This window comes from Somniosus microcephalus, chromosome 4 (genome assembly GCF_052327205.1).
Source record: "Somniosus microcephalus isolate GS21.2 chromosome 4, FLI_Smic_1.0, whole genome shotgun sequence".
Lineage (NCBI taxonomy): Eukaryota > Metazoa > Chordata > Chondrichthyes > Squaliformes > Somniosidae > Somniosus > Somniosus microcephalus.
In genome coordinates, this window is record NC_140990.1 from 246,426,662 (window position 1) to 246,570,840 (window position 144,179).

A 144,179-nucleotide genomic window follows, 5' to 3' on the forward strand; every position below is an offset into this window, starting at 1 on the left:
GCAGATTAAATTTAAATTCTTGCAAAATATATTTTTTGTATGAATCTTAATGAAAGTCATACCTTTCATGGCTATGGATCTGTAATTCAATGTTTTTGCTCTTGGAATATGATTGTAATGTATTGATTCTAGTATGCCACCACTGAAGTTGTATTATTGGTGTGCTGTTGGGTTGAGACTCATACACTACTGAAAAACTGTTAAAATAATAGGAGACTTACTTTGCCATATTATTGGCAATTTGCTTGTCCCTATTCACCCCTCCCCGCATACATATAGAAACATAGAAGATAGGAGCAGGAGTAGGCCATTCGGCCCCTCGAACCTGCTCCGCCATTCAATGCAATCATGGCTGATCATCCAAATTCGGTACCCGGTCCCTGCTTTCTCCCCATACCCCTTGATCCCTTTAGCGATGAGAAATATATATCCAACTCCTTCTTGAATATATTTAATGAATTGGCCTCTACTGCCTTCTGTGGTAGAGAATTCCACAGGTTCACCACTCTCTGGGTGAAGAAATTCCTCCTCATTTCTGTCCTAAATGGCCTACCCTTTATCCTTAGACTGTGACCCCTGGTTCTGGACTCGCCCGCCATTGGGAACATTCTTCCTGCCTCGACCAGTTACATCCTCAAAAAACTGTGCTGTAATTAGTAATGGTATTAAAGTGTGGAGCTGGATTTGTATGTGACGTTGGTGCTATACACAGTGGCACTGATGCTATTTAATTGTGTCACGAAAGGCAGTAAGATTTTCTGCAAAGTTCTCTATCAGGGCTGCTACTTTATTTGGATGTTGTTATTTGTATATTTTGATGCAAAGCTGGTTGCTTCTGTTATGCAGGCAGTCAATCTTCTGCTAAACAGATCGTAAGTAAATAAAACATTTTCACAAAATGTAAATTTTTGTATCATCCTTGCCATTGCCTTTTATTGACTGGTTCTATGGGGGGAATTTTAACCGTTAAAAATTGGAATCCCGACCAGAACCCGCCTCCAACCCGCCCACTTCCAGTTTTAATGGAGGCGGGCAGCCATTCTGCTCCCAGGGGGATGGTCGTCCATTTAAATATTATAATGAGGCTGACATGCCTCAGATTTAACTATCATTTTAAATTTAATTGTAGCTGGTCGGGTTTTGCAGGCCTCGTGAAACCCGCCAGCTAAAATAAACTGAGGTCTGCTGGATCAAGGGGGTAAGTACCTTTAACTTACATCCTGGACCCAGCATCCCTGCCTAACTCACCCCCCGCGATCATAGAACCCCCCCACAAGGCCTCCGATCCCCCCCCACCCCAGCCTCTGATCACCTTCCTAGCCTCCCTCCGCCCCCCCGATCATTCTCCAGAGCCCCCAATGTTCTCTCCCTCACTCCGATCATTCTCCAGACCCCCCGATATTCTCTCCCTCCTTTCGATCATTCTCCAGACCCCCCGATGTTCTCTCCCTCACTCCGATCATTCTCCAGGCCCCCCGATGTTCTCTCCCTCGCTCCAATCATTCTCCAGGCCCCCCGATATTCTTTCCCTCCCTCTGATCATTCTCCAGACCCCTCGATGTTCTCTCCCTCACTCCGATCATTCTCCAGAGCCCCCGATGTTCTCTCCCCTCCCTCCGATCATTCTCCAGACCCCCCGATGTTCTCTCCCTCACTTTGATCATTCTCCAGACCCCCCGATGTTCTCTCCCTCACTCCGATCATTCTCCAGAGCCCCCGATGTTCTCTCCCTCACTCCGATCATTCTCCAGACCCCCCGATATTCTCTCCCCTCCCTCTGATCATTCTCCAGGCCCCCACGATGTTCTCTCCCTCACTCCGATCATTCTCCAGGCCCCCCGATATTCTCTCCCCTCCCTCCGTTCATTCTCCAGGCTCCCTGATGTTCTCTCCCTCCCTCCAATCATTCTCCAGACCCCCCGATATTCTCTCCCTCGCTCTGATCGTTCCCCAGACCTCCTGATGTTCTTTCCTCACTCCGATCGTTCTCCAGACCACCCCCCCCGATGTTCTCTCCCTTACTCCGATCATTCTCCAGACCCCCTGATGTTCTCTCCCTCACTCTGATCGTTCTCCAGGCCCCCTGATGTTCTCTCCCTCACTCCGATCATTCTCCAGGCCCCCCGATCTTCGCTCCCTCACTCCGATCATTCTCCAGACCCCCCGATGTTCCCTCCCTCATTCCGATCATTCTCCAGGCCCCCCGATGTTCTCTCCCTCACTCCGATCATTCTCCAGGCCCCCCGATGTTCTCTCCCTCACTCCGATCATTCTCCAGGCCCCCCGATGTTCTCTCCCTCACTCCAATCATTCTCCAGGCCCCCCGATGTGCTCTCCCTCACTCCGATCATTCTCCAGGCCCCCCGATATTCTCTCCCTCACTCCGATCATTCTCCAGGCCCCCCAATATTCTCTCCCTCACTCCAATCATTTTCCAGGCCCCCCGATGTTCTCTCCCCAACCCCCCAATCATCTCCAGGCCCCCCCCCCCCGATGTTCTCTCCCTCCCTCCACCTCCCCCGATACCTTGATGCCGACTGTTCTCTCCCTCCCCACCCCCAATCCACCTCGGGCCCCCACTCGATCCCTCCCTCCCTCCCTCCTCTCTGCGGTCTAGTGCCACAGGCCTACCCACCCACAACCAGCCAGCCTCTCCATCTGGCTGGCTGTGAGCGGGAAACAGAGGTTTCAAATGCAAATCAGGCCCTGCCGTTAAATTTGGCAGGGCCTGAGGGAAACCCGTTCTCCTGGGTTTCCCTACCGCTTCTGACTCCCCTGTACCCAACCCGGCTCCCGATTAAAATCCCGGCCTTTGTGTTACCCAATCATGATTACTGTTGTTCAGTAGTTCTCAGGTCAGGTCACTAATAGATATATAATTTTGTCATGTATGCATATTTGTTCTCCAGCTGTATATTGATAATCAGTGTGTGCAAGTATGTACATACCTCACTTGCGCTTATATTATTTTAGTGTAGTACTGCATGACTCTGGGGAGCATTAAAATGTCTTCCATACTTATACTCCCCAGTAAAGTAAATACTGTAAGATGTTGTAAAAATAAATGCCTGCATTATATTCTAATTCTCAAAAGTAAATCCGATGGTATAAATAGAATATGCTGTGATTACAGTAGAAAGGGTAGCACAGTGCCCAGAGCAGTGGAGCTCCAGCACACTTCTCCCTGGAGTGGCAAAACATGGTTTTGATGCTCCATTTCCAAGCTTCCTGTCGTAGTCATGCCATCACAGGGAGGCACTGTTTGGAGGCCAGTTGTTCCCACAAGGAGGGAGGGAGGGCAAATCAAAGAGAGAGAATCACATCAGGCTGCTCACATTTTTCTCCTGGTAGCTGGTTTCAGGACAGTAGGGGCCTGTGAGCTGGTTACTCACATGTCTTTTCATACAGGATGGTGTTTGGCATAAGTAGATGCATAAATGGGACGCAAAATATTTTTTTTAAAAGGTCACACAGTCAGTAATAAATTAAATTACACAGCAGTGGGGCACCTAGATCTTTCCATTTATCAGTCTTAGCCATCATCTTCAGTCATGGAATAAACTGAGGACTCCATTGTTATCTATTATGTGTCAATTGTAGAAAGATAATAGAAATGTCAAATTAATTATTTACTTTAGGAGCTATAGAGAAAATTGGAAAATCTTCCAAGGTCTTGCTGCATACATTAGCTGTTCTTATTAAATTTAATACATCAGAGGCCCTTTGTGGATTTTATGAAACAAAAATTCTGCAACATTATGCCATAGACAGTGTAACCTTGAAAGATCACCATATTCATATGACATCAAAGTAAATGGCATTGCAGTCACCAACAACATAACAGCACCAACCTCATGATAGCGTTATCATTAGAAGGATGGCACAGCGCAGACTGGCACGGGCACAAGTCAGAATTATAGTAATCACAGTAATTATTCTTCTTAATTTTTTATGATTATGACTAAACATGTTGTCTTAATTTAGAAAGAACATGCATTTATATAGTGCCTTTCACAACCTCAAGATAGCTAATTAAATATTTTTGAAGTGCCATCCCTGTTGTAATTTAGGGAAATGTAGCAGTCAATTTGGATACAGCAAGGTCCCACAAACAACAATGAGATAACCAGTTTTAGTGATGTTGGTTGAGGAATAAATATTGGCCAGGACCAGGAGAACTCCCCTGCTCTTCTTCAAATAATGCCATGAGATATTTTACGTCTACCTGAGAGGGCAGATGGAACCACAGTTTAACATCTCACCTGAAAGATGGCATCTCTGACAGTGCAGCCCTTCCTCAGTACCGCACTGAAGTGTCAGCCTAGGTTATGTGCTCAAGCATCTGGAGTGGAGCTTGAATCCACAACTTGCTGACTCAGAGACAAGAGTTCTACCACCGAGCCAAGGCTGAGATTTTAAAACAGAAAATGCTGGAAATGTAGCTGGTGTATCTGTAAATGTGGCATTTGTGTATTTCCAGCATTTTTTAAATTTCTGATTTACAGTATTTTCTTTTTATATCCTTTATTTGATTGGTGTACTATTTTGGGGCAATTATCTGCAATTCTTGAGAGGTTATCATTAATGTCTCTAATTCCCCTTGCTGATTGATTTTCCACATCACACAACACAGTAGAAGATGCCACACTCTGATTAGCTATTCTTCCCTTGATATTATTCTTCCTTATTCATGCCATACTAAATAAAGTTAACACTAATAATTACGTTAGGATGTATGCAAAATGTGTCATCACTGATCAGGACAGAACAATAGACTTAGTATTGCCATTTGTACTGATTCTCAGTGAAGATTTATTGAAAACTAGCTTGGTGAAAGTTGCTTATGCCTGGAATAACTCCCCTGACAGAGTCCTTATACAGTAATGCACAGATACACAAGAGATATTGGTGGTGCAGCACAGCCCAAGTTGTCTGTACAGTTTGGGCCCCAGATGTTTGCTTAGTGGGCCAAAAAAATAATATTTCTCCTGTGTTTTCATGAAAGTTGAAACTGAATTTCCTTGTCCTCAATGCTCAGAAATCATTAATAGAAGTCTCTGTTGAATTAAGAGATAATATCATATGATTGGATATTTCACCCATTGGTGGTTTCAGGTGCACGGGGCCAACAATTGGTGCAAGACTACATTTCACCTGCCCCACACTCCACTCACACATTGGCCAGTTTCCCAAGGTGGACCTTTAATGCAGGTGGACACTGCTCTCACATGGAAAAAAAACAATGGAATGTTATGATGCTAAAGCCTGATTCACGCAGTGTGCTTATCCCACTCACATAATAAGAGCAGTCACATTATTTCAGGCAGTACTTTCTTAAAGGGGAGCCATTCAAATTTTGATTACTGCAACCAAAATGGGTTTAGCTTTCAATCCCTGACCTTTTAGGAGACCAGAGAAGATGATGAACAAAAGGATACTAGGGATATTTGCCTGTATATGAGGCAATGTACTCGCACCCATTGTTATCCATCATGCTATATTTACAGACCCAGGCACAGCTATCTAGAACTGTCAGAAGAGAATTACAGTGACAGACAGAGCTGTGCCATCAGCCTCAATCTGATTTGCAGAGAACCTTAACCACAAGGACTGCATTGCCAGTGGCAGTTTACATCACAACCGCGGTCAACTTCTGTGCCTTTGGGTCCTTGCAGGCTACCACAAGGGATGTCTGTGACATCAACCAGCAGTGCACAGATGTATCAAGCAGGACACTGACACTTTGTTCACCAAGACAAAAACTTTTACCACTTTTTCTCAGGGAAAAGTAACAGCAGAGTGATTTTCACACTCACAATATTCCTCAAAGTCCAGGGCCTTATTTCTGTCACCCATGTGGCCATCTGGGTCTGAAACACAATGCCATGGCCTTCATGAAATAAATGCTTTCCAGCCCATTGGTATCCAAGTGGTCAGTGGTGATCAGCACAGGTTCATACAGGTGGATACATGGAGAGACTGGAGAAGCTGGGGTTGTTCTCGTTAGAGCAGAGAAAGCTAAGAGGAGATTTGATGGAGATGTTTAAAATCATGAAGGGTTTAGATAAAGTAAATAAAGAGAAACTGTTTCTAATGGCTGAAGGGTCGATAACCCGAGGACCCAAACTTAAGGTGATTGGCAAAAGAACCAGAGGTGACATGAGGAAAAACCTTTTTACGTAACGAGTGGTTAGGATTTGGAATGCACTGCCTGATAGGGTGGTGGAAAAAGATTCAATAGTAGCTTTCAAAAGGGAATTGGAAAAATATTTGAAGGAGAAAAACTTACAGGGATATGGGGAATGAACAGGGGAATGGGACTATCTGGATTGCTCTTCAAAAGAGCTGGCACCAACTCGATGGGCCGAATTGCCTCCTTCTGTGCCGTACTATTCCATGATTCTAGGTCAATGCCGGCTTCTCGGGCAGTAGTCACACCTCTTTGTTTTAAGGCAATTCTCTGTCATTTGAAGGAGATGCCAGACCTGAAAGATGGCCCCTAGTTGACAAAAGCCCTGGCTGATAGTGCCTGGCCAGAAAGTGAATACAGATAGAACAACATCCATGGATCTATCAGGGTGGTCAAAGAACAGACTGTTGGCATATTGAAACAGTGGGGGCTAAATTGGATACTCCCCAAAAACAGGCACGGGGATTGCGATGCGCGATTAACCCACGCCTGCTGATTGAAATGCAGGCAGCACACCAACTTCGTGCTGTCTGCTCAATAGAATGATTTCAGTGTCCAGCCAGTGCTAACCATGCTGTTCATTTGCTGGATGCATCAGCAAGGGGCCAACATTGTAACTTGCTAGCACCAGGTAAAGCTAGCCTGCACTGCTTAAAGCTAGCCTGCACCCCTTAAAGGAGAGGTGCATTGTGGCTGGAGCAGGTGCTGGGCGTCATGCAGGAAGTGAAACTGACATGGGAAACAGTGAGGAAAGGCACAACATTGGAGAGATCGGGCTCCAAGGTTTTCGGACGCTGCACTGGAGGCCTTGGTGGAGGAGGTGGAAAGTAGAAGAGATGTCCTGTATTCACAGGGGGCCAGGAGGCCCTCCAGACACACGCTCAAAAGGCAATGGGAGCAGATAGCTGTGGAGGTCAATGCCGAGAGTCTAGCCCTGAGGATCTAGATGCAGTGCCACAAGAAGTTCAATGACCTCAACTGAGTGGTCAAGGCCAGTGAATACATCTTCAAATGCCATATCCTATCAACTGCATCACCAGCCTTATACACTCAATTCACCATGCCCCCATCACTCACCTACCAACAATCTCTATCAATCAGAACTCACACCTAACATTCATAGCTTCACCTCACCCTCACACAAATAGCACTGCTGCAAGTCCCACATCCACATCTCACAGCTTGCACACACTGCCAGCTATTCAATCATGACAGCCACATCACCCAAACATATTGCACGACACTCACTGGCACACTTCCCTTTCTCTTGCAGGACAAGGTGATGCACAACCGGAAGCAGCAGGGACTACCCATAGGGGGACATGCGTGCCTGCATGTTCTAACCCCCATGGAGGAGATGGTGCTGGACACTATTGGAACGGCAATTGCTGAGCCCATGGCCAGTGGTGGGGCTGAATCAATTGATGATGACGGTATCTTCATACCTAATCCTCCTTCTCACATCCCACTTCCTCCTCATCCCACAATCTCTTCTGACTTACAAGCTGCAGAATGGTGTAAACATGCACCTCTTACTTTTCCTGCCTCCCCTCACCACAACCTTATCCTTTTAGCTTTCTCCTTTCAGATACCCAAGAAGTGCAACCTGGTCAGGCAGTGGAGGAACAGCAAGAAGAGAGTGATGATGAAGACGCACAATCATTCGATTTCACATTCACAGCCATCAGCTCAGATACTGACACTGCGCATAATTTAGAGGATAGCATAGCGGCGGGATCTGTCCTCCAACAGATTATTAGGATTGTTGAAGAACCACCCCAGGGGAGTGGCAGTGGCTCCATGGAGCCCAATACTGCTGTCCTCTCTCAGAAGACAGCATTCATCCACCCACCCTTGCCACTCTGCCAGTGCCCTTGCTATTGTCTGGCAGCCAGCCAGCCCAGGCTGCTGTCGCCCATACCGAGATGGTGTAGTCAGCAGCCCGGCCTTCTAGGCCCAGAGTTGCTCGAGGTCATCCTCCAAGGCCATCTGCAGTCTCCTCCACTGAAAGTCAGCAGCCTTCTGCCAGCAGTGCTGCAGCCACTGGGGTAGCACTGCATAGGAGCACTAGGACAGGCAAAGGAAGAAATGGAAGACAGGCACGATGGGAATGCACAAGGGTGATTAGTTGATTTTTGTATGCAATATGGCATGATTTCATTTGTAACTTTGATTTGGAATGTTTATTTTGCATTGTGGCCAAGCAGATGCTGTGATGTCAGTGGCAGAGGGAAAGTAAGGTGTGGGATTGTTGGTGAATGGGGAATTGGGGTTGTGATTACTAGTATTGCACTCGAAAGGGGCTGTCTAGGTTGCCTCCGCTCTTCTTCTTCTGCCTCCTCTTCCTCTTCTTCCTCTTCTTCCTTCTCCTCCTCATGCTCCTGCTCCTCAGCTGCTCACCGTATAGCTGGTGGCAAGGGTTGTCCCATCGTGATGGCGAGGTTGTGCAGCAACGCAGCAGACCATCATGAATCTTGACATCCTGTTGAGTACTGCAGGGCTTCTCCAGAGTGGCCTAGGCAGCAGAAACATTGGCCCCGATTTTCCCGATCGTGCGGGAAATTTTCGGGTTCCCCGGATGTCGGGTTCCGACCCGAAAAAAAATGGGTCAGCCAGCTGCACGCAATTTTCCCTCAAGTAGCCAATTAAGTTCCAACGTGTGGGCACCCTTGCTAATTGTCCATTTCCAGTCAGAAAGCCCCACAGTATGATGTCATCATTCGTGGTGCTTTTAAAGTGTCCAGCAAGCTTCTCAACCTCTGCAGGCTTCTCAACCAGTCTTGCAGAATGGCAGAGGAGCCTGCACCAGCTGCTGCCAGCGGCAGAGGCCGAGCTGCCGCCAAATTCAATGAGACATCACTGCAGACATTGGTGGATGGGGTAAGGGCACACAGGGAGATCCTTTACCCTCGCTCAGGGAGGAAGAGGCCTCCCAAAGAGTCCAGGGCTGCCTGGATGGAGGTGGCTGCAGAGGTCAGCTCTCTGGGAGTCGTCCGTCGGACCTGGATGCAGTGCAGGAAGCGCTTCCATGACCTTCACCGCACAGGGAAAGTAAGTACGAAGTTTCCATCACCCTCAACCTGATCCTCATTGCCTTTCCCCAACAGCACTCAGCTTCAGCAATCTCTTCCTCCACATCCCACTTCACAGTCACATCCATGCACCTTTACCCATTCCCTATCTCTCTATGCTCACATTCACATAACTATTCCACCATGCAGCCCTCACACTGCCTCTCACTCTGATGCTTGGAACACAACTGACAACACACAGGGAGGGCCCTTGGTCTTGCAGCCTCACAACATCTTTGTCTCCTTCTAAGTATCTATGCTATGCAATCTCTACACTCACTCCTGCATTCTCACTCAAACTCCATTTGTCTCCCACATTGCAGGAAAAGAGAGCTCACAATAGACGAGAGTGTGCGAGGACTGGAGGAGGACCACCCTCAATCGCCCACCTGAGCCCCTGGGAGGAAACTGCGATCGAGATTGCTGGGGCTGACGTGCCTGTGGATGCTGGGGCAGGAGAGACAGGAGCAAGCCCGCAAGCTGGTGACAGAATAGTTCCCCATCTCTCTCATTGACATAGCATGAGTTGCTGATATGATTCTGAAGCCACATCATTTGGACTTATGAGCATCTGCCAAATCCAATGTGCAAGTAGCCTTGGCATCACATCTCTAACTCTTTCCTTTACTCCCCCACAGGACCATCCGGAGCCCCCGTCGCCACTGCCGAGGAGAAAGAGGCTTTGCAGCCAGACTCCGCAGAGGAAGCTCCAGCCTCTGAGGGCGCAGCGTCAGCAGAAGTAAGCACACCCAGCACCAGCGCAGACACTCACACCTCGGTGGGACCTTCGGGACATAGAGTAGTGTTGTCACCTGGTGTATCACAGCTCACAAGTGAGCATCAGCAGAGTGTGGAGACAGCGACAGCAGTGGAGAGTCCTCGTCGGAGGGCGCAGGCCTCTGCCAGCTCAGCTCAGCTGCATGTCGACCCTATGCCTCTGGGTCCATCCGCAAGAGAGGAGGTGATGGATCTCCATGCACAGATGCTGGAGTCTCTGGCAGGTTTTGTCTCCAGGGTCACTGCGAGTGTGGAGTGAATGGAGGAGTCCATGGCGAGCATGAGCAGAGCCTTATTGGAGTCATTGGCGCATGAAAGCATCACCACGGAAAGATTGGCTACCTCCATGGTAAGGCTGGCTACTGCCGAGGAGAGGAGGGCTGCAGCCGAGGAGAGGAGGTCTGTGGCCGAGGAGAGGAGGGCTGCGGCCGAGGAGAGGAGGGCTGCGGCCGAGGAAAGGAGGGCTGCGGCCGAGGAGAGGAGGGCCGCGGCCGAGGAGAGGAGGGCTGCAGCCGAGGAGAGGAGGGCTGCGGCCATGGAGGAGCTTAGTCGCCAGGGTATCGAAAACATGGTGAGTGCTCTGAATAGAATGGCATCTCTTGAGGAGCGATGTGCATCTATTGAGCACCGAAACCAGACCTTCATGGAAGTCCCTCTGAGCAGGACTTCCAGTGCAGAGACGGGTCCCCATGGCCCCCCTGATGTGCAGTAAGGTGCTCTCCAGCCACTTGCAGGCGCTGAGGGGGAGCTGACCCATGAGAGGGAGGTTGATGGCACACCTCAAGAAAGTGGGGGCTCCTCTCCACGCGCTCACACTTCCATGCCACTTCAGAGCTCTCGGTCAGAGCCCCACCGGAGTCCACACCCCAGTGAGATAGGAATCTCAAGCCCTGCACAGCCGCAGGAGCAGCAGACTGCTGGCGAGCCCTCACAGGCTCGCCACCCCAGAGGACGCCCGCCAAAGGTGTCGAGACAGGCGCAGCAGGAAAGTGAGCAAGGGGCCTCCACATCTGCTGAAGCCACAGGGGTACCACTACGTAGGAGCACACTTAAGAGAAAAATAAAGCACCACTAATCACAAGGGTAGTCACTTGGGTGAAAAGTCTTGTAAATAGTTTTAATGCCATCATTTTCCTGTACATAAAAAATCTGGTGGCAACTGCTGCAGTTATGGCGTTTGTCATTTGGCGAATGGGGATATCACATAGAGGCCTTAAGATAACTTGCAGATGTCAGCAAGCTGGTCAAATAGGTAGGAATGTGCAGGCATGGGCCACTGTCCATAGTCAGTTAAGAAGCAGTGAGGCTGCAGTGTTTGATGTACCAGGCTACGCAAATCTGCCCAGGATGGGTGTGTTCCTTGCATTCCGCCCAGCAATGTTCTCGTGCACTGGTGCCGTTGGTTGGCGGGCCTCTGCATGATGCTCGTTTCCGTCCTCCTCCTCCTCCTGCTCCCCCTCAACATCATCCTCAGCATCATCCTCATCCGAGGCAGCTCTGTGAGGAGCCTCTTGGTCCTGCGGAATCGGCAAGCCACGACGCAGTGCCATGTTGTGAAGCACACAGCATACCACGACGATTTTGGAGACCCTGGCTGATGAGTACTGTAGGGCTCCACCTGATCTATCGAGGCATCTGAAGCGCATCTTCAGCAATCCGATGGTTTGCTCGATAATGCATCTGGTGGTAATGTGGCTGGAGTTGTAGCACTCCTCAGCTTCGCTGGCTGGTCTCCTCAACGGCGTCATTAGCCAAGAGTGCAGGGGATATCCCTTGTCTCCAAGTAGCCATCCTTGAAGTTCGTTTGGCGGACTGAATAGCGGAGGCACAGTAGACTGGCACTGCCAGGGTACCTGGCACAAACATGCAAAATCACCTTCTTGTGGTCACACACCAGCTGAACGTTAAGGGAGTGGAAGCCCTTGCGGTTGACAAAAACTCCTGGTTTGCGGTGGGGTGCCCTAAGGGCCACATGTGCGCAGTCAATGACGCCCTGCACCCTTGGAAAGTCTGCCAGCTGAGCTAATCCAAGCGCTCGCGCCCTCACACTTGCACGATCCCTGGTGAAATGGATGTGATTGTGCGCGAGGGTAAAGAGGGCATCGGTTACCTATTTGATGCAAGTGTGTGCGGCCGCCTGGGAGATGCCGCTGATGTCTGCTGCTGATCCCTGGAAGGAGCCTGAGGCATAAAAGTTGAGTGCGGTGGTGACTTTGATGGCCACTGATAAGGAGTGTCGACCTGGTGCTCTGGGCTCCAGGTCTTGCTGCAGCATTGCGCAGATGTCAGTCACAACCTCTCACGAAAGTTGGAGCCGCCTCTGGCACTGCTGCTCAGTCATGTTGAAGTAGCTGACCCTGTGTCTGTAGACCCTGTTTGGTGGGTATCTCCTGCGCCGACGGCCTTTCATGCGCTGGCCCCTTCTGGCCTGTGCTGCCTCAGGTGGCTGAGCCGCAACCTGCCGCTCCTGCTGGTGCTGCTGTTGTTGCTGGTGCTGCTGTTGCTGGAGTTGCTCCAGCCTCCTCTGCTGTTGGCGATCCTCTAATGCCAGGAAGGGAAGGAACAAAAGGCCTCCCATGCTTCTGGCAGATGCCTCCGTTGAGGAGGCGCTGAGTTAGGGTGGTGAGAGGGGCTTCCCAGGAGCTCACACTGGAGAAGTGTGTGAGGCTCCAACCTTCCACAGCTGTGCCTAAGCCTTCAATAAGTTGCCCCAAGCCTTCAGCAACAAGGTTCTGCAGCCTGCAAATGCTGTCTGATTAAATCTCTTCAGCCCTGATTGACCTGCAGCTGAAAGCAAGCAAGCCAACTTTGTTCACGCCAGGTTTCATCAGCGGTGTTCCCACCAGGCGTGTTTTACGTGGGGAAAGGCTGAAAATTGCAAGGGACCCTGAAAATAGGATTAAACATGCCAATAATTGATCATTAGGCTCCCGCCGACCATTTCCGCCTGCTGCGGGCGGGATTGATTCGGGTCGCGCTGAAACACGGGGGCGAAAGTTGGGCGGGGAATCGGGCGGGGGGGGTCGTGACCCCCTATTTCTGCGATTTTCAGCCACCGCCCGCCTGAAAACCCGCCCGACGGCTGGGGGAAAATCGGGGCCATTGTTTCAGTGCGCCAATGGTCTGCTCTATCACATTTTGTGTGGCAGCATTGCTTTCATTGTATGAATGCTGTACATGTGTGCGTGGGTTGTGCACCGAAGTCATGAGCCATGCTGTCAGCGGATAGCCCTTGTCGCCAAGTAGCAACCCTTTGTTGTGCCATGGTGGCAGAAATGCAGCTGGCACAGTGGACTGCTGCAGAATGAAGGCATCATGACTGCTGCCAGGAAACCGGACATTGATCTGCATGATTCGCTGCCTATGGTCGCACATCAGCAGGACGTTGAGGGAGTGGTATCCCTTTTGGTTCTGGTATATGGTAGATTTGACATGCGGCGCACACAAATCAACGTGCGTTCAGTCAATGGCACCCTGCAGCATGGGGAAGCCTGCAATTCTAGCAAAGCTACGTGCTCGCATTACCTGCTGCTCTCTGGCAAGAGAGAATGACATGTAGTTAGCTCTCTTTGAATAGAGAGCTTCAGTGACCTCCCTTACGCAACAATGGATGGCAAACTGCGAAATGTTGCAAATATCTCCAGCTCCAGCCTGGAAGGAGCCCAACGCATAAAAGTCCATGGCCACGGTGACCTTCACAGCCACTGGCTATGCGGGCCTTGCCCTGCCCTGAGGTTGTAGTTGTGTCTGCAGCAGGTGGTAGATTTCAGTGAGGCCATCCTTCCTGAAGTGCAGATGTCTCACACATTGTTCCTCGCTGAGGTTCAGGTAGGAGAATTGCTCCCTGAACAACCTGGGCAGATATGGCCTCCTGCTGAGAGCCCTTCTCCCCCTCCTCCTCCCTCTTCCAGCAGCTTGTCCTGCTCTGTGTGGCCTCTGTTCATTCTCCAAGTCATGCTGTATTCCAAGTGGAATTCCTTCTGGTGCTCCCATGTCTGGGAGCAAGTGGTTTGTACAGAAAAAAGTCAGCAAAAAGTCCTTCAGCACCTGCCACACCACTCCCTGTAGACTTTTGCAACTTGAAACAATTATAAAAAGCATCAAACATTTGTACAATTGTAGCAACAGCCAAAAGTAATCAGCCAGCAACTAACCTGTAAGTAGTTGATAATCTCTTTAAATAGCGCTGGTGGGGGGTCCTTCCTGCTGCTGAACGCGTGTTCAGCTGTGCGAGGTTAAGAGAGGGCATTAGCTGGAGCTTTGAGCTCCAAAATGGCAGCACTGGCGTCAAATCATTGTTGCACTCTAATTGATGTCATGATCTGCCTGCTCTGTATACTTCTACCGGATGTTCACTGTGTGTGCGCTAACACCCTCACCAATATGGCGTCTGGTGCGATTCACCCACAAGTGAGCACGCATGCCGCGAACGACATTTTGGAGCTCAAAGGGCACTCGTAACGCCCAAAAAATGGGTGCTAATGATGCCAATTTTGCACCCATTGTTTCAAATTAATGGATGAATCAGGAGAAATCAACATTGTCCTCCGCAATACTTAAACTGCCATGGAACTACCAAACTACCAACTACCAAAAGTGATCAGTGCCTGTGTACTCAGTGATGTTTTACTCATGGTATTTCCTTTTGGTGAGAGTGTCCTGAGTGTGTCTTAAAGTACTTATTCTCTGCTTCTTCCAGTTGTCCTCCAAGTGGAAGGAGTGAGGTGCCTGGCTGGTGTACATTTGTGGGAGCCTCATGGATTGAGGTACTCACCTTAAATCTTTATATACCAGTACTGGTTCTGTCACGCCTAATGAGGCAAGGGCCACCTAGCCTTTCTGGCACATATGCTGTCATTTGAGTTAGTGGGGAGGGGGAGGGGTGACAGACAGGCTGGTGGTGGCATTGGCCTGAGTGGCAGCAGCCTCATCCGTGTCCAGTCGAACCTTGCCCTCCATGCCAAGCACTCTCTCAGCATTCCCAATGATCTGAGTGGGGGCAGTAATGAGACCAGTGAAGCCCTATGTAATGGCTATCTGCATTTGAACTGCCAGCATGTTCAAACCAAAAAAGACAACCTATTGTAGTTTGGAGCCCAAAACCTGTGCATCAGTAGCCTGTGCATTGATGAACAATGTTATGACTGCTAATACTGGAGGCTCCACAGCAGATGCCCGTGGAAATATGATGCATTTCTTGATGGACTGCAGTGTGTACAGATGTATCTAGGCAACTCCACATCTAGACATTGCCACCTCTTGCAGGGTGCTTTGGATGGCCTTAAATAAATCCAAAAGAAGATCTACTTTTATAAGCTGGCCCCATGAAGCCAGAATCCCCAGGTTATTATGAGATATTAAGATATGTTACAATGTTGGTGGCACGATGCACTTTGAAATATTACATAAATGGCAATATAATGTGTACCATGGTGTGCTTAAGTGTTTGCCTGGGTGACATTGAGAGTGAATGATTGAGTGAATGATTGAGTGAATGAGTGAGTGAGTGAATGATTGAGTGACTGATTGAGTGAATGAGTGAGTAAATGTGTGAGTAAATGAGTGAGTAGGCAGAGCAGAAACAACATGAGAAAGATAATACTAACCCTCTGCTTGGGGCAGGCCTCCATCTTCACCCTGCCACACCTCCTATATGTTCCAAATGCCTCAGATTTCCAATGTGCCCTCCTCAAAAACAGTCAAAGGGGTCGATTTTAACTCAGGTGCGGGGAATTGTCGGGTTCCCCGAATTTGGTGTTTCCCACGCGAATCTAAGTGGGTCTGTGAGATTGATGCAATTTTAACTCAATTGGCCAATTGATTTCCAACGTGTGGGAACCCTTGGCAATTGAGTATTTCCAGTCAGAAAGTCGCAGAATATGACGTCATTATTGCTGCTGCATTTAGGGTCTGCAACAAGCCGTGCTTCTTCTGCAGGCTGCCAACCTTTTGCCTAGAGGGACATGGAGGCAGAATGACCAGCGAGATACCTAGGTCTGCTCCCAGCTTTGATGATGTGGCCCTGCAAGCTTTAGTTGAGGGAGCAAGAGCTCATAAAGAGGTGCTCTTCCCTTCTTCAGGGAGGAAGATGCCTCCACAGCAGACAAAGGCTGCATGGCTGCAAGTGGCAGAGGAGGTCAACTCCTTATCGGCTACCCGCAGAACCTGGATACAGTGCAGGAAGAGATTTCATGACCTTCAGCACACTGGAAAAGTGAGTATGAATTTCCCATCACCCTCAATCTGATCTCCATTGCCTCTCCTCACCAGCACTCAGCTTTAGCAATCTCTTCCTCCACATCCCACTTGACACTGACATCCATGCACCCTTACCCATTCCCTCTCTCTCTATGCTCACATTCACCTAACTATTCGACTATGCAGCCCTCGCACTCCCTATCACTCTGATGCTATGAAAACAACTGACAACACACAGGGAGGGCCCTTGGTCTTGCCACCTCACTCCATCTTTGTCTCCTTCTAAGCATCTATGCTATGGATTCTCTACACTCACTCCTTCATTCTCACTCAAACTCCACTTGTCTCCCTCATTGCAGGAAAAGAGAGCTCACAATAAAAGAGAACGAGCGAGGACAGGAGGAGGGTCACCATCAGTAGCCCACCTCACCCCCTGGGAGGAGGCAGTCCTAGAGGTCGTAGGACTGGAGGATGAGGCGCAAGTGGGGGATGGACAGACGGGTGCATCACAGCAAGCTGGTGACAGAATAGTTTTCCATCTCTCTCATTGACATTGCATGAGTCACTGATAATGATTCTGAAGCTATAACAGATGGACCTATGATTATCTGCAATATGCAATGTGCATGTAACCTTGACCTCACATCTCTAACTCTTTCCTTTACTCCCCCACAGGACCATTGAGAGCCCCTGTCCCCACTGTCCAGGAGGAAGAGCCTGAGCTTCCAGACTCCTTAGAGGAATCTGCAACCTCTGAGGGCGCAGCGTTAGCAGAATTCAGCGCACCCAGCACCAGCGCAGACACTCACACCTCGGAGGGAACTTCAGGACATAGAGTACTGTTGTCGCCTGGTGTATCACAGCTCACAAGTGAGCATCAGCAGATTGTGGAGACAGGGTACTAGTCGGAGGGCGCAGGACTCTGCCAGCTCGGCTCAGCTGCATGTCAACCCTCTGCCTCTGGGTCCATCCATAAGATCAGCGGGGCTGGAACTCCAGGAACAGATGCAGGAGTCTCTGTCAGGTTTTGTCTCCAGGGTCGATGTGAGTGTGGAGCGAATGGAGGAGTCCATAGCGAACATGAGCAGAGCCTTTGTGGAGGATGGCAACCTCCATGGAGGAGATAAGTCACCAGGGCATGGAAAACATGGTGAGTGCTCATAATAGAATGACATCTCTTGAGGAGCGATGGGCATCTATTCAACAGGGAAACCAGACCTTCATGGAAGTCCTTCCGAGTAGGACTGCCAGTGCAGATAGGGGTCCCCATGGCCCCCTGATGTGCAGCAAGGTGCTCTCAAGCCACTTCCAAGCGCTGGCCCCTTCTGGCCTGTGCAGCTTCAGGTGGGTGAGCAGCAGCCTGGTGCTCCTGTTGCTGCTGCTGATGTTCCTGGTTCTGCTGGTGCCGCGGCTGGTGTTCGAGCTCATCTAATGCCCAGAAGGGAAGGATATAATTAGCTCCCATGCTTCTGGTATATGTCCCCGTTGAGGAAGCGCTGAGTGAAGGTGGCGAGCAGGGTTTCCCAGGCGGTCACACTGGAGAAGTGTGTGAGGCTCCAACCTTCCACAGGTGTGGCTAAGCCTGGTAAAAGTTGCCCCAGGCCTGAAACAACAAAGTCCTGCTACCTGCAAATGATGACTGATCAAATCTCCTCTTTAATGGTTGACCTGCAGCTGATAGTCAGCAAACCAATAGTGCTCATGCCAGGTTTCACAGGCGTGATCCCCACCAGGCGTGTTTTACGTGGGGAAAGGGTTAAACAGGCAAGGGCCTGTTAAAATGGGATTATAAAGGCCAATCAGTGCTGTTTAAGGGTCCTAAAGACCAGTCCCGCCTGTTGCAGGCGGGACTGATTCAGGACGATCAGAAACGCCTGGGTTAAAATGGCTAGGTGTCGGGAACCAGGCCGGGGGGGGTGGGGGGTGGTCCCGACCCCCAGGTTTTGCGATTTTAACCCCCCACACGCCTCAAAGCCCGCCTGACGGCTGAGTTAAAATCGACCTCAAAGTGTTTATAGTTCTCAGCCCTCTAATTATAGTCTGCCTCTTTCTGTTATGTGTAATCTTGTTCTGCAAATGGAGAAGTACATTTGAATATTGAAAATGTCAGGAGTAGATACTAGGATACCCACATGCATATCTTACAGCCCATCACATATATGTTTTGTCTAAAGTGTGTTTTGTATGTTTTTTCTGCATTATGTCCTTTTAAGGTGTCAGAATGCCAACTGTTTCACTATTAGGCTGCAATCAAACCTACTGCAGTAAGTGCATGCACAGTAAGCATCCAAAATGCTGCAAAGCAGTCTGAGTGCTCTGCATGGGGCAAGAGTCAATGGCCCAGAAATTCGTGGCCACCGCGAATGTTGCCGGTGTCACTGGGGCCTCAGGTTAACAGCCGCTGAAAATAGTCGCGGTGGTAAGAGAGAAAAATTCATGCTGGGGACTATAGATTTTTAGCCCAGCGCTAAGTTACTGTGTAACGCCCACCTGGTGGTGTTACTGCTGGCATCAGAGGTGAAGTTATTGTCCAGAAGCGGTGTCCAATCTTCCAACAGCCTCTGGGAGTGAGGCAATAGGGTTCGCTAGGCATTGTGGGACATTAAAAGGGCAATACCTTCTGAACTCGTAAAAATAAAAATGAAGTAGAAAAATGCTGTTTTCAGCCCTTACTGCCTTTCGAAAAAAAAATTTACGTTAAAAAGAAGTCCCAAATAGGAGTCTTCAGCTCTTAAAGCTGAATTCCCTTCCGCACCTCAAAAAATGGAAAAAGTGCTTCAGCACTAACACAAATGGCTCAGCAAACCAGGGAAGGGGCACCCAGGACTCTAGCTTTGTGCAGAGGTCAATACTGTAAGAGAGGTCCTCTACCCACAGGGGCCAGGACGCTCTCCAGAATGAACAATGTGGGATCACATCACTGAGGCCATCACCGCCAGCAGTGTCGCCCCCCACCATCTGGCTCCAGTGCCCAAAGAAGCTTCATGACCTCAGACCACTGGTCAAGGTCAGTAAATGCATCTTCAAAAGCCGTCTCCTACCAATTGAATCACTATCCTCACACACTGCTCAATGTATGACTCCCCCCCTACTCACCTACCAGCAATCTGTACCAAGCACGAGGCACACCTTCCATTCCTAGCCTCACCTCACCCCCTTGGAAGAGATGGTGCAGGCCATTCTTGCCAGCGGTGGGGCAAAAAGGATACAAGATGCTGGTGTCCTCATACTCGCATGTATCCCTTACTTTCCCACCAGAAGAAGAAGAAGAAGAAGAAGAAGAAGAAGATGATCCTCTAGGTCGACCAGCAAGGCCATTTGCAGTGTTCTCCACTGAAAGTCAGCAGCCTTCCACCAGCCATGCTGCAGCCACTGTTGTGTCAGATTCTGGTGGGTCGCCTTAACACGACCATTTTTTTCCCTGAATTTTATACTAATGTTTCTGAATTGAAGTATTGCTCCGCCTCCTTCCAGGCAGTGTTGACTGCTCTCTGATGGGCACAGTGTCTAGGAGTGCCAATCATGGCAACCCTCTTTTTCCCCCACTTCTTGAAGCAACATTTTTAATTGGGCACCCATAAATCAAGGGAATTTGTCTCCATTATATTTGTAGACCTCTACATAACATTTTGACAGCTTAAAAAAAGGCCCTGCTGGGCCCTTTAACTAGGTGCAGGATTGTGCATCAAGAGCTTGCTGTGTATCTGTAATGAAGCAAGAAACAAGAAGCTGGAAGCAGCAGCAGCTGCACTCAACTCAGATGGTGCTAAGCCCACTGCCCAGTGTTCCCATCACCGGAACGCAGCCAATGGCAAATCCATTCTGCATTGTGCATCCTCAGCCTAAATTGTGCAGGGAAAGAGATTACCTAGATTGTTTAAAGTTAACATAAAACATGAATAGAAAGGGATACTTTTCCATGAATACTCAAATTGTATGACACTTGTATAAGAACCATGCATTGAATGGCATTCACCAAGTCCACATGACACACTCATCCTGAGACAATTGTGTCTGCCAGGATTCTTTAAACCGTGGATAGTGGTTCTTGGGAGAGCTTCCTTACCCAATGCAGCACTGGCTACTCGCATCTCTGCCCAGTCCTCAGAGCCCAGCTAAAACAAGGAAGATGATCAAGTAGTCTTTTGGTGTGTTGAAATATTTGCAAAGCTTCAACCACTCTTGGAGGGGATGGAATTCAGTACACCCCTGAAAGAGTTGGTAAAATAATTGGGGTCGGCCGCATGCTTCACAATATTCTTAATGGAGTCATTACACTTGAGTTGGACAAGAAGCAGAAGCAGTAGCAATACCAGGAAGATGAACAGGCAGAGGAAGCAAACTATGAGCAAACAGCTCAGTAGCTCCTACTCCTGAGGAGACTGGTATGTTAGGCCCTGATTGATGGCTCTCTCAGTGCAGACCAGCGCAGGGCCCTGCTACATAGCTAGTGTAACTTATGTAATGATCTAGCATTGACCTTTTTACTCCTTGCTAACATTTTCATCCTTGAAAGGGACAATTTTATGTACAGACATTCACACTGCACATATACAGGAAACTTTCGATTAACCGGCCCCTAAATAACCGGAAATGTCGATTAACCGGCAAAATTCAGGAGTAGGTTCAGGTAACTTTTATTACTTTTTTTACTCCATTTGTTGCTGTGCAAGGGTGTAGCTGCAGCTGTTGCTAAGCTACAGAGATGCTTGCAACTTGTGCCGATTGTTCTGAAGCTGGGTTTGTTGCTTTATACGGAGCTCTCAGCTCCGTATCTTTTACTATAGCGTTCGGTTAGCTGGAATTTTTGATGAACTAGCACCACGTCGGTCCCGTCTGTGCCGGATACCAGAAAGTTTCCTGTATGTATGTTAAGCAAAACAGAAACTGCAAAGATCCAATGCTTCCAATGGAATGGGTAGATGTGGAAGCTGACTGCGGGATGTTTTTTGTTTGCTCTTAGGATTCTGCTGTCAAATTTGATATGGTCACTGTATTATGTGGTCCTGCTGAAGCAGGGCTCTATAATTGTGAAGTGTTGCACATAGGAAGGAAAATGGGTGGCACACGTACTGCATGAATGATGCTGAAATAGCTAAAGATCAAGTTTAATTAGACCGAGAAGTCTTAGTAAACTCAGTGCTCAAAATATTCAACCAATGCTGAGCAGCAACCGACAGAGCCAATAGAAGGTTGAAATATACAGCCAGAACTATAGAGTGCAAGCCAAAGGGAAGTTATGGTCGTCTTTACAATGCTTTGATCAGACCACAGTTGGGAACTTTTTCCAGTTCTGATCGCCGAGACACAAGGGAAATATTGAACCGCTGAAGACCGTGCAGAAAAGCGTACGAGGCAATCCCTGGTATCAAAGCTTTGAGTTGTGAGGAAAGAGTAGAGAAACTTGGGCCCTCCACCCTTGAAAGAAAGCAACTGAGAAGTGATCTTATAGAGCTATATAAGATAGTAAATGGTATGGAAAAGGTAAATCCAGAAAATGAAACCGAATTGTGAGAGTAAGACAAATGGTCACAGGTTGAAACCAGTAAAATGCAAATTTAGGACTGATATGAGGAAGTTCTTCACACAAAGAGCAATCAACACTTGGAATGGACTCCCGGATAGAATAGGCAGCAAAAACCCTGGAATCATTTAAGGAGCAATTGGATGCAGTAATGGGGGAACCATAGGGTCTTTTTGGATGAATGAACTAAGGTGGAAATGGCAACAACAATAGCAACACCAACTTGCATTTATATAGCGCCTTTAATGTAGAAAAAACACCCAGGGCACTTCACAGAGGTGTAATCAGGAAAAAATTGATGTTGAGCCAAAGAAAGAAATATTAGGTGGCGTAACCAAAAGCTTGGTCAACGATATGGGTTTTAAGGCAGATCTTAAATGAGGAGACTGAGGTGGAGATAAGGGAGGGTTTAGGGAGGGAAGGCACCACCACCAAAGGTGGGATGAGAGGAGTTGGGATGCTCAAGAGATGAAGTCAAAGGAATGGAGAGTTCAAGGAACTTTGTAGGGCTGGAATAGATTACAGAGATAGGGTGGGGCAAAGCCATGAAGGGACTCAAACACAAGTATTAGGCCAAGAAATTTGATGCTTTAACGCCGGCCGTGAAGGCCGGTTTTGTAGAAAAAAATGGCAGCCACCTCGCTTCTGCCCACTTCTGGCGCGGGACATGGCAGCCACCATATTGGGCAGGTCGGCAGCGCTGCCGTTGCCTGCACTCACCGCAAGCACGTTAATTACCAGGAGCATGACGTCAATCGGCGTGCAATGCTGAATTGATGCATGCTCATCCTTTTTTGGAGCTTGCTTCTCCTCTTACTGCCCTCTCCAAAACACGCCCCTGCGTGTAGCCATTGATAGCGCGTAGAGCCAGGAGAAAGCGATGGTGAGCTATAACCCATACAGTAAACAGCTGCTGAGATAACTGGTAACTATGGCGAGCTCAGACTATGTAATTGGAGTGAAAACTGCTTCCATGAGATGCATCAAATCTCCCCCCTGGTCAGTCAAACATTACAGGAGGCAAATACTTTTAAAATAAACTATACTGTACTACAATAAAAACAGAAAATGCTGGAAATACTCAGCAGGTCAGGCAGCATCTGTGGAGAGAGAAACCGAGTTAATGTTTCAGGTCGATGAGGTCATCAACCTGAAAAGTTGGCCGAAATTTTCATACCAGCAACCTTCTCCACAGGAGAGTGAGGCCAGCACAGGGGTGCATCGCGCCGGAGGCAAAACCCCCAACACAGGGTATTGTCTAAATTGTCAGAGTGCTTGTCTCCAATTAAATATTGGGAAAACCGAAGCCATTGTTTTTGGTCCCCGCCATAAACTCCGTTCTCTAGCCACAAACTCCGTCTCTCTCCCTAACATCTGTCTGAGGCTGAATCACACTGTTCGCAACCTTGGTGTCATATTTGACCCTGAAATGAGCTTCCGACCACATATCCGCAGCATAACTAAGACCGCCTACTTCCACCTCCGCAACATCACCCGTCTCCACCCTTGCCTCTGCTCATCCGCTGTTGAAACCCTCATCCATGCCTTTGTTACCTCTAGACTTGACTATTCCAACGCACTCCTGGCTGGCCTCCCACATTCTACCCTACGTAAACTTGAGGTCATCCAAAACTTGGCTGCCCGTGTCCTAACTCACACCAAGTCCCGTTCGCCCATCACCCCTGTGCTCGCTGACCTACATTGGCTCCCAGTTAAGCAGCGCCTCGATTTCAAAATTCTCATCCTTGTTTTCAAATCCCTCCATGGCCTCGCCCCCTTCATATCTCTGTAATCTCCTTCAGCCCCACAACCCCCCGAGATATCTGCGCTCCTCTAATTCTGCCCTCTTGAGCATCCCTGATTATAATCGCTCAACCTTTGGTGGCCGTGCCTTCTGTTGCCTAGGCCCTAAGCTCTGGAATTCCCTGCCTAAACCTGTCCGCCTACCTCTTTGACCAAGCTTTTGGTCACCTGCCCTCATTTATCCTTATGTGGATCGGTGTCAAATTTTTTTGTCTTAAAATACTCCTGTGCAGCGCCTTGGGACGTTTACTATGCTAAAGGTGCTATATAAATACAAGTTGTTGTTGCTGTCAAACTCACCACTGCCCTCAACTTCTTTGCCTCAGGCTCCTTCCAGGGATCGGCAGCTGACATTTGCAGGATCTCGCAGTCGGCCGCCCACAGATGCATCAGTCAGGTGACCGATGCCATGTTTAACAAGTCACCCGCTGATGTAAACTTTGCCACTGATGAAGCCAGTGTTACTGAGCTTTGTGGTTCTGGCTGACTTCCCACAGGTGCAGGGCATCATCGGCTGCACACATGTGGCCATCAGAGCATGCCCACATCACCCAGGAGTGTTTGTGAACCGCAAGGGCTTCCACTCCCTCAATGTGCAGCTCGTCTGCAACCATAGGAAGATCATCATGCATGAGTGTGCCAGATTCCCTGGCATCTGATATGACTCTTCATGCTGCGCCAGTCCACCCTCCCTCAGCTCTTCACGCCTCCAAACAGACTTACCGACTGGCTGCTTGGAGACAAGGGCTATCCACTGAAGACGTGGTTTATGACACCATTGAGGAGGCCAAGCAATGAGGCTGAGGAGCGCTATAATGACAGCCACATGTCCACCAGATGTGTCATAGAGCAAGCAATTGGCATGCTGAAGATGCGCTTCAGATGCCTCGACAGACCTGGAGGAGCCCTTCAGTATGCACCAGCCGGGGTCTCCAGAATCATCATTGAATGCTGCGTGCTGCACATCATAATGCAGCAGCGAGGATTGGAGCTGCAGGAGGAGCAAGGCATAGAGCGCACAGCCTCTTCAAAGGAGGCGGAGGAGGAAACTGAGGTGGAGCTGGCACCAGCAGCGACGCACATTGCTGCTCGGGAGGCCCGGGATGGCCTCAAAATGGCCAGATTTACTTAACTTGCACCAGTGCACCCATATGGCTCCCAGATGCTGTACCACCTCCCACCCCCCCCCCCACTGCCCCACAACAAAATTATGAAGTCCTACAATGACCAATCCATTCCTGTCAACCAAACCCCCATTGCTCGAGGTTAAGTAATGTCTCACCATTCACTCCAAGTGATATTTGCCCCTTCCCAGGTAGCAGGCAAACATGAACAAGACGGGAAAGTAGTGCAAAGAAATAAATTTATGTCCATCATAAATATAACTGAAACTTAACACAAACATTCTGGCAAACACCCATCTGCATACCCTTGTGCATCTAGGATTGTGTCTTTTTTCTTTTCCGAGTGCATCTATGAGGTGTAACCCCTGTTGCTTCAGCAGAGATAGAGGCAGGCTGTTCACTTCCCTGCTGTGACTGCTTAGACACTTTTGGTGGACGTCCTCTGGATTTTAGGGCCCATGATGTCCCCGCCAAGGACTGCTCCTCCTGCACCTGTGCAGGGGCAGACTTGGCCATCGGAATCCAAGGCAGCATGTGGGGGTCTGACTGAGTGCGAGGCAAGGGGGGAGAAGTGGGGGCACTTTGAGCAGAGCTCCCCACTTCCATGTCCCCACTCACCATTATCCCTCTCATGGGCCACCCGCACTTCCCTGCTAGCAAGGAGCTGGAGAGCACCTAGCTGCATGTCAGTGGGGTGATGAACACCCAAGTCTATGTTGTTATCCCTTCTCGAGATGAGGTCAATGAAAGTCTGCAGTCTGTTGTACACAGCAAGCATGTTCTCATTTGACAGGCGCATTAGCTGCTCCAGGTGGCCATCCTTTCCATGGAACAGCACATCGTCGCCATCACCTGCGAGATGGTGCTGCTCATGTTGGAGATGGACTCCTCCATTCTCTGCACAGTCACACACATCGCGGCTGGAAAAGCTGCCAGAACCTCGTGCATTTTTTGCTGCTCCTCCAAGATCACCCTCTTTGTCGACGGCCCCTGAGGTTCAGCATCTGCATTCAGCTGAGCAGAGCTGGGAGTGTCCTGCACCCTCCAGCGAGGACTCTCCACTGCTATCTCTGTTTCCACCATCTGCTCTTGCTCACTTGTGATCTGTGAGACACCAGGTGACAACACGGTGCTGGTGCTGGGTGCGCATGGGTCTGGTGACGGTGCACCCTCAGAGAACTCTGAGGAGTCATCTCCCTCCTCCGGCTGGACAGTGGGGGGACACTTGATGGACCTGTGGGAGAGTAAAGACATGAATTAGAAATCTTATGATAAGAATGTGTAACGTTAGCTTTATGTGCATGATGACATTTCACTGGCTGCTGACATCAAGTCACCATGAGTGGCTGTTGTATGCCTTGTGGCTGTATGAGTCAGTCACCAGAATGCTGGGATAACCCCCTTCTCCGTCTCCCACCGCCAGCAGCTCTGCAACTCCAGTGATTTGCAATGCCTCCTCCTCTGCTGGCGTCAGGTTGGCATAAATTGGAGGGCCACCTCTCGTTCGTTGCCTCTCCCTGTTGTTTTGGGCTCTCTTCTCCTGCAAGGAGGGAAAGAAGAGAACTTTGAGTGAGAGTGATGGAATGAGTGTAAGGACTGGATGGGCTACATCTGTAGAGGGTGACTATGAGGGAGTGGTGTGACATTGCCAAATGACCTCCTTCTGTGGTGTTACTTCCTATGATTGCATTAGGATGAGGGTGAGTGTCAGTGGTGGTTAGTCGGATGGGGATGTGAATAGGTGCATAGAGAGTGAGGGATGGGTGCACCTTGCAAGGTAGGTCGGTATGAGGATTGACGTGTAGGAGGAGGCTTGTGAAGGCAGAGTGATGGGGTTGAATGTGGCATTGCACTCACCTTTTCTGACCTCATGAGATCATTAAATCTTTTGCGACACTGGATCCAGGACCGCCTTACTACATCCCTGCTGCTGACCTCCGCGGTCTCCAACCATGCCCTCTTGGTCTCACTGGAAGATCTCTTGTGCCCATCCCTAGGGAACAGGATGTTCCTGCATGCTCGAACTTCCTGGAGCAGGACTGCCAGAGAGGAGTCATTGAATCTGGGCACTGCCTTCTGCCACTGGGGCTGCATGCTTCCCTCAAGCCTCAGATGGAAAATCTTTATTTTCTGAACAATCACACCTCTGACAAAGAGCTCTGATCCTCCTCCAACAACCTTCAAGTGTGATGTGTGGATGGGCCCTTTACATATCTGAGCTCGAGGCGAGTCATCGATGACATCATCAGAACCGCGCCATTTAATTGGCCGGGAAACCCACAGGCCAAACTCAATTGATCCAATTCAGTTAAAGACAAGGTGGACAGTGCATGAAGCCGACCCGCTACGCAGTCGCCCCGTACACAACTCGTCTCATGGGTAAAAATTCCGGCCATTAACTCTGTTTCTCTCTCTACAGATGCTGCCTGACCTGCTGAGCGTTTCCAGCATTCACTGTTTTTATTTCAGATTTACAGTATCTGCAGTATTTTGCTTTTGAATACTGTACTACAGTTGTAAGAATCTCAGGAGAAAATCAAAGCTGCATTTCCTTAAATCTTATACATTGGGTTTTCTACTTTAGAAACTGATAAAATAAGATGCAAAGTTTGGAAGTCTGTTTTTAAAAGGCATAACATGATATTTTCACCAAGTGTTCTTCAAAAGTCTGCTGTTGTTAAAAACTTAATTGAACTCTCTTCTGCACGATTTACACCAGTAAACTGGTGACCAAGAGGTTCATGTTCCCCTTTTAAAAAAAATTATTTCAATTGATTTCTCATGCAACGATTTAGGGACATCTATGCCACAGTCTTTATGTGGTGTCTCCAGTCCCTCCAGATCTCCCCCTCCAGCACCATGGTGGAGCACCAACCTCCACACAGCAACCATCTGGGTGAAAGATCTGTGGAGCTATGGCAGCCAGCGAAGGTGGGAGTACTAGACAGTCTGGTACCCATTTGTGGGCCCCACAAAAGACTCAGACAAATGTCCAAGAAAGTAAGGGGGGAGCCGTGGATAAACAAATGCCTCCTAATTTGCCACAGCGGACAATGCTCCAACCCTACAAGGGCCATCAGCGGACTCAATACCTCCTGACCCAGCAAAACCCAGGCGCTGTTGCCAAATGATCTGAAACAGCACATTGCCTGAACGCCGCAACGATCCTTTAGGCATGACCTTCAGCCTCCTGCTGAGGTTAGCACCAGATAGAGCACGTCGCACAAGAGATTCTGCACTCCGCTCATGTAAATCAGCAGTCAGCACCAAAATACCGGTGCTGCCTGCGCTCTTTTAGCAAGTGGCCATTTACCTCGGCCCACAGTGGCACCGGCTGTTTTCCGGCTTAATCAAATTTCTAGGCCTCAGAGTTTTAAATTTGAGACATTGGGGAACTGTAGGTCAGCAAAGATAAGATGATAGTGTGGCGACACGCCACCACTGGACATAATCCGCTCACGGCGGCACGGACAGTTTAAGCAGACGCCCCCAGCCGGGGGCCCTTTCCTCCAGCAACTTGTTTCCCGCAGGGACAGGCTGCCGGGAGCACTTCCTGTCTGGGGAGTATTTAAGTGGATGCGCGGGCTTTTCCAGTTCCTCTTTGCCATGAGGTAGAATAAAAGCAGTTGTGTTTTACTAGCTCTGGTCTCGACTCCCACGTTTGCCGCGGTATCTCAACACTGGTGACCCCGACGCTCAGGACGAACCCTAAGCTAGCATGGCGGAAACAAACGCAGTCACGGTGAAACTAGCGGACTTTTGGGAGAACCTGGCCGAAGCCTGGTTTGTTCAAGCTGAGTCCAGATTCCGGCTGAAACACATTACAGTCGACGCCACAAAGTACGACTACCTCGTCTCCTCTCTCACCTACGCCACAGTCCCCAAGGTTTGGGCAGCATTGCAGGATCCACCACCGGAAGGCAAGTACGAACATCTGAAGGCAGCGCTCCTTAAAAAATTTCAAACGTCCTCTTACCAGCGCAACTGCCAACTCCTTGACCTCCCCGGCCTTGGTGACGCTTCACCCTCGGATCTGCTTTCCCACATGCTGTCCCTCTCGGACGACAAAAACACCGGCGCCCTCTTTCGCATGCTTTTCATTCGGCAGCTCCCCGCCAGCATCCGCCCGCTCATTGTGGAGTCTGGCTCCACGGACCTGAATGACATAGCCGAAAAGGCCGACCGGCTGCTCTCTGCACAGTCCACTCGCGACGTCGCGCCCGACCTCACGGCAACGACCACGCGGGTTTCCCGGCCCACTAGGCCCGACCGCCCTACCACTCCGGGTCACTGCTACTACCACACCCGTTTTGGCGCTACGGCCCAATGCTGCACGCCACCGTGTACTTTCAAACCCCCCCCGCACCGGCCCCCACGATGGCCGCGGGGCAAAAGGGGCCTCTACTGCACGTCACCGACGACAGAACCAACCGCCGATTTCTGTGCGACACAGGGGCCCAGCAGAGCATCACCCCCGCCTCCGCCCTCGAAATCCAACGCGGCACACGGGGTATCACGCTGGCCGCAGCCAATGGCTCTGACATCCGCACATATGGCACCCGCATGGTCACGCTCGACCTCGCGGGCCGCCGCTACCGCTGGGAGTTCCTCACAGCCAAGGTCCTCAGCCCACTCATCGGCGCCGACTTCCTACGCGCCCACGGCCTCCTTGTCGACATTCCGAGGCACCGCCTCGTCGACATCAACACCATGGCCCCCATCCCCGGCGCATTCACCCCGGCCCGTTCGGCCGGCCTGACGACCTACTGCCTCGCCAGAGCCACGGACGACTACTCGGCACCCCTAGCCGAGTTTCCCTCCCTCACTAACCCGACCTTTTCGGCCAAAGCTGCCAAACACGGTGTGGAGCACTATATCCCCACCACCAGCCCCCCAGTTTCTGCCCACGCCCGCAGACTCAACCCGGCCAAACTGGAAATCGCGCGGGCCGAGTTCACCACCATGGAACAACTCGGCATCATCCGCCGCTCCAGCAGCCCTTGGGCCTCACCCCTCCACATCGCCCCAAGCCCGGCGGAGGCTGGCGCCCTTGCGGGGACTACCGCCGCCTCAACGACGCCACCACCCCCGACCGATACCCGGTGCCACACATCCAGGACTTCTCGGCCCGACTGGCCGGACGAACTGTCTTTTCCAAGGTCGACCTGGTGCGCGGTTACCACCAAATCCCTGTACACCCCGCGGACATCCCCAAAACGGCCGTCATCACCCCATTCGGCCTGTTCGAGTTCCTGAGGATGCCCTTCGGCCTCAAGAATGCAGCCCAGCCTTTCCAGCGCCTTATGGACTCAGCCCTCCGGGACCTGAACTTCCTATTCGTCTATCTAGACGACATTCTCGTGGCCAGCTCCTCCAAACAGGAACACCTCGAACACCTTCGCATCTTGTTCGGGCGCCTAGCCCAACACGGGCTCATCCTCAGCCCGGCGAAGTGCCAATTCGGCCTAACCGAGATCGATTTTCTCGGTCACCACATCACCCCTGCTGGGGCCGTCCCCCTGCCCAACAAGGTGCAGGCCGTCCAGCAATTCCCCCGCCCCACAACCATCAAGGGCCTCCAGGAGTTCCTCGGGATGGTGAACTTCTACAACAGGTTCATCCCCAGAGCTGCAGCCCTCATGAAGCCCCTATACGACTCCCTCCGAGGTAAATCCGGCAAGATGGACGTAGCCTGGACCACTGACACGTCAGCCGCCTTCGACGCCACCAAAAATGCGCTCACCGACACCACCCTGCTCGCGCACCCGAGGGCCGATGCCCGGGTTGCGCTCACCACTGACGCCTCCGACCACGCGGTCGGAGCCGTGTTCGAGCAGTGGGTCAATGGCGCGTGGCAGCCACTTGCCTTCTACAGCCGCCAACTGCGCCCCCCGGAGGTCAAATACTCCACTTTCGACCGCGAGCTTCTCGCGCTCCACCTGTCGGTCCGGCATTTCAGGTTCCTCCTGGAAGGCCGCCCCTTCACCGCGTACGTAGACCACAAGCCACTCACATACGCAATGGCCAAGCACACCGAACCCTGGTCCGCTAGGCAGCAACGCCAGCTCGCGGCCGTGTCCGAGTTTACTACGGACATCCAGCACGTCTCCGGTAGAGACAACGTTGTCGCCGACTGCCTTTCCCGTCCCGCCATCTGCGCGAATCACCTCGCGGTCGACTACACGCAACTAGCAGCGGCCCAGCTCACGGACCCAGACCTCCTCTCGGCGGCTACCAGCCTGCCAGGGCTACGCCTAGCCAAGGTCGTGCACGGGCCCGAAGTCACGGCAGTCACTTGCGACGTCTCACTCGGCCAACCCAGGCCGGTCATCCCTGCAACCTGGCGCCGTCGCATCTTCGACGCGCTCCACGGGCTCTCCCACCCGGGTTCCCGCGCATCCGTCAAACTCCTCTCCCAGCGCTTCGTCTGGCGCGGCCTCAGCAAAGATGTTCGGACTTGGGCCACCTCCTGCCTCGCCTGCCAACGGGCTAAGGTACAGCTGCACACAAAAGCACCCCTGGGAGACTTCGAGGTACCCAGCCGCTGCTTCGACCACGTACACGTCGACATCGTCGGTCCTCTGCCGCCATCGCAAGGCCAAACTTATCTCCTCACGATGGTCGACCGCTACACACGCTGGCCTGAGGCAGTGCCGCTGACCTCCACCACCACAGCCAACATCGCCAGGGCGTTCGTTAACACCTGGGTTGCGAGGTTCGGCGTACCGGCCGACATAACCTCCGACAGAGGTGCCCAGTTCACCTCCGAACTCTGGACGGCCACAGCACGCAACCTCGGGGTGACGCTCCACCGAACCACGGCGTACCACCCGCAGGCCAACGGGCTTTGTGAACACTTCCACAGGTCACTCAAGGCCTCACTCCGCGCCGCCCTGCAGGACAGTACCTGGACTGACCGCCTACCGTGGGTGCTACTAGGCCTACGCACCGCGGTCAAGGAAGACCTCCAGTCCTCGGCAGCGGAGTTAGTCTACGGACAACCGCTGCGCGTCCCAGGCGAATTCCTTCCGGAGGCTACCACGCCTTGGTCGGCCGAACAGCAGCAGCTCAACTCTTTCTCTTCCGCTCAGCAGTTCGCCCCACTCCCGGTCAACCGACACGGCGAACTCGCACCTCACGTCCCGCCAAATTTACAGCAGGCGCGCTTCGTCTTCGTGCGACACGACGCGCACCGCGGGCTCCTGCGACCCCTGTACGACGGACCGTACGAGGTACTACAAACCGGGGACAAGGTCTTCAAGCTGCGACTCGGCGACAGGGTCGACACAGTCTCCATCGACCGGCTCAAACCAGCACACACAGAACCAGGGGAACAGGTTCCCGTGGCCCGGCCTCCAACTAGAGGCCGTCCCGCCAGCAAGCCAGCACAGCCGGCGGCGAACCACCCGGCCCCACCAACTAGACCGGCGACCACGCAGAGCCGCTGCGGCAGAACCATTAGACCACCGTCACGACTCGTCCACTCCTCCTAAGCGGATTCTGGGGGGAGCTCTGTGGCGACACGCCACCACTGAACATAATCCGCTCACGGCGGCACAGACAGCTTTTGCAGACGCCCCCAGCCGGGGGCCCTTTCCTCCAGCAACTTGTTTCCTGCAGGGACAGGCTGCCGGGAGCACTTCCTGCCTGGGGAGTATTTAAGTGGATGCGCGGGCTTTTCCAGTTCCTCTTTGCCATGAGGTAGAATAAAAGCAGTTGTGTTTTACTAGCTCTGGCCTCGACTCCCACGTTTGCCGCGGTATCTCAACAATAGATGAACTGTACTTGCTGCAGGATAGAATACAAGCAGTAAAGTTTAGGATGAGTTGAACTTTATGGAGAGTGGAGGATGGGAGGCCAGCCAGTTGGCAGTCACTATAATGGAGAAGATATGGGGTCAGAATTTCAGTTTGGGGGCAAATAGGTTCCGAACAATTTGTTTTAGCCTCAGGCAGGAGAATAGAATCAGTGACAAGGGTTTGTGGCCTTTGTCTTCCCAATGTTTAACTGGAGGAAATTGCAGCACATCCAGCCCTGAATGTCAGACAAGCAGTCAAGAGAGGTGATGGAAAGGTAGAACTAGGTCAGCAGCATACATGTGGAAGTTGCCAACTTGTCTGCAGATGATCTCACCAAGCGGCAGCATGTAGATAAGGAAGAAGAGGGACCCAGGATAGATCTTTGGGATCTTAGGAAACTGGAAGAGAAGTCATTGCTGGAAATGTCTGGCTATGATTGGATAGATAAGAGTGAAACCAAGTGAAGGGAGTCCAACTGTTAAGGAGGGTAAGGAAGGATAGAGCACCACGGTCAGTCATTGAGGATGTTATTTGTGATTTTGGATAGGGCTGTTTTGGTACAGTGGCAGGGGCCAAAACCTGATTGGAGAAATTCAAACATGGAGTTGTGGGAAAATTGGCATTGATTTGGGAGGTGACAACATGTTCAACAACCTTGGAGAAGAAAGGGAGGTTGGAGATGTAGTAGTAGTTTGCAAAGGCAGATGGTCAATGATGGTTTTTTTGAGGAGGGGTGATGACGGTAATTTTGAATGAAAAGGGCACTGTACCTGAGAAGGATATCTCGGTGATGGAGCTTGGGGGGAGGGAGCCAGTTAGACAATAAGGATTTTAAACAAGAGGTGAGTAGGGTGTAAAAAGATGAGGTGCTGAAAGCAGAAGGTACCAGAGGAGTAGGTGGAGAGACCAAGGTGTGATTTGGTGATAAAGGCCACACCTCCACTGCAGCGGTTTGGGCAAGGCAGGTGGTAAAAGTAACCTTCCTCATCTGTGAAATTCAACCAGTATTCTTCTTAGAAATGGTCAAAACTTCCCAAAATGTGAAATGTCAAAAAATAAAATTAGACAGGATCCTGATAAGTGATTAGTTTACCAAGGAATATGCTTGGATCAGGAATACCAATAAATTTTCCCTTGGAATTCTTCATTTGGATCAGCAATACTCAGATCCAGAATCTATTTATTCTTATTATGCTATCTGCTCATATTCACGAACATTTGGCCAACTAATTTTTCAGTAAAGCGATATGTCCAAATTTGACAGTGAGCAGGGTGGGCAGGTGGTTAAAATGCCAATTGGGTTGTTCCTGCAGTGTTCCCATCCCCAGGATTTTAACTCAAGGGTTTTGGGGACTGTGAAGGCCACCAGCCACAGACAAGCAGGGGCCTCATAAATATTGAAATGTTGGGGTCCGATGATGTAATTCGGACCCCAATGCAATTTTAAAGTGAATTTTAACTCCCGCGCAGCCTCTGAGCCGACAATAAAAGCTGGCAGCAAGCAGTATCGGGCCCAGGTTAGTAATAATTTTTAAGGTTTGGCAAGGTTCCTTGTAGCCCACGAGGAGCAGGAGTGCCCTGCCTGGCCCAAAGAAAGAAACCTTAGGCCTCCTCTTCCCTAGGCTGCCCCCCTCTTCTCCAGCTGTGATCTGGTTGACCCCCCTGCCCCACCACTCCCACCCTCCCACCCCCCACCTCCTCACTTACCTTGCCGGGGACTGCTTTTATGGATCCGTGGCAGCATCTGGCTCCCACCCCAACTCCCGATCCTGTCCGTCATCATTTCCACCAGCTTCGGATGGGAGACAATTCAGCACATTTTAAATGAGGCCCGGGAGTTAAAATGGCCCAGGCCTCACGCTGAACTCTCCACAAGGGTTCCCACTGACCCCTCACATTGCCCAACCCAAACACGCCCCGAGTTAAAATGTACAGAGCAGTTTTGAAAAATCTTGCCTCCTTAGAAAGGTCAAATATTGATTAGCTCATTATTTAATCATTAAAGGAGATTGAATTAATTTCCCAAATCATCTTAACTCTTTATCATAAATTATTACTTGGACTATAAAATCTCAAAACAAAGGGAAATGAAACGTGTTGCTGTGTAATGTGTTTGTTTTCATGTTTTGTAATATAGTTTTATAAGTGAACATTTGGGAATACTTTCGAGGAAAGAACGGGCTTGCAATTATTTAGCACCTTTTACAACTTCAGGGCCTCCTAAAGTGCTTCACAGCCGATGAAGTACCTTTGAAGTGTAGTCACTGTTATAATGTAGGGAAAGGTAAGAAATTAGGTGGTTGAAAGTTTGGGGGCAATTTTCCTGTGATTTGCACCCTGGGCATGTTTAATTCCTGGGTGGAAAATGCAGTGAAACAGGGTGGCGATCCGTGACTCGAGAGCCCCGATTTTAACTCGGAACGGGAAGCGGGTGGGTGGAAAACCATACTGACCTTGGCAGCGCGAGGCCTGGGAGATTTTCCGGCCTGAAACCGGCAAGAAGCAGCAGTTGCCCAGCGGGCGGGAGTGCAATGTAAGTGGCGGGTGATGAGATGTTCCACCTCACTATGACCGAACAGTTTATTGAAACAAATGCACAACAAATGTTCGTCTTGCCAGCCACGCCCACATCCCATGAAAATAAATATATATTAAAAAAATTGAAATATATCAATAAATAGAAGATCCATGTGAAACAATAATCTTCATGAAAGACAAAAAAGGATTTTATTAAAATAATAATTTTAATAGCTTTCAGCCACAAGGGTAAAACAACTGAAGTTATGGGTTTAAATCAGCTCGTAGTAGCTGTGTTCCTCTGATGTTAAACTGACAGCACTGGCCTCATAGCCTGAGAAGAGGGAGCAGTTATCTTGTCAGTGCGCTCTGGGAAATCTGCACTACCACTGGCCCACAGTTCTTGCTGGAAGGATGCCAAAGAGAATGCTGGGTGTCTAATTGTTCGCATTATCTCAGGGTAAATGGATCAAAGCCTGCAAACAGCATATTGGGAAAAAAATATTTTAAATCAAATGTACGTTTACTACAAATATGTGAATCATAATACAATTATTACAGAAATGAATGCAAATATTCATATCTGTGCTCAACCCTGAATATTTGAGTGCAGTCCATTAATGTTCATTATGGCTTTATCTTATTTTTAATCTATAGTGGAAGTCAGAGTTCTGGTTTAAGAAGAGTAGCCTCTGCACTTGAAGAGTGGGGTCTCAGCCAGACAGAACGGATGTAGTCTTTGGATCAAGGATTTAAATAAACCAGTGAGTGTTACCTTGATTTTCATTTCATTTAATTCAAGCCCACTACTTGTCAAATAGGAAACTTGGTGTCAGCTATTTAAGAGACACATATTCACTGGTGAAGATTTTTTTCTACATAACCCATTTAGAGACATAATGGGGATGACACAAGCTTTGATCTTCTATTTATAGCTATAAGACATCATTTGGAAAATTCAAACTAGAAAACAAGTAACTTAGATGTCTTGCCAAGAGGGATTTGTCGTTTTTATCTAGTCAGAGAAGCGCTTTTGATATTTGCATTTCTGAATTGCTTAGCTGCCCAAGCATGCTTTATATGTACTGGTTGAAATGTGTCACAGCAACATATGACTGCTGTTCTCTAGCTGGTGTTGGACTTCCTCCAACAAATATGGATTATGTTAAAGTCGGTATTGAATTGATGAGGATATGTTAATAACTCCCAGATGGGCATCTTTTTTTTGCCTGGCAGGAGGGAAATACAGGCAGTCTATGGCAGGAGCTAGTGTTTGGCAGGTCCATCATTTCGTCATTAAAGGGCAGATTATTACTCACAACAAAGCTTGCATGACAATTGCTTAGCTACCCAAGGTCCCACTGAAAGGACATTGTTGATTCCTCCTGGTGGGATGTCTAACTGTGACGACTGCTTGTTCTCTACGTTGACAATAAATTAGTAGTCAGAACAAGTAATGCACCTTTATAAGTAACAAGCGTGGCAGTATCTCTCATTCAGTGATCTTCTTATGAGTTTGGATGTGTTGCAGACATTTAAATATAACCAGCCAGTGTTATCTGCCTGAGCTAACACAGTAGGGGGCAGATTCTAATATGGTTTCCTTACAATATAAAATTAAATTAGTACTGTTCTATTTTTGAACTACACACTGGCCTCATTATAACCAGGAAAGCAACCAGGATTTTAGCAATCAGGGAGAGCAGAGACTCACTTCAAACAAATCATTGAATTGAATACAAGTATGCCTAGAAATTCAGGGGATTATCGCTGGCCGTTAAGGCTAATTTTGAAGGAAAAATGGCGGCTGCCTCGCTTACACCTGCTTCCGGTAAGTCCCGCAGAGTCCACCATTTTGGGTAGGTCGACAGCGCTACCGATGCCTGTGCTCGCTGCAGATATTTAGATTTGGCAGATCGTGACCTCAGTGAGTGTGCAACGCTCTCTTGATGCCCAATCTGCCCTTTTTGCCGTCGTTGCTCCACTTACCGGCCTGTTAATCATGACCAGCTGACCAAGCATTCAGTAGCAGGAAGGAGCCTCCAGCAGCGCTATTTAAAGGGATCATCAGCAACAACTTGCAGCTGACATGGTTTTTCAACTTGACTGGCTCTGTATAACTTCCTACAACTCTTGCAGCTTTCCAAACTTGTTTCAAGTTCCTGAGCTCACAGGGAGTGTTGGTGCAAGTGGAGAACGTCTTCATTCTCATTTAAAGGCTTCTGCTTATACCACTTGCTCACAGTCATGGGGGCTATATTTGCAGCCCCACACATGCTTGAGTATCTTCGGGAGAGGGAGCGGAGGCAGCGAAGAAGAGGAGAAGATGCACGCAGAGGGAGGAGGAGAGTCAGGAGGGCTCTCAACAGGAGGCCTTACCCAACTAGGGTCTTCAGAGAGCACTTCTCTTACCTCCACTTAAGCAAGGAGCAGTGTATTAGGAGGCTCCACTTCACCAAGGAGGTGGTCACAGAACTCTGCCACCTCCTGCAACCAGACCTGCAGCCTCAGAGCAGGGTGATCACGGCTCTCCCAGTGCCCCTCAAAGTCACCGTGGCCCTCAATTTCTTCACCAGCGGATCTTTCCAGTCTGCAGCAGGAGACATAGCTAACATCTCCCAGTTTGGCGTCCATCGCTGCACCTGGGAGGTCACTGAGGCTTTCTACTCCAGGAGAAGGGCCGACATTGTCTTCTCTCTGAACATGCGGCTTTGCCAGGATATTAGGCTTCCCCGTGGTGAAGGGCACCATCGACTGCACCCACATGGCTTTGCGGGCACTGCATACCAATCCTGAGATGTTCCATAACCGCAAAGGCTACCACTCACTTCATGTGCAATTGTTGTGTGTAAATGCCCAGCGCATTATTATGGTCAATGCCCGCTACCCTGGCAGCAGTCATGATGCCTTTATCCTGCGTCAGTCTGGTGTGCCAACAATCTTGTAGCCACCAGGTCAAATCTGAGGGTTGCTGCTAGGAGACAAGGGTTATCTGCTCTGCACCTGGCTGATGACTCCCCTCCGGAACCCCACCACTCCTGCCTAGCACTCATATAATGACAGCCATGCTATCACCAGGAACAACATCAAGCAGACCATCGTGGTGCTCTAGCAATGGTTCCGCTGCCTTGACCGTTCAGGAGAAGCCCTCTAGTACTCGCCGGAGCGGGTGTCCTATTTCGTGGTGGTCTACTGCATGCTTCACAACTTGGCCATCATGAGCGCGCAGCCCTTGCCAGCAGGAATTACGGGACCACCTCAGGAGGAGGAGGAGGGAGAGGAGGAGGAGGTGGAGGAGGAAACAAAACAAAATTAATAAATTTATCACAATCCAAACAACATTCCAATATAAACTAATCACCCTTGTGCAATCCCTTAGTGCCTGTCATCCCTTAGTGCCTGTCTTTATCTACTCTAGTGCTACGCAGTGCTCCCCCAATGGCTGCAGCATGGCTGGTGGAAGGCTGCTGAATCTCAGTGGGGGAGACTACAGATGGCCTTGCAGGATGACCTCGACCAGCTGTGGGCCTAGAAGGCCTGACTGTAGACTGCACCACCTCGGCATGGAAGACAGCAGTCTAGGCTGGTTGGATGGCAGGCAGTGGCAAGGGCAATGGCAGAGTGGCAGAGATGGGAGTAGGAATGCTGTCATCCTGAGAGAGGACAGCAGGTTCTTGCTCCACTGACCCACTGCCACTCCCCTGGGGCGGCACCTCAGCATTCCTAGCAATCTGTTAGAGGAAAGATTGCTGGACTGCTACGATACCCTGCAAGCCCCTTTCAACACTCGTAAACCCAGCGATGATGGCAGCAGACTGAGCTTGGGTGGCAGCAAGCTGAAACTGCATGAGAGCTGTCTGCACTTTCACTGCAGCACTGAGACGTTGGGTCACTTCCGCCTGTGCTGCAATGGAAGCCGCGACATCGCCCATCACACGCAGCAGCATGGCTGTGTCCACAAGGTCTCTCCTGGAGTTGTTCATCATTTCCATCCTGGAAATCATGGGCTCCAATCTCTGACAAAGCCCCGTCCAATGTTGGAGCCGGACTCCTCCTTCACACTGACAAGAGGCTTTCTGGCAGGCTTGCCATTTCACCTAGCATTTCCGTGTGCATGGCCATCACCCTTCTTCTGAAGGCCACCCCATCAAGGGCATCTGTGTCCTGTGCAGCAGAGCTGGTCCCCGAGCTACCCTTTCCCCTGACCTTGCCGAAGTCCACTCGTGCCCAGTGCCTCAACATGTGCAGATCCCGCCTCTATACTACCCTCTACATTCTGTGCAATGCAATTTTCTGAACTGGTGTCTGCGAGTGTCAGATGCAGTGACAGTGTATCTTTTTCTTCTCCTCCATCACTCTCCTCCACAACATGAGGGACAGGCTGGCTTGCTGGAAGTTCTTGGATGTCTGAAAGCAGAAAGCACAAGGGTCAGGTTGTGGTGAGGGGAGGGGGGTAAAGCAAGATATCCATACAAACACCAGCAGCAGCAAGTGAGAAGAGATTGTTGGATAAGGGGGAAGTGGGATGTGATTATCAGCAATGATGCCATGGCCTTGGTCACTGTCCATCCAATGATGTCGAGCACATCTTCCTCCCTGAGGGTCTGTATAGTGGCTTGGCCACCTCCCTTCTGCCGTTGCTATCTGCGGTTCTGTGCCACTTTGCCTGCAAGAGAACGGGAAGTGTGTTTGAGTGTTTGGGGGATGTGCCTGCCATGGTTGAATAGTTGTCAGTTTGTGCAAGGTGTGAGATGTGGGTGTGAGTGTTGCAGTAGTGGTAAGGTTGTGAGGGTGAAGTGACACTGTGATTGTGAGGTATGAGTGGTGATAGCTAGAGATTGTTGGTAGGTGAATGATGGAGGTGTGGTACATTGAGCAGTGTGTGATTCTTGTGGTGCAGATGGTGGGATATGGCATTTGCTGAAGCCTTCGCTCACCTTGACCTGCTGTGTGAGGTCATTAAACTTCTTTCGGCACTGGATCCACGTCCTTGGAACCACACTGGTGGCCGTGACAGAGTTAGCTATCTCCTCTCAGAACCTTCTGCAAGTAGCCTTGGATGGCTTCCTGCCACCCTACGGGAACAGTACAGTCCGCCTTCTTTAAACTGTCACAACCAAGGCCTCCAGTGCAGCATCCAAAAACCTTCATGCTCGCTCCCTTGGTTACTGAGCCATGTCTTCAGCCTGACTGACAATGAGGTGCTGCTGCAACAAAGCACCTCCCCTTTAAGTAGTGCAGCGACCCTAGGCCAAACATTACTGGCCATTAGACTGCACACGATATTGGCTCACCCCTTCAGTACTAAGCCAATCAGCAGCACGTTTAGTGCTGAGATCAGCGCTGCAATCATTATAATGAGCAGGTAGCACGAATCTTGCGTGCTGCCTGGACCATTTTCAGCAGGCGCTTGCAAATAGCACCGACCCTTGACACTGCCTGTTTTCGGGCCTAATCCAATTTATAGGCCTCTAATGTCTAGAATTCTGAGCTGATGGCATAAGCTTTGGCAGAATGGCATTAACCTAAATGCCTGCCTACTGGTTCTGATTATCATATGGTCCCTGAAGGTCATGTGTTTTGCATGTGATAACCAAATTTATTTAATGCCCTATTTTTCCTATTACAGTGTTCTTTATTGTGCTCCCTTCTATGTCTCATTTTTATTAAAACAGCCTTGAAATTTACCTTTTCCACCATTTTCCCCCTCATTATTTTGGCTCTTCGATTTTTCCTTCCTCATACTATCTGCAGGCTTTTAAATCCCACTCAGCATCACCTAATAACAACTGCATGACTTACCTCTTTTTTCCTTTTGTTCTTTTCATCCTGGGTGGTGTCCTGCACTGTGGGTTTTGCCCTTCACTTTGTTATCTCAATTTTAAAAAAGCATACAGACAAGATAGAACAAAACTAGGAGCTATGTCAAAAAGACCATTCCATAACAGAAAGCTTCATCATGAAAGTATGGTAATATTCTACTGAAAAATGTTCAGTTTCATATTGTCCTATTTCCATAGTTTTATTTGACTTCCAGTTACAGCATTAGGATGTGTCACAAATATTGCATTTAAATATAAATCTAAAAAGGGTCCAGGCAATGGGGAATAATGTACTTCTAATAAGGTCCTTCAAGCAGTCAATTGGAATTCCACAAAAGCGAGAGTTTAGGAGAATTTTTTTTACATAGAGGGTTGTTAGGGCATGGAATGATATACCAGAAACAGTGGTGGAAGCAGAAGCAGAATTAATAAGAGCTTTTAAAAGGGAAATGGATACATAATTGAAAAATAAATAAATAAAGGGTATGGGGAAATGGCAGGGAATGGGACTGATAGCTTGTCCTGAGAGCTCACACAGGCTCAATGGATTCAATGGCCTCTTTCTCTCCTGTAAGATTCTTTGGGCTGGAAATAGCTGGGATCTTGCTCTGCTACATAGGTGGTAGGAAGGTCAATGACACAGTCAAAATTCCAGGGATGAAGTAATTTTAATATTCGGCGTGGACAGCCCACGCTTTTAGATACACAGCAGAGCTCCCCACCCTAAAATAGCCATCGTACTGCTCTGATGGACGGAGCCAGAAGTCCTTGATGACCGAAAATTTTTAAGGAAAACAAGTCGAAAATCCTAGGTCGAAAGAACTCCCCTGATACGACATGATGTAGTTCCATTCCATGACAGCATGATGTCACGAGGGGGAGTTCTACAAAAGATACCTACTCCTAGGCTGACTCGAACCAGATGTTTAAAAGCATAACGAGAGGAGGCTGAGACTGAGACTGAGTAAGGTTATATCGCATAACATTTTTGGATTATATGATTGTACATTTAGAAAGTGGAGCCAAAAATCTGCTGCCCTACTGGTGCACTTCTGCCATAAGTCCAGCAGTTGTGCTACAGAGGGGTCGAGAATTAGGCCAGATTCTAAGTACGCCATGTCCTGACCTTCGCCTGCTGTTATCATGGGGCCTTTTTCAATGCAAAGCTTCCGCCAACCCCATATGACATAAGGGCTGGTCGTGGCCGGGGAGCGGACTCCCAGGAGTGAATCCGGGAGATTCCTTGTCCTCGGCACAGCAGAAGAGCTGCAGGCTCCAAGGGAGAGCAGGTTAACCTGCTGGAACTCATCACACACACTGGGGGGAATTTTAACCCCCAAAAACAGGTGGGTTGGGGTCGGGTGGGAGGTTACGGGTGGGAGGTTAAAGTGTTAAAAATGTGAATCCCGACCCCAACCCACCTCCAACCCGCCCACTTCTGGTTTTACTGGAGGCAGGACGGGCAGCCAGCCCACTCTCAGGAGGCGGGTTGGCACTTTAAATATTATAATGAGGCTGCGTGCCACATGGTGAACCACCATTTTAAATGTAACTGCGAGTTTCCTGGGCCACGGGGAATCTGGCAGCTAAAGGAAGGTGAGGACTGCTGGATCCAGGAGGTAAGTGCCTTACCTGCTGGATCCAACGTTCCTGTCTTGCCACCACCCCCCCACTATTAGACACCCACCCCCAACCCTTCTGACCCCCCAAGGCCTCCTATTCCCCCTACCTGGCCTCCGATCTGCACCCTGATGCCTCCAATTCCCCCGAGGCCTCCGATCTGCACCCTGAGGCCTCCAATTCCCCCGAGGCCTCCGATCTGCCCCCTGAGGCCTCCGATCTGCACCCTGAGGCCTCCAATCCCCACACCCCCCCCCCGGCCTCTGACCTGCACCCTGAGACCTCCAATCTCCCCGAGGCTCCCGATCTGCCCCCCCACCCCCCCGAGGCCTCCAATCCCCACACCCCCGGCCTCCGATCTGCACCCTGAGGCCTCCAATCCCCCCGAGGCCTCCAATCTCCCCGAGGCCTCCAATCCCCCCGAGGCCTCCAATCTGCCCCCCGAGGCCTCCAATACCCCCGAGGCCTCCAATCTGCACCCTGAGGCCTCCAATCTCCCAGAGGCCTCCGATCTGCCCCCCGAGCCCTCCAATCCCCACCCACCCCCCGGCCTCTCCGATCTGCACCCTGAAGCCTCCAATCCCCCCCCCACCGGCCTCCAACCTGCCCCCCGAGGCCTCCAATCCCCCGAGGCCTCCGATCTGTACCCTGAGGCCTCCAATCCCCCGAGGCCTCCGATCTGCCGCCCGAGGCCTCCAATCCCCACACCCCCCAGCCTCCGGTCTGCACCCTGAGGCCTCCAATCCCCCGAGGCCTCCGATCCCCCGAGGCCTCTGATCTGCCCCCCGCGGCCTCCGATCTGCCCCCTGAGGCCTCCGATCTGCCCCCCGAGCCCTCCGGTCTGCCCCCCGAGGCCTCCGGCCTTCCTCCTCCAACGACGATCTCAGCCTTCCATCACCTCCAAAGATCCCGGCCTTCCACCTCCTCTGACAATCCCAGCTTTCCACCGCTTCTGAAGATTCCAGCTTTCCACCTCCGATGATTCCAGCCTTCCTTCTCTCTGCTGCCCAGGCCTACCGGCCTGACAGCCAGCCAGCCTCTCAATCTGGCTGCTGTGGATGGGAAACAGATTTACAAAAATGTTAATCAGGCCTTGCCGTTAAACTCGGCAGGGCCTGAGGGAAACCCATTCTCCCAGGTTTCCCAACCACAGTGCAATACCTCCCCCACCACCCCCGCTCCTTACCTGCCTCCAAGATAAAATTCCGGCCATTGTCCTGCTGTCCAGCAAGAAGTCGGACCCCTTGGCATCCAGTCCTAGGTCATGGTTTGGACCCTCAAAGATTTTTTGGCCGAATAAAGGGGGCCAATGGGCAAACCCTGGGCATTTTTCCAGAGGAGCCCTAGCAAGGAGTAAGAATTCAACACTAATGTGTGTTTGTACAAAATACATATAAGAACATAAGAAATAGGAGCAGGAGTAGGCCAATCGGCCCCTCGAGCCTGCTCCACCATTCAATAAGATCATGGCTGATCTGAACCTAACCTCAAATCTTCTATCACTGTGCATCCACCCGAACCCATGTGATCTCCCGGGAGAGGCGAAAAACCAGATAAAGACCCAATGGCCAATTTGGGAGAAAAAAATCTGGGAAATTCCTCTCCGACCCATCTAGGCGATCGAAATTCTTCCAGGAGATCACTCTGTCCCTATATTTTCTACAGTACTTACCTTCTGTAAAGGCGATCTCCACCCCAGCCAGGAACAGGAATAAAACCATCTCCTGAAATCTAACACAGAATTAGAACACAGTAGGAGCAGAACCAGGCTACACGGCCCCTGGGCCCACTCCACTACCCACAGGGCTATGACCATTCCGAACCAAGACTCATGTCCAATTTCCTGCCCGCTCCCCGTAGCCCTTAATTCCCTTTACTTCTAGGAAACTATCTATTTCTGTTTTAAATTTATTTAATGATGTAGCTTCCACAGCTTTCTGGGGCAGCAAATTCCACAAACCTACCACCCTCTGAGTGAAGAAGTTTCTCCTCATCTCAGTTTTGAAAGAGCAGCCCCTTATTTTAAGATTATGCCCCCTAGTTCTAGTTTCACCCATCATTGGGAACATCCTCACCACATCCACCCGATCAAGCCCCTTCACAATCTTATATGTTTCAATAAGATCGCCTCTCTTTCTCCTGAACTCCAATGAGTAGAGTCCCAATCTACTCAACCTCTCCCCATATGACCATCCCCTCATCCCCGGGATTAACCGAGTGAACCTTCTTTGTACTGACTCGAGAGCAAGTATGTCTTTTCTTAAGTATGGACACCAAAACTGTATGCAGTATTCCAGGTGCGGTCTCACCAATACCTTGTACAACTGCAGCAATACCTCCCTGTTTTTATATTCCATCCCCCTAGCAATAAAAGCCAACATTCCATTGGCCTTCTTGATCACTTGCTGCACCTGCATACTAACTTTTTGAGTTTCGTGCACCAGGACCCCCAGATCCCTTTGTACTACAGTACTTTCCAGTTTCTTGCCATTAAGATAATAACTTGCTCTATGATTTTTCCTGCCAAAGTGCATAACCTCACACTTTCCAGTATTGTATTCCATCTGCCAAATCTCTGCCCACTTACTTAGCCTGCCTATGTCCCTTTGCAGGTTTTTTATGTCCTCCTCACTCACTACTTTCCGTCCCACCTTTGTATCATCTGCAAACTTTGATATGTTACACTCGGTCCCCTCCTCCAAATCGTTAATATAGATTGTAAAGAGTTGGGGACCCAGCACTGACCCCTGCGGAACACCACTAGTTACTGGTTGCCAATCTGAGAACGAACCATTTATCCCAACTCTCTGCTTTCTGTTAGAGAGCCAATCCTCCACCCACACCAGAATATGACCCCCAATCCCGTGATTTTTTATCTTGAGCAATAATCTTTTGTGTGGCACCTTGTCAAATGCCTTTTGGAAGTCTAAATACACTACGTCCACTGGTTCCCCTTTATCCACCCTGTATGTTACTTCCTCAAAAAACTCCAGCAAATTTGTCAAACATGACTTCCCCTTCATGAAACCATGCTGAGTTTGTCCTATTAAATTATGTTTATCCAAATGTCCCGTTACTGTCTCCTTAATAATGTTCTCTAACATTTTACCAACCACAGATGTTAGGCTAACAGGTCTATAGTTTCCAGCCTTCTGCCTACTACCCTTTTTAAATAAGGGTGTTACATTAGCAGTTTTCCAATCTGCCGGGACCTTTGCTGAGTCCAGTGAGTTTAGGAAAATTATTACCAATGCATCCACAATCCCTACCGCTACTTCCCTCAAGACCCTAGGATGCAAGCCATCAGGCCCAGGGGATTTATCCGCCTTGAGTCCCATTATTTTACCAAGTACCACTTCCTTAGTGATTTTAATCGTATTTAGTTCCTCCCCCCTAGAGCGCCCTGTTTGTCCAGTGTTGGGATATTCTTAGTGTCCTCTACTGTAAAGACTGATACAAAATAATTGTTCAGTGTTTTTGCCATCTCCATGTTTCCCACCATTAATTTCCCAGTCTCATCCTCTAAGGGACCAACATTTACTTTAGCCACCCTTTTTCTTTTTATATAACTATAGAAACTTTTACTGTCTGTTTTTATATTTTTTGCTAATTTACTTTCATAATCTACCTTCCCTTTCTTAATCAATCTTTTCGTTATTTTTTGCTGTCTTTTAAAGACTTCCCAATCTTCCATCCTCCCGCTAGATTTGGTTACCTTATATGCCCTTGTTTTTAGTCGGATACTATCCTTAATTACTTTACTTAGCCACGGATGGCTATCTTTTCCCTTACACCCTTTTTTTCTCAGTGGAATATATTTTTTTTGGAAGTTGTAAAATAACTCCTTAAATGTACACCACTGATCATGTACCGTCTTACCCTTTAATCTATTTTCCCAGTCCACTCTAATCAATTCCGCTCTCATACCTTCATAGTCTCCTTTATTCAAGCTCAGCACGCTTGTTTGAGATCCAACCTTCTCACCCTTTACTTGAATATGGAACTCAACCATGTTATGATCACTCATTCCAAGGGGATCCTTTACTAGGACATTTTTAATTAATCCTGTCTCATTACACAGGACCAAATCTAAGGTTGCTTGCCCCCTGGTCAGTTCAGTTACATACTGCTCAAGAAACCCATCCCTAATACACTCAATGAACTCATCCTCAAGGCTGCTCTGCCCAATTTGATTTGTCCAGTTAATATGATAATTAAAATCCCCCATAATTATAGCTGTTCCCTTATTACAAGCCTCAACTATTTCCTGATTAATACTCCGTCCAACAGAGTTGCAACTGTTCGGAGGCCTATAGACTACACCCACTAGTGTTTTTTTCCCCTTATTACTCCTTATCTCCACCCAAACTGTTTCACTATCCTGCTCCTTTGACCCAATATCATTTCTCTGTATTATAGTGATTCCTTCCTTTATTAACATAGCCACCCCACCTCCTCTCCCTTCCTGCCTGTCCTTCCTGATTGTTAAATAACCTGGTATGTTTAATTCCCAGTCATGGTCAGCCTGCAGCCATGTTTCTGTAATGGCCACAAGATCATACCCATATGTCGTTATTTGTGCCGTTAACTCATTCATTTTGTTACGAATGCTACGTGCATTCAGAAAAAGTACTTTCAAATATGTTTTGTAACACTTAGTTCCTGTTTTTTCCCTTTTTAGTACTTTACTTTTTGCTCCATACCTTCTGTCCCTTCCTGACACATTCTGTTTTTTAATTCCCCCACTGCTACCTAAGTCTATGACCTTCTCTGTTGTCATTTCTATTATTTGCTCTCTAGAAACCTCCCCCCCACTAATTAGTTTAAAGCCCTCTCTACAGCCCTAGTTATATGATTCGCCAGGACTCTAGTCCCAGCACTGGCCAAGTGGAGTCCGTCCCAATGGAACAGCTCCCTCCTGTCCCAGTATTGGTGCCAGTGTCCCAAGAAGCAAAACCCATTTCTCCCACACCAGTCTTTGAGCCACGCATTTAACTCTTTAATTTTATTTATCCTAGCCATATTCGCTCGTGGCTCAGGTAATAACCCAGAGATTATTACCCTTGAGGTTCTGTTTTTTAATTTGACCCCTAGCTGCTCATACTCCTTTAACAGAACCGTCTTCCTTGTCCTATCTACGTCGTTTGTACCAACATGGACCACGACAACTGGATCCTCCCCCTCCCACTCCAAGTTTCTTTGCAGCCCAGAATAGATGTCCTTAACCCTGGCACCAGGCAGGCAACACAGCCTTCGGGACTCCCGCTCTTGACTGCAGAGAACCCTATCTATCCCCCTAATGATACTATCCCCTACCACTACAACATTTCTTTTTACTCCCTCCACTTGAATGGCCCCCTGTACCACGGTGCTGTGGCCAGGTTGCTCATCCTCCCTGCAGTCCCTGCTCCCGCCCTCACAGGGAGTAAGAACCTCGATCCTGCTGGACAAGAACAAGGGCTGCGTCTCCTTCAACACTACATCCTGGATCCCTGTACCTTCCTCACTCATAGTCACACCGTCCTGTCCCTGACCACGGACTACATCTGCAGTAATTAACTTCATAGGTGTGACCATCTCCTGAAACATAGAGTCCAGGAACTTCTCCCCCTCCCTGATGTGTCGCAGTGTCTGAAGCTCGGTCTCAAGCTCCATAACATGGAACTTGAGTTCCTCTAGCAGCAAACACTTGTCGCAGATGTAATCACCGTGAGCCTCAATGGGGACCACCGGCTCCCACATCTCGCAACAGTAACACATCACCTGCTCCATTCTATATAATTAATTAAATGTCTTATTATTAGTTATGAAGACCCTGCCCGGATATAGATGATGATGTCACACCACTATTCAAAGGACTTACCAACTTAAAGGTATAAAAGAGAAGAGAAGGAAGAAAACCAACCAACCAGCTGATCACCAACCTCCTCCTTGAATACTGTCTGTGGGGCCTGTTTGGTTGACTCGTCTCGCTGCTCCACCTCTGCAGTGTTGTCCAAGCCTGGGAGTGGGGAACAAAACAGAGCAAAAAACACACCCTCACCTCCCACTTATCCAAACTCTCCCACTTAGCAAAACTCCAGCACCACTCAATGCACAAGGCACTCCGTGCACTGCACTAGCCCCTCCCCTTTTATACCCAGATTCTACTTCCGGTTTAAACTGCCCAAAAGTTTAAAAAACCCTTAAAAAATTAAACTTACTTCAAATAATTGACTTCTTAACACACTAAAATTCACAAAATACACTTAAATGATTTTTCTCCCACTTAGCAAAACTCCAGCACCACTCAATGCACAAGGCACTCCCATACAACTTGGCCTATGTGAAAGTCTAAAGCCTGGTACCATTCAGGGATGTTACAAAGCATAAGCTGGTTTAGATCCACAGTGTAAATGTAGCTGTGAACCCTCAGTATAAGTGCATGCAGTATCTCAGATTCAGTATTTGTAATGGTCTATCACTACTAAAGACAGGTAAAATAAACAGCATACGAAAGTGAAAAAGCATGAAGAAGAGGCTTTACTTCAGGGACTATTCTAAAATCATTTCTTCAGTGGTGTGGTGATAAAGCAATAGGGCACTCATCTGACATCACTGTGACAGGAGGTTTGAGTTTTGACAGAGGCTGACGCTTTAACAATGTGTGTGATGAGTTCCATCAGTCCTTATGTGGCTGCTGGTGGGATTGTGTAGTCCTCATGGGGAAAAACTGACAGGAGTCTGGTTCACCTATATCCATCTTCAAGCAGAGACAAACCTCTGAATGGCCAAATCACTGTGGAACATTGGTGCTGAGGTGAAATCCACAGTTCTGCTTCCATGCCTTTGCGGCTGTATTCACCGTGACAGAGGTGAACCGCTGGAAAATAATAGAAGCAGATGAAAAGGCAACATTGTTATCATATATGATATTCCACACAGTATAATACCAGTAACATAATGCTGAAATTCTGTCACTTGACGTACAGCTCCAGAATGCCTGAGTTCCTACGTCACATTGTCCCAGCCTCGTTACCTCTGGCTCAGTGTGGCAGCTGACAGCCATATATGAAAAGAAAATAATATTGTGTTAAAGCACACACACAAAAACTCCATGTAGTTTGGATTGTGTAATATAACAAGTATCTGAAAGTGAGTTAAAATTAGTAATTCAATCATCGAGTGCTGGAAAATTTTCACAAAGCATTTTGAACTTTGTTCTCATAGTTGGTGACATTATCTACATTGTCAGATTGAATTCTACCCTTATAACACATAGCTAGGTATCAAGTGTTCTATGTTTAATACAGTATTACTTTTAGTAACATAAAATCTTTCCACATTTGTTTGAAAAATGTCCTGTTTATAAGAAGGATTGTTTTTATGTGTCATTCAGAAGTGATAAAGGACCTTGATTCACTTTAGAGTAGGATGGGGAATTTATGCTTATTGTAATACAGTGTTGTAATACCATCTCATAATCAGAACCAGTTTGTCAACCAAATATATGACATTAGGTGGGCAGTGACATTTAGCAGATTTCTAAGAGATAAATGAAGCAAAGCAGAAACGGAAAGCACTGGATGAAATGAGAAGAGGTAGATGTAATGTTTAAAATGGGGAAGAGAAGGGCCTATGTATTGAAAAATGGGAGTAAATGGATCAAAGCATCGACTGAGAGGCCACATGGTATGGTATTCATTAAAGTATTAAAGATCATTGTATGGTTATTTAGATGTGGCTTGGTGTGAAATAGTTTAGGTGTTAAATTAAAGTGAGTTATGGGTAGTGTTTCAACATAAAAACAATTATCACTTTAAAAGGAACAAATTATGGAGAAATTAATGGGAATGGCTTAGCAGTTTGTAATACTATGATAGTACTTATAATGGAAAATTGCAAAAGAGAAATGATTGCCAGCAGATTCCATTGTATATACAATGCAATAGTCTGATAAAGGAGTAGAAAAACTGTCCTGTTGAAGCCTCCTACCAGTTACCTTAGCAATAATTGCAAGTGACTGATAATTTTATCCAATTTTTAATGTTGTCATTTGTTTGAAATACTATTCACAGCATATTCTAATTATTTGAAGATTTTTTCTTTTGAAAACATTTAAAGAAAATGTTGAAAGTGTAAACATTCTTACCCCACCACACGCAATGATAGTCTAATTAGTATTTACACTGCACCAACATGCCCTGAAACCAAGGCACAAAAAAATGCAGAGCACCATTAAACCCATCTTCTTTTTTACCTCTTTGCTTAATTAACCTTATCGATTCTTTTGCCAAATTAATGTATACAGTATGAGATAAACAGAATACATTATGAAGACCCATGGGATATAATTTATATCTCACTTGTGCCACTGTCCGTAACTCACAAACAACAAAATTGCTCGTGAATTATCAGGTCAGCCCACTTGTGAGATCTAAATCATATCCCATGGGTCATCGTAATGTATCCTTTACTTCTATCACAACGGCCTGCTGTAATTGCTGTGAACTCACTGGCTGCCATTTGCTGCTACAGTCTGTAAAATAACAAACAACAATGAGTAGGTTCAAGGCAGTTACACAAATCTCAGAGTTCGAATAACATAAACTACTTGAGCTCCACTCTCATGGTTTATGATGTCAGCTGGATCTCTTGATTGTGTAAGTGCTTCATGACACACTCCCAGCCTCCTATTATTGGATATATTGTCGCTCAAGGAGCAGTTTTGTTTCTGCTGTAAACTGCACAAGTGTTTTAATAGAATGACTACATCTGTCACGGCCAAATTCTCCTGGTTTAAACAAAACCAAACAAACCCAATAAGACAAGCCAGGTTATATTAGCCCTGTGTGGTTCTCTGTTAGTGACCTAATGATGTCATAAAGATTTTCTCTTTGAATTCCTACGGATTGTTATTCTCAGATGTCATAATAACTAGGATAAGAGTCTGTCACTGATAAACTTATTTTAAAACTTTTAAGAGTATTTTTAAAATCAGAAATTTCTGAATTTCGAAGATGATCTTTCATTTTTGTTAATCAGTTTACTAAATAACATCTATGTAGGTGAGATATTATGGCCGTTACTGATGTTATTTCCAGATGCAGATGCGCAACCCCAGCCAGAGTCATTGTAGCAGAGAATCCCAGTGAGCTTCACTAAAAATGACAAGAATCTATATGAAGGTGGCAGATTTCATGGTTGCTTGATTAACCAAAGGCAGATTAACAAATCACTATTCACATCTGAATGTGTAATATCCTTGGACAGTGTCTGTAGGAGGAGAAAACCACATCCTTTGAAAGAAATATTGAGCCAGGTCTTAGAATTCCTGCTGTACAAATTTAAAGATTATGGAGGCTTATGCCTAAGTATACATTTGGGAAAGTCTTTTTGTGTTCGGTATATACACCGTGTAAGGCATTCAGATCTTGGTTCCACATTTTTACCACATTTTTAAGAAAAAATTGCTCTTATAGGTTAATTTTAGAGAAGGTATTAGCATTCCCAGTACTGGAATATTTCACTGTCATTTTGATATATGGTCCACATGGGATTGAGAAATATCATGAGCATTAGCACTGCGCAGAGACGGATGATGGATAAATGAACAAAAATCAAAACACTGCAGATGCTGGAAATCTGAAATAAAAACAGAAAATGCTGGAAACACTCAGCAGGACAAGCAGCACCTGTGGAGAGGAAGGTAGGCTTAGCGTTCCAGCTCAGTGACCTGGGCCCCGATATTTACGGGGAGGCAGGGAGGGAGCAGGGGGCATGTTTGCGGCCTTGGAACCTGGAAATGCAGGACCTCATTAGCATTTTTTTGCTCCATTTCCCGCCCCCTTTTACCTGCCGGGTTTCCAGGCCAACATTAGTTAAAAATAAAAAGCTTGTAAAAATGGAGGCAGGCAGCCTCCTTAAATGCTGTTATCGGCCGACCCGCCTCCTGAGAGCGGATTGGTCGCCCACCCCCCGTCCCACCTCTGTTAAAACCAGAAGTGGGCGGGTTCAAGGCAAGTTGAAGGCGGGTTTGAAATCTTTTAAATTCTAACTTCTCACCTGAACCAAACCTACCCATTTTGGGGGGATTAAAATTAACTGAAATAGGAAACATGTACAGTAAATTATGATAAAAAATAATTAGGGCTAGAAAACATAAGTAACTCTTAAATGACAAGTACCAGTCCAGGTTAACAATACAAAAGAAATACAGCACTGGGGAAAAAAATGTAAAGTCTTCATTCACCCAAACATGATCCTTATAAAAATGACAGGGGTAACAGATTCCATCAGAAGTAGAAATCAAAGATACTCATTGTGACAGCGAGCAAAGGAAAAGCTGAAAGACAATCATAATATGGCGATATTCAGCCCCACTAACAGCATGAAGGGATTTTAACTCCCGTTAAAAACCAAGTGGGAGGACAGTTAAAATGAAGCGGGGACATACCCATTGGCCTCCCGCCTCATCCTGCCGAACACAATTTTAAATTGCAGGCGCCAGGACACCCGTCCAAGCAGGCAGGGTCCTTCATTCATTGTGCAGATCAGGTCCTGATGAAATCAATGGGCCATTTTAACATTGACCTGAGGAAACAATCGACTGCAGCTTTCCCAACAGGCTGAGGCTAGCAGGAGAAGGATCAGCAGGAGAAGAGGCCCCTCCATGGAAGTTTATTTATTTCCTTTGCGGGGCAAGGAGGAGTAGGATTGCTCCTCTGGGCCCCACCAGAGAACTGTAGGCATCCCCTACCCAGACTCCCCCCACGCCCACCTTCCCAAACCACTGACTGTCCCGGAACCCATTTCACCCCCATTCGTGCATTTACTTTGGGCCTATCCGAGACACCCGATTTTAGCAGCTGGGCAGCCAATTCCTGCCAAGTTCTTGGCCGTTTTGGTCAAGGGATCAGCCAACGGCATGCTGGGCCTCCTATGGCCATTCCCAGATGGCCCTGCTGCTCACTAGGCCCCTTGTCCATCAGGAGTTAAACTCCACCCCCGCCCCCATACTTCTGATCTTCCTTTATCTGCAGTTCAAAATCTATATTCCACGAGGTGTGAGCTGAAGCTATGTACTTCAGAATTTATTAATTTATCAATAGCACACATTTGACAATAAAATGTGATTTCATTTGAAAGATTGTTTTGATGAACATACCAACAAAAATCAATGAACATCAGTTCACTAATCAAGAAATGCTAAAAGTCAACCTGTCTAAAGAAAATAAGGCTTCTGGGGAGTGTGATAAGTGCCTCTTTATTCTCATAATGCATTTTCCATATAATGAGATTGTCTTGTTAATGTACTTTTGGCCTACAAGTATATTAGTAATTTCAGCAACAATCTATGTAGTTCTATATAACTCATAATGATAAATGTGAGCAGTGTGTTGCAGCAAAGTCTGAGGAATGCTGCAATAGTTCTGTAGTTTATTGTAAACAGATTGAGAAATACAGCAGGCCCTTTTACAAGCTACAGTGACAGATTTTGGTAACAACACTAATAAAAACAAATTCACTTCCTCTTTCTTTCAGAAGTATGTTACTGCATAACTTCTTTTATTTGAAATATGTATTTTTACTAAAGTCACACATGTCTGATTATCATCCTGTAGCCGTGTTTGCGGCTCCTGCCTCCATTTAATTTTAGTTGAAATTTAATATGAAGTGTGTTAATGTGCCAGGAGAGGCAAATTAGAAAAGCATGGAGCAACAAGAGCCATGTGCCAAAGATTCAGAACATACATCAACAGACAAAAAACACACAGAACTAGATGCTTCCATTGGCCACAAGATCACTAAATACTTACAGATGAGAAAGGCCATTCAGCCCATCTTAATCCATCCAGAATAATCCTGCTCTCATATTATTGCTGCATCTAGTTGTTTCTTAATAATTCCAGGGTTTTTGCTCCAGAGGTCAGAATTTCCATTCCATAGACTATTCCACAATATTCAGCTTTCACATTTATGCAAGTGGTAAAATGCAGAATCAGTGTGGCTTCTGTTTATAACTCACTAGCTGGAGTGCCCGGCGGTGCCGAGGGTTTTTTGAGGGCATGTTGTTATGAAAAGTAGAAATAATTTTTATATATATATAAATGAGTTTGTCTGTCTGTGTGGGAAGGAGAGAGAGAGAGAGGGAAAGAGAGAGAGAGAGAGTGGGAAGAGGGGGAGAGAGAGAGGGAAGGAGAGAGAGAGAGGGAAGGAGAGAGAGAGAGAGAGAGGGAAGGAGAGAGAGAGGGAAGGAGAGAGAGAGAGAGAGGGAAGGAGGGAGAGAGAGAGAGGGAAGGAGAGAGAGAGGGAAGGAGAGAGAGAGAGAGGGAAGGAGAGAGAGACCGAGAGAGAGGGGGAAGGAGATAGAGAAGAGAGGAAGACACCCTGGGGGAAGGGGCTGGACTCAGAGCCCGGCGGGTGAAGAAGGGCGGCCGCCATTTTGTGAGGTCGGCAGGAAGCTTGAATTGCGGCGACCGAAGGAAGGAAGAAGGCGAGCTCTCTCCCTCCCCTCTCCCACACCCCTTCACTCTTTCCCTCCTTCACCCTCTCTCTCTCCCTCCCCCTCTCTCTCCCTGCCGCTCTCTCTCTCCCCTCTCTCTCTCCCCCCCTCTCGTCCCTGCCCCTCTCTCTCCCTGCCCCTCTCTCTCTCCCTCCCTCCCCCTCTCTCTCCCTGCCCTCTCTCTCCCTGCCCCCTCTCTCTCCCTACCCCACCCTCTCTCCCTGCCGCTCTCTCTCTCCCCCTCTCCTCTCTCCCCCCTCTCTCTCCCTGCCCCTCTCTCTCCCTGCCCCTCTCTCTCTCTCCCTCCCTCCTCCGCTCTCTCTCTTTCCCCCTCCCTCCCCGCTCTCGCTCTCTCTCCCTCTCCCCCTCTCCTCTCCCTCCGACTCACCTCGGTACCAGAATGGAGTATATCCGACACCGGGAGGCCGGGTGCCCATCGCTCAGAAGCGAGCCCGGGTTCCTCATGTTTAACCAGGCGGGCCTTTGGACCCAGTTGGCCGGGTGGCAGTGGAAGGCCTTTCGCTCCGGACTCCCGTGTCCGATTTAGGTCGGGGACAGCTCGTTGGAAAGCCCCGGTTTTTCCCGGTCCCCGCACTAATGGCAAGAGGGAGAGGGGAAGGAAGAGAGAGAGAGGGAGAGGGGGGAAAGGACTTAGAGGCAGGCCGCGGTGACCGTGCGTGGCCTAGTGCTTCAGGCCCGGCCGGGCTCTTGGGCCGCGACTCACCTCAGCTGAGCTCCTGCTTCGGGAGAGAGAGAGAGAGAGAGAGAGGGGGAAAGGAGAGCGAGAAAGAGAGAGAGAGAAACTCACTGAATCAATACTAATGAATCAACAATTTCCTCACCTTCATTACCATATTTTTAGCTTCAGGCCCGGCGGTCTTTAATGGCCGCCACTCACCTCAGCTCAGCTCCCGCTCGGCAGTTTGAAGATTAGGCCCCGCCCACAAATGCCATGAAACACCCCCAATTGGTCAACCATCACGTCACTCAAACATCTTAATGAGCGGTAGGATTGGTCAACCGCTAATGAGCGGATTTTGCCAGTTTTTTGAACGTTTTTTGTATACTGTCCGAACAATTTTTGTCTGACCAAAAAGTAAATATGCCTATGAGACTCCCCTAATCATAAGCTTTCTTTTGATATAACATATGTGTAGTTACGCTCTATAACTTTTGAGTGATGCCCCGGACAGACAGACAGACAGTCAGACAGAGAGCCAAACAGACAGACAGACAGACACCACGATCCTTTTGTATATATAGATACATTTATAAAGATAGATGGATGGGTGGATATAGGTTCATAGGCTGGGAATTTTCTTGCAAGTTTTCTTAATTGGCCGCCGTAAATTTGGCAGAAGGTTGGTGGAAATCCTGTTGGCGCCGTTTAAATGTGGCCTCCACTGAAATGACACTGCCCAATTGGGAGAATTCCTGATGGCAACAGTTAGAGAAATCCTGACAAATGCAACTAACGTTAATGCTTGGATCAGGGTTTCCATCAACTGCTTATAAAATAGAAAGGCCTGTTTGTGATATCCTCAGTCCATTTTGGCCTGCTGCTGAAACTGATTCCAAATTATTAAACACTTTATTGTACAATATATGATCTTTCACAGGAAGTTGTTAGTGTGAGAAAGATGACTGACATGTGCTGGACTGACAATGTTCAGTGTGCTGAGCAATGAAAACATGAATATTGGGGAATATTTTATGCTTGGATCAGGATTATACATTTAAATATTATGCCTGCATCAGGAATTCTATATGATGGAATAGCTCTGGTGAATCGGAATTCTGTGCTTCAATCGAAGTTGTGCTGGAAATCAGTTATGCGTGCACTATACAGAGACTTTAATCTCCATTGCTTTAAGGCGAATTTCAATTTATGAAAGGAAAAAATACCTTTAGGTAAGATTTGAACTTGAGATGCATGAGGAAGCTTTTTCTACCCAAGATGGAGTAGGAACAATGGCCTAGAAATTCAGTATCACCACGTTTGGGGCGCTACAGCCAGGCGTTCGCTAAATTTAGCGCCCGGTGCAACTTAGTGCCACCTTCGCCGAAATTGAGTTGCATCGCCCCAAGAGGTTGTTGCTGCGCTAAAGCAGGCGATGCACGACTATCATAAGGCGCTAAGCCGGCGAGCCGAGGCGCTAACACCGAGGGCGGGCGCAGCGCAGGTGCGGCAAGTTGCTGATTGAAGGCAGACACGCTGGCGCTGGTCAGCTCTTAAAGGGGGAGGGTGGACTTGTTTGGCTGCCACGCCCTGCACACTGCAGCCCTGAAGCAAGGCCTGACCATTGCTGGATCATGATTTCTACGGCCAGGACCATGCAGAAGACTAGGGAGCGAGCGGAGCGCTTCAGTGAGGGTGCCCTGAGGCTATTGGTTAGTGCAGTAGAGCGCAGGCGACCTGTCCTCTTCCCTGACAGTGGGAGGAGGCCATTTCCCAGCGAATACCGAAAAGCCTGGAGGGAGGTGGCAAACAGGGTGACCACCAACAGCATGGTTGCCCGGACTCCACTTCAATGCAGGAAAAAGTTCAACGACCTCACTTGGGTTGTCAGGGTGAGTACCCTTTCCACTATCCTGTTCATCCCTGCATGTGCACCTCAGTTTCTGGCCAAAGGGACCTGAAAGCCCCAATGCCCAGCCCTCATCCAAGAGCTATGGGACTCTCATGAAAACCACTTGCACATTCAGCACTTTACACACTGTCAGGGCTATTCCACCATGGGAGGCAGTGCAGGCAAGATCAGGGCTTGACACTGTCAGGGCCATTCCACCATGGGAGGCAGTGCAGGCAAGATCAGGGCTTGACACTGTCAGGGCTATTCCACCATGGGAGGCAGTGCAGGCAAGATCAGGGCTTGACACTGTCAGGGCTATTCCACCATGGGAGGCAGTGCAGGCAAGATGAGGGCTTGACACTGCCAAGGCTATTCCACCATGGGAGGCAGTGCAGGCAAGATCAGGGCTTGACACTGTCAGGGCTATTCCACCATGGGAGGCAGTGCAGGCAAGATCAGGGCTTGACACTGTCAGGGCTATTCCACCATGGAAGGCAGTGCAGGCAAGATCAGGGCTTGACACTGTACTTAGAGGCCGTCCTTTCTCTTGCAGGGCAAGCTGGCCCACAATCGCAGGCAGCAGCAACGGACCGGGGGAGGCCGTCCTGACCTCAAAGATCTCAGCGACCTGGAGCAGCATGTGGAGCGCATTATGGCAGGCTGGCTGATTGGCCCCGTCGCCAGTGAAGATGCCGATCCTGTTCTGGACAGCAATGGTAAGGTCATCACCTTTTTGACCTCTCTCTTTCCACTTGTGCCTCACACCAGCATCCTTTGCCACAATCGAACCAATGCAGTGCATAGCAGCACTCATGCCTCCCTCGCTGCCGCCCTGTCCTCACTCTAAAACAACTCTTGTGCCTCCCTGCTTTCAGATGCTGATTCACCAGGTGAGGAGGTAGGCCCTCAAGCTGGCACTGTGAGTGATTCTGAATTCGAGGAGGAGGAAGAGGAAGTCGGCCCATCAGTGCCACCCTCAGCCGAGGCAGCCCATGGCCATGATGGGGACACGTCTTCCCTGGAGGGGAGCAGGGGGGAAGGGTCTGAGGAGAGTGAAGCTCCAGGGCCCAGCGGGCTGCAGCAACGCGGAGGGGTAGGGAAGCTCGGCGGCCTTCTCCCCAGAGGGTGAGTGCGGCCTCCAGTCCTGCTACGGTGAGCGCAGAGGAGGTGCGGCTCCTTGGTGAAATGGGCGCCCAGGCTGCGTGCAGGCACACTGAGCTCATGGCTGCAGTGGCAAGGATGCCTGACTCCATAGAGTCACTGGCAAGGCGTGCTCAGGAATTCGGGGCAGCACAGGCCAGGAGCCTGCAAGAGTTCAGTGCAGCACAGGCAAGGAGTCTGCAAGACCTCATGGCAGCACAGGCGGCTTCCAGCCAAGTGCTCAGTCGTGCCATGCATTCACTGGCTGGTCTGATGCAGACACAGATCAGGGCCACACGGGCACTAACTGCTGCCACCCTCGCTGGATCGGCCAGGTATCGCCGGGGCCCTCGCCGCACCGCAGCAGCCCAGCAGTCTGTGCTTCAGCAGATTGCTGCGCATGCTACAGTGCTGGCCCGTGCGAGTGCCAGTGTATCAGCCGACCAGGGAGTGCCTGTGCTCTGTCAGGTTGGCAGCATTCCTGCAGCCAACACTGTCACTCCTCCACTGCAGCTGCCACCACCCGTAGGACAGAGTGCTGCCGCCCAAGCAGAGTTGGAGCAGCCAGCAGCCGGGCCCTCCAGGCCCAGAGCTGGTCCAGGCCGTCCCCCAAGGGCATCTGGCGTCTCACCATCTGACCCTCAGCAGCCTTCCCCCAGCCTTGCTGCAGCCACTGGGGTCCCATTGAGGAGGAGCTGCAGGGCGGGAAGGGGCCATTCGCGGAAGCGAGGCAGATCACACTCACAGGGGAAAAAGTAGAAGGTGTGGCCAAATGTAGTGTTTATATATGAAGGCCGAGAATGTTTTTTTTATATATGAAGGCCGAGACTGTTGTGTTTATTTTTTATATGAAGGCCGAGGATCATGGTCATTTTTGTTTAACTGTTTTTTTCATTTTCTGAAGGTTGTGAGAGCCTGTTATGTCTCTGACTGTTTTTTGGGGGTTTATCTGAATAAGTTTGTCATGCAGGAAGGGCACAGAGTTTGCATAGTAAAAAAATTTCTTTAATCACATTGTCCATGTTTGCACTTTGAAATATTTGTTGCCTTGACCGGCTGAGGGCTTGCGGAGCGGCTCCATTCATGTTCTTTCATTGGCACAAGCCATTCCCTGAGAGGGGGCCTAGAACCGAGTTGCAATAAGCCGCTGATGGACGGCCCTTGCACTTTGTGCCTCCCTCCCGTCTTGATGCGTCTCCTCCTCCTCCTCCTCCTCCTCCTCCTCCTCCTCCTCTGGTGGTCCTCCAATGTCTGCTGGCAGTGGCTGAGTCCTGAGGATAGCCAGGTTGTGCAGCATGCAGCACACTACAACGAAATGGGAGACTCGCTCAGGCGAGTACTGTAGGGCTCCTCCGGAACGGTCCAGACAGCGGAACCGTTGCTTGAGCACGCCGATTGTGTGCTCAATGATGTTCCTGGTAGCTTGCTGGCTGTCATTGTATCGCTCTTCAGCAGGGGTGCTGGGCGCACGGAGCGGGGTCATCAGCCAGGTGCGCAAAGGATAGCCTTTGTCCCCGAGAAGCCATCATCATGGGTGAGCCTGGGCTTCGAAAATGTCTGTCACAGAAGTCTGGCACAGGATGAAGGCATCGTGGCTGCTGCCTGGAAAGCGGGCATTGACATCTAGTATGAGCTGCCTGTGGTCACACACCAACTGGACGTTGAGCGAATGGTAGCCCTTCCGGTTGCGGTAATCCTCGGCATTCTCTAGAGGTGCCCGCAAAGCCACATGCGTGCAGTCAATGGTGCCCTGGACCATGGGGAAGCCTGCTATTCCTCCAAATCCCATTGCACGCTCTTGCTGCTTGTCCAGGGTCATGGGGAAGGAGATGTACTGACGTCTCCTTCTGAAAAGGGCATTGGTCACCTGGCGGATGCAGCAATGTACCGCGAACTGGGAGATGTTGGCAATGTCCCCAGTAGTGGATTGGAAGGAGCTGGTGGCATAGACGTTGAGAGCCACCGTCACCTTCACTGCCACCGACAGAGCCGTCCTGCTCCTCAGCTGTGGCTGCAGATCTCTGCGAAGCAGGTGGCAGATCTCAGTGACCACCTCCCTTCTGAACCACAGCCTCTGAACACACTGCTCCTCAGACATGTTCAGATATGAGAACTGCTGGCGGTATACCCTGGGTGGGTAAGGCCTCCTGTGCCGATGCCTGTTGGCCCTTCTCCATCTGGCCATGACTGGCACTCTCTCACGGTGTCTCTGAGCCCTTTGAATGCAATGCAGTAAGCCAACGTTTCCACCCATTGCAGCCCCCATTATATGTGGCGACTCAAGGCTATGGCACTGAAAGTTAAATCCAAGTGCAAAGCTCTGGCCTGAAGCCAAAAGTACCTGTGCAAGCGCTGAGTCAAAGCAGAAAGCTCTCTCCCTTTGTCTCTCTCCAAATATCCATCTCTCACACAGAAGGATTGCCACAAAATGGCTGCCACTTATAATGCAAGAGGAGTCGCCTTTAAATAGCGTCCCCCGCGCCCTGCAGCGACTGGGAACCGTTCCCCTCTACCAGTCGCTGGGGGCGCCAGGCGCACAGAAGGGCGGCGCCACTGAAGTTCCGGTTCGGGGCGCACCAAGGGCGTTGCACCGTGAAATGACGTCAGGATCTGCACGCGCAGCTGAGCGGGCGCTGCGGTTTTGCGCCGCCGCTAAATCTTGAGTGAAGTTCGCGAGAGGCGCAGATCGCGCCGCGCCCGGGCGCTAGCAGCTTAGCGCCCCACTTCTCCTCCTCCTAAGGCGCTAGCGGCTGGCGCTAACAACTGAATTTCTAGGCCAATGTCTTTTTTTAATTAAATCTGTATGGAAGACCTGTTCATGTCTAATGTAAGTGACTCACGCCTTAAATAAATATGTGGCTGTGTGTCAGTTATACTCCACTCCTCCTCACAGTGGTCACAGCAGCTACGTTGGCTGGAATTTTAATCAGGAGGCGGGTTGGGAGCAGGGGATGGGATGCTAGAAAGCGGCCGGCAAACCCAGGAGAACAGGTTTCCCACAGGCCCTGCCAAAATTAACGGCAGGGCCTGATTAACATTTCAAAGCTCTGTTTCCCACCTGCAGCCAGTCAGATGGAGAGGCTGGCTGGGTGTGGGCAGGTAGGCCTGTGGCACTAGGCCGCACAGAGGAGGGAGGGAGAGATCGGGTGGTGGGTGGTCGAGGGCCGAAGAATCGGGGCCAAAGGAGCATGAGGCAGGGGAGGCATCGGGGCCGGCTGGAGGAGCATCAGTGGTGGGGGTAAGCGAGGGAAGGATTGGGGCCTGGGTTGGAGCTGAAGGAGCATCAAGGGGGTGCAGGATCGGGGGTGCAGGATTGGGGCCGGAGGAGCATCAGGGTTGGAGGGGGGAGTCCGGCAAGGCGAACGGAGGCCTTGTGGGGGAGATTGGAGGCCTCAGGGGGCGGGTGTCCGATCACGGGGTTGGGTGAGGCAGGGACGCTGGATCCAGGAGGCAAGTGTAAAGGCACTTACCTCCTGGATACAGCGGTCCTCACTTTACTTTAGCTGGCAGGTTCCCCGAGGCCGAAGAAACTCGACAAGCCAGAGTTAAATTTGAAATGGTGGTTAAAATTGAGGCACGCAGCCTCATTATAATGTTTAAATGGGTGACCCACCTCCTGGGAGCAGGTTGGCCACTGCCCCCTCCCCGTCCCGCCTCCGTTAAAACCAGAAGTGGGTGTGTTGGAGGTGGGTTGGGGTTGAGATTCAGTTTTTTAACACTTTAGGCTAGAAATTCGGTGCATTTGCGCCTCTCGTTAGCGCCCCCTGAATCTGCGCTGGGCGATGACAGTGACTCATTCAGGCGGCAGGAACAGAGTGGCAGGAGGCTTGTGGGGCGCTAAGTAAAGGGGACGTGGCGGGCAGGGGAAACAAGTCAGCTGACTTACTTGTCGCACCTTTGAACATGGGGTCGTGCCGCGATCTGGCAGCCCAGCACTCCTCTTGTGTACCAGGCTGCTGGCATGGCACCCCGCTCCCCGATGGTCCAGGTAGGGCCCGGCAGAGTTGTGGGCTTGGGCCCTCCCCTTTAATGAGGGGAAGAGCCCTTCCATGCGGCAGCCCTACATGGCCCAGTGTGTAGCGCTGCAGAAAGCACCGCCCCGATATTCGGGGTTAGCACTCTAAGACGGAAGTGGAGCACTCTTGGGGCGTTAAAACTGAAGTTGGCAATCGCTGGCGCTATTTTTCACTGGGTGCTAAATTGCCCAGGTGATGTTAGTGCCCCAAAATGGTCGCTAATGAATTTTCCCCCCTTTAACCTCCCACCTGACCGTACAATAAGAAGGATGGCAAGAAATTGATATTGTAAAGCTTTGAATCTAACTTAGAATCTAAACAATTTGGGCTGGATCATCCTTTGATTTAAAGTCAATCTTCATTGTGCAAAACTGAATAAAATTAGGCTAGTAGAAACTTCCAACAGAATTCTCTTGAAATAGCAGCATTCCCCTTTAACATGACTCATTGGCCCCGATTTTCGGCTTGTGTGGGAAATGGTCGGGTTTCCCCGAATGTGGGGTTTCTGACACACATAAAAAAGTGTCAGCCAGCTCCACGCAATTTTCCCTCAAGTGGCCAATTAATTCCCAGCATGTGGGAAGCCTTGCTAATTGTTCAATTCGAGTCAGAAATCCCCACAGTATGATGTCATCATTCGTGGTGCTTTCAAGGTCCATAGCAACCACTGCAGCCTCTGAAGGCTTCCAAACGAACCATACAGGATGGCAGAGGAGCCTGCAGCAGCTGTGGCCAGTGCCAGACCCCGAGCTGCCTCCAAATTCGACGAGGCTTCACTGCAGGCATTATTGGATGGGGTAAGGGCCCACAGGGAGGTCCTCTTCCCTAGGTCAGGGAGGAAGAGGCCTCCCACTGAGACCAATGCTGCATGGATGCAGGTGTCAGAAGATGCCAACTCGCTGGGAGTCACCAGAAGAACCTTGGCATTACATCTCTAACTCCTTCCTTTATTCCCCCACAGTACTATCCAGAGCCCCTGTCCTCACTGTGGAGGAGGAAGAGGCTGTGCAGCCAGACTCCTCAGAGGAAGCTCCAACCTCTGAGGGCGCAGCATCAGCAGAAGTAAGTGCACCCAGCACCAGCGCAGACACTCACACCTCGGGGGGACCTTCGGGACATAGAGTAGTGTTGTCACCTGGTGTTTCACAGCTCACAAGTGAGCCTCAGCAGATTCTGGAGACAGGGACAGCAGTGGAGAGTCCTCGTCGGAGGGCGCAGGACTCTGCCAGCTCAGCTCAGCTGCATGTCGAACCTCTGCCTCTGGGTCCATCCGCAAGAGAAGAGGTGATGGATCTCCATGCACAGATGCAGGAGTCTCTGGCAGGTTTTGTCTCCAGGGTCGCTGCGAGTGTGGAGCGAATGGAGGAGTCCATAGCGACCATGAGCAGAGCCTTTGTGGAGTCATTGGCGCATGAACGCATCACCATGGGAAGGTTGGCAACCTCCATGGAGGAGGTAACTCACCAGGGTACGGAAAACATGGTGAGTGCTCATAAGAGAATGACATCTCTTGAGGAGCGTTGGCCATCTGTTGAACAGAGAAACCAAATCTTCATGGAAGTCCTTCTGAGTAGGACTGCCAGTGCAGAAACAGGTCCCACTGGCCCCCTAAAGCGCAGCAAGGTGCTCTCAAGCCACTTCCAAGCGCTGGCCCCTTCTGGCCTGTGCAGCTTCAGGTGAGTGAGCAGCAGCCTGGTGCTCCTGGTGCACATCCTGCTGTTCCTGGTTCTGCTGCTGCCGCCTCTGCTGTTGGAGATCCTCTAATGCCAGGAAGGGAAGGTACCAAAGGCCTCCCATGCTTCTGGCGGATGCCTCCGTTGAGGGGGCGCTGAGTTAGGGTGGTGAGAGGGGCTTCCCAGAAGCTCACACTGGAGAAGTGTGTGAGGCTCCAACTTTCTACAGCTGTTCCTAAGCCTTCAAAAAGTTCCCCCAAGCCTTCATCAACAAGGTCCTGCAGCCTGCAAATGCTGCCTCTTTAAATCTCTTCAGCCCTCATTGACCTGCAGCTGACAGCAAGCAAGCCAACTGTTTTCACGCCAGTTCTCGTCAGTGGGGTTCCCCGCAGGCGTGTTTGATGTGGGGAAAGCCCCAAAGTCGCATCAGCCCCGGAAAATTTACCTCAACAAGGAGATAATTGCTCATTACTGTTCCGACAACCAGTCCCGCCAGCGGCAGCCAGGACTGAGGCGGGTCGCGTAGAAACGGCAGTCCGAAAGTCGGACGGGGCGGGGAATCAGGCGGGGGGGTGGGGTCCCGCCCGGGCGTCCTGCCCGGGCGTCCTGCCCGACCTGCTTTTTCACCGATTTTCGGCCCCCGGCCGCCTGGAAAGCCGCCCGACGGCGACCAGAAAATCGACCCCATTGTATTTAAATAGAGCCAAAGGTACGTGGCTAACCCTCCCACTCCATTTCCCCCAACTTCCACCCCAAACCCAACCCAAATTACTACTGCCACTATATAACTGGTGGTATGAGGTGCAGAGCAGTGTCTGTGAGGCAGATGCCACTTTGAGGAGGCCACTTTGTTTGCCACAGCCAAAGGTTAGTTTTACTTTGCCTGTATATTGATTTTAGTTGTTTATTGTTCTGGAGGGTCCGTCAAGACTTTTACTGTGATGTTTAGTCAGCTCTGCAGAAAGTACAATTTTGGACTGGGATATGGATTTCCCGATTGTAATCCCTCTATGCCTATGTTATGAAGCCATGGTGTTGGAGTATAACCTGGTGTTGTGTGACTTCTTACATATGTTATGAAGAGAAGGTGTAGGAAGAGGAAACGAGAGATTAGACTGGAGACCCTCAAAGTGAGGCATCACAGAAGGCATCAATTCCCTACATACAGATACCTACTACCCAGGGTTTACAGGCCAAAAGGCCTTACTTAGACTTCTCTGCATCTCATCGCCTCAGAAGGTTGCACTTTCCCCAAGGGGTATGTAGGAGGTATGTCGACTGCTAGCTTAAGACCTTCAGCCCATTTCCAGAAGGAGAACAGCCTTGCCTGTAGCAGACAAAGTTACCACTGCCTTGAATTTCTTTGCCACCAGGTCCTACCAGGCAGCATCTGGTGACCTTTGCCATGCAGCTTACCATTGCATAAAGAAGGTCAATAATGTTCTCTTCAGGCATGCTACACATTTCATATCCTTTCCAATAGAACCATAGAAATAAAGAGGGAGAGGGAGAGGGATATCCAGTGCTAGCAGAGTTCCCACAGGTGGAATGACCAGTTCATGGAATCCTGTGGCACTCAAAGCCCCATATAACAAACCCCTCAATTTCACAAAAAGGAAAAGCTATCATTCCATGATGTTAGTTTTAAGTTAGAGCATTTCTTGACTGACGAGTGCATCAATTTTGGGGAGGATAGAGGTGCACTTTGAAACAACTTCGAAATAGCTGTGTGCAACTATATAATCAAGGCCATCCTGCACTCTCAGCTAAAGAGAATGTATGGCAGTGAATGGCAGAACTGGAGATCTAATGGGAGAAGAGCCAGCCTGAGAGCAATATGATAATTAAAGCTGCTTTGAGTGAGTATTAAACTGTCAGTAAAAATGCAGAGTGTGACTTTGCTAGAGAGATATTAGATTACATACAATTATTTCATTTAGAATGAATAAAAATCACTCTTAGAGGCTCTGCACTGTATTCAAATACTATAAAAATGATATTTACATTAGTAATCACTTGGGGAAATACCCATCATGAGAATCACACATGTAACATATTCAGTATTAGTACAGTGGGAAAGACCAGATTCCAAGTCATTGGGTACTGATGGTAAAAATCCTGTAAATTCCTTCCCCTGCCCCCTTTTTAGTAGTTATTTTTCTCCCTTATATAATCCCCCTCCCCTTCAATGCACCTTTCCCTGATCAACAGAGCAGGCTGATGATCTATTGCCAGGCCTCTGTCAGTGCACCACACAATGGCCGGAACTTGCGGTCAGCGGCAAAGCAACAGTGCACAAAGATCTAGTAATCTCTGTGGCATGAATTTCACCTCTCCCGGCATTAGCTGAATCTGGCGCCAAATCAAGAGAATCTCCAGCATTCAGCAACAGTGATGTCATCAAGCAGGCTAAGCAGTCAATCACATTGAAGAATTCTCACAGACAGGAAACAACAAAACAACAACAACAGCTTGTATTTATATAGCGCCTTTAACATAGTAAAACATCCCAAGGCACTTCACAGGGGCGTTATAAAACAAAATTTGACACCGAGCCACATAAGGAGATATTAGGGCAGGCGAGATAGGTTTTAAGAAGTGTCTTAAAGGAGGAAAGAGAGGTAGAGAGGCGGAGAGGTTTAGGCAGGGAATTCCAGAGCTTAAGGCCTAAGCAACAGAAGGCATGGCCACCAATGGTGGAACGATTAAAATCAGGGATGCTCAAGAGGCCAGAATTAGAGGAATGCAGATATCTCTGAGGGTTGTGGGGCTGGTGGAGATTACACAGATAGGGAGGGGCGAGGCCATAGAGGTATTTGAAAACAAGGATGAGAATTTTAAAATTGAGGTGTTGTTTAATCGTGTGCCAATGTAGGTTAGCAAGCACAGGGGAGATGGGTGAATGGGTCTTGGTGCAAGTTAGGACACGGGCAGCTGAGTTTTGGATGAGATTAAGTTTACATAGGGTAGAACATGGGAGGATGGCCAGGAGTGCGTTGGAATAGTCAAGTCTAGAGGTAACAAAGGCATGGATGAGAGTTTCAGCAGCGGATGACCTGAGGCAGGGGCAGAGTCGAGTGATGTTATGGCGATGGAAATAGGCTGTCTTAATGATGGCGCAGATATTTTTTTTATTAGTTCCTGCGATGTGGGCATCGCTGGCAAGGCCAGCATTTATTGCCCATCCCTAATTGCCCTTGAGAAGGTGGCGGTGATGTGAAGGAATAAGCAATAAAACCGATTCAGAAAAACACACCATTCTATGAAAGAATTCTGGCCTTATTAAAACAGGACAAACTGGGTCTGGAAATCGAGAAACCCAACGATGGAGAAACTGTGATGGCATTCTGGCTATAGGGATAAGATAAGTTGTTGACACTGAATCAATAACCTTATTGAAACAGAAGGTTAAAGGCTCCTGAAGTCTGAATCTTTGGGAACAAGACAATAGTTACCTGGTACAAGATGTTCTAATTTACACCTCATAAGGGAGCACATAAAAGTAACAAACATCTGCCTTTCTAAAGATGATACCAAGTAAAGCGCACCTGCTAATTACGCCGTTTTTTATGATAAGCTTAGCACACCTAGAGGAGAGACATGGTTCTGTAGTGCTACCAGCTGAGGTGACTAAGAACTGCAGGGGTCAGCAGAAAAATGACTAGAGATAATTAGCTTACATCAGCAGAAAACCTTAAAGGAAATACCATTGTAAAAGGGTATAAATATTGAACTCTCAAATGGGATAATAGACTCGCTTAAAGGGGCAAAGCGATTCTCGGCTTCAGGCTAGCTCTGTAAGCCTACAACTCTTTGTACCTCGGGGATCAAGGTACTGTATTTGATTTTGGTGGATATCCTGAATAAACTTTAAGAATTGTAAAACTGTAGCAAAGTTCAGATTTGAGAGTAAGGATCTCTGATAAGATTGTAAAGCTTTCTCTTTTTGGGACTGTTAATGTTGCGATTGACTCACCAACTGTAAATTATATGTCAGTTCTTTAATAAATCTATATATTTTTAGAATTGCCTCACATAATACTTCTGTATCAAACTCACAAATTCAATCTCTGTACACTCTTTGGTGAGGAGTTGCAGAATTCTGGGGGAGTTTTCCGGACCCTCATAATATCCAGAATGTTACAGTCTAGCTAAACTTATTAAAACTGCTATCTGGAGGACGGTAACATTTTCAGGTTTTTCCTTTCCTTTCGGGAGAGATAGTCTGGACCTTTAGACCCAATTAAGCGTCTTTAGGATTCGGCTACCTCAAACTTTAGTTGAAAGTGAACGTCTGAGGAATACGCCTGATCCGGGGTAGCCCAAAAGGGGCTAGGACTAGTAATTATCCCTTCAGTGAGTCGCCTTCTTAAATCACTGAAGTACGTGTGGTGAAGGTACTCCCGCAGTGCTGTTAGGGAGAGAGTTCCAGGATATTGACCCAGCGATGATGAAGGAACGGCGATATACTTCCAAGACATGATGGAGTGTAACTTGGAGGGGAACTTGCACGTGATGGTGTTCCCATGCGCCTGCTGCCCTTGTCTTTCTAGGTGGTAGAGGTCACAGCTTTGTGGTCAGAAGCTCTTCTCAGAGTCAAAGGTCACCAAGGTTGCGAACAGTCTGGTTCAGCCTCGGTTACCATGAAGTAAAATGCACAGATTATAATTTACTTTTTATAAATTTTACAGAGAGCGAAATAAAGATTGGGACATACACATAAGATTAAGGTAGAAGCTGAAATATCATAAACAAACTTTAAATGTTTTTAAATTATATTAAAAGCCATGTCATTTTCATATTAATGGCAACATTTGACATTCCACAAATATAAAATTAATTTTTCAGGGCTAGAACGGTTGTTCAGCAGTCAATTTGCCGTTAAAAACCCAGTTGCACCTCTTTCAACAAGGCTTAACTTTTTCAGGGGTTTTTAACAGTGATAGTCCAGTGCAATAGGGGAAGTTTTTGTCCGGAACTACATTTCAGTGTGATTTGAATTGATTGTGGTCTCTGGGGAGTTCCGCAGCACAACCTGTGGAGAAGTGTAGAATCACGGACAGCAACTTCTGGATTTCCGTGTTATCTGCACATGTGCTGATTCCAGAAGTTGCTGTCACTTTCAGAGGAGTAATGACGGCGAACGCTGACCATTTCACCATCATTACCTCCGCAATATCCGGGCCAATTTGACTTTCTCTTGCTTTATGCAAGCGCCTTGGATCTGCCGAGTGCCTCCCCGAATTGATGATTCAGTTTATATTTAGGCTACATCATGTGAGGAATTGTGGATGTGAACCTAGGTCCTACCCTTCTATGACCTCACGAGGCACCACCCAGTTTCCCAGTAAATTACATTCTATCCCATTCATTTTGATCAATGCCGTTCAAATGTTATGTCTTTTACAGCATTAATAGTACTCAGCAATAAGTTTAATCACGTCCTTAACACTGTTAATAAAACATAGGAAAGACTTGCATTTATATAGCGCATTTCATGTTCTTGGGATGTCCCAAGGTGTTTCACAGCTAATTAATTACTTTTAAAGTGTAGTCATTGTTGTTTTATGGGCAAATGCAGCCAATTTGTGCACATCAAGATTCCACAAACAGCAAATGAGATAAATGACCACAAAGTATTGCCACAAGTTGAAACATTTTAGTGTTCAGCATCTGTTGTAGTGTTACTGTAATTTTTATCACTGTTTCAGACCGCAAAGATCAAAATTCGTTGTACAAGTTCATTTCTGTTATTGGGAGTATCCCAAATCTGTAGTACTGACAAAATATGATGCTATTTTTTCACCTATTATTAATGACATTTCATTTAGTTGTCTAAGATAGCGAGCATCTTGCATTGCTATTCTAGCACCAATATGCCTGATATTGCCTAATATTGCCTGATATGCCTAATATACATTGATATTTGCTTAAAATATTTTGCCATGCATTTTCACTGCAGAATTCCTCCACCACATGTGTGTTTTCATGCACAAATATATAAAAAGCACCCCTGCTGCTGCAACTGGTTAAGCTGGTGCCAAAACCCCATTCAGTCTGGAAAAGATAATACATGACAGGCCAATCGGAGATGGATATGGAGAGTTTAAAATGACACAAATGTTTGTGTTTGTAATTATCTCCAGCCATGCCTAAGGCAATGTTCTGCTCCGACTACTGTCACTGGTGTGGCCAATGTTGGGCACTTAATGATAAATCATTACTTGCTGTCCTAATCATGATGGCAGAACCTTTCCCTTGTGAGGAAACAGCTTACCCTACCTGCGCATAATTAGTGAAGGCACTAAGAAATGATTTCTTGTTTCAACACCTGGGTCTATTTTACAGAAACCCATCAAAGCTTGAGTTTGTCTGTTCTATGCTTTAACAAGCTGCATTTGGGCTGTACTAAAACAAAGGTGGTCTATCCTTCATCCCAGACCCTAGCATGTAGCCCTCTATATCTCGGCAGCGCTGACTTCACCTAGGAGGAATGAGAACACAATCCCTTCTATTTCTGTCTTCATGAGAAACATTTCTGCATTAAATGAGCATTTGTAGAAATCAAAATCTGGAAAATATCATTATTGCTTTTGTTCCCAAGATTTTTTTACTTTGTTTTCTTATTTGTAAACTCTTAAATAATTATCTGCCACAGGCAGTTTATGCACTGTGCTTCTAACTATAAACTTATTGCAAATGTATTATGTTACAAATATACGTATTTATTTATTAGCTCAAACACTAGAAATACTATTCAGAAATTATGTACATTACTATATAAACACACCAAGATTAGTTTACACAAAAAAAATCTATAATATGCAATAAAGATTCTGGAATGTTTCTCAAAGAATCTTGGCCCGCTATTTACTCGGGGTCATGAAGAAAGTGGGGGGGTGTGGTTGGGAGGGGGGTGTGGCGGGCGGATTTCCAGACGGGAGTCCCGGACGTCCTGCTGAAATTAACAGCAGGACGTCTTTTACATTTTTTCAGCAGGTTTCCCGCCCGACAGCTGGCCAGATTGACAGGCTGGCTGCCTGTCAGGCAGGAAGGCAGCCAAGGAGTGGATGCAAGGTAAGTAGATGCGCAGGGGTGTGGAGATGGGGGGTGAGCAATCGAGATCGTGGTGGGGGGGCGAGTTGGAGATTGTGGGGGGAATGGAGGGAGTCGGAGATCACAGGGAGAGTGGCGGAAGTCAGAGATCACGGGGTCTATAAAGCGGTAAACTTGTTGGGCCTGGAGGAGACACTCCTGCTCCTCCAGGCCCACAAGCAGTGCTGTAAATGTACTTACCTCATGGATCCAGGTCTCCATGAGTTAAAAATAAAAAACCTGTTAAAATAGAGGCACACATCCTCCTTAAAAGCTTTTACTGACCGACCTGCCTCCTGGGAGCGGGTTGGTTGCCCACACCGCCCGTCCCACCTCCATTAAAACCGGAAGTGGGTGGGTTGGGGTAGGGTTTGAGATTTTTTTAATTTTTACTTCCCACCCAACCCAAACCCACCCGTTCTTGGGGGTTAGAATTACTCATAATTCTGTAAAGTAATATTTTTTATTCATCAATTCTCAGGTTTAAATATTTGACAAAAAGCTTACAAACATTTGGCTTATGGCTCCTGAAGCACAGGATATTGTTGATCTTCCAGTATATGGGGAGTGTATTGTACAAAATGAGCCATTAGGTCTTTGTGTGCAGAGTGGACAATGTGCAACTTTTTACGGCATTAGATTTTCAAGCGTAGAAAAAATAACCGAATTGCTTAGAAATGTTGCTATCAAACAGTAGAAAGATTCTCTTTAGAAACATAGAAACATAGAAAATAGGAGCAGGAGTAGGCCATTCGGCCCCTCAAGCCTGTTCCGCCATTTAATGAGATCATGGCTGATCATCCAAATTTAGTACCCTGTCCCTGCTTTCTCTCCATATCCCTTGATCCCTTTAGCCTTAAGAAATATATCTAACTCCTTCTTGAATATATTTAATAAGTTGGCCTCAACTGCCTTCTGTGGTAGAGAATTCCACAGGTTCACCACTCTCTGGGTAAAGAAATTCCTCCTCATCTCAGCCCTAAATGGCTTACCCCTTATCCTTAGACTGTGACCCCTGGTTCTGGACTCCCCCGCCATCGGGAACATCCTTCCTGCATCTAGTCTGTTAGAATTGTATACGTTTCAATGAGATCCCCTCTCATCCTTCTAAACTGTAGCGAATATAAGCCTAATCGACTCAATCTCTCCCCATATGTCATTCCTGCCATCCCAGGTATCAGTCTGGTGAATCGTCGCTGCACTCTCTCCATGGCAAGAACATCCTTCCTCAGATAAGGCGACCAAAACTGCACACAATACTCAAGGTGTGGTCTCACCAAGGCCCTGTACAACTGCAGCAAGACATCCTTGCTCCTGTACTCGAATCCTCTCACTATGAAGGCCAACATACCATTTGCCTCCTTAATCGCCTGCTGCACCTGCATGTTTACCTTCAGCGATTGGTACACAAGGACACCCAGGTCTCGTTGCACTTCCCCTTTTCCCAATCTATTGCCGTTCAGATAATAATCTGTCTTCCTGTTTTTGCCACCAAAGTGGATAACCTTGCATTTATCCACATTATATTGCATCTGCCCAATCACCCAACCTGTCCAAGTCATACTGGAGTTTCTCTGCATCCTCCTCACAGCACACACGCCCACCCAGCTTTGTGTCATCTGCAAACTTGGAGATATTACATCTAGTTCCCTCGTCTAGATCATTAATATATATTGTGATATATATAACTCAATTAATGTTAACACTGCATCTGACAAGTACTGGCACTAATAAAAATGCACTGTTAAATATACAGCACACTATTTCTGTAGCACTGTCTTGAAGGGGCAAATAATGGAATATTGTTTTATATGGTATATTAATATGTGATGTATGTTATTTATTGAGATATTTAAGAATGATATGGAGCAGGGTTCCTCCATTTTGGACATTATCTGTAGTGGTAGTTCTTACCTACTAATGAAACCTTCGAGCCGACCACGCAGCCCTAGAGCTGTCTAGCACTTGAATTCACCTTCGTTAATCAGATTAATTTTGTTATTTGTCAAGGAGGCTGCTGGGCAGAGGGCCGTGCAGAAGCCAGCCATTCCGTATTTGATGAAAGAAAATGAACAATCTCCAATCACGTAGCCCCAAGACCAATACTGAGAGCCCAGTGTCTCCCACACTGCTAGTTGGAGGACTGGCAACCTGATTGTGGGTGAAGAGAGAGGAAATGGGGATGGAAATGAATACTATTGTGATTATGATGTATAGAAATCATTTAGCTTCCTTATTTGGCAGGTTTTAGGAAGTAGTCTAAAGATAAGTGTAGAAACAGTCATGATTATACATTAAAGGCATGTGTTAGTTGTTAAAGTGAGTAGTAACCTTCATTGGAATTTTAAGTGGTGGTTTACACTCTCACCCACAAGCCCTGTCTTTTTGGCATAGCTGCAAAAACAGTGCAGCTTCTTAATGAAAAGGCAGTCTAAATAACTATCTATTAGGATCATTGTTTCTTAAATTTAAATGAGGACAAGCTTAAAAAATGTTCTTGGAAATGGCCGAGCCTTTCAGTCAGGATGCTTACTACCAGCTTCAGTGAGATAATTAGATCGATCTTGCTCATTCAACTGACTTGCAATAATCTTATTTAAGATTGCAGGCTCTGGTTCTTTCTCTTTGCTCCTAGACCCTATTCAACCTGCATTCAGGCTTCATGATGACAATGCCTTAGCCTAGAGTGCAGCGCTACCACAGGGGATCCAAATTCAGGCATCACCGATCGTTGACCTGGCTATTGTTGTTTGTGATACTTACTGGTAAACTTCACAATCAATACAACATCAGCCAGAGAAGCTCATGGGAATGGAAACCTGAAACAGCACACTTAATCTTAAAGCCAGATTGTGCTCCCTGCTCTGCTGCTAAACTGAGTAGTTGGCCTACTTGATGCTGCATTATCGCAGCAGAGGTCAGATGTGAGCTGGTTTGGCAAGCTCTGATGAATGGCTGTTTGCAAAGAACCACCTCTTCCATCCAACAAGAGACAGTTAATAATGATAGACTATAACAACACACATGAAATTCCTTGTAGCTTGTTTGCAAGAGATCGTTTCATCTGGGACTGATAGAGTAGCTCTGGTTAGAGTGTAATGCTCCAACAATTAAATGGCATTTTGCTAAAATAGGCAGACGCAGCAGTGACAGTTTTTGAAGCATAAAATACGTGTAGTGACAGGAATAACAAATTAATTGGGCCTACAAAAGGAGCTTTATAAAGGTGAAGTAAACACACTTGACTGTGTAATTTTTTTCACAAGCAGTTAAAACTTGATTGCTTCTAAAAATAAGCAGAAGACACAAAACAGTTTTAATGGATTTTGACACTTAGGCATTTTGATGGCACTCCTGTGTTACAGAATCATAGATTAGAGAAACTCATGGAAGCATATCAGGAAATAATTTTATATATCTATAAGCTTTATGTTGCATAAGCAGTTGTGAATTGCTGCCAGTGTGTTAATCTTGCATGTGAAGGCTTCTGATTTCAAAAGGAAAAATACTAAAGTGAAAACTGTCTAAAATGATTCTGTTTGAAGGTCAGTGTCAAAGGCTTTTATCATCCCAGTCCCGTACAATATATTCTTAGTACCAATTGTAGGTGTTTCTGTAGTGAAAGAATCTCCACATTTATAGAAAGATTATCAATTCGGGTGAAAATGCTTCCTTTTTCTGTTAACTGAATTATATAATCATATTGCATTCAATAAGTGTATGTGTTTCCTGAATGATTAGAATTTTCAGTTGAAAACAGAAAGGGAATTAACCACCATACTGTTAAAGACAGAATTTACAATAAAACAGCTACAGAACAAACATTACATACATCATTCTTTACCCAGCCATAGCCTTCTTGCAGAAACACAAGTAATGGCATTATGATAAATAATTTCAGGGACTAGGTGGTGCAGTATGTGAACATTGTCCTTTGTCCTCCGGGAGCCGAGTTCCAGCTGGAGCGAGGGTCTCCTCTCTCTGGCAGTTATTAAAGCTGCTATTTAAAATGAATCTGCACATTCCCAGTTCCCTTGTTGCGGTCAGAAGTGCACAGAACAAAACTGCTTCCAGACTTGAAAGTAATTGGCACAAATCTCACAAACCCCTACTATCAGACGGTGTGGAAAGTGAAAATACCACTGATGCAGTTCTGAGGAAAGGCCTCTACCCGAAACATTAACCCGTATTTTCCCTTTTTAGATGCTGACACATCTACTATGTATTTCCAGTGTTTTCTGTTTTTATTTCAAATTTCCAGCATTTGCATTTTTCTTCCTTTGCTCTTTTGCAGGTGATGGGATATTATTCACAAAATAAACATGCAGTATGAAAGATACTTTCAACTGATATACTGTTTAATGAGGTTTTCTCTAATCTGTTGTGTCAGTGGAAGTACATCCCTTCACCCCACCCTCAATGCAGTCTGTTGAATCTCTTTCATCTCCATCACTAAGGCATGGATGTGTTCCTCTGTAATATCTAGGATGATTCCCTGCATAATAGTAAACTAATGATTCAACAACAAAGAAGGTGCACACTTTAGCTGGTTAATATCCTCAGAAACAATTCAGAAACCTACATCTCTGCTTGAGTAAAGCAAAGGTTCTTAATGTTGAGTAAGTAGATTTATGTGCCTGATTAGAATAACGCTTGACTGGGGTTTGATGCTGATTGCAGGTGTCATCCACCACTATTCTATTGAGTAAAAGTTAGTCTTAGAGTCAATTATCCTACTCAAATAATTGTAGAGCACGTGGCTCTTTTGGGATGAATCAGTCGTGTGATAAACCCAGGTGCTTATCCATAAGGTCATTTTCTGGGCCTTCCAAACCACCCAAAGGTAAAGGAATGGAAGCCCTTACAACTGACATGCACCACCAGTTTGTTGGTGTCCATGGGGAGTCTTTTGGTTTGGCTGCCAAACAGGCATAATATCAGTGATGTGCCCACCCATTGCAGCAGCTAGGAGACCTGAACCACTTTCAGGTTCAGGCTCCAGTAACATTTTTTTGGTGAGTTGCAGGTGTCACACTGCAGCGCCCAAGTCTCTTCCTAATCTCAACTACGATGTTGGGAGAAGTGTCGAGTAGAGGGCAGATACTTCTCCATAAAGAGGAAGGTAAACCAAAGACCGGTCACTCCAACTTGTCTTTGTGCAAACCTGTGTCCAACTTAAGAGTGGCATCATCAAGGGAGATAGTACAGTAATGCTACAGATTGAAGCACCAATTATTTGGCCGCGACTTTGCTGGTGCTCAGAGGGCGGGTTTGGAGGCGGATCAGAGGTTAAAATCTTTTTGATTGACGGCGGTTTCCGACCCCGCCATCAACCCGCCTCCACGCTACTTTGCCAAGTGTCAGCTCTGGGAGTCCCGATCGATCCCACCACCAAGTGGCGGGAGAGGCATTTAAGGCAGCTGTTCTTCTTCTTAGGCAGTCCCTTGGAACCGAGGATGACTTGCTTCCACACTAAAAATTAGTTCTCAGGTGACTGATGAGTCCAATGCGGGACCTACAGTCTCTGTCACAGGTGGGGCAGACGGTGGTTGAAGGGGCGGGTGGGTGGGGTGCTTGGGTTGACGTGCGCTTCTTCCGCTGTATGCGCTTGGCTTCCGCTTGCTTCCAGCGAAGAGACTCGAGGTGTTTGGCGCCTTCCCGGATGCTTCTCCTCCACTTTGTGTGGTCTTGGGCCAGGGATTCCCAGGTGTCGATGGGGATGTTGCACTTTTTCAAGGAGGCTTTGAGGGTGTCCTTGAAGCATTTCCTCTGCCTACCTGGGGCTCTGTTGCCGTGTCGGAGCTCCGAGTAGAGTGCTTGTTTTGGGAGTCTCGTATCGGGCATGGGAAGATGTGACCCATCCATCGGAGCTGATCGAGCGTGGTCAAAGCTTCGATGCTGGGGATGATGGCCTGAGCGAGAACACTGACGTTGGTGCGCCTATCCTGCCAATGGATTTGCAGGATCTTGCGCAGGCAGTGTTGGTGGTACCTCTCCAGTGCTTTGAGTTGCCTGCTATACATGGTCCATGTCCCTGAAGCATACAGGAGGGTGGTATCACTACTGCTCTGTAAACCATGAGCTTGGTGCTGGGTTTGAGATCCTGGCCTTCAAACACTCTCTTCCTCAGGCGACTGAAGGCTGCACTGGCACACTGAAGGCAATGTTGGGCTGCGTCATCGATGTCTGCCCTTGTTGACAGTAGGCTCCCGAGGTATGGAAAGTGATCCACGTCATCCAAGGCCTCGTCGTGGATTTTGATAATCGGGGAGCAGTACTGTGTGGCGGGGGCAGGTTGGTAGAGGACTTTTGTCTTATGGATGTTTAGTGTAAGGCCCATGCTCTCGTACGCTTCGGTGAAGGTGTTGATGATGGTTTGGAGTTCGACCTCAGAGTGTGCACAGACGCAAGCATCGTCTGCATACTGTAATTCGATGACAGAGGATGGGACGACCTTGGATCTGGACTGGAGGCGACGGAGGTTGAACAGTTTCCTGTTTGTTCTGTAGATTAGCTCCACTCCAGCAGGGAGCTTACTGAGGGTGAGATGGAGCATTGCAGCCAGGAAGATCGAGAAGAGCGTTGGTGCGATGACACAGCCTTGCTTGACCCCAGTCCGTATGTGAATTGGGTCTGTGGTGGAACCGTTGGCCAGGATCATGGCTTGCATGTCGTCGGGAAGCAGGCGGAGGATGGTGACCAACTTTTGAGGGCAGCCGAATTTGAGGAGGACACTCCATAATCCCTCACGGTTGACAGTGTCAAAGGCCTTTGTGAGGTCAAAGAAGGCCATGTACAGTGGTTGGTGCTGTTCCCTGCATTTCTCCCAAGTGGCGGGAGAGGCATTTAGATAAGCCGATTTTAGCAGGGTCTTGCCATTTTATTACATTTTCAGCGTGTTCCACGCCGTTCGCAAACCACGCCAGCTGATGGCAAGTTTAGCAAGTACCCAATTTCTTGACAGCTGCAGCTCCAACATAAAAACGGAACTCTCAACAAGGCTCACTTATAGATGATAGAACTTTGTTTTTTGAGGTGCTGGAACACTTTTTGCAGGTCTACTGAGCTTGTAAGTGCTGAAGCTGAGATCCATATGCACTGTTACCTCCTGGGAAAACCCTCTCCCCACATTGACTGAGTGCTTATAACTTCTAGTCCTCATCTGAGATATATACCAGCAGCATGGGAACCATTTATACCCTGTCATCCTGGTCCTCAGATTCAGAGGAAGAGCAGCCGAGGCAGCAGCAGAACCAGGCACAACAACAGGACCAACAACAGGAGCTCCAACCTCCTCCTCAGCCATATAATGATGCACAGGGCAGAGGGCGTCAGCGCAGGGCTGCAGCTCGCCGCAGGAGATATCCCCAACATAGGGTTTACAGGCCGAGGATGAGCTTCCTCAACATGACTGAGCAGCAATGCCAAAGGAGGCTGAGACTTTCACGAGAGGTAGTCACTGACATCTGCACAATGCTGCACCAACACCTGGAGCCCAGAGGAGCGGGTGGACACTCCTTACCAGTGGCTGTCAAAGTCACCACCGCCCTCAATTTTTTTGCTTCAGGGTCTTCCAGGGATCATCAGCAGACACCAGCGGCATCTCCCAGTCGGCCACACTTGCATCACGCAGGTCACCGATACCCTCTTTGCAAAGGCACACAACTACATCCACTTCTCCACGGATGAAGCAAGTGTAACCGCGCGTGCGGTTGACTTTGCAAATATGGCAGGCTTGCCAAGGGCACAGGGCATTGTTGACTGCACACAAGTAGCCATTAGGGCACCCCATCACAACCCAGCTGTATTTGTCAACCGCAAGGGCTTCCACTCCCTTAACATCTAACTGCTGTGTAACTGCAGGAAGATCAGTATGCATGTTTGCGCCAATTCCCTGGCAGTTGCCATGACTCGTTCATCCTGCGACAGTCTACTGTGCCTCAGCTCTTCAATCCACCAACCCAACTTTCCAGATGGCTACTTGGAGATAAGGACTATCCCCTGAAGACATGGCTAATGACGCCGTTGAGGAGGCCATCAAACAAAACTGAGGAGTGTTACAATGCCAGCCACATTTCCACCAGAGTCATCATCGAGCAAACCATTGGCTTGTTCAAAATGCGATTCAGATGCCTCGACAGATCAGGTGGAGCCCTACAGTACTCACCAGCCAGGGTCTCCAGAATCATCGTGGTCTGCTGTGCCATGCACAACATCGCACAGCAGTGTGGCTTCCCGCTGCCTGAGGAACAAGTGGCTCAGCGCATAGCCTCCTCCTCCTCCGCATTGCTACCCATGATGCAAGAGATACACTAATCTATGCCAGATTCGCTTAAGTTTACGAAGCAAACACATGTGGCTGCCACCTTCTTAATACACCATACACAATGTAGAATAAACTGTGGGTTCCTAACACTCTCACCACCATCATTACAGATGAAAGGCACCCTGACACCTCACTGTGACACTTCCATTTCTGGGAACACATAGGCCAACTCTTTGAATGTTTGCCATCACATTTGTTTATTACAATTGAAATGCCGATCATTATATTAAGCATGTATTACATCAAAACACCCAATTGACTACCCTTGTGCCTATAGGTGCTTAATCTTTCTCTTACGCATGCTTCTATGTGGTGCTTCCCCTGTGGCTTCAGCAGATGTGGAAGCACCTTGCTCACTTTCATGGTGCTCCTGCTTCGACACCTTTGGCGGGAGTCCTCTGGGTTTGCAAGCCTGGGAGGACTCGGCAACAAACTCCGGCCATCTCAGTTTGGTGAGGAATCTGGTTGGGCTCTGACTAAGGGCTCCGCAGTAGCATGGGAGTGTGAGCGCTTGGAGAGGAACCCCACTTCCTTGGTGCCTGCCACCAACATCCCTCTCATGGGTCAGCCCCACTTCAGTGCTAGCAAGTGGCTGGACAGCACCTTGCTGCACATCAGGGGGGCCATGAGGACCCGTATCTGGTCTCTCTGCTCAATAGTTGCCCATCGCTCCTCCAGAGATGTCATTCTATTCTGAACAGTCACCATGTTTTCCTGACTCTGGTGACTTATTTCCTCCTTGGCCGTAGCCATCCTTTCCATGGAGGTTGCCATCCTATCCATGGTGGTGCGTTCATGCGCCATTGACTCCACAAAGGCAGTGTTCATGTTAGAGATGGACTCCTCCATTCTCTCCACACTCGCAGTTACCCTGGATGCAAAACCTGCCAGAGACTCCTGCACTTGTTCCTGGAGTTCCAGCACCGCTCTCCTTCTGGATGGCCTCAGAGGCACAGCATCTACATGCAGCTGAGCAGAGTTGGGAGCACCCTGCGGCCTCCGACGAAGACTCTCCACTGCTGTCCCTGTCTCCACCATCTGCTGATGCTCACTTGTGAGCTGTGATACACCAGGTGACAACACTAATCTATCTCGTGAAGGACCCACTGAGGTGCGCGTCTCTGTGCAGGTGCTGAGTGCGCTCAATTCTGCTGACACTGCGCCCTCAGAGGTTGCAGCTTCCTCTGAGGAGTCTTCTGGCTCTTCCTCCTGGACAGTGGGGAGGGGGGCTCTCGGTGGTCCTGTGGGGGAGTAAAGGCATGAGTTAGACATGTGATATTAACGTAGCATGCACATCAAATTGTGCAGATGATCATAACTCAATCTGTAAGAGCATCAGATGCCATATCAGTCATTCATGCAATGTAAATGAGAGGGCTGCAAATCTATTCTGTCACCAGCTTGCTTTACTGTGCCCATCTCTCCGTCTCCCACTTCCAGATCCTCAGCACCTCCGACAATGTCGAGAGCAGCCTCCTCAGCGGTGGTCAAGTGGGCAATGGAAGGTGGCCCTCCTCCTGTCCTGCCCCTCTCCCTCTTATTGTGGGCTCTCTTTTCCTGCAATGAGGGACACAAGTGGAGTTGGAGTGTGAATGTTGGAGTGAGTGTAGGAAATCCAAAGCATGGATGCTTAGAAGGAGACAAAGATGGAGTGAGTTGCCAATACCAAGGGCATTGTTAGTTGTTGGTATTGCATAACAGTGATAGTGACTGTGAGGGGTGCATAGTAGAATGGTGAAGTGATTCTGTACATAGAGAGAGAGGGATGGTTAAGGGTGCAAAGGATGTAAGAGTAAAGTGGGATGCACAGGAGTAGGTTGACAATGCAGAGTGCTGGTGATGAGAGGAGATGGGGAGCAGATTGAAGGTAAGTGTGATGTTATAATCACTTTTGCTGAGCGTAGCAGGTCATTGAACCTTTTCCTGCACTGAACCCAGGTGCAACCACACAAAGATCTGGAGCTCACCTCCTCAGCAATTTGCAGCCAGGCTGCTTTGCATTGCTGAGGAGGCTTCCTCCGTCCAGATGAGGGGAACAGTACCTCCTGGCGCCTTCGCATTCCCTCCACAAGTGCATGGAGGGAGTCATTATCAAATCAGGGAGAGGCCTTAGCTCTTGTAGCAGTCATGGGCACAATTAGAACAATGAGAAGCAGCAGGAAAGGATGGATGTGAAACCATGCTGCATGGGTCCCTTAAATACAGCTGGCTGACAGACGTCAGCAGAGGCGAGCAGCAGACCCAAACCCACTAATTGGGCTGGGTAGCGCGCACGGAGGCATTAATCAGGCCACTTAAGGTAAAATCTTCATTTCTGGGTGGCTAAAACCAGCAGCAGGACTGGAACCCGCCGAACATCAAAGCCGCCTCCAACCCGCCTCCATTAATAAAAAATCATGGCCTTTGTGTCCTGAAATGAAGAGACATTCTGCTAATTTCCTGATCTCATTCCCAGTGCACCAGGAGGTACAGGTCAAAGCTCAGCAGTCCTGCCAGATCTAGTTGTGAATGATGGTGGACAATTAAACAACATGGGAGGAGGTGGCTCCATAAACATCCCATCCTCATTGATCCCATCCCAGCACGTGAGTGCAAAAGACAAGGCTAAAGCATTTGCAACCATCTTCAGCCAGAAGTGCTGAGTGGATTTTCTCCTGAGGACCCCACCATCACAGGTGCCAGTCTTCAGCCAATTCGATTCACTTCATGTGATGGCAAGAAATGGCTGAGCACACTGGATACAACAAAGGCAATAAGCCATGACAACATCCGGCTACAATGCTGAAGACTTGTGCTCCAGAGCTAGCTGTGGTTCTAGCCAAGCTGTTGCAGTACAGCTACAACATTGGCATCTACCCGACAAAGTGGAACATTGCCCAGGCATGAGGGCAGAACTGACTAAAATGGACTGGAAAAATAAATTAAAGGGTAAGACAGTTGAAATGCAGTGGCAGACATTAAAGGAGATATTTCATAACTCTTAACAAAATATATTCCAGTAAGAGAGAAAGAAAGATTTTAGGAGAAGGGAGCACCATCCGTGGCTAACTAAGGAAGTAAAGGATGGTATCAAATTGAAAATGAAGGCATACAATGTTGCCAAGATTGGTGGGCGACCAGAGGATTGGGAATTTTTTTTAAAAACAGCAAAGGATGGCTAAAAAAAAATAGAGAGAGAAGATGAATTATGAGAGTAAATTGGCAAGAAACATTAAAACAGATAGTAAGAGCTTCTACAGGTATATAAAAAGGAAGAGGGTAGCTAAAGTAAACATTGGTCCCTTAGAGGATGAGATGGGGAATTAATAATGGGGAACGGGGAAATGGCAGAGACTCTGAACAAATATTTTGTATCTGTCTTCACGGTAGAAGACACTAACAACATCCTAATAATGGATAATCAAGGGGCCACAGGGAGGGGGGAACTAAAGACAATCACTATCACTAGGGAAATAGTACTTGGTAAAATAATGGGACTAAAAGATGACAAGTCCCCTGGACCAGATGGCCTGCATCCCAGGGTCTTAAAAGAAGTGGCTGCAGAGATAGTGGATGCATTGGTTGCAATATACCAAAATTCCCTGGACTCTGGAGAGGTCCCAGCAGATTGGAAAACCGTGAATGTAACACCCCTATTTAAGAAAGGAGGGAGACAGAAAGCAGGAAACTATAGACTAGTTAGCCTAACATCTGTCGTTGGGAAAATGCTGGAGTCCTTCATTAAGGAAGCAGTAGCAGGGCATTTGGAAAATCATAATGCAGTCAAGCAGAGTTAGCATGGTTTTATGAAAGGGAAATCATGTTTAACAAATTTGCTGGAGTTCTTTGAGGAGGTAACGAGCAGGGTGGACAAAGGTCAACCAGTGGATGTGGTGTATTTGGATTTCCAGAAGGCATTCGATAAGGTGCCACATAAAAGGTTACTGCATAAGATAAGAGCTCACGGAATTGGGGTAATATATCAGCATGGAGAGAGAATTGGCTAACTAACAGAAAGCAGAGAGTCGGGATAAATGGGTCATTTTCCGGTTGGCAAAAGGTAACAAGTGGGATGCCACAGGGATCGGTGCTCGGGCCTCAACTATTTACAATCTACATTAATGACTTGGATGAAGGGACCAAGTGTAATGTAGCCAAGTTTGCGGATGATAAAAAGATGGGTGGGAAAGCAAGTTGTGCAGAGGACTCAAAGAACCTGCTAAGACAGGCTAAGTGAGTGGGCAAACATTTGGCAGATGGAGTATAATGTGGGAAAGTGCGAGGTTATACCCTTTGGCAGGAAAAATAAAAAAGCAAATTATTATTTAAATGGAGAGAGATTACAAAATGCTACAGTTCAGAGGGACTTGGGGGTCCTTGTGCATTAAACACAAAAATTAGCATGCAGGTACAGCAAGTAATCAAAAAGGCAAATGGAATGTTGGCCTTTATTTCAAAGGGGTTGGAGTATAAAAGCAGGGAAGTCCTGCTACAACTGTCAGGATATTGGTGAGACCACACCTCGAGTACTGCGTACAGTTTTGGTCTCATTATTTAAGGAAGGATATACTTGCATTGGAGGCAGTTCAGAGACGATTCACTAGGTTAATTCCAGAGATGAGGGGGTTGATTTATGAGGAAAGGTTGAGCAGGCTGGGCCTATACTCATTGGAATTTAGAAGGATGAGAGGTGATCTTATTGAAACATATAAGATACTGAGGGGGCTCAACAAGGTAGATGCAGAGAGGATGTTTCCCCTCATGGGGAAATCTAGAACGCAGGGGCACAGTTTTAGAATAAAGGGTCGCCCTTTTAGAATTGAGATGAGGAGGAATTTCTTCTCTCAGAGGGTCGTAAATTTGTGGAATTCTCTGCCCCAGAGAGCCGTGGAGGCTGGGTCATTAAATACATTTAAGGTGGAGATAGACAGATTTTTACAAGATAAGGGAGTGAAGGGTTATGGGGAGTGGGCAGGGAAGAGGCTTTGAGCCCAAGATCAGCCATGATCTTATTGAATGGCGGAGCAGGCTCGAGGGGCCAAGTGGCCTATTCCTGCTCCTATTTCTTATGTTCTTATGTTCTTATGTTCTGTCCACAAAAAGCAGGACAAATCCAATCCGGCCAATTACCGCCCCATCAGCCTACATTCAATTATCAGCAAAATGATGGAAGGTGTCATCGACAGTGTTATCAAGCGGCACTTACTCACCAATAACCTGCTCACTGATGCTCAGTTTGGGTTCCGCTAAGACCACTCAGCTCTAGATCTCATTACAGCCTTGGTCCAAACATGGACAAAAGAGCTGAATACCAGAGGTGAGGTGAGAGTGACTGCCCTTGACATCAAGGCAGCATTTGACCGAGTGTGGTATCAAGGAGCCTGAATAAAATTGAAGTCAATGGGAATCAGAGGGAAAGCGCTCCACTGGCTGGAGTCATACCTAGCAAAAAGAAAGATGGTTGGTAATTGTTCGAAGCCAATCATCTCAGCCCCAGGACATTGCTGCAGGAGTTCCTCAGGGCAGTGTCCTAGGCCCAAACATTTCAGCTGCTTCATCAATGACCTTCCCTCCATCATAAGGTCAGATGTGGGAATGTTCATTGATGATTGCAGAGTGTTCAGTTCCATTCACAACTCCTCAGATAATGAAACAGTCCATGCCCACATGCAGCAAGACCTGGACAACATCCAGACTTGGGCTGATAAGTGGCAAGTAACATATGCACTGCACAAGTGCCAGGCAATAACCATCTCCAACAAGCGAGAGTCTAACCACCTCCCCTTGACATTCAATGGCATTACCATCACCATATCCCCCACCATTAACAACTTGGAGGTCACCATTGACCAGAAACTTAACTGGACCAGCCACATAAATACTGTGGCTACAAGAGCAGGTTAGCGGCTAGGTGTTTTGCGGTAAGTGACTCACCTTCTGACTCTCCAAAGCTTTTCCACCATCTACAAGGCACAAGTAAGGAGTGTGATGGAATACTCTCCATTTGCCTGCATGAGTGCCGCTCCAACAACACTCAAGAAGCTTGACACCATCCAGGACAAAACAGCCCGCTTGTTTGGCACCCCACCCATCACCTTAAACATTCACTCCCTCCACCACTGGCACACAGTGTCTGCAGTGTGTACCATCTACAAGATGCAGTGCAGCAACTCGCCAAGGCTTCTTCGATAGCACCTCCCAAACCTGCGACCTCTACCACCTAGAAGGACAAGAGCAGCAGGCACATGGGAACACCACCACCTCCAATTTCCTCTCCAAGTCGCACACCATCCTGACTTGGAAATATATCGCCATTCCTTCATCATCGCTGGGTCAAAACCCTGGAACTCCCTCCCTAACAGTATCATGGGTGTACCTTCACCACACGGACTGTAGCAGTTAAAGAATGCGGTTCCCCACCACCTTCTCAAGGGCAATTAGGGATGGGAAATAAATGTTCACCTTGCCAGCGATGCCCAGATCCCATGAATAAATAAATGAATAAAAAGGAATATCCCCCTCATGACTTTACCTCAGATTTTTTAAGCCCACCATTTACAAAGTTCTGGTAGCTCTTGAAGTTTCTCTCATTGCCATATTCCTTTAACGAACAACACTGAATGTAATGTTCCTATCAGCTGCAGGGGTAATTAGTAGTGATGTAATATTTCACTCAGCCTCTGCCATCATCTTCCCACCTACACCAGGGTTCAGGAAAGGAGGGGTTACAACTCCCTATTTATTGATCAGTGGCGCAGCCAATGGAGATAAAACCAAATGAAAGAATCTTCCCCAATACTGTATTCTTCCTGGACCTTTTACTGTAATAGATATTATTTCAATTATTATATTATATTTATTTATCTCATGGATAGAATTACAGCAAGCTACTATTCACGTTTTGCACTTGGTCAAGCCCACTCTCCAAATATAACAACATTTCTATTTTTTTTTAAGTGGAAATGAGATTCTGGGCAGTCATGGATTTAAGTGACAAAACTAGCAGGAAGTTCACTATCAACTGGCAGCAGGAGTTAGTAAAGGAGTTACCACCGAACCATAAGAGCAAGAGAGATCCAAAACTTACCTTTGTAGAACTACCACAGAAATGGAATGTGGTGAAGATATGAGGCCATCAAATTACATAGCAAGCTCCCTTCTATTTAACAAGTCATTTTGAAAACAGTTCAATCATGAATGCCCAAACAATTTTCCACAACTTGCAGATAAATGTATAGTGATTCACTGTGAAAAGCCTATGATAAGCCTATATTTTTGAGTTCAAGCCCTACTCCAGGACTTGAGTACACCATCTTGACTGATACTTTAAAGCAGCACTGAGGGACTGCTGTATTGCTGGAGGTGGGAAACACTGGCTAAACCAAAGCTCTGTCTACCTGCTCAGGTGGACGTTAATGTTTCCAAGCACTGTTCTAAGAAGAGTAAGTAGATCTTCCAGCATCACTGCTAAGATTCCTCCGACAACCAGAGAACAGATTAGTTGGTTATTCAGCTTACTGCTCTTTGGAAGTTGACCGCTGCCTGCGTAACAACAGTAAATATACCTCAAAGTATATCAGTATATCTGAAGCATTTTGGACATTCTGAGAGACATGAAAAGGTGCCATATAAATGTAAATTCTTACATTCTTTTACTTGTATCCAGTCCTGGTGTTTCTCTGAGCACCACCTATATTTGTATTGTGCTCATTCATTATCACTAATTAATTATATAATGCCAGTGTTGTGTGAAGCCAGGGTTAAAGAGTGTTCAGCAGTCTGTTGGACCTGCTGGGCATTTTGTAAACTTACTGTAGAGTTGTTTTTAATGTTATGCAAAGGCAGACAGTTCTGCCCATGTTCCACTAACATTAAAAAACAGCCGCTATGGGAATGCAGCTTTGTGCATGCATGTAAGTACAACTGGACCGCGGTCTCTCCAGGTGGGTAGAATGCACTTTGCAAACCACAGTATGACAAGTTCAGCTAGCTATGCTTCACATTGTACAGTGTGTCACACTGGTGGTGCAATGTAACTCCAGTATAAGATTTCTGTTGGAATGTGTAGGACACCCATAAATTCCTCACATGTATTGTCCATGTATTGAGAAATGTAGGTTCCCTCTCCTGTGCTGGGATTGTCAGACACTCCAGTGAATAGCAAATAAATGATAAATTCAACAGCAAAATTACAAACACTCCAAACAATTAACATTGATATTTGTCCTGATGCTTGATTCCTTAAAACAGGTGCCCTGAAAATTGTATTGTCTGAGGCACCTTGCAGCTGGTGTAACTCATAACTGAATGTAATGCAATAGCAGAGATTCTGGCCTGTTCCCCGCCCCCCACCCCGCCCTCCCACCCCCATTCACTCGCTTTTCCCATATCAATGAGGTTGTATGGCTTGAAGGGAAGTAAAGAAGAACGGTGTAAATCAACAAAATAAAAAAATAAAAAACAAAATTACAACAAATCAATTATTTTGCCAATGAAACAGTCGTTCATCCACTGTAATTGATTACATAACATATAAAGCTTCAGTGGTGAGATCAGCTATAAACAGTGTTTAAAAGCAGTCTTGCTGGAGAGGCTCCGTAGGATTTCAGCAACTCACAGATGATACATATGTTGTTCTTTTCCAGATCAAAGGTCTAAAGCATCATGTCAAAATAAGATACATTGTGAGACCTGTTACTAATTTTTGCTGCTTCAGTACTCTTTGTAAATGAGAGCTGAAAATTGTCCCAAAACATCATTTTTTCAACAATGTCTGTCATGACAGCTGCATGATGTGCACTCAGTGCGGCAGATTGGAAGCTGAGAGTTTCATCAATAAATATCACTCTGACCCCCTGCATGTCCTCATGTCAACAGTCAGGGTACTCACACTTCATCATTTCTTTCTTGCCTTCCTCTTATTTCGTGCCATGCAGAAAATATGGTAAGCTCATTATTTCAATATGATTCCAGAATATTTTAACAAATACATTCAAATGATATACCTATAAAGGGCATTGAAGACAAATTCACTATAACAGCCATCAACGGTTTTACTATGTAGCAAAGTCCTAATAAATCAATTTGATTTGGAATGTCAAAGCAGTTCATGTGGAACAGATGTGATCTTGTATGTGAATTCCATTGTTTTACACTATTTTTTTTAAGGTTGCAATTATATTGGGGTAATCTTATCTTCAAACTTGCCATTTATTCAGCAAATGGTAAGGGGTCAATTGAACAAGTGGCAAAATGTGCAGTTGATTAAAAAAGCACCTTGCGCTTATATTTCATGCAAAATGCACTTCTTTGGGTCAAAGGTTTTTCCTTTATTAAATATAATTTTAATTCAATAGGCTTGTTTTCACTACTTATGATAGATGTGTCAGGATTGGGATTGTTTGTTGAGCCTTCCCCAGAAAATTACTTCCAAAATGATATATCTAGAAAAGCTATGTCAAAAGAACATTAATGCACAAACTTAGACTTTTCTCTCAGTCTTGAGCTCTCATTGGGTGAACCCCATTTATACTGTCTAACTGATAGTCAGCTAAAGTATAAGGACGCAGTTGATTCAAAATTCCAAGCGGACTTCGTTTATGCTTGCATTTCCTTGAAACCTAAGATATTTAAACATATAAAAAGTAATAATTATTTTATTAAGTTTTAAAAAAAATAAATTGCAGAAACGGTGGTAAACATAGTTTGGACACTATAGGACACACCACCTCTTTTTGATCAGACTCACACCTTCTGGAGAAATCTCTCAGTTATGTCTTTATCAGCTTGAAAAGTATGATGCAGCACAAAGATATTCCTCCTTCATACTTTGTACTGTCATTTTAGCATAAGGGGGGTGCAATTGATCTTGGGCGGTAGAACAAAATGGATGATAGTGAATTGCAGCCCATTTTACAGGTTGCCCAATCTTCATTTCCATTGAAGTCAATGGAAAAGAAAATTGGGCGAGGTGTAAAACGGGCTGCAATTCGCTTTTGCCCATTTTGCACGACTGTCCAATTGCACCCCTCAGTACTTTTAGAGTTCAAAAATCCTCACAGTTTTTATTATTTGCCCTTGGAATGTGGGTGACATGGACACAACTGCATATATTGCCTTTCCCAGGTTGTGATGTGAAGATAGCAGTGGGTCTTGATCTTAAATGAATGATTTTTTTGTACAATTGAGTGACCTGCTAGGCCACCTTAGAAGGCATTAGGATTCAACCACATAGTGTGAACTAGATTCATAAGTGGGCCTTCATATTAACACTATCATGTTTCAATTTCCGGTGAGGATTTGAATTGGCCCGATATTAACGGGGAGGCGGGGAGGGTGTGGGGGAGCCCAGTAGCAGGTAAAAAGCCTGGAAAGGCAGGGACATGGAGGCCCTGCTGAACTTAATGCGGCCTCATGTGAATGATTTTGGACAGACTCCGGTCCGACAGCCAGCCAGATTGAATGCCTGGCCAGCGGTCGGGAGTGGAAACTAGCAGCAGGAGACCGCAGCCGGGGACGCTCGGGGATGGCCCTCAGCAGTCAGTAGAGGGGGGAAGGCTCGGGGCCGCGATCAGGAGGGGGAGGGAGGCAAAAGATCAGGGCCACGATTGGAGCTGGGGAGGGGGGGAGCCAGAAGAAGTTCTAAAAGGAGCTGGTCTTCAGTACTTACTGTTAAATCTGTGAGTTGTTCAAGTAATTAATACTCAGACTTAATCAGTAACAATAAAACAGGTCGTTACTGGTTGGAGGTAGGGACTATACGTAGGTCTTTACTTCATGCCCACAGGCGGGAACTGAGGGGAGATCAGTACCCACAGTACTATTTATACCCCTATGGCCAGGAGTGGTACTGCGTATCACTACGCCCTACAAGTAGTGCAGTCCTGTCCATAGGTTCAAAGTAGCACACATATTACATACACAACATTCCTCCCTTCCTAGCTTTACAGTCATCTCCCCATTTAACATAACGTAATAACATATATACATATATAACTTCAGGTTTACATAACAGAATAACATAGATAACTTCATGTCAAAACAGATCACAGATTCAGTCTCTGCGGAAAACAGTTCACAGATTCAATCTCTGTGGTGTAGTCGGTTCACGTTGCTGGAGTGACTCATTCAATAGTCCTTCCATGGATTTAACAGTTTGAGCTTCCGAACTGAATTGGCTCCGTTCGGAGGGACCACGTGTGTGATCTGGTAGAGGTAATAATGGTTCAGATGGGTCATCTTCTGTTTCGACTTTTCCTTTTCTGCTTCTTGGAGACTCTCTGGGCTCCACTGTCAGCTGCCAGCTGCATGCGCAGTTCCTCCTTCTCTTCCTCCTTTTTCCGTAGTAGAGCCACCTTCTCCCGATGTTCCGTAGACTTTCGGTGCTCCTCCATGATTTCTGTATGGTGGGAGTCGAAGTTACAAGTTGGGCAGGACAGGACATAGTAATATTCGGTGTCGTCCTGATCTAGACCAGTGAGAGGGTCGTCTATTTCCTCCATACCCAGCTGGACGTTAGCCAGCTCTTGTTCCAAATCCAGACATCTTTCCTGAAGAGACTTCTTCATGTGTACCTCTGCATCCAGCTTTTTCTGGGCTTTCAGCAAGTCGTTTACTAGTGACCTCATTTGTGATTTTAATACTTCAACTTCCTTTGGAGATTGATTGATCGGACTATGCAATCCCTCTACCGGAGCAGCTGTTTCAGCGGTCTGTTGTTCTACGTTGACGTGAGTCAGCGTACTTTTGGCATCCAAGGGCTGCTCTGTTGCAGTCATCTCAGTCTGTGTTGCCACCTCAGCTCTTCCAATAACCTTTGAGAGCTCCGAACCCCTTTCATTTGAATATTGAAGTTCATGTTCAAGTTTTTCCCATTTCAGAGTCCTGTCCTTCAGCATATGCAGGAGTTGGCTGACCGTTAACTCCTCTGACATCAGACGTTTTGTGTGCTCCTGCTCCATTTTCTCCATCAGCTGCTTCTGTTGTCTTTCCAGATTCTCCAACTCTATATCAAAGAACTCTTTCGTTGCATTCAACTCTTGCTCAAAACGGCGAAGCATTTGTTCTAATTGCTGTTGTAGTTTGAAATGGAGTTGAGTTCGAGCCCGGTGTCCCTCAGAAATGGGCACATCAGTAGACTTGCCAGACTCAGAATCCACAGTTAAACTATGTTGTTGTTGCTCAGTGGAATTCTGTGCTGAAACTTTGTCTTTTGCACCTGAGTTGGGCTTACCATCATCCGTTCCAGAGTCTGGGCCGACTATCTTCACCGAGTTCTCACTCGTTATTGTTTGTAGGAAATGCCAGTCCATATTCATTTTCCTAATCCACTCCCGTCCTAGTAGTGGAGGACCTCCTTCAGATATCACATATAAGTCCATTATTTGACTGTCTTCGCCCTTGTGGACCACTGCAACCTCTATTTTCCCGATGGGGTACACTCTTTGCCCCGTGTATGTTTCCAATATAATCCCCGTATCCTGTAGGGGAATATGTTGGAATAACTTTCCGTAATCTTTCTTATTTATGACCGTCAATGCCGATCCAGTGTCCAATTCCAGTTTTACTTGGACTCCTTCTATCTGAAGAGTGACCCAAATTGTCTGGAGGTCTGCACCCTTACCAGCGTTGAGTACTCTTAAGCTAGCCAGTTCATTACTGCTAGCGTCTGAATCGGACTCCTGTTCGGTCACCTTGTGTACCTTTGCGTATTTTCCTTGCGGTGACTTCTTGTTGCTGGTCTTCTTCGCTGACCTGCATACTCTAGCTATATGTCCAAGCCTACCACAAGTTCTACATTCTTGGTTTTTAAACCAACACTGGTTCTGATCATGCGTTGTCTTTCCACAACGATAACATTTGCCAGAACTCACACCCAATTTGTGTGCACTGAGCTCCGGTGACCGTAGTTGCATTACTGCCGTGCCTCTCGCTGCGGCTTCGTGTGCTGCTGCCATAGTGACCGCCTTCTCAAGCGTCAGCTCATTCTCCTCGAGCAGTCGCTTTTGTGTATCCTGTTTAAATAAACCACACACAAATTTGTCTCGAAGTGCCTCTGTCAGTCCCGTTCCAAACTGGCAATATTTCGCTAATTTACGCAATTCCAGCAAATATTCAGCATTGCTTTCATGCTGTAGCTGCCTTCTGTCGTAAAATTTAAATCGTTCCGCTAGCATCAGCGGCGTGGGGTTTAGATGATCTTTCAGGACAGTAACAATCTCATCGAACGTCTTATCCGCCGGTTCATCTGGTGATAACAGGTGTTTCAATTGCCCGTATGTCTTCGCACCCATTAAATTTAATAATATTAGAGCTTTATCTTGGTCACGAATTTTATTGGCCTTACAATAATTTTTTACTCTTTCAACATATATGGCCCAATCTTCGAGGTCACTATCAAAGGTGCTAATATTCCCGTGTTTAGGCATTGTAGATTTGCAATTTCTCAGATTTTATTTTCTTTACTTGTTATCAAAGATGGCGGCTTCCCACTCTTGCCGTCGTCCTCCGCCCACAAAATGGCGGTTTTCCCGCGCTTGGCGGTCTTCACCCGTCCCCCAACGCCGTCTCCCTTCAGCCCCCGAGTGCGGCCCTTATCTTCGCCGCGATCGCCCGAGTGCGGCCCTTATCAGCGGATGCGATCGCTGGATCGCGAAGCGGCTCTCGGCTCTTATCAGGAGATGCGATCGCTCTGTTGAAACGCCTCCCGCTCGAAGCGGCTCTCGCGCCCTATTCCTCCAGCTCCCCCAGCCCCGTTCGTGCGGCCAACGCGGTCGACTGCCTGTCGCGTCGCTGCCCGGCTCAGACAACGGCTTACCCACCACCAAGCTGGAGAAGAAGCTGACGGTCGCCGATGGAGGCTCCGAGGTCAGGATGTCTTCCAGTGGGGTGGAGAGGGTGGAAACCTCTCTGCAATGTCCTGGCTGTGGACGAAGCTGCCGTGGAGTGACTGCCGCAGGGTCCGAATCAGACTCGTCGCCAGTGTTAAATCTGTGAGTTGTTCAAGTAATTAATACTCAGACTTAATCAGTAACAATAAAACAGGTCGTTACTGGTTGGAGGTAGGGACTATACGTAGGTCTTTACTTCATGCCCACAGGCGGGAACTGAGGGGAGATCAGTACCCACAGTACTATTTATACCCCTATGGCCAGGAGTGGTACTGCGTATCACTACGCCCTACAAGTAGTGCAGTCCTGTCCATAGGTTCAAAGTAGCACACATATTACATACACAACACTTACCTTAGGCAGTCGCTGCCTCCTGCCTTGGATATGCTGCCAGGCAGCCGACAGCGCGGGCGTCCCCCTGACCTAAAGTTAAGTTTAAGTCACAACGCCGATGATGTCATCAGGTTGTGACTTTTGAATGTCAACTAGACCCCCACCAGCCTTTTGCGGGAGCCACGTCAATGGCCTAATTTGAGATTGTAAAAATGTAAATGGCCGGGAAGTCAGCGGGTTGGAGTCAGGAGGTAGAATTTTTACATTTTAACCTCTCCGATGCACCATTCCAGCTGGGCGGGGCAGGGGGCAATTGGTGGGAGGGGAGGATTAAAATTGGGGCCAATGGGTTTACTGCAAGTTAACTTTTAAAATCTAACTTAAATTGCCATCACCACAAGATTTTCTATACATCTTCTGAGAATTCGCCATGTTTTAAGAGAAGATTTTATATTTCAGAGATAACGATAAAATCTTTACATTGATTCATTCTCAGAATTACAAATGCCAGTCCAGTTATGGACTTTTCCCACTGGGAGCATATATCAGAAAAACCATTACCCAAGGCCAGGAACACTCATTCACAAATTATATAGCCAAACCAATAAAGTACAAGTCAGAGGAAGTCATTATAAAACTGTATAGCGCACTGGCCAGATCACATCACACCTTGTGTACTGTGCCCAGTTCTGGTCACCGAGATACAAAGCAGGCACTCAAACATTGGAGGAAGGCCAATAAAGAGCCAAGAGACTGAAACCTATTGTTAGAAGTCTGAATTATAAGGAAAGACTAGAGAGACTTGGGGTGAAATTGGGCAGTGTAGAGCCCACTTTTTAGTTGCTAGGCAGCCACATTAGGATCGAAAATGGGGTCCGAGATGCTCACGCACACTTCTGATGGGAAGTGCACAGGGCGCCATCTTGGCAAAGGACAAACAAAAGGTGTCCTTTAACCATGCCTGAAGCAGATATTAGCCCATCCTCATATTCAAATAAGGGGCCCAACGCATGCTTCTTGTCCCTGCTGTAACTTTTGTTTGTCCTGAGGCAGCCAGTGACAGTGCTGGTTGCCTCTGGGAAAACCAACTCTAAACACCACGTAAGTAAAAAAAGCTAAGTAATTACCATAATTACCACCGCTCCTGGTCCCAAGATCTCTGAACTCCCCCCTGACCCTGACTTCCAGGCTCCCCCGATCTCCCCCCCCACCCTGGCTCGGTCCCAGCCCTGACCTCCTAGTCTCCCTGTCAGCACTCCCAACCCTTCAACAGTATTCCCGAGGCCTGCGATCTTCTTACCCATCCCTACCGAACCCCGATCACAGACTCTGAGGTCCACCCATTCCTCCTCCAGACCCCTGTGATCCAACCCAATCACTTATCTGGAAATTGGAGCCCTAGCACTAACCTCTGCGGACTTCTACCGCTGCGCCATTTACATTATGATGAGGTCCGAGGCCCAAAGTACGGGGCTCCTCGGCCTCACCATTTGAGCGCGGGCTGTTAACACTGTGAGGGTGAGGCGCCCAACAATGGGCGCTTCCAATTTGACCCCCTTGGACTTTTCAGCTCGAAAGGAGACATTTGGGTGATGATCTTATATAGAGATATGTAAGACAGTAAACAGTATGGAAAGGTAAATCTGGAAAATTACTTTAAATTAAATTATAAGAGTAGAACAAATGGCCATAGGTTCAAACTAATACACGGCAAATTTAGGACTGAGATCAGGAAGCTCTTCTTCACACAAAGTGTGATCAACACACAGAATAGACTTGCAGTTATAATAGTGGAGGCGAGAACCGTGGAATCATTTAAGAGGCAATTTGATGCTGCAACGGGGGGGGGGGCGGTTTAGTTATACTGGAAAGCTCAACTAAGATTGGCCTTATTTATAATTATCGTGTGAATTTATGATCCATCTATCTATCTGTCCATCCAACCAACCAACCATCTCACATTTTCTTCTTAAAATGTAGGGCACACTTGCTCTTCATAACACATTCTTTAAGGTTCCGGTTCTAATAATGATACCATGTAAAACGTCCTGCTTTATCTCACACCTTCCTTCATGATTTCGGTATGGACTCAAAGACTGTTTGTAACTTTATATTTTGTAATTGAAGTTCTTATTGATTTTCCATGTGAAGGTACAGGATAGTTAGTAATAGATTTCATCTGCTCTTTTGGTGCTATGAATATAAATGTTAATGAATTACTGCCATCATTAACCCATAGAGTGAATGATAGAGATCAAAATATATAATTGTTCTTTTCTATAATTTTACCCAAACACTCTGTAACTATTAGTAAATCTTCCAGTGTGTCCAGTACAGTGTAACTGCAAATGATGCAAAGTTAAGGTTAAAAAGTTCAATGGCAATTCAACTAGCACTTTAATGCTGGTGAGCAGAGCTCCATGTCTGCATGTTAGCACCAATACCTACAGTTAATGGTGCCTGCAGAGCCTTACCTAGGTGTACTGATACATTAGTTGATACCTGTGTATAACAGGCGGCCAATGTGATACCTCCCTATTTCTTTACTACACCTCCAAAATCCATAATGAGTCTTATAAGTCTAACTGGAGTCCTTTAATATCTGAGCATTAAACATCTGTATATATTTTAAAAGCAGATGTATGATGTACTCCAGGGGGGCTGTTGCTGGATAATATTTTCCAATGATGACCAATAAGGCCAGCCACACAGATGGACACCCACAGAACTACTTTGCTGTCAGGGCTCTAGGAGGAAGTGTCCAGTCGATCTTTTACATACAAATCCTTGGCCATAGTTATTTTCTTGCTTACTGTCTTCTAAATTTATACAATGGTTTCCCAATTTCAAACAATAAGATGATCAAAAACAAGACACTGCAGATGCTGGAAATCTGAAATAATAATAAATAATAATAAATCTGATGAAAGGTCATTGACCTGAAACATTAACTGTGTTTCTCTCTCCACAAATGCTGCCTGACCTGCTGAGTATTTCCAGCATTTTCTGTTTTTAATAAGATGATCAATATCGGTTAGACACTTTTTTTTAATTGCTGGAAGATGCCATGAGTACAGTAAAAGATTTGGCACAGTGCAGCACCCCATGATTTCTGCTTTTGCTGTATGTAACACGGGTTGTTACTTGAGTACTTCAATTTTAAATTGAAAGTCCCAGAGGCAGTGAAATTGCCAGTTTCTGAGTGGATGTGAAGGTTAACAATTCACATGTCCCAACAAATCCTGAACTATGGGTCTTTTCTCAGTTCGGTTGGAAGTGATATGTTGGGAGAAGATGTTTATGGCACAAGAAAGCAACTTACTTATTCCTATCAAGGGAGGAGAACATGAGCTCTTCATCCCTTGGACTTCATCTCAATGACCCCACTACAGTGCAGAGGATAACAGTAAAAACCTTCCTCTCACAATCAATTCCTAACCATGTGAAACCTACAGTACTCAGTAACCAGACTTTGATAGAGGACCCTGCCTTCTTCCAAAGCAGAATCAGAATCACAGAATCACAACAGTGCAGATAGAGGCCATTTCGGCCCATCGAGCCTGCACCGACACATATCCCATCCGATCCCCGTAACCTCACGTATTTTAATCCCCCTACCACTAAGGGTCAATTTATCATAGCCAATCAACCTAACTCGCACATCTTTGGACTGTGGGAGGAAACCAGAGCACCCGGAGGAAACCCACGCAAACACGGGGAGAATGTGCAAACTCCACACAGACAGTCGCCCGAGGCCGGATTCGAACCCGGGTCCCTGGCGCTGTGAGGCAACAATGCTAACCACTATGCCACCGTGCTGCCCTTGGTTCTCTTGTTGGCTGCCTGCATTATTACCACCTTATGTCAGTATTCTACACTCAGTAATCTGCCATTGCAGAGTTAGGTGACCATAGGATTAACAGTACGATAGCAAAATACTGCAGATGTTGGAAATCCGAAATAACAACAGAAAATGCTGGAAAAACTCAGCAAGTCAGGCAACATCCGTGGAGAGAAATTTGAGTTGACGTTTCGGGTTTGACCCTTCTTCAAAACTGGAGAGAAAAGGAACTAGATCGAAGGCAGGGCTGCGATCGGACAAAAGAATTAAAGAACCAAAAGAAGTAAAAGAGATTAGAAGCTAGACGAGATGGTAATAGGCTGTGATTAGGTGTAAAGTGTACTGGCAGGGCAAAAGATAGCTGCCAGGTGTGAGAGAGAAACAAAAGGAAAGGGGGGGGGGGGAAAGGAAAGGAGTGGAAAAATATAAGTGAAAATGAAATAGGGGCCGAGGTTATGATCTGAAATTGTTGAACTCGATATTGAGACCGGAAGGCTGCAGACTGCCTAATCGGAAGATGAGGTGCTGTTCCTCGAGTTTACGTTGAGCTTCCGTGGAACAGTACAAGAGGCCAAGGACGGTGAGGTCCGAGTGGGAATGGAGCGGTGAATTGAAATGACAGGCGACCGGAAGCTCGGGGTCACCCTTACGGACTGAACGGAGGTGTTCCGCAAAGCGGTCACCCAATCTGCGTTTGGTCTCCCCAATGTAGAGGAGACCGCATCGTGAGCAGCGAATACAGTATACTAGATTGCGAGAAGTACAAGTAAATCGCTGTTTCACCTGGAAGGGGTGTTTGGGGCCCTGGACAGTGGGGAGGGGGGAGGTATAGGGGCAGGTGTTACATCTCCTCCGCTTGCACGGGAAGGTGCCAGGCGAAGGGGAAGGGCTGTTTGGGGTGATAGAGGAGTGGACTAGGGTGTCTCGGAGAGAGCGGTCCCTGCGGAATGCTGAAAGGGGAGGGGAGGGGAAGATACGTTTGGTGGTGGGATCACTTTGGAGGTAGCGGAAATGCCGGAGGATGATCCGTTGAATGTGGAGGCTGGCAGCTATCTTTTGCCCTGCCAGTACACTTTACACCTAATCACAGCCTATTACCATCTCGTCTAGCTTCTAATCTCTTTTACTTCTTTTGGTTCTTTAATTCTTTTGTCCGATCGCAGCCCTGCCTTCGATCTAGTTCCTTTTCTCTCCAGTTTTGAAGAAGGGTCAAACCCGAAACGTCAACTCAAATTTCTCTCCACGGATGTTGCCTGACTTGCTGAGTTTTTCCAGCATTTTCTGTTGTTATATAGGATTAACAGTACCCTCGTTGCAGTATTTTAATTATGGGATTAAGCATAATCTCATGCTACACTACCTGCACTCACTTCAGATGATATTAAACACATATCATAACAACTAATATGCTTATATTTAAGATTAAATAGAACTCTGAAGAACAAAAAAAGTCAAATTACTAAAAGCTAATTTCATCAGTTTTCATCCTATCATATAACTTTTGATATCAGTATAACATTTTGAACTATAATATGATTTACATAACATAACCCACATTTAGATAACAGATGGAGTTCTTTGTCTGATCAAATGCCACAACTCTAAAGCAAATCTTACAAAGGTTTAATTCTTTTGAAGTCAGGCATTTAGATGAATTTAATGATAATCTATTCATAAGTACACTGGCAAAATATTACATACACAAATACATGAATATATATTTTATTCGAGTGTGAAGCTTGACAAAACTAAGGGTATCCCATCAGGAACATTCATATTTATCAGTTAAAATTCACAGGTTTCCAGACACTCACAGTGGACAAACAAATTAGCTCATTCAAATGATAGAAAACATGTGCTATTTACATCAATGCAAGAATCTAGTTTAAATCAGTGAACCATCTAGGATCAAAGGCAGCATCTATTTCTCTAATTAAAAATGAAACAAAGCAATTTAAAATTTGTGACACAGATTATGCTGTGAGATCCAGCCAGCTTGTTGGATAAAAGAGAAGCATATCAAAAGTGTCAAAACACCTAAAATTAGACAAGCCATGAATTATGTTATTAGAGCACCAAAAAAAGGTCTAGCAATAGTCAGCTTAATTTTTGATACATAAAAGCTATGGCTCAATATTCCTCTCTTTAGCACCTATAGAACATTCATTTTCCTGGTGCTTTGGAAATGAATGGGGGTGGAAACCTATTATGGCAGATCTCCATCCTCTTGACTTTGCCGCAGGATTTCCAGAGCTACCATAATTGGACACAGGCCCAACAATCACATGCAAATAAGATGGCAGAGGTTCATCCGTATGACCAAGTGTTGCCCCAAGAAAGCTAGTCTGGGCCTGGGACCTCCTCGGATCAAAGGGTCGGAGAGGATCAGGCAGAAAGGTGAAGAGAACCCAAAAGATATGTTTTACTTATTCTTCCCAGAGAGGCACCGGACCTTCAGGCCTTGGGGCCTTGTGGTGCTATTCTCCAAAGGCAGCCAGAATGCCCTATGGCTGGCAGCTAGGTCTGCAGCTGCACCCGAGTTTCTAACAGCCCCCCACCCCACCTTCCCTGCAACAAGGTCCTGCTAGATGGTAGGCTTGTACCAGGGGCGCAACCAGTACATGCTAATGGCCTCGCCCACCAACTTCAAGAGCATAGCCGCCTGGACAGGTGGTGCGGTTTTCCAATGAAGTTTGCATGTCCTGAGCCCAGGTAAGGGCAGGGTACAATATTGGTACCTACGTGTTCATTTTTAATTTTGAGAAAATTATACAATTTTTGCAGTATTTTGCTTTATCTAAGTAAAAAAGAAACACAGGAACAGGGAGTGGGCCATTCAGCCCCTCAAATGTGTTCTACCATTCAATTAGACCATGGCTGATCTGTATCTTAACTCCATTTACCCTCCCTGGTTCCGTAACCCTTAATGCCCTTACCTAACAAAAATCTTATCAATTTCAGTTTTGAAATTTTCAATTGACCTAACCTCGACAGTTTTTTGGGGGAGAGAGTTTGAGATTTCCACTACCCTTTGTATGAAGAAATCAGCTGTTTCCTTTAGCAGCCACAAACTGGAGAAATGCTGTGTGGGACAACTACAGTGGATGCAAAAGAAGCAAAGCCTCAAGAAGCAGCACGTGATTGAGAGTCTTTGGAGGATAACGCGGGTGAGTAAATTATTCAAATTTATCATAGCTTCTACTGGGGTACCGGTCACATTTTAAAAGATCCACTTCATCTACATAAGAGAGACAGTTTTTGTGCTCTGGCCCAAGTCAGTATTAAATGATTAAAAACTGTTGCCAATCTCCAAATGGTCATATACGAATAGCTCTCAGTTTGCATGGGTCGGCAACACTTGCATAATTCTTCACAGCTCCCGGTGCAGGTTTGGATAGGTGCAGGAGACACACTAGTGGTAGAAGCAGAAAAATGCGTGTAGGTGAAATTTAAAGGGATGCAGACAATTAAAAGGAAGTGAAAGTTTAGGGGAAGTTAAATAATTATAGATTTTGGACAGCCTCAGCCCACCGGCAGCCTTTGCCCAGGCTGAAGGCAAAGAGTGCTAAAAAGTGACAGACAAAAATAAAAGGAAAGGAAACCCAAGTTCTGCAAGCAAAAAATGGAGTAGCCCAGTACCTGCCCCCCTGTTTAATGGCTGCTGAAGTGGTTTTGCCTTCATTCCTATAAATCATCATTGCAGTATGCCTGGAAGGAAGTGGAGCAAGCTTGAGGCCACAGCAGACTGGTACTGCCTTGGTTATCCTTACAGCAGTTGGCACAGCGCTGCATCTGGTTCAGTGCTGACCCCGACTGTGTGAAGACATTTCCTCATAGCCATTGCTGGCAGATATGGTTGGTGGATTCTTGATAGATGTGGCCAACCAGGCTTTGTTAGCTGATGATCACCTTGGCATGCTTTCTTTCATGCAGTATCTCTGACAGCAAAGCACTGTGATTGGAATGCTTCTGAAGAACAACCCAACGTAACAGTTAGTTATACCTTCACAGATATCTGTGCCATCAGGTCCGCTGTCGTTACTTTGAGAGTTGGAGTCTCTCCATGCACTAATTCTTTGCCAAAATAAGATTTGTGCACCGCTGTTTAAAAATGTGGATGTGAGGGTACCAACAGGTGGGCACAGAATGACTCTGGTGCAGCCTCATTTGCCTGGTATCCTTCCACTGTTCCTCCTCCTTCTCCTCTAAAAAGCTTGTATCTATGGTCATTCCCACTGGGAATCCTATTGGTGTCACTAATGAAGGTGGAACTTTTTTTAAAAAGCACAGAGCAATTACCAGTCTTGTGAAAGCCTCGGGGAGATTTTGTGGCCTTCCTCCCAGCAGAAACGGGGCGACATCACCTAGGAAATCACGGCAATGAACTTACCACCCCGTTCCTATCATCACTGTGGCCGTCATATTTTTGCAGGGTTCCTCATAATAGGTGGTCTGGGCGGCTGCCTGAAGCAAGCATTCAGCTAATTTAGGTATTGTATATGGGCGTGGTTTGGAAGTGGTTCTGTACCAGCGTAAAGGTCAGGAAAAATCGTAAGAGGTGTTATGGTTTCACTACCATGTCATTTGAATATTATTAAGAAGCTCCTGCCTCTTTTAAGCAGGAACGTCCCCAAACCCAGTGGAATTGTGTGTCAAGTGCATATGGGACAAAGATCTGGCGTTATAATCTCCACCCATGTTCTGTTCTGTTACGCCCATTGAGCTGATGCACGTGGATGTAACTGACAGAAAAATCAGCCCAAGGTTCCTTAAAATGCTTTCAGTTAGTCTGCAATTATGGATGTCCAGCACAACAGCTCATGCATGCACACAAGTATAGAATACTTTCAGCAAGGTAGCACATCGTTCATGAACTCACTGCAGAAAATGTTGTACCACAGCACCTAGAGAATCTTGTGCACTGTATCTTGTGCAACGTTCAAAAGTGGCCAACATGAGCCATTTCACAACTCACCAACCAGCTAATAATATTCCTTTAAAACTACATGACCAGCTAGGGTACAATTGGGATATATCTGTGTTTGTGTATTATACATTTATTTAAGTGGGTTGCTCACAGGAATTTCAGCTTTGAAAATAGACCCTATGCACAAATGAAGCACAAAAAGAAAATGACAAAATGCTGCTTACAAATCATTGGTGTTGATACAACCCAATTTGAAAGTCACTCACATATGTTGCAATAGTCTAAATACCTTGTGAACACTGTAAGTTAAAAAAGATTGCACAGAGGAATCCCAAAATGTGAAAGGAACAAATGAAACAGAGAACCCAAAAAAAAGTCCCCAGCATTTTTATCCCCAATTGCTTTGAAAAAGGCATCAACAAGCTGAGAAAACATTAAAAGCAAATTGGACACCATATTGCTTCAGAAGAAATGAGAAATCAGGACAGCATTTTGCCTAAAGTTCATTCATCAAAAGATTGCATATTTTGAAAAGGGTAAAAGTACCATGAAACCCATCAGGGATGAACAAAGACTATGCACTATAGATTACTTTAATCCCCTGCCAGATATAAAAGGGATAATTACATATTTGTGGTTGAAGCTGTGTGGCGGAAAAATCAATACAACTTTTTTTTGTATGACACTTCATTAGTGTGAAAAATTTTAAAAGCTGAAAAGAACTACAATGCAATTAAATGGTTCCATTGCTGTGCGCCACATATTCAGTATTGGTAGTATATTATTATCTGGTTTACTCGAAAGAGTGACTACCTAATCATTTGAAAATATTGGCTATATACAGTACTTATTTATGTTATATTTTACAGATCATCACTGGAAGTGATGAGCTACTAATTTTAAAATGTACCTTACACATTAGTCAAATGGTGCTAATTAGGACAGCACCACTTATTAATGAAATAGGAAAATAGTTGCCTCATATTTTGAATGCAGATGCACTTTCAAGAATTTATTTGTCGAAGGTAGCCCGCTGTTAATTTGACAGCCCAGAGACAGACCGTCTCCTCACTCATTTTTACTAAGGGGTTTGGTCAAATTTAAAAAGCAAGTTTAAACAAAATAAAGGAAACTTAAAACAATCATAATAAATTTCTTCCTGGCAATAAGAATCTGCTTTATAGGCAAAACACCTGGGCCTAGAAATTCACTAGCCTTAGCGCTGCTTTTGAGGCGCTAGAGGGACTAGCGCCAGAGTTATGGCCAGTTGAAAAATTCCCTGGGGCCCTAAAGCGGCGTTGCACCGGTAGCGCTGCGCCGGCACTGATGACGTCATCGGTGTGCGCAGCGTCCCGGTTGCCATGCCGACGGGCCCCAGCGCTGAAATTCAGTTGCGGCCGCCTCGCCCGTGGCAGCCGCAACTAAGACTCTGGCAACAGAGTCCAACATGTGTTTGCGCCGGCGCATTAAAGGCCCCGCGGCGGCCGGCCGCTTTCCCGCCGGCCGCCTGCCCGCAGCTCCCTCCCTGGACTTCTCCCCCCCCCCCCCCCCCCCCGGAACAGATGCAAGCCCGGCACTTGTCCGAGGTGCCGGGCTCATTTTTAAACAGATTTGCGCGGGCCGCGGCCGGGTGCAGGCAGCTCCTCCTTAACGGAAGGAGGAGGCCTGCACTTCCCCAGCCTGCCGCACCGCATCGGGTGCCGCAGCGCCGGAATTGCGGCGCTAAACGGCAGTTAGCGCCCTTTTCCAGGCGCTAAGACCCTTCAGTAGCGCCGCCAGCCGTTTGGGCGCGGCGCTACTGAATTTTTGGCGCGCGCAGGGGGACTTAGCGCCAGCACTAACTTCCGGCGCTAAAGCCCTGGCTAAGCCAAAACCCAATTTCTAGGCCCTGATCTCTTTATTTATTTCAGGAGTTTGAAATATTTAAAACCGAATAAAACCATTTGCAGTAAAAACGATATAACCATATTGATCTCCATTTTGATCATTCATACCTATCACTTCATTACTTTATATAAGGTGTTTGCTGCATTGGTGCAGGGTGGTTAAGATATGTGATCCAGTATTATTTTTGGGGAGAAAGAGGAGGGATGCGTGTATCTGCATTTGGGGAAGGAAGGAGGCAACACATAGTTATTTCGGTGGGGAGGGGGGGCCGGAGGAACCATTTAATCGTGTTTGGGGAATTAAAGCATGCAGTTGCATTGTAATAAAATAAACCTTATAGTGGGTTTGTAAGAACAGTCCTTGAGAAAGTCATTGCTTGGATCTGTGGTCTTGGCCAAATGATAGCAAGTGGGCCTGTATTGTGGCTTGGGTTGAGATTGTCTAAACTCATTTCTCATTGTTACTCATCCATCCCAGCATCTGATATAAGAGAACTAATGAGAAATCCTGCAAGCTTTTGAAGAGGAGGGGGGTCGGGGAGGGAGGTGGGGAGAAAATTGACAAGAAAAGAAATGCTTTCATTAGGAAATACCATTAAATGAACTAAATTTGACTTACAGCACTGATGGCATTGAAAGGGTTGAAAGTTATGTATAGAAGATGTGGATTTTGATGATTTTAAACATAAAGTAGATAACCTAAACAAGAACAATATGCAGTCTAATTATGTTAACATACCACACTCACAGTCACTTCATGCATCATATTTGTGATTGATATTTTAGTTGTAATTAATATTTTAATCACTGGTTGTAAAATTTGATATATATATTATTTTACACCATCAGCACTGAAATTTAATAGCTATTTTATTTTGAAGTTCTGATTAAATAAGATTTCATAACAAGCATCCAAAGCTAGAGCTCCCTGGATGACAAAGGAAATAGAGGTTAAAATAAAACAGAAAAAGGAGGTTTATGACAAATGTCAGATACAGAATACAGTAGAAAATCAGGCAGAATACAGAGAGTGCAGGGAGAAATTGCAAAAGGACACAAGAAGGGCAAAGAGTATGAGGAAAGATTAGCGGGCAACCTAAAAGGGAATCCAGAAATCTTTTATAAACATATAAAAAGTAAAAGGATATTTAAAGGAATGGTGGGGTCGATTAGGGACAAAAAGGAAATCTTCTGGAGGCAGAGGGCATGACTGAGGTACTGAATGAATACTTTGTATCTGTCTTCACTAAAGAGGATGAAGTGAATGTTGCAGTAGAGGAGGGAGTAGAGATATTGGATAGGATAAACATAGATAGAAAGGAGGTGCTAAATAGAATGGTATTACTCAAAGTTAACAAGCCACCTGGTCCAGATGGTTGCTGAGGGAAGCTAGGGTGGAGATAGAAGAAACCCTGACCACAATCTTCCAACCTTCCTTGGATATGGGAGTGGTGCCAGAGGACTGGAGGATTGCAAATGTTACACCCCTGTTCAAAAAAGGGGAGAGGGATAAACCTGGTAACAGCAAGCCAATCAGTCTCAGGTCAGTGGTGGGAAAACTACTAGAGACCATTGTCAAGGACAAAATTAAGTTTCACTTTGAGAAGCATGGGTTAATAAGGGGCAGTCAGCATGGATTTGTTAAAGGCAAATCGTGTCTGACTAACCTGATTGAGTTCTTTGATGAAGTAACAAAGAGGGTTGATGAAGTGCAGTAGATATTGTATATATGGACTTTCAAAAGGCATTTGATAAAGTACCATATAACAGACTTATTCAGGAAATAGAAGTACATGGTATTAAAAGGACAGTGGAAACTTGGGTACGTAATTGGCTAAGTGATAGGAAGCAGAGAGTAGTGCTGAATAGATGTTTTTCTGACTGGAGAGATGTATGCAGTGGGGTCCCCCAGGGGTCGGCATTAGTATCATTGCTTTTCTTGTTATACATAAATGACAGATGGACTTGGATATAGGGAATACAATTTTGAAGTTTGCGGATGATACAAAACTTGGCAACATAGTAAATAGTGAGGAGGATAGTAACAGACTTTAGGAGGAGACAGACAGACAGGTGAAATGGGCAGACACATGGCAGATACAACTTAATGAAGATAAGTGTGAAGTGATGCACTTTGGGAGAAACAACATGGAGAGGAAGTAAAATCTAAATTGCATCTGCCATGTGTCTGTTTCACTCTCCACAGATGCTGTCTGACCTGTTGAGTATTTCTAGCATTTTCTGTTTTTATTTCAAATTTCCAGCATCTGCAGTATTTAACATTTGTGTAATCTAAATGGTACTATTTTGAGGGGGGTGCAAGAGCAGAGAGACCTGGGGGTGCATATTCACAAATCATTGAAGGCGGCAGGGCAAGTTGATAAGGAAGTTACGAAAGTGTATGGTATACTTGGAGTTGTAAATAGAGGCATTGAATAAAAAAGCAAGGGAATCATGCTAAACCATTACAAATCACTAGATAGGCCTCAGCTGGAGTATTGTGTACAATTCTGGGCACCACACTTTAGGAAGGATGTCAAGGCCTTGAAGAGGGTACAGTGGAGATTTACCAGGATGATACCAGGGATGAGGGACTTCAGTTATGTGGAGTGATTGGAGAAGCTGGGATTATTCTCCTTTAGAGCAGAGAAAGTCAACGGGAGACTAATAGAGGTATTCAAAATTATGAGGGGTTTTGAGAGAGCAAGTAGGGAGAAACTTTTTCCTCTGGCAAGTGATGACCAAAGGTCACAGATTTAAAATCATTGGCAAAAGAACTAGAGGGGAAATGAGGAGAAATTATTTCACACGGAGGATTGGTATGATCTGGAATGCATTACCTGAAAGCGTGGTGGAATCAGACTAGATAGGAACTTTCAAAAGGCAATTGGACATGTATTTGAAAATAATTAATTTGCAGGGTCACAGGGAGAAAGCTACGGTGTGGGATTAAATTGGACAGCACTTTCAAAGAGCCGGCACAGGTATGATGGGCCAAATGGACCCCTTCTGTGCGGTAAGATCCTATGGCCTAGAAATTCGGTTGGTAGCACCAGCGATTAGCGCCTAAAGAGCCCAAGAATTGGGGCGTTACCCAATGTTCGGGGGGGCGCAATGAATATAGCGCCACCTCCCATATTGAGTATTCTTTTAGCGCCGGCGCTAACTCTTTGCGCGCGCCCACGGGCGCAGGCAGATCATGACATCATTTCAGTGTGCAACGTCTTTTTGGCGCCCCGGACCAGATATTCGGTGGCGCCCGGAACCTTTGCGCCTAGCGCTGTTAGTGACAGTTCGATGGAATGCTACCAGGCCCTTCTTGTAGTTGGGGGGCGCTATTTAAAGGGGACAGCTCTAGTATAAAAGCTGCAGCCACTTGGCCTGTTCATTGTGATCATTGCTGGAGAGAGTTGGTGAGCTACTGTGCAGCAGATTTTTTGGAATTTAGTCTTGGAATACTTGGGACCTTCAAACCTGTCCGGAGCAGTTGGAGCGCTACACCTAACAGCGTTTTGACTGACTGGCATCGGAATGGGAGCTGCTTTGGATGGCAACATCCTCATGGCCGGACACTGTGAAGGGGCAGAGAGACGGCGGGAGAGAGGGCCGGGATTGGCCAGAAGGAGGAGGGGCAATGGAGGTCGGCCAATCCGAGGGTACGCTGCGAGGGTATTCAGGCAGCAGGTCTCATACCTTGCAATGTCGGAGGAGCAGTGTGTGCGAAGGCTCCGATTCGGGAAGGAGGTTGTAACTGAGCTGTGCCACCTGCTTGCTCAGGATCTGCAGCCGCGTCTACGGTGCAGGACCTCTCTGTCGGTGTCCGTTAAAGTGACTGTTGCCCTCAATTTCTATGCCACCGGATCCTTTCAGGCAGCCACTGGGGACATTGCGAATATCTCTCAGTTTGCAGTCCATTGTTGCATCCGGCAAGTTACAGCTGCCCTTTATAGACGAAGGCGTCAATTCATCAACTTCCCTCTGAGCTTGGAGAAGCAGGCGGAGCGCGCGCAGGGCATCGCTGCTATTGCGGACTTCCCCATGGTGCAGGGGGTGATTGATTGCACACACGTGGCTTTGCGGGCGCCACTGCTCAATCCTGAGGACTTCCGCAACCGCAAGGGGTTCCACTCCCTCAATGTGCAGCTGGTCTGTGACCACCGCCAAATGATCATGGCAGTCAACGCCCAATTCCCAGGGAACAGCCACGATGCCTTCATCCTGCGGCAGACCTCAGTTTGTGACCTTTTTGAGGGGCCGGCTCACCCACGAGGCTGGCTTCTTGGGGACAAGGGCTACCCTCTCTGCCCATGGCTCATGACACCACTCCGTTTGGCCGCCACCCCAGCAGAAGAGCTGTACAACAGCAGCCATCAGGCGACCAGGAACATTGTAGAACACACTATTGGTGTGCTCAAACAGCGTTTCCGCTGTCTGGACCATTCGGGGGGAGCCCTGCAGTACTCGCCAGAGCAAGTGGGTCACATTGTCGTCGTCTGCTGCATGCTCCACAACTTGGCGATTCGACGCACCCAGCCAGTGCCAGCTGTCCCTCAAGGTCCAGCAGAGCAGGCGGACGAGGAGGAGGAGGAGGAGGGCGAGCAGGCGGACGAGGAGGAGGAGGAGGAGCATGCGGACGAGGAGGAGGAGGAGGAGGAGGAAGATGGGAGGGCTCCTGAAAGTGGAAGGGCCATCCGTCAGAGGCTCATCAGGACTCGGTTCCAGGCCCATCTGGCGGAATGATGGGTGTCATTCGTCCTGCGCACTTCGGATCATTAAAAGGCTCTGAAGGCCAGCATGACTGTAAATAGTTAAGTGTACCATTGCAAATTAAAACTTTTCTTTATTGTCACAAAAGTCCTTCCTTCCAGCATAACAACGTCATGTCAACAGAAACCATAACTAACAAAATAACAGTTAACTCTTCGGCAAAGCCGCAAAACTAAACAAACCATTTCCAACAATCACAACAGGTGAGGGAGTCCTTGAATTTGGCCAAAGAAACGTCTCTGCACCTCCCTCTACTGCTGGCCCCTTGATGGAGAACGACTTCTCTTTCGCGGTCGGCCCCTTCCCTCCCTGCTGCTCCTACGTAATTGAACCCCAGTGGCGGGGTCAAGGCTGGGGGACGCCTGCTGACTGTGTGGAAGCGCAGAAGCCCCTGAGGGACGGCCTGGCCGACTTCTGGTCTTGGAGGGTGCGGACGCAGGCTGCTTGATCTGAGCATGGCTGGAAGCAGTGTGCCCTGCAGGTGGTGGCAGCTGCACTGCAGACGTTCCAGCGGTGGCATGAGCAATGGTCACCTGCCGAGAGAGGACACCTGCACCATGGTCGGATGACACACTGGCTCTCTGAGGGGACCGGTTCGGCTCAACTGCCACAATCGCCTGCTCCACTGATTCCTGGCCTTGTATGGTACTGGAAGGGCCCGGGGTGATCCTAGCTGATGCAGATAGGGTGGCTGCAGTGAGAGTTCGCGTTGCCTCAATCTGGGTGTGGACAAGGCCAGCAAGTGACTGTGTGGCAGCAGTGAGGACCTGTGTGTTATGTTCATTAATAAATAGACATTCTTATTATGAACACAGCTAGCTTTTGCTAGTTACTTTATTGAGCCCATGTGGACTAGGTACAGTATCTGTAGAGGCTTCCATCTTGACTGCTGCCTTGTGGGTAGCCTAGTGCCTCATGGGTAATGTAGTCTTAATATATATACAGCTGGGTAGTGTAGTCTTAATACATACAGCTATATACAGCTCTACTGCTCCACCTAGTGTCCACCACAGAATGACATGTTATTGATCACTACATCCTCCTTTCTTTGAGGTTTAACAAAATCAATATCAATCAACTTTCAAGTAAACAATAAAGATAATATCAGTAACACTTTTGTTAGTGCTCTATAAACATAAACATTTTCAAAACAGTCAACACATTTTCAAAGCTTTACATTGTACTCAAAGATTAAGTCTATCAGGCTCTTTTAATTCACGTGTGGATCTTCTCAACACGGGTAAGTCTGATGTGTCTTCATGAGATTGTTCTGGCGGTGAATGACAAGATGCAGTTGCGGCATTGTCATCAATCTGCTCTTGTATAGATCGAGGTCTCCTTGCGATCTTTGCTTGGAGAGGGTTTCAGTGTTTCCTTCACTCTTCATGCCATAACTCTCAATGTAGTCAATGCACTCTCGAAAAACTGCTGGCAGCTGGATCCCATCATACAGCATAGTCCACTCAGCAGCCTCGGCTAATGGAACACCAAAGATTGGCCTGAGGGAAGAAGGAGTATCCACCGGAACTGCTTCCTGCTCTGGTGCAGGCTTCTTCTTTTTCTTTTTCTCTTTCCACTGCTTAACAACATCTGCTGCGGTTATATCTTTGGACTTTTTCTCCTTGTGTTTTTCCTCTTTGTGCTTCTCTTTGACCTTAAAGTCTTTTTCATTCTTCTTGAAGAAACTAGGCTTTTTGAAGACATGGATACCCTTTGGCCTTTTCATCCTTGATGGGCTCTCTGCTTAATCACCTGAGTCATCTGGTCTGCTTATGGCACAGTTTATACGGTAGACTCTTTTGACCAGTTCTAAGTCTTCACAAGCTTTGTCACCTAGTATCGAATCAAGTCTTTCAGCCACAACAGAAAACATGAGATGATGCACTTTGTCTTTGACTGTCACTTTAAGTCTGCATACACCTAAGCTATCTATTTTCTGTCCATTATAGTCCTTCAGTAGTACTGACTTTTTCTGTATTTTGGGCTTTTCTTTCATATTGTTAATGTCACTCATACTGATTAAGTTTGTTTTTGCCCCAGTGTCCAGTTTCAATGTAACTAATGCTCCATTTATCTGCAGTGGGATCATCCACTTGTCCTCTTTTACTGCATTAACTTTATGTTCAGCATTGTCTATTTCTGAGGGCTGCACATTTTCTGTATCTTTTTTGATATCGTCACATGACACCATTCCTACAAAAAATGTCTCACTTAAATCAGTGTCCTCAATCACATTAACTCGTTGCCCTTTCGTTGTTTTTACTTTTGAAAAGCATTGTTTGGCAAAGTGATTCTTTCCATTACACTTTGTGCACATTTTTCCAAACGCTGGGCATTGCCTTAACTGGTGTTTGTAACCACAGCGTTTACAATTAAAAATGTCATCCTCCAATTGCTTTTCATTTCTGTTCTGCCCACGTTTCTTCCCCTTGTAGGACACAGCACCGACAGCAGCATTATCGCTCATTACATTCGCATCATTATTGATTTCACTGAAAGTCTTCGCGCGATTTCGAGCTAGCTCGCTGGCTTGGCATATTTTCACCGCATTTTCCAAATTTAGTTCGGTTTCTCTCAACAGACGTTCCCTGACTTTTTTATCATGAATACCAAACACAATCTGGTCACAAATCATGGATGCTTTGAGCTCAGAGAAATTACATGTCTGTGCTTTCAGTTTCAGATCAGTTATAAAGCTATCAAAAGTCTCATTTTGCTGCTGTGTCCGAGAACGGAAGATGTATCTTTCATACGTCTCATTCTTTTTGGGAGAGCAATGTGCATCAAATTTTTTTAGCACATCTTCTAATTTTTCTCTGTTCTCCACTGGATTAAATACAAATGTATTAAATACCTCTATTGCCAGTGGGCCTGCAACCGTAAGCAGCAACGCTATCTTCCTTGCGTCTGGCTTCGTACCGAATCCGATGGCTGCAATGTAGATTTTGAATTGCTGTTTAAAAGTCTGCCAATTGTAGTTGATTTTTTCTGTGAGATTCAAACGCTCTGGTGGCTTCAAATTCTCCATGTCGCTTTTCACAATTTTCAGCAGATCTTCACCACCCTGGTACCATGTTATGTTCATTAATAAATAGACATTCTTATTATGAACACAGCTAGCTTTGGCTAGTTACTTTATTGAGCCCATGTGGACTAGGTACAGTATCTGTAGAGGCTTCCATCTTGACTGCTGCCTTGTGGGTAGCCTAGCCTCAAGGGTAATGTAGTCTTACTATATATACAGCTGGGTAGTGTAGTCTTAATACATACAGCTATATACAGCTCTACTGCTCCACCTAGTGTCCACCACAGAATGACATGTTATTGATCACTACACTGTGTGGCAGGTGCCAATGCTTCGGAGAAGCCCTGGACAGTTCTTTCCATTGCTTCGGACAAGACTGGAGCAGTCCGTTCCACTGCCTTGGACAAGCCCTGGACAGACCTTTCCAAGGATTGTCCGAGGCTCTGAACAGTCCTTTCCATTGCAGCCTTGAAGCCCTGGACAGTCCTCTCCATAGCAGCCTCGAAGCCCTGGACAGTCCTCTCCATTGCTGCCCCGAAACCCTGGACAGTCCTCTCCATTGCTGCTCCAAAGTCAAACACACTCTTTGCCAGTGTTTCTATCGACTGAGGCATCCTCCCCACTGCAGCCATCAGCTCAGTTTGCCTGAGCCGGGCCTGGGTGCTCATTTCAGCAAGGCGACGCACCTCCTCTGCACTCTGTGCAGCAGTCATCACTCCCTGCCTTGCCCTCCGGGGAGCCGGTGGCCGAACTTGCCTACCCCCCCCCCGCACTGCTGCATGCCGCTTGTTCCAGCAACTGGCTCATCAGCAGAGCCCCCCCCACTCCCCTCCAGGGAACTACTATCCCCAGTCTGCAGATGTGTACGCTCCCCTGAAGTTGGAACGGATGCTCCGGCTTCCTCCTGATCCTCGCCTCCGGAGGCACTGGCACTGGCAGCTTCAGGGCGCAGATCCCGAGTTGGTGATGCAGCATCTGAAAGCAGAGAGGTGGAAGAGTGGCTTTAGCAAAAGGTCAGGTTGGCGGCAAGGCATGCCAGATTGCGGCAAGGCTCTGACATGGCTGCACACTGAGAAAGCATGCTGGCGGGGGGACCAAGTGGAAGGAGACAGCTGAGAAATGTGAGAGCCTTACCCTCGCTGTTGCGAAGGGGATCGGCAGCTGCAGTGGTAACAGGACCACTCAGACGTCCTCCAAGAATCTGGTGCACTCTCTCCTCGAGATCCGTGAGAGTGACCACTTGTGGAGGTCCGCCACCGGTTCGATGCTGGTCCTTTCGGATCATCGCCAGCTTGGACTGCAGGGGAAAGAAGGGGAAGCTATGTTACATGATGCCTTGAGAGATCATCTCATGCCCCCCATGGTGCAAGAGCCCTTACATAATGCCTTGAGAGATCATCTCATGCCCCCCATGGTGCAAGAGCCCTTACATGATGCCCTGAGTCAAATGTGCATGTGTGTGCCCAGAAAGGGCCATGGGTGCTTGCTGACACATGGCCATTGGGGCATCATGGCAACAGGGTGCGCAAAGTCAGGTGCAGATGGAGGGAATCAGAAGTTTGCATAAACAACACTCACCCTAACGACCCGAGTGAGGTCGTTGAATTTCTTCCTGCACTGAACAGGGCTCCTGGTCGCCATGCTGCTGGAGTTGACCCTCTGAGAAACATCCCTCCAAGCTCGACGGTAATCCTTTTGATTCGGCCTCCTGCCATTGTCAGGATACAGAACATCTCGACGGTGCTCCACTGCGGACACCAACTCCTCCAGAGCCTCAGTGCTGAAGCGCTCTGCTCTCTGTCTCACCTTCTCCATCCTGACCAAGTTTTTTGCGCCAGAGAAGGGCGAGCGCCGATTCTGAGGCCTACAGGGCGTTGAGTGTGGAAGCTGAGGCTGACTGACCCACCCCTTGAAGAGCCGGCCGGCGCCTGGAAGTCTCGTGGTTATCGGTAATTGAGATCACCTGCGCTGCGCCCGCCCGCGCCGATATTGGGTAGCGCCGGAAGTTTTGCGCCTTAGGAGGCCCGTGCAACGTCTGCATTCGTGCCTCAATCCCCTTTGGGGGCGATGCAACCCAATATCGCGCCAGGCGGCGATAAGTTTCGTCTGGCTATAAACTTTGTGCAGCGCCAGTTCTAACGCCTCAAGCGGGGCGATACCCAATTTCTAGGCCTATGGTTCTAAGCAGGATGCATGTATCTGAACTCATTGTGAAAGTTTTAATAAAGATTACAGTGCACTTGACAAATATGGAATAAACAGCATTTTACTATCCGATGACATTTAAGGACTGAACATGCACTCTTTAAAGCTGACACTGCAGTAGAGTCTCAAAGATAGATACAAAAAATGTCTGTCTTCCTGCTGTGTTTTACCTTTGGTGTTTGGTAATTGAGATGGTGGCCTGGCTCATTCTAAAGTGTGACACAGCTCTAATGAGATCTATGGGTAACCGGTAGACTTTGTTACAGTCAAACTCTGCCTAGCTGTACAGCTTCTATTGTGGCCCCTTCTTCAACTACGGATTGAAAGAAGGAAGAAAGAATTTGTATTGAAATAGTGCTTTTAACATCCTCAGGACGTTCAAAAGCACTTTACAGTCAATTACTTATTTTTTTGAAGAAGGGTCAAACCCGAAACGTCAACTCAAATTTCTCTCCACGGATGTTGCCTGACTTGCTGAGTTTTTCCAGCATTTTCTGTTGTTATTTCGGATTTCCAACATCTGCAGTATTTTGCTATCGTACTTATTTTTGACGTGTAGTCACTGTTGTTTTGTAGGCAAACATAGCAGCCAATGTGCACACAACAAGGCCCCACAAACAGCAACGAGATAAATAACCAGTTAATCTTTTTTTTAATGATTTTGGTTGAGGGATAAATATTGGTCAGGCCCCTGGTACTATTTGGTGCCACTAATGAAGCTGGAATATTAAAAAAAGCACAGACCAGTTTCCAAAAAGGCTAATGGATGCCCTGATGGAGACGTTGAGGCCTCCTGCGCAGCAGAGTAGTTCCATGGGATGTTTTACATCCACCTGAGAAGACTGGGGTAAATTTTAGCCCTATTCACCACCCGACCCCACTGCCCCAACATCCCCAGTGGGAAACCAGGCAGGTAAGCAGTTAAAATCCATCGGGTGACTTACCCACCAATATCTCACCCGGATCCCATCTAATCCAATTTTTACCAGCATTTCTAGTCAGGCGCTACGTCGCCCACCCAAAATCGACATAATCCTTCTATAAATATGCAGATCGGGATCCAGTGACGTAAATGGGTCCTGACTGTAATTTTAATTTTGGCATGCGTGTGACAGACAATATGGTTGATTTTTCAAGTGGCTGCTTCCATTGGGTGAAGCCACTGCCCGCCCGATGGAAGCAGTCATAGGCCCCAATCATTTTCATGGTAGGGCCTCATAAGCACTCCGTCAGCGAGCTGCTTGCACATCTGAATTAGGAGCTCGCTAATCGGAAAGAGCTGGAAATCCAGCTGCTCTACAGCAAAGCTCAACTGGTACAAGTAGGATGGGGGGAAAGGAGGCGATACTTCAGTAGGGCCATGGAGGATTGGGCATTTGGCGGGGGTCAATTTTTCTGAGGTCCAGAGGAGCATTTCCTCTTAGCTCCACGAAAATCATTTTAAAAACTTTTATTTAATGTTTTTGTGAAGTCTGCAGTAGTCCCTTTAAGGATTGCTGGTTAGGCTACTCTATGCCAAATGCCAATAGACAGACCCAGCGTAGCACACACTCTCCCCATTGGTAATTCAATTCCTGATTTGCAGGGGGTAATGTGCCTCCCGCCTGGAGCCTGGTCAGTCTATTTGAAGGCCCCCCCAAAATGGCGGTGACTCGGAAGACAGCAGGAACGGGACGGTAAGTGATGCTCTGCAATTTTCATCGAGCTACCACCTCATTCCCTTCCGACTGCCTCTTGAATGATTTTGAGAGAGGCAGTGGCAAAGTGGTGGATCTGGGTGCTGTCACCATTCACGGAAACTAACCCCTTGTTTACATATACAAATGAAAAAGTGCAACATCCCCTCCGACACCTGGGAATCCCTGGCCCAAGACCATACAAAGTGGAGGAGAAGGTGCCGAACACCTCGAGTCTCTTCGCCGGGAGCAAGCGGAAGGAGCGCACATCAACCCAAGCACCCCACCCACCCGCCCCTTCAACCACCGTCTGCCCCACCTGTGACAGAGACTGTAGGTCCCGCATTGGACTCATCAGTCACCTGCAAACTCATTTTTAATGTGGAAGCAAGTCAGCCTCGGTTCCAAGGGACCTTCTAAGAAGAAGAAGAATTGCTATAGGGCAGCATGTAGACATGGTACGGAAGGAGCATGGGATGGAGCGTTAAAGCACACCTTAGATGGCCTTGTTGACAACAACTTATATTGATATACCACCTTTAACGTAATAAAACGACCCAAGGCGCTTCACAGGACACTAAGCCATATAAGGAGATATTAGGGCAGATGACCAAAAGCTTCGTCGAAGAGGTAGGTTTTAAGGAGTGTCTTAAAGGAGAAAAGAGAAGTGGAGAGGTGGAGAGATTTAGGGAGGGAATTCCAGAGCTTAAGACCTAGGCAGTTGAAGGCACAGTCACCAATGGTGGAGCGTTTAAAATCAGGGATGATCAAAAGGCCAGAACAGGCAGAGTGCAGAGGGTAGGGGGATTATAGGATTATAGGGCTGGAGGAGATTACAGAGATAAGGAGGGGCGAGGCCATGGAGGGATTTGAAAACGAGGATGAGAATTTTAAAATCACGCTGTTGCTTAACTGGGTGCCAGTGTAAGTCAGCAAGCACTGGGGAGATAGGTAAGTGGGAGGGTAGAACAAGGGAGGCTGGTCAGGGGTGCTTTGGAATAGTCAACTCTAGAGGTGATAAAGGCATGGATAAGGGTTTTGGCAGCAGATAAGTTGAGTTAAGGGCGGAGACAGGTGATATTACGAAGCTGGAAATGGACGGTCATAGTGATCAAATGGATATAACGCAGGAAGCTCCATTCATGATCAAATATGACACCAAGGTTGCGAACAGACTTGGTCAGTCTTAGACAGTTGCCAGGGAGAGAGACCGAATCAGTGGAAAGGGAACAGAGTTTGTGGCATGGACCAAAGACAAAGGGCTGGATTTTACTCACCGAGACGCGTGGGGGCGGGACTGCTGCCTTCCGGGTTCTAGCCCCCAGTGACGTCCGATACACAGATGCTATTTTCCCCTGATTGGCCTTGTTAAGCCCACCTTGTGGGCTTGCTGGCCATTTAAAGGAAAGTCGGTGTCAGATGACGTCAGTTGACGACGCTTCATCTGCCAGTTTTCTTAAAGGCGCATGAACCATAAATTTTTGACAGATGATTTGACAGTGTCAAACACTGACAATCACTGTACAAAGGTGAGCCCTTGCACCCAGGCTCTCCAATGACTCTCTCCTTAGGATGAAACAGATGGTAGCTGCAGGTGAGGGTACAGAAGCGATCTGTCACTTCTCCCATTGAGGTGAGGCCACACAAACACTTCAAAGCTTGTCACCTACAGAAAAATCTAAACACATTAAAAATGACTTTCCCAACATTTCCTTACCTCTGATACTCACCAGTGTCCCATTGCATCCTTCACACCACTTCTGCAGCTGTCATCAATACACCAACATAACAACAGATCCACAGCATGTCTCACTTACCTTGGCGGGGTTCCCCGACATCAGGAAGCCCACAGCAGAAGTTGCAAAATGGGAAAAAACCTCTTAACTGCCTGTTAACAGGCAGTTAAGTGGCTATAATCCTCTTCCCACCACTAGGAGTCGAGTCCCTGCACAAATCAGGGACCTGACTCATGGGAATATTGGTTGGAGGTGGGTTAGGAGTGGGTTCGGGACCCGCTCCCATTCTTTTTGACTTTCCCAGTACAGAATATCAAGATAATGGCGAAAATGGGTAGTTTCATAAAGAATTGTTGGCAAGCTAAAACCTGTTATACTTGTGTTGGAAAGTGTTCAGAATGCACCCAGGCCATCACATTAGAAAACTGTTACCAAAGCATGGTTGGAAATAGCAGAAAAAATAAATTCCACATCTGTTAACAAGAGACAGCTCAGATTTTTGGAAGGGGTAGACAATGTCAGGAGAGGAGAGGAAGACAAACTCATACAAAGTAAAATGCAAATGTCAACAGCCAGAGTATTACAGCTCTAAAAGGTATGAAGGCTAGTTTGACTCTTATTTGACTCTTATAGATGAGAAGGTTGAAGAACTAAATAGTGTTGGCACCTCTCCTCTTTGTCATCTGCTCCACCACATTCCCTCCAACCCCAGCCAATGCCCTCCCCTGCCCCCACCACCCATTGTGTAAATAATATCCAAACAGAGGGGAGAAACCAGGGAAAGCAGTATATTGCAGTCATCTACTGATAATCTACTCAGGTTGAGAGGGAGCCACTGCATGTAGCCAAAGCTCTGTAATCCTGAAATGCAAGTAAATTAGGCTTAAGAAAAGATATTGGGCTGGATTTTGCCATAGAAATAACAATGAGGCTATCAACGCTCACCGTTATTAACGTATAAATTGGACACCAACTTCCAGCGACTGCACATGCGCAATTAAATGTGGAAATCAGGACGTTGCTGTCCAATTTTCCCTGCTGCTCCACAAGCTGCGTTATACCGGTACCTCGCCAAGAGATTCAAATTTCAACCACATGGAGTGGCGTGAATTTGCGGTACTTACGTGATAGATACCCACTAAACAGGCCGGAAAAAGTTAGAGCTTGTCCATTCCAGTGTAAGTAAATGTTTAATGGTGTGATAAGTCTTAATTACTGCCAAACAACCTCTCTGGCACTGAAAATTAGCTTTTACAAGTGTGGAGTCTCATTCTTTCAGATTTTAATTATTGTTGGAGATTTTTTTTAATTTAAAAAATGAACTAAAAGTTTTTTTTCTTTTTCTTTCTGTCTCTTTTATCTCTTTCTCTTAATCCCATCTTTATTTCACTCTCTTTATTTCACTTTCTGTACATGATTTGACATTGAATTAAATATTCTAACTGACACTTCCTGGTTCAGAATCTGCACTCCTCATTAATGATTCTTCGATCTAATTTGTTAAGGAGATGCACCATTGCTTGCCCTGTTCACACAGGTCCCAGATACCCTGTAGAGAGTGCTGCACTGAAATGGCTTTCTAATTACAGTAAGTTCCAGTGCAAAATCCCATAGAAAGTCTGTGAACAAGTGTAAGTATAATGCACGGCTAGCGCCGTTCGTTCGCCACAGAGCAAAATCTGGCCCATTTAGTAATAATCATGTGTAGAGATTCATGTATCTCTGGTAAACAGGATCAAATGCAAACCAATGTGATGGTTTGATCTGTTTAATCAGAGTTTAGGGTGGAATATAACAGACTAGTTACACAGCAAAAACATACGACTGTGACAAATAGCTGGTACTGGGCCCGATCAGACAGACGGTTGGCGTGCATGAACAACTCTTCTTATTTGTTCTCCTTCTTGTCTCATGTGTCTCTCTCTCTCTTTCTCTGAATTACCCAAGAGTGTTAGACTAGGGTCAGCATGGGTCCACCCTCTGAAGAGCGTTACACCACCGATTCCACTCTTGGGAGCCCCTCGCTCCACGGTCTGAGCTAAGAGTTCTTTAGCTCTTCCTTTTATTCTCTTTTTAGGGGTGGGCCTGAGGTAGGATATGGACAGGATGATTCAACCTATAGAGGTTCCCCTTAAAACAAGGTGCCCAATGGCATGTCAAGTTCAGAGGGAGCTGGGGGTCCTTGTGCATGAAACACAAAAAGTTAGCATGCAGGTACAGCAAGTAATCAAAAAGGCAAATGGAATGTTGGCCTTTATTTCAAAGGGGTTGGAGTATAAAAGCAGGGAAGTTCTGCTACAACTGTACAGGGTATTGGTGAGATCACACCTGGAGTACTGTGTACAGTTATGGTCTCCTTATTTAAGGAAGGATATACTTGCATGGGAGGCAGTTCAGAGATTCCAGAGATGAGGGGGTTGACTTATGAGGAAAGGTTGAGCAGGCTGGGTCTATACTCATTGGAATTTAGAAGAATGAGAGGTGATCTTATTGAAACATATAAGATACTGAGGGGGCACGACAAGGTAGATGCAGAGAGGATGTTTCCCCTCGTGGGGAAATCTAGAACACGGGGGCATAGTTTTAGAATAAAGGGTCGCCCTTTTAGAACTGAGATGAGGAGGAATTTCTTCTCTCAGAGGGTCCTAATCTGTGGAATTCTCTGCCCCAGAGAGCTGTGGAGGCTGGGTCATTAAATACATTTAAGGTGGAGATAGACAGATTTTTGCAAGATATGTTGCGGGCGGGGAAGTGGCTTTGAGCCCAAGATCAACGATGATCTTATTGAATGGCGGAGCAGGCTCGAGGGGCCAAGTGGCCTATTCCTGCTCCTATTTCTTATGTTCTAATCACTCGTTAGGATGACTGGGTTTGTCCCCCAGTTTATTGGCCCCAATTCTTCGGCTAGTGCTTTGCATCCGCCGGGGTCAAACTTCTACTGGAAGTAGTAGTTACTTCCTCATTTGGGAGCAGGTTGTAGGCTGCAGAGGAGGAATCATTATCGAATTCATCATCCAAGGGTGTAGCATCACCAAATCGGGTGGTACTAGTGACTATATTAACCTGCTTGGTTTCTACTGGGGCAGTTTGTCCTGGATAGGGAGGCGGAGGCGCAGAGCGTGAGGGACTATTTTGGCAGATGGGGTTATTATTGCACTGGGCTTTTCTTGCTAGGTCATCCCAGTTAATACCGGGATCCCCTGGTTTAAGGCAACTGACAGCCGCAACACCAGCTGTTTGTCTCCCCAGCTTTCCCTTCAATTCCATCATTTTTAATTCACTGTGAGCATGGTCGGTGCTCACCAAAAGGGTTTTTTCAAGTAATTTTCTCAAGGTCCCCCTGGCATCCCCAAGTTATGAGATCAAGGATTAATTTTTGATTTTTAAAGCCTTGTTATCCTCATAGACCTGATGGTGGCATCTTGAGGCAAGTCATGTTTCATCTGCCAAGGCTGGCTTTTTACAGAGAAGCTTATGGACTGTGGCGTGTCTGCCTTGCCTGTCCTGTAAGTCTCTTTCAAGTTGTGCATTTTTTTCTTCGCCTCCCAAGGTTCCCCTTAAAGCAAGGTGCCCAATGGCATGTCGGGTTCTTTGTCTAAACTATGGAAAAAGGGTCAACCCTCCTGTTATCTCCTACCTGTCAGGGATCTTCTCACAACCATTACACATGCTTTCTGTGCTTGACCAATCATAGCCTTACAGCATCTTGAGGACTGTCTTCCCTTATCTCATCCAGCCCTTTCCTTCCAAAGCAATAGTCTCTTATCCCATTCTATCTTGTCCCCTCTGGTGCAGCCAGTGTTTGTACCAGGCACAACTTTGGGTCATTAAATCAGAGGCCCAAGACGGAGCTGTCTGCTCAACCAGCTGCTATCCAAACTGTCTCCCCTTAATCTAACAGGCTATTCCATCCTGAGATGGTACCTTAACTCCCATAAATTCCTTCTATTCTATTTCCTTTATACTAATTACATTTTAATTATTTTCACAAGCAGTTCTGTTAAGCAAACTCCAAATTCTGCCTTAGCATTATAATATGGTTATTAGTAATAATGGAAGAAACATAGGTTGGGTCTTCATTGGCCAAATTAAAGACACAACCGCAGAGTCAAAATTCTAAACTTACAAACAACAGACAGCTAGCCTGGCAGGCAAGGCCATACTATGGGCCCCTGTGTGGGATGTTATGCCTCATCTAATCTAACTAACTGAAGGCATTTTGTCTCAAAGTCTAATACAAGCCTCCAGGGAAATGAAACTTACACAGTTCCAGTAAAATACAACTTATACATTAACCCCTTACTTGTCTCAAGCACAAATACAATCATTTAAACACAGTATTATTCATGTTACAGTTTTATTCGCATAACCATATATATTTTTAGGCACCCCTAGTTTCTAACACATGCCTTGTTAAATCCACAAATGTGATGTTATTTTTGCAGCAGCTTGCCAGGAGATGAACCACTAAATCAACCAGATAAATGGATATCCACCTCAAGAGGAAAACGGATTGCTCCACTACCCTGAAATCCACCATTTAGAATCTCAGATAAGCATCCAGGAGATAACTATAAAGAGATTAGGGAATGTGTGAGTAAGTATCAGATATATGCAATACTGGGCCAGGAATTAGGATCGGGTGCTTGCCGCACGTGCAAGCCCCCAATCTGCACTCACCCTGCGTGCTGACATCTGAAGCCCGGGCCTGCTTGCATTTCCTGTCACTGGCCCGGTTCAGATGTCGGCGCGATGTGCTTACCTGATCCAGCGGCGTAGTTAGTGCAATGTGCCGGCTGGGATCAGGTGAGCCATCTGCAGCCAATCAGGGGAGGGGAAACTCATTCATGAGTTTGATAGTAAAGACTGTCAAACTCATGAAAAGTACAGGCGCCCAAAAGACTAGTTTAACTTTAATTAAAATTTTAAAAAACATCCCAATAATTAAATAAACTATAAATAACTTTTAAAAACTATTTAAAACAATTAATAACATTTTTGAAAAAAATAATTTTTTACGAAATCAGGTCTAAAAATAAACTTACCTCACTGTAAAGTCCTTAAAAACAATGAAGCTGTGGAAAAAATGTAATAATTTTAAATAATAGACCACTTACCTTCAAGAATCCACTACTTACGCCTCCTTTTTTCATTTCTAAAAAGTCCAGGCCCTTGCACATGCGCAAACCTGTCAAAACGAAGGAAGTTCAACGCGTGCGCGCAGAGTCCTGCGCGCACGCGTTGGACCTCTTAACCCCTTAGTTCGATGGAGAGGAAATGCCGGTTTCCCGCGCATGCGCTGTGCATGCTGAAATCCGGCACTTCCAACGGGCCCACGCGTGAGTACACCGTCCGTACTCACACGTTGGGACCGGAATTACTGGCCCATTATGTGTAGGTCCTCCATATCATTCATCATTCCCTGATCAGGAGGAAATGAAATGTTTTTTTCCCAATGCCAATGGTACTTTTGATTCAACCACAAGGAGAGTGTTATCTAATAGAAATTGCTGAGTGTGGTTATGGCGATACCATTTTAGTAACATGCACTAATTTTAGTAGAAAAAGCCCAACATACACTCACATAATACAGGTAAATGTACTTCACATGATTATATTTACTGAAGAAACATCTACCACCATTCATCAACCAAGGCAGTAAAGAACTCACAACAATCAATACACACTTGCACACTCTGCTTGTCATCTCCATTTTACTAACAAACGCACAGAAAGATTAAAGTACACGTGCATACACCGTGCGAATATGAGGATTGAGATCACATGCCCAACGACGGTGTCTATTACTCATTTTTATTTACTAATCAGAAATGCAATTAGACACTAATACAATAGCAAAATACTGCGGATGCTGGAAATCTGAAGGTTTTTCCTCCAGTAGCCTACCCTGAAGTTCTTTTAATTTTAAAATAATTCTTTGTGTTGACAGACAGGGAACAGAGTTAAGGTAAATAGGTGTTGCTCAAATTGGAGAAGGGTTGGATAATGCTGTACCCCAGGATCAGTGCTGGCTATAATTTTTTTCTTGACCTGTGATTTGGGCTTGGGTATAGGGAATACAATATCAAAATATGCTGGCAACACAAAAGTAGGAGGCTTGGCCTTGGCAAACAGTGAGTAGGACTTTAAGACGACATTGAAAGAATGAGCATGCAGATGAAAGATCCAATTTAATGTGGATAAGTGTGAGACAATATATTTTGGGAGGAGGAACAAAGAATAGGAGTAAATACTTAATGGAAAGACACTGAAAGATGATGCTGAACAGAGAGACCTAGCACTTCAAATACATAATTCCCTAAACACCCAAGTGTAAGTAGATAAAGCTATAAGAAAGGCCAACACAATTTGAGTTTTATAACTAGAAGCTTGAATGTCATTCTTGTGACATTGCACGATATTGTGCCGGCCCAGAGCCAGTAAACTGTAGGGAGATATGCGTTTGGTGCCTGCAGCTTGCTGGTGCCTTGCTAATGAGGCCCAGCCCTCAAAATGGATCAGGCCTCCCGCTGACAGGATCAGGAGGCCGGGCGGTGAGTTCTGCCGGTCAGCTGTCTGATAGTTAAAATCCATCTTCATGTGTCAAATGCGAATCTTCCCCTCAATAAAAGGGGATAAAAGGGGAATAAAATGAGAGTGTAAACATTGGCATGGTGTGCCTCCGGTTTCTTCCTTTGATCAGTTATATCTGCCAGTCAGTTGTCACTACCCATTGAGAGGACTATGCCAATTCATATGATGCTCAGATAATTTACACTGAAGAATTGTAGAATATGATTCAGTGAAAATCCATTTTAGCACTTGTGTGTTCCTATTAAAGCAAAATAAAATACAATTTTGCCCAAGATCTGAAGCTGTACTTAATACACTGCATCCTAATTTTCAAAATTAGATAAAGTACAGTCTTCATACAGTTTTCAGAACCAAGAATTGAACATAATTTTGACATGGCATTTAGTTTTATGCCAATTAAAAGGGTAGCCCTTCCACTCTTCAATTAGTATTCCAACAAAATCTACTTTATTTAACTCTTGTCGACAAAATTGTAGCAGTGTTAAGGATTAATTTGGGCATCTTATAGCCAGAGGGCATCCATTCTGCTACTGAGCTGCATCCCCTAAAGATTGAGACAACTAAGTCTGTCCTCCAACTGTGAACGAACAGCACCCTCAAAGATCAGATCAATTCTGTTCAGCTTTACTTTCGCTGCCTTAAAATTTCAGTGTATTTTAAATGAAAGTAGTCTAAAATACCAGCACGACAGAAATTTGCTGTTATTTTCTGTAAGTGATAGAAAATAAATTCCTTTGAACATTCAGGCTGAATTTTGAAAAGGCTACAAGGTCATTTCTGAGCAGCATTGTTGTGTTTATTGTCTGGGAATTCACGGTGAACGCTGGAAATGGCAATAATGAAATTGCTGTCAGAATCTGCATCAATCACATTATATAGGAAAATGCTGAACTAGTTTTAAAATAACATTAAATAATATGAGAGCTAATACTGGGTCAAGAAGCCAGTTCCATCAACAGCTAAGGAGATCCATTATTTGGGTCTGGATAAGACTATCAAAATCAACATTTTCTGAGGGGTTTATGTCCCAGATCCCTGCCAGAAAATACATCTTGCTCCTTCAGTCCTTGCACCTCCTTTCAGAAATATTTAAACCTGCTACTGTGGGCTTAAGTGGAATTAAATAGTCATAAGTTTACTAACCAGCTGAATTGATATTTTATATTTTTACTGTGTTTTGTTTCTCTCCTCTTCCCTAAGACTATGTGAATGGCATATTTCCAGTCAGTGTAATGGATCTTCAGGCCAAATTTTCCAGCTGGCAGGATGGTGAGCAATGGCATGGAACTGGCAAACAAGTTGTGCAAGAGTTTTATTTTAATACTAGCTGAAGTGCCCGGCGGTGCCAAGGGATTTTTGAGGGCATGTTGTTGTTGGAAGAGAGAGAGAGAGTGACTGGGGGGAAGAGAGAGAGCGACTGGGGGGAAGAGAGAGAGTGACTGGGGGGAAGAGAGAGCGACGGGGGGAAGAGAGAGAGCGACTAGGGGGAAGAGAGAGAGCGACTGGGGGGAAGAGAGAGCGTGACTGGGGGGAAGAGAGAGAGCGACTGGGGGGGAGGGGGGGAGGGAGGGGGGAAGAGGGGAGGGGGGAGGGGGGAGGGACGGAGGGAGGGGGAGGGGGGAGGGGTGGAGGGGAGAGGGGGGGAGAGAAGGGGGGGAGGGGGGGAGAGAAGGGGGGAGGGGGGAGGAAGGAGAGGGAGACAGAGGGAAGGAGAGAGAGAGGGCGAGTGGCCCGCGGCCGCAAATGGAGCCAAGCCCCGGGAACAGGCGTGAGCCGGGTTGAGGCTGTGAGAGACGGCCACGCCCAGTTGCCGGGGTAACCCTTCCCCCCCTTGCTAGCCCCCGTCCTCCCGAGCACCGGCCGCACCGCCCGGCCCCGCACACCCGAGAGCCCCGCTCTCCGAGCCCCGGCCGCCCCGCCCCGCACTCCCGAGAGCCCCGCTCTCCGAGCCCCGGCTGCCCCGCCCCGCACTCCCGAGAGCCCCGCTCTCCAAGCCCCGGCCGCCCCGCCCCGCACTCGCGAGAGCCCCGCTCTCCGAGCCCCGCCCCCCCGCCCGAGCCGGCTTCAAGACCGCCGAGCGGGGAAGAGAGAGAGAGATGCTGCATCTCAGCTGCTGGCTTCCCGTGCTCTGTGCGTCGCCTGCTGCGCGCACACCCTGTGCATGTCCCGTGACCCTCGCGGCCGACTCCGTTGCCCCAGGTAACGTGACGGGGGGGACTGGGGGGGGAGGAGCTTACCAGAAGCCGTGGGACAATTACCTAGCTCGGGCATGGCTGGGCAGGAGAGGCCCAGGCTTTGAGGCCTAGGCTTTGAGGCCTTACAAAAACGGGGAAAGGTAGGAAAAAGAATCATCAGGTTAGAGAAAATATTTACAAATGAATGAACATTTTTTAAAAACAATTTAATAAAAGCAATTTTTTTTTTGCTGGAAATGTAGATTTGAAAAGAAACACGCAGAAAGCGGGAAAAAGAATGGAATCAAGATGGCGGCCACTCACCTCGGTTCAGAACGATAAGGCCCGCCCACACACGCACCGATTGGTCAATCGTCCTGTCACTCGACTCTAGGAGGGCCCGCCCGCACGCGCGACGAACCCGCCCCCGCAACGCAGCGATTGGTCGATCGTCGGGTCGCTTGACCGGACGATTGGTCGACCTTTGCGTCACTCGATGCTAATGAGTGGATAATGAGTGGAATTTTGGACGTTTTTTTGATACCGCGGGCGCAATTTTTGTCTCGCCAAAACGTAAATATGCTTATGACCGTTCCGGAATCGTAAGCTTTCTTTTGATGTAACGCACGTGTAGGTACGCTCTATAACTTTAGAGTGTATAGCCGGACAGACAGACGGAAGGACAGACAGACAGATCGATCCTTTTATATATATAGATAGATAGATTATAATCTGTGCAAATGATATTGAAGTGAGGCTAGGCATAATTCCTGATGTTCTTGAAGGGAATACTCCATGCGACCAACACAAAAAGTTAACATGCAGGTGCAGCAAGTAATTAGGAAGGCAAATGGAATGTTGGCCTTTACTTCAAGGGGGATAGAGTATAAAAGTAGGGAAGTCTTGCTACAACTGTACAGGGCGCTGGTGAGACCAGACCTAGAGTATTGCGTACAGTTTTGGTCCCCTTATTTAAGGCGGGATATGCTTGCATTGGAGACAGTTCAGAGAAGGTTCACTAGGTTGATTCCTGGGATGGAAAGGTTGTCTCATGAGGAAAGGTTGAGCAGGTTGGGCCTATACTCATTAGAGTTTAGAAGAATGAGAGGTGATCTTATTGAAATATATAAGATTCTGAGGGGGTTGGACAGGGTAGATACTGAGAGGATGTTTCCCCTTGTCAGGGAATCTAGAACGAGGGGGCATAGTTTCAGAATAAGGGGTCGCCCATTTAAGATGGAGATGAGGAGGAATTTCTTCTCTCAGAGGGTTGTGAATCTTTGGAATTCTTTACCCCAGAAACCTGTGGAAGCTGAGTCATTGAATATTCAAGATTGAGATAGACAGATTTTTGAGCAACAGGGGAGTCAAGGGTTATGGGGAGTGGGCAGGAAAGTGGAGTTGAAGCCAAAATCGGATCAGCCATGATCTCATTAAATGGCAGAGCAGGCTCGAGGGGCTGAATGGCCTGCTCCTGCTCCTATTTCTTATGTTCTTACCCATATGAAATGGCCAATGAAAGTTGTTCAAGAAGTGAGTTCTCAAAGCTCTGTTGCTGAATTCTTAAATAGATTTTGGATTGAGCATTCCTCTCTATTTGAGTTTTTGGTGATGGAAGCAAAGGATGAAAAGAGAGATGCTAGGTAGGTTTACTTCCACATATCTTTACTCACGCAGTCATGTCCACAGTATAAGGCTCACCTATCTGGGAATGTCCAGGGCAGCTGCTTTTGCAAGTTTCACTTTGCCAGGGAGATAATGACAGAGTTGTGACATCTGCCGGAATCTAACCTGCAGATACCCTCCACCGCAGGGATGACACTACCACAGTTCTGAATTTTCATGCCTCAGACACATTCCAACCTACCTCAGGGGAAGACCTTTTGCCTTTTTCTGCTCCTTCTGCACAATTCATCACCTTCCAATCTTAGTATCACTTGTAACTACAAAAGCAAAATATTGCAAATGCTGGAAATATGAAATAGAAACAGAAAATGTTGGAAATATTCAGCAGGTCAGGCAGCATCTGTGGAAAGAGAAACAGGGCTGGATTTTGTCAGCCCCGAGGAGGCGGGTATGGAGGCGGGACTGCCGGTAAAGTTGCAGAATGTGGGGGCGGCTGGCAAACCCACCCCATCCCGCCTCTGTGCCCTTTTGCCAGGAGGCGGGAAGCCCTCCTGCCCTGGGTCCCATCTCCTCGAGGCGGGAAAGGGATTAAATCCTTTTAAAAAAGGATTAGTCCCATTTTACCTTTTCAAGTGCAGGCTTCCCAACCTCGGAGAACCCCGCCGGGGTGGAGGAGACATGAAGGAGGCCTGCGGGGGTCGGAGGGGTCTGAAAGTGAGATGTAGAGGTGAGTGATGGGTGCAAGTGTGGAGTGGTAATTGTGTAAGGTGAGTACTAAGTGTTATAAAATGTTCACTTACTTTTGTTTCTGCCTACAGCCTTCAGCCGCAGTGGATCCGGAGTCCCAGCATCTTCATTGTAGATTTCACAGACTGGCTGCTGGATCCTCTGAACCAACAGCCAGGTGATTTCTACAAAGATGAAAGGTTTGATGAGTCCTGAACACAAGGGCTCATCAAACTACACAGAATGTCAGTGTTTGACAGCTTCATAGAGCTGTCAAACGCTGACATTTCTTCTTTCAAGAAGTCTTGACAGATGGCACGTCAGACGTTGACGTGCTCTGTCAGTGACTTCCCCCTAATTGGTCTGCTGAGCCCGCAGGGCAGGCTTAACAAGATCAATCAGGGGAAAATCCTGTTGGTTGGCCAGAGGCTGATGGAGGCGGGACAGAGACCCGGCAAGCAGCAGTCCCGCCTCCAACACGTCGCCATTGAGAAAATCCAGCCCACAGAGTTAATGTTTCAGGTCGATGATCCTTTTATCCTAACTCTCTGCTTCTTACCTCCCAGTTTCCAATTCATACCATGAGGCTATCTTCAATTCCATGTGCCTCAATTTTAGCTAGCAATGTCTTCGTGGGACCTTATCAATTTTCTTCTGAAAATCCATGTATATGATAATTAATGCAGTGGCTGTGGAAAACAACTCTATTAGGTTAATTAGACATGACCGATATATCTTTCACAGAATCAAACTAATTCACCCGAACAGTTTATATCTTTCCAAGTGCTACCTTACTCTGCCGGATGATGAATTCTAGTAATTTTACCACTGCTGACGTTAAACCTACTGACGTATATTATTTACTTTGTTCCTTCCTCAATTATTGAATGGACGTGTAACATTTGCTACCTACCAGTCCTCTGGTACTGTCCCTGAATCTAGTGAGGTTTGGAAAATTATTATTAATGAATTCCCAATTCCCTCACCTATTTCTTTTACTATGTTTGGGTGGAAACTATCTTAACCTAGAGATTTGTCTGGCTTCAAACCCATTATTTTGTCCAATACAGGTTTTCTGTTTAAATTAATTCCTGTAAGCTTTACCCCTCTGAGTCTTCCCTATGCCTCTAATATTGTATCCTCCTTCTCCATTGTGAAGACTGAAGCACAATATTAATTTAACTCTTCCGCCAAACCTTTATCATCTGCTGTTGTCATAGTTAAATCTACATCCACCTCCTCCTTGAACATTCTCTATTTCTTGATGTAGTTATGAAAACCTCAAAGCTAGCTATAATTTTATTTTCATATTACTTTTTCTTGGTCTTATTTTGTTGCTTTGTATAATCCCCCCAGTCCTCATCCTTCTGCTTTTTGTTTAATATTAGTCCTAACCACTCTCATAGATCATAGTTGTATCATCCTAGAAATTAGGGGTATGTACTTGGTTTTTAATTCTTTTAATTTTTAGTTCTTCATCCTTCAAAGTTAACCTTGTTCAAATCTAGACCCTCATTTCTCCCCTTCAAGTGAACATTCTTGAAAATTCTCTCTGCAAAGCAATGAGGAACCTCATTATAAACACCGGTACCAGAAACAAAATTATTGAGCAATCTTCAAATTAAAAATGGTCTTTTTTTACTATGCAAGCAACATCTAATGGCATCATTAATTAAGTGACCACCATAAATCATTTAAAACTTGGATCACTTTGATCTGAATTAAATCAGTTCAGATTATCTCCTGTTTCTGTGAGAGTTTTGGTAGGCCAGCTGAATAAACCTCAGGTATTCAATATCATCTAGTGTGCCAAATATTTGACCTTTATGCTTAAACACCTCCCTAATCTCACATCAGATCATTGCCACTTAAACATTCCTAAAATAAGGGCAATTGGCTGCAGTCTCACATCTCTTCAGCAACTATCTGCCAGTTTAAGAACGCACTGAAGGAGGAAAAGTCACTTGGCCCATCAAGCAGGCTTTTTACACAGACCATGGTCAATGTACTGCACCATGGACCCTACCCCATCCATTTAATCCACCCTCAGCCATGTTAATTCTAGGCTCGACTATTCCAAAGCTCTCCTGGCTGACCTCCTATCTTGCATCATCCTTAAACTTGATATCATCCATTACTCTGCGGCCTACATCCTAACTTGTCCCAGGTCCCGTTCACCCATCACCTCTGTACTCACTGACCTACATTGGCTCCTGATCTGGCAACGTTTTGATTTAAAATTCTCATCCTTGTATTCAAATCCCTCCATGGCCTGGCCCCTCCCTTTCTCTGTAACCTCCTCCAGCCCTAAAACCCTCTAAGATCTCTGCGCTGCTCCAATTCTGGCCTCTTGCGCAACCCCGATTTCCATTGCTCCACTATTGATGGCCGCACTTTCAGCTTTCTAGACCGAAAGCTCTGGAATTCCCTTCCTAAACCTCTCCGCATCTCTAACTCTCTCTCCTCCTTTAAGATGCTCCTTAAAACCTATCTCTTTGACCTAGCTTTTGGTCACCTGTCCTAATTTCTCCTTTTGTGGCTCGGTGTCAAATTTTGTTTGATGAAGCTCCTGTGAAGCTCCTTTTGACGTTTTACTACATTAAAGGCACTATATAAGTTCAAGTTGTTGTTGTTGAAGGAAAGGCCTGCACCAATAGTCTACATTCCTCAAAGATTATCAAGTACAATTCCCAAATGTACATTTATCTTCACATCACCAGTACCAAGAAGTGCGGAATCAGGCCTAGAAATTCGGGGGTTTCATGCCGACCATTAAGGCCCATTTTGAAGAAAAAAATGGCACCCGCTCGCTTCCGCCCACCTCCAGCAGGTCCCGCAGTGGCCACCATTTTAGGCAGGTCATCAGCCATCAACTGCATACGTGGCTTTGCGGAGACTGTATGCCAATCCTGAGATGTTTCATAACCACTCACTTACTTTCCAGTTGTTGTGCAACCACGCCCAGCGCATCATGATGGTGAATGCCCGGTATCCTGGCAGCAGTCATGATGTTTTCATCCTGTGCCAGTAATCTTCCAGCCACCACATCAAACCCAAGGGTGACTGCTCGGAGTCAAGGGCTATCCGCTCTGCACCTGGCTGATGACTCCCCTCCGCAACCCCACCACTTCTGCCCAGCACTCATATAATGACAGCCATGCTGCCACCAAGAACATCATCAAGCAGAACATTGGGGTGTTCAAGCAACTGTTCCAGTGCGTTGACCAGTTGGGAGGAGCCCTCCAGTACTCGCCGAAGTGGGTGTCCATTTCGTCGTGGTCTGCTGCATGCTTCACAACTTGACCATCATGAGGGCCCAGCCCTTGCCACCAGGGATTGCGGTTCCACCTCAGATCCCTGTGGCTCACTACTTCCCCATCATAACATCCCTCTGTCATGGAACATCACAGCTTCCTCCAAGGCACAAAGCTGAAATGAGAGCCGCCACAAAACACACATTCCAAACCTAAATCATAAATTTATCAGAACCCAATCAACATTACAATATCAACTAATCACACTTGTGCTTTCCCTTAGTGTCTGTCGTTCATGTGCCTTTACCTACTCTAGTGCTCCTACACAGTGCTCCACCAGTGGCTGCAACATGGCTGGTGGAAGACTGCTGACTCTCAGTAGGGGACACTACAGATGGCCTTGCAGGACGACCTCGACAAGCTGTGGATCTAGAAGGCCCGGCTGTCGACTGCACCACCTCGGCATGGGCGGCAGCAGTGCTGATAAGCAGCAGCAAGGATAATGGCGGAGTGGTAGTGGTGGGATGCTGTCATCCTGAGAGGACAGTAGGTTCCTGCTCCACAGACCCACTGCCGTACCCCCGGGGCGGCACCTCAGCATTCCTATCAATCTGTTGGAGGACAGATTGCTGGCCTGCTGTGACACCCTGCAAGCCCCTTTCAACACTCGTAAACCCAGTAATGGTGGCAGCAGTCTGAGCTTACGTGGCAGCAAGCTGAGCCTGCATGAGAGCTGCCTGCACTTCCACTGCAGCAGTGAGACGTTGGGTCGCTTCCGCCTATGCTGCAATGGAAGCCAAGACATCGGCCATCACACACAGCATCATGGCTGTGTCCACAAGGTCTCTCCTGGAGTTGTTCATCATTTCCAACCTGGAAATCATGGGCTCCAAGCTCTGACAAAGCCCCGTCCAATCTTGGAGCCGGACTCCTCCATGCTCCTTGACATTGACAAGAGGCTCTCTGTCAGGCTTGCCATTGCACCTAGTATTTCTGTGTGCATGGCCATTACCCTTCTTCTGAAGGCTGCCCCATCAAAGGCATCATCTGAGTCCTGTGCAGCAGAACACATGCATGAACTCGCCATCTGGAGAGCTGGCATCCAAGCTACCCTTTCCCCCTGACCTTGCTGCAGCCCACTCATGCCCGGTGACTCACCCTGTGCAGATCCCGCCTCTATGCTGCCCTTTAAATTCCACGCAGTGCCATTTTCTGAGCTGGTGTCTGCAAGTGTCAGATGCAATGACAGTGTGTCTTCTTCTTCTCCTCCATCACTCTCCTCCACAACTTCAGGGACAGGCTGGGCTGGTGGCACTTCTTGGGTATTTGAAAGCAGGAAGACACAAGAGTCAGGTTGTGTTGAGGGAAGGTGGGGGGGAAGCAAGATATCCATGCATAATCAGCAACTTCTAAGTGAGAAGAGATTATGGGATGTGAGAAGAAGGATTAAGTATGACCATACCGTCATTATCTGCAACGGCTTCAACTTCTCCCGTTGCCATGGCCTCCGTCACTGCCGCTCCAATTATGTCAAGGATGGATTCCTCCAGTTCGGTGAGGTTCTGTATTGCGGCTTGGCCACCTCCAGTCTGCCGTTTCTCCATCCTGTTCTGTGCCACCTTTGCCTGCAAGAGAAAGGAAAGTGTCAGTGAGTGTAGTGCAAAGTGTTTGGGTGATGACCCCGCCATAGTTGAATAGCTGTCAGTTTGTGCAAGGTGTGAGATGTAAGTGTGAGTGGTGCAGCAGCAATAAGGTTGTGAGGGTAAAGTGAAGCTATGATTGTGAGGTATGAGTGGTGATAGGTAGATTGTTGGTAGGCGAGTGCTGAGGTGTAATGCATTGAGCAGTGTGCGGTTCTTGTGATGCAGATGGTAGGATATGGCATTTGCTGAAGCCTTCACTCACCTTGACCTGCCGTGTGAGGTCATTAAGCTTTTTTCGGCACTGGATCCACGTCCTTGGGACCACACTGGTGGCCGTGTCAGAGTTAGCTATCTCCTTTCAGCCTTAGATGGATTCCTGCCACCCTATGGTAACAGTACAATCCGCCTTCTTTGAACTGCCACAACCAAGGCCTCCAGTGCAGCATCTGAGAACCTTCATGCTCGCTCCCTTGGTTACTGAGCCATGTCTTCAGCCTGACTGACAATGAGGTGCTGCTGCAACAAAGCACCTCCCCTTTAAGTAGTGCAGAGATCCTAGGCCAAACATTACTGGCCATTAGACTGCACACGATATTGGCCCACCTTTTCAGTACTAAGCCAATCAGCAGTGCGTTTAGTGCTGAGATCAGTGCTGCATTCATTATAATGAGCAGGTAGGACGAATCTTGCGTGTTGCCTGGATCATTTTCAACAAGCGCAGGTAAATAGCACTGGCCCTTGACACTATCGTTTAAGGGCCGAATCAAATTTCTAGGCCGTACTCTCCACAAACAGCCTTTGCTTAGCACCAGCAGAAGTGGTGAAGCTAGCAGCAAGTCTTCTGCCATTCCCAGGTTAGGGAATTGTACTCATGGCAGAGGGATGTGAAAGTTGCAGGGAACAGCTACTTTCAAAAGGAGGAAAAAAGGTCTGGATATTAACAGGGGTGGGTTATGTAGGCAGGGGTGGGGACAGAGTTTCGGACGGGAAGCCCAGGAGTGGTTTCCCCACACACAGTGGACTTTTAGCTCCACAGCGTGCATCTTTTGGCCCTGGCAGGTTCCCCACCCGGAAGTCAACCTGATTGACAGGTTTGGCTTCCAGTCAGGTGGGGAGCACACCGGAGCAGGCCACAGGAGTAGGTAAGTCTGATCCACGACTCAGGGGGGTGGGGGTGAGTAGGGTCTGATCCCAGGGGAGGTGGGGAGGGGGTCTGGGAAATGCAGCCAAGGCCTCGGGAAACCCAGCCTCCCACTGTAACACGTGCAAAGCAGGTTAAATAAGAGGCTGCCAGCCTCATTGAAATATTTAATCACCAACATGTCTCCTGGGAGCGGGTTGGCTGCCCGTCCCTTGCCCCACCTCTGTAAAACCCAGAAGTGGGTGGGTTGGAGGTGGGTTGGTGTCAGGCTTCAGATTTTTAAAATTTTAATTTCTGACCCGAACCCAACCTACCCGTTTCTTTGTGTGCTACAATTCCCCCAAAGAGTAAGAAAAATTCAGAGGTGAGGGCAAATTAAGATTCCAGCATTGTTTTCCACCACTGTAAATAGTGCCATAGTCAAAGCAAAGGTAGCAGAAGTCACAAAACACAACTGTCACCAGCCTGAGTGCTAGATGGTCTCCCACTGCTCCTTGGACCAGTAATGTGATAGTTCTGCTTGACAATTACTGGTATGGCATTTCTCCAGTGCTGGGAGCCCTCAGGGTAACTAGGGTTGGGCAATTAATACTGGCTTGCCAGCGCTGCCAACATCCCAAGAACAAATAAAACAAAGTGATTGAGCAATAGGTTTCAGATTTAGATGGTCTGCTAAGAGGGCCAGAGTTGGTAGGGGGAAATCGGCCAGGTTTCCCGTGGCTGATCACTCTCTAGCAACCTCTACTGGAAGTGGACAGGTCTACAGGGTCAGCCTCAGGTGCGATGCCTGCTGTGGTAGAATAGCCTGCTAGCATTCATTGTCAAAGTTGGGACACGAAAAAAGGCCACAATGGTGAAGTACCAGAGAGCATCTGGTGCCCCTGGATTTATACTCCATCAGGGAGACAAGGCCATTAGAAGAGGAAGGCCAAGGGGCACGATTAAATGAGCAAGAGAAAAATGCAGTATTGAGTCATATAGTGCAAGTGTAACAAGCATACAGGAGCATCAACTCAACATTATCTTCTGTTTAATATCTTGTTTACTACACTTCTGCCAATGACAGCCCCACTGTTGGCAGCAACACAGTGAAGTAAACAAGCTGCCTCAGTTCAGCAATATAAAAGTTATAGGGGTAGATTTTCACTTTGACCACCAGGCAGAAAATGGGCGATAGCAGATCGGTCACCGCTTTCACACACCGCCTGATTTTCCTTTCTATTGACTTCAATAGAAACCAAAATGTCGTTGACTCTTAACTGCCCTCTGAAATGGCCCAGCAAGCCGCTCAGTTGTAACAAACCACTATGAAACACAATAATAAGCGTAAAACCAGATGGACCACCCGGCATCGACCTCGGCACCGGCTACGGACACGACAAAAGCACAACCAGCCCAGCTGACCCTGCAAAGTCCTCCTCACTAATATCTGGGGACTTGTGCCAAAATTGGGAGAGCTGTCGCACAGACTAGTCAAGCAACAGCCTGACATAGTCATACTCACAGAATCATACCTTTCAGCCAATGTCCCAAACTCCCCCATCACCATCCCTGGGTACGTCCTGTCCCACCGGCAGGACAGACCCACCGGGGGGTGGAGGCACAGTGGTATACAGTCGGGAAGGAGTGGCCCTGGGAGTCCTCAACATTGAGGCACATGGGATTGGGGGCAAGGTATTGACTTGGATAGAGAACTGGTTGGCGGATAGAAAGCAAAGAGTTGGAATAAATGGGTCATTTTCCAAGTGGCAGGCAGTGACTAGTGGGGTACCGCAAGGATCGGTCCTAGGACCCCAGCTGTTCACAATATATATTAATGATCTGGATGAGGGAATTGGATGTAATATCTCCAAATTTGCAGATGACACAAAGCTGGGGGGGAGGGTATGCTGTGAGGAGGATGTCATGAAACTCCAGTACGATTTGGACAGGTTAGGTGATTGGGCAGAAACATGGCAAATGCACTATAATGTGGATAAATGTGAGGTTATCCACTTTGGAGGCAAAAACAGGAAGGCAGATTATTATTTGAATGGCAATAGATTGGGTGAAGGGGAAGTGCAAAGAGACCTGGGTGTTCTTGTGCACCAGTCGCTGAAGGTAAGCATGCAGGTGCAGCAGGCGGTTAAGAAGGCAAATGGTATGTTGGCCTTCGTAGCAAGAGGGTTCGAGTACAGGAATAAGGATGTCTTGCTACAGTTGTACAGGGCCTTGGTGAGACCGCACCTTGAGTATTGTGTGCAGCTTTGGTCGCCTTATCTGAGGAAGGACGTTCTTGCCATGGAAGGAGTGCAGCGAAAATTCACCAGGCTGATACCTGGGATGGCAGGAATGACGTATGAGGAGAGATTGCGTCGATTGGGCTTATACTCACTGGAGTTTAGAAGATTGAGAGGGGATCTCATCGAAACCTATAAAATTCTGTCAGGCCTGGACAGACTAGATGCTGGAAGGATGTTCCCGATGGTTGGGGAGTCCAGAACCAGGGGTCATAGTCTAAGGATAAGGGGTAAGCCATTTAGGACTGAAATGAGGAGGAATTTCTTCACCCAGAGAGTGGTGAACCTGTGGAATTCTCTGCCACAGAGGGCGGTGGAGGCCAGTTCATTAAATATATTCAAGAAAGAGTTGGATATATTTCTTAAGGCTAAAGGGATCAAGGGATATGGGGAGAAGGCAAGGACAGGGTACTGAATTTGAATGATCAGCCATGATCTCATTGAATGGCGGAGCAGGCTCGAAGGGCCGAATGGCCTACTCCTGCTCCTATCTTCTATGTTTCTATGTTTCTATGTATTTTGTGGCGAGTGCCTCACCTCCTAACTTCCCAAAGCCTTTCCACCATCTACAAGGCACAAGTAAGGAGTGTGGTGGAATACTCTCCATTTGCCTGCATGAGTGCAGCTCCAACAACACTCAAGAAGCTCGACACCATCTAGGACAAAGCAGCCCGCTTGATTGGCACCCCATCCACTACCTTAATCATTCACTCCCTCCACCACCGGCTTACCATGTGTAGTGTGTACCATCTACAAGATGCACTGCAGCAACCCCCAAAGGCTTCTTCGGCAGCACCTCCCAAACCCGTGACCTCTACCACCTAGAAGGACAAGGGCAGCAGGCGCATGGGAACACCACCACCTCCACATTCCCCTCCAAGTCACACACCATCCTGACTTGGAAGTATATCGCCGATCCTTCATCGTTGCTGGGTCAAAATCCTGGAACTCCCTCCCTAACAGCACCGTGGGAGTAACTTCACCACACGGACTGCAGCGGTTCAAGGCAGCACACCACCACCTTCCCAAGGGCAATTAGGGATGGACAATAAATGTTGGCTTTGCCAGCGACGCCCACATCCCACGAACGAATAAAAAAAAAATCGTGCGGCATGTAAAACAGGTGACCGATCCGCTATCGCTAATTTTGCGCCGGGGGTCAAAGTGAAAATTCACCCCATAACTTCTAAAGCAGAACTTTCTCTTAGATGCATGTTGTTGCACTGAAACAAATTTAAGCCAATTTAATTGCTATACCAAAAACCATCCTCCTGAATAGGAATCCAGTCCTCTACACCTATTGACTTGCCTTTGGACAACACCCTTTATTTGATGTCAAGTATAAAGTCAGATAGCATTCCAAGCAGGCTGTAGTGAAAACTGTCTCCAAATGTAAAAGATCACATTTTCATTCCCCAGCACAGTCAGCCCTACCCCACTGAGCATCAAACATATGTTCTCCAATTAACAATAATTAGTAGATAGATTATTATAAAGCAATGATCTGATTAGTTCTGAAAACAGCCATTAATGTTTGTTTAAAGACTACAGGGCTGATTTTAACTCTGCCTGTCTGGCAGGAACAGAGCGGGCGGGTAGTTAAAATAGAGGTCAGGCGCAATATTGAAAGAGGTCAAGAGAGAAAAAGACCAAATTTATTGTGCACAGATCACTGAAGGTCATGACCAATGTAAAGAAACTGTAGCTGAAGCTAACAGGTTATTGGGTTGCATTAATAGAACCATTTAGTATAAATCTAAGGACGCCGTATTGACACTATACAGGGTGCTGGACAGACCACATAGGAACACAGGAACAGGAGTAGGCCATTTACCACCTTGAGCCTGGTCCCCCATTCAATGAGATCCTGGCTGATCTGAGACCTAACTCCATATACCCGCCTTTGTCCCTTATTCCTAATACCTTTGGTTAACAAAAATATATCAATCTCAGATTTAAAATTAATAATTGAGCTAGCATCAATTGCCATTTGCAGAGGAGAGTTCCAAACTTCTACCACCCTTTGGGCTGGATTTTAATTCAGGGGCGGGTCATGTAATCCGCATTTCGTGTTATCCACACAAATATAAATCGATGTGGGGGATTGATGCGAATTTAACTTAATTGTCCAATTGAGTTCCAACGTGTGGGAACCCTTGGCAAATGAGTTCATCCAGTCTGAAAGTCGCCTCCGATGATGTCATCATTGCTGCTGCATTTAAGGTCTACAGCAAGCCTTGCTTCTTCTGCAGACTGCCAACCTTTGGCCTTTGGTGTGGGAGGGACCTGGAGGGACCATGAGCTGTGGGAGAGCTAAGTCTGCTCCCAGATTCGATGATGTGGCCATGCAGGCATTAGTTGATGGAGCTAGAGCACATAAGGAGATGCTCTTCCCTTCTACAGGGAGGAAGAAGCCTCCCCAGCAGACCAAGGCCGTGTGCATACAGGTGGCAGAGGAGGTCAACTCCTTAGCAATGACCCGCAGAACCTGGATACAGTGTAGGAAGAGATTTCATGACCTTCATTGCACTGGAAAAGTGAGTATGATTTTCCCATCACCCTCAATCTGATCCTCATTGCCTTTCCTCACCAGCACTCAGCTTTAACAATTTCTTCCTCCACATCCCACTTGACACTGACATCCATGCACCCTTACCCATTCCCTCTCTCTCTATGGTCACATTCACCTAACTATTCAACTATGCAGCCCTCGCACTCCCTATCACTGTGATGCTATGCAGACAACTGACGACACACAGGGAGGGCCCTTGGTCTTGCCACCTCACTCCATCTTTGTCTCCTATGCTATGGAATCTCTACACTCACTCTTTCATTCTCACTCAACCGCCACTTGTCTCCCTCATTGCAGGAAAAGAGAGCTCACAATAAAAGAGAAAGAGTGAGGACAGGAGGAGGGACACCCTCACTAGCGCATCTCACCCCTTGGGAGGAGGCGGTCCTGGAAATCGTTGGAGTTGAGGAAGATGCGCAAGTGGGGGACGGACAGACGGGTGCATCACAGCAAGCTGGTGACAGAATAGTTTACCATCTCTCTCATTGATATTGCATGAGTCGCTGAACTGAGGCAGCTTGTTTACTTCACTGTGTTGCTGCCAACAGTGTTGCTGTCATTGGCAGAAGTGTAGTAAACAAGGTATTAAACAGAAGATAATGGCCCAGAAATTCCAGAACGGGGCTTGCAGCGCGTGCAAGCCCCGTATTTGCACTTACCCCGCGCTCGTGCCGATCAGCTTCTGGGACGCCTGAACTTGCAGAAATAGAAAGCACATTCCCGGGCAGCGTATGACGTCACGCCGCCCAGGAGTGCAGCCAGCGCGAAGCCAGGAGTGTGCAGTGTAAGTGAGACACGCCCCTTGAGGTCTCAGTTTCACTGGACACGCCCCCAATGTTTCTGTCAAGCTGCTAAGGATTTTTACATGCAAAGCAGCAGTTTAAATAGGTTTTTGGAAGTTTTTTGAAGATTTTGGTAACTTTTATAAACTTTTTAAAATGTTTACATTATTTTGAGTAATCTGAAGTAGTTTTAAAGAGAATTAAAGCAATTTAAAGACTTTTAAAAGCCCTAAAAGAATTTTTTAAATTCCATTTATTTATTTAGCAATGTCGTCGTCATACGTGTCTTCACACTGTTCCCTTTGGGGAACTGTATGAAGTGGTGGAAGGATTTATGGCCATGATTAACGCTCATTCCGTGACCGTAACCATCTTTGAACCAGCCATTAGGGCGGTTAGTCCTATGGCGGGAGGGTTTTACGGACTCCCACAAGCTATACAAGGAGGGGGGCCACCCACACCCACGGACGCAAATATCCCACTGGATGTCAACCCAGAATTTAGAGCCGGAGCTCCGACTCCACTTGCCGGGACTGTCTGGAGCGGGGTTCGAAACCCTACCCTGATCTGGCCCAGCGGCGGGGATCCTACCGCTATGACAAAGGCCCAATCCAATTAGCAACGTGAAATGGCAGCATAGGACTCCAGTCACGGGGAGGGAAAAGGCGCAGGAAACGTATGGGTGTCACCTTTTGTGCGGAGTGGGCCTTTTGCGTAGCAGTAAGCATCCCCGCCGCTGGGCCAGAAGGAGTAGGGTTTTGAACCCCACTCCAGACAGTCCCGGCAAGTGGAGTCGGAGCTCCAACTTTAAATTCTGGGTGGACATCCAGCGGGATGCTTGCGTCCGTGGGTGTTGGTGGCCCCCCCCCCTCAGATGGGTTGTGGGAGCCCGTAAAACCCTCCCGCCATAGGACTAACCACCCTAATGGCTGGTTCAAAGATGGTTACGGTCACGGAATGAGCGTTAATCACGGCCATAAATCCTTCCACCACTTCATACAGTTCCCCAAAGGGAACAGTGTGAGGATACGTATGATGATGACCTCTTGCGCAATGCACCTCCTTGGGCCCTCAGTCGCAGATGCGAGGGGGCAAGTCGTGCAATTGTTAAATTTTTTATTTTATTGACATGTAAAATGTTGGCCCAGTAATTCCCTTCCAAATGCGCTAGTACGGTCGGGGTACTTACGCATCTGGCCGGATGAAATGCCGGTTTTCAGCATTCACAGTGCATGTGGGGAAAACCGGCATTTCCTGTCCTCTGAACGAAGGGGTTCAGAGGCAGAACGCGTGCGACTGCACAGGCAGCGCGTGCGCAGTATAATTCGCCGCTTTCATTAATGCTTTCAGTGAGGTCCAGTCATTACAACTTACACATGAAAAAAGCATGGGTACAGTTGCTCCACAGGCTGCGGAGGAAGATATTTCTTATCGTGGAGCTTCTGAAAGTATGTATGTCTGTATATATTCCTTTGCGTGTTATGTATATATTCCTTTATTTATGTGTATGAATGTATTATTTAATTATGACTTTCAGAGAAAGTAACTTATTGGAAAATCATAATTAAAAACATACATTCATACACATTAGTAAAGGAATATAAAACATACATACATATACGTAAAGGAATATATGTGGACATACATACATAACTCATTCTCACATTCCATTCACACAGCCACAATTGCTCCTTCTACCTACCGTTCTGAAAACCCTTTAAAAAATTTTTTTTTAACTTTAAAACTTACTTAAAATTTCTTAAAATAACTTCCCTCCCTTTCCCAAACAAAAATATTGCATTTCAAAAGCTCCACGATAAAATATATCTTCCTCCGCAGCCAATGAACAACTTTACACTTGCTTTTTACAAGTGTAACTTCTAAGGACTTACCCTCACGGATTTCATGATGAAATCCACGAAGTTCACTGCGCAAGCGCTGCCTGTGCAGTCGCACGCGCTCGAGGTCTGGAAATGCCAGCGTTCCCCGCATGCGCTGTTCATGCTGAACGCCGGCATTTCCAACGGCCAGAAGCGTGAGTAAGCCGACCGTACTCACGCTTCTGGCCTGGAATTTCTGGCCCACTGTTGAGTTGATGCTCCTGTATGCTTGTTACACTTGCACTATATCTGAAGCTCCAAAAGATGGACTTATGAGCATCTGCAATATGCAATGTGCATGTAACCTTGGCATCACATCTCTGACTCTTTCCTTTACTCCCCCACTGGACCATCGCAAGCAGCCATCCCCACTAGCCAGGAGGAACAGCCTGAGCAGCCAGAAGCTCTGAGGGCGCAGCGTCAGCAGAACTCAGTGCACCCAGCACCAGCACAGACACTCAAACCTTGGTGGGACCTTCGGGACATAGAGTAGTGTTGTCACCTGGTGTATCACAGCTCACAAGTGAGCATCAGCAGATTGTGAAGACAGGGACAGCAGTGGAGAGTCCTAGTCGGAGGGCGCAGGACTCTGCCAGCTCGGCTCAGCTGCATGTCGACCCTCTGCCTCTGGGTCCATCCATAAGATCAGCGGTGCTGGAACTCCAGGAACAGATGCAGGAGTCTCTGGCAGGTTTTGTCTCCAGGGTCGCTGCGAGTGTGGAGCAAATGGAGGAGTCCATAGCGAACATGAGCAGAGCCTTTGTGGAGTCATTGGCTCACACACGCATCACCACAGAAAGGATGGCAACCTCCGTGCAATTGATGGTAACCTCCATCGAAAGGATGGCTACAGTAGACAAGAGGATGGCTGCGGTCATGGAATAGATAAGTCACCAGCGTGCAGAAAACATGGTGAGTGTTCAGAATAGAATGACATCTCTGGAGGAGCGATGGTCATCTATTGAACAGAGAAACCAGACCTTCATGGAAGTCCTTCTGAGTAGGACTTCCAGTGCAGATACGGGTCCCCATGGCCCCCCTGATGTGCAGCAAGGTGCTCTCAAGCCACTTGCAGGCGCTGAGGGGGACCTGACCCATGAGAGGGAAGTTGGTGGCAGATATCAAGGAAGTGGGGGCTCCTCTCCAAGCGCTCACACTTCCATGCCACTGCAGAGCCCTCGGTCAGAGCCCCACCAGAGTCCACACCCAGCTGAGATTGGCGCCTCAACCCCTGCACAGCCACAGGAGCAGCAGACTGTTGACGAGCCCTCACAGGCTCGCAACCCCAGAGGACGCCCGCCAAAAGTGTCGAGACTGGAGCAGCAGGAAAGTGAGCAAGGGGTCTCCACATCTGCTGAAGCCACAGGGGAAGCACCACGTAGAAGCACGCGTAAGAGAAAGATACTGCACAAATAGTCACAAGGGTAGTCACTTGGGTGAAATTTGATGTATTGTTAGAAAAAGCCATCAGGTTAATAATGTTATTAAAAAT